General features: G+C 52.8%; 3 protein-coding genes across 8 annotated transcripts in view; 1 reads left to right on the forward strand and 2 right to left on the reverse strand.

The window, feature by feature from the left end:
- SYDE1 (synapse defective Rho GTPase homolog 1) overlaps positions 1–4,809 on the reverse strand; it is a 28,596-nt gene extending 23,787 nt beyond the window's left edge. Inside the window, exon 1 of the mRNA XM_024113091.3 lies at positions 4,344–4,809. Within this exon, the coding sequence (XP_023968859.2) occupies positions 4,344–4,419 (76 nt within the window). The 5' untranslated portion in view covers positions 4,420–4,809. The remainder of the gene's footprint in view (positions 1–4,343) is intronic.
- A 38,708-nt stretch (positions 4,810–43,517) lies between these two features.
- On the reverse strand, positions 43,518–65,052 carry LOC101943941 (macrophage mannose receptor 1-like). Of its 4 annotated transcripts, XM_065576638.1 has the most exons (8): positions 57,826–58,150; positions 57,412–57,516; positions 56,918–57,022; positions 55,843–55,905; positions 54,163–54,564; positions 53,101–53,246; positions 48,036–48,148; positions 43,518–47,101 (listed from the first exon to the last, which is right to left on the reverse strand). In XM_065576638.1, the coding sequence occupies exons 1-8, from the start codon at positions 57,911–57,913 to the stop codon at positions 46,975–46,977; spliced, it is 1,149 nt and encodes a 382-aa protein (XP_065432710.1). In that variant the 5' UTR covers positions 57,914–58,150; the 3' UTR covers positions 43,518–46,974. The 4 variants fall into 4 exon arrangements, with proteins under 4 accessions (XP_065432710.1, XP_065432713.1, XP_065432711.1 ...); XM_065576641.1 differs by lacking the exon at positions 53,101–53,246 and having other exon boundaries at positions 57,826–58,179; XM_065576639.1 differs by lacking the exons at positions 43,518–47,101; positions 53,101–53,246 and adding an exon at positions 64,202–65,052 and having other exon boundaries at positions 47,108–48,148; positions 57,826–59,695.
- Positions 65,053–88,206: 23,154 nt separating this feature from the next.
- Positions 88,207–120,748, forward strand: MCOLN1 (mucolipin TRP cation channel 1). 3 transcript variants are annotated; one of them, XM_065576316.1, is made up of 14 exons: positions 88,211–88,369; positions 90,790–91,007; positions 101,196–101,363; positions 101,661–101,820; positions 102,653–102,764; positions 105,930–106,026; positions 106,799–106,898; positions 107,343–107,449; positions 108,114–108,263; positions 109,626–109,727; positions 110,677–110,799; positions 111,855–112,061; positions 113,485–113,615; positions 115,570–120,748. In XM_065576316.1, exons 1-14 carry the CDS (start codon positions 88,333–88,335, stop codon positions 115,604–115,606), a joined length of 1,749 nt encoding a protein of 582 aa, XP_065432388.1. In that variant the 5' UTR covers positions 88,211–88,332; the 3' UTR covers positions 115,607–120,748. The 3 variants fall into 3 exon arrangements, with proteins under 3 accessions (XP_065432389.1, XP_065432388.1, XP_065432390.1); XM_065576318.1 differs by lacking the exon at positions 90,790–91,007 and having other exon boundaries at positions 88,215–88,369; XM_065576317.1 differs by lacking the exons at positions 113,485–113,615; positions 115,570–120,748 and having other exon boundaries at positions 88,207–88,369; positions 111,799–112,055.
- The last annotated feature ends 1,023 nt before the right edge of the window (positions 120,749–121,771 follow it).

A 121,771-nucleotide genomic window follows, 5' to 3' on the forward strand; every position in this document is an offset into this window, starting at 1 on the left:
CATATCTATTTGGGCGGTGCTTCACCATGTACACCAACCATTCGCCCTGACTTGGCTGCACCAAATGAAAGGGGCTAATGCCAAGCTGCTGAGATGGGCCCTGCTCCTCCAGGGGTATGACATAGAGGTGGTCCATGTGAGGGAGAGTGCCAATGTTATAGCGGATGCTTTATCACAGGGCGGGGACCCTGAACTTCCCCAGGTCACTGGCTAAGTGACCTTGCTCCGTTCAGCCTCGAAGCGGGGAGAGATGTGACGAAGTGGGGGGTTTTCTTGTTTTCTGTGGAGTGTTCAATGGCTTGCATGCAGAGGGGGTGGGACTCAGTTTCCCTGGGTGTTACTGGTTTAACGAGGTGAGGGGAGAAGGAGTTTGTTTTGCAGAGGACCGGAGAGAGGACTTGGGGACCCCGCCGATGGCCTGGAGGATGGAGCCCAGCTGAGGAGACGCAGCCGGTTCTGGCTAGTAGGCGGACAATGGGCTGCAGAGTGAGGACCCAATGACCTAACCAGCCGGTTCCAGCCAGAGGACAGAAGCGAGGAGAGGAGGCCCCAGTTTACAACCCTGTTTACCTGGAGAGAAGACAATGGACAGAGGGGGGCCTGGGGCCGGTGATCTCAGATGCCCAGCTGGGAAGCAGGGGGGCTCGGGGCTGGAGAGGGGGGGCAGGCAGAGCCCACCTGGATGCAGAGAGACTGGGGTGTGCAGGGCTGAGGGAGGCCAGGCCTGAGGCCCTGAGAGTTTCCTGTGCTGTGTTCAACTCTCAATAAATCCTCCCGTTTTATGCTGGTTGAGAGTCACTCCGGTCTAGAGAACAGGGTTGCATCAACCCCTTTGGGGGTGGAGGCCCGGGGGTCCAGAGTGAGTGGACTCCCTGAGGGGGCCCATGGCAGAGACAGACGTGCTAAGGCTCAGAGAGGTGCGGCTCCAGGAGGTGGAGTGGACCCCCGAGAAGGGCTGTCGCACTGAAAGGGGCACACCCCACGGACCGCATGGCGTCAAGAGTGGGCACGACCTGTGAGTCCGTGACAGGGACCAGTGGACAACTGCTAAGGACAAATCAGTCCACATGGATGCATTTCCTTGGCCCCTGGCTATCAGCATGGCCTTTTCTGATGAACCACAAGGCTGCATAGCAAGGGAGCTGATCTAGCAAAGGGAAATGCCAAAACATGGATTGCAGGCTGTTCTCCATCACAAACTCACCAGGAACCTGCACCTGCTCTGACAGCAGGAAGCCACTCGTCCTGGACTCCTGTCAGAGGCTTCTTGCTGGGTCACTCTCTCACCCCTTTGCCATGTCCTCACGGTCTCAGTGGGGACTGGCTCTGGCATGAACAATTCCTGCCTCTGAATATTAAAGAAACTGGATCCTGGAGGGGGCGGGGGGGCGAATTCTTGCAAGCATCTCCAATCTCCTTGGTCACTAAGAACACGTCCTACTAGCTCTGTGCACACTATGGGCCTTCCCTCTGGAACATCCTGCAGGTGCTCCCGGTAGCAGCAACAGCACATCACGCAGCATGTGCTCCTTCCCACCCAGATCCTCTCAGATCAAGGATGCAAAGTTTCCGTCCATCTGTCAGGTGCTGGGGCAATCCCCTGGGGCAGCCTCAGACACAGAGCTACCAAATGGGGAGTGGAAGGGACAGAGTTTTGCCTTTTTCCTATTGAGCCAGACCGGCCCAAACCTGCAGGGAGTTGGTTTGGTTGCAGTGACCCAACTGCATGCCCAGGTGTCTGGGGTCAGAACTGGCTCCAGCGGAGCTCAGCTCTGGCTATGGCCCTTGGAGGCCTCAGGTGCTGCATGTCCTCTGGCAGCTCTGGGCCCCATTGTCATGTGACATATCCTGGTCCAGCACAACCCGGTCAGCTACAGCTGCTACGACTAGGGCCCTACCAAATTCACAGCCGTGAAAAACGCATCACAGACGGTGAAATCTGATCTTTTGTGCACTTTCACCCTATACTATACAGATTTCACAGGGGGAGACCAGCGCTTCTCAAAATGGGGGTCCTGACTCAAAAGAGGGTTGTGGGGGGGTTGCAAGGTTATTGTAGGGGAGTCACAGTATTGCCACCCTTACTTCTATGCTGTCTTCAGAGCTGGGTGGCTGGAGAGCGGCAGCTCCTGGCCAGGCACCCAGCTCTGAAGTCAGCACGCAGCGCAGAAGTAAGAGAAGCAATACCATACCATGCCACCCTCACTTCTTCGCTGCTGCCTTTAGAGTTGGGTCAGGACCCCTACAGATACAACACTGTTACATTTCAGATTTACATATCTGAAATCATGATATTGATGATTTTTAAAATCCCATGACTGTGAAATTGACCAAAATGGACCGTGACTTTGGTAGGGCCATAGCTATGACTATCTGATTCCTGTCTGTCAAGCTGGCATGGCTCGGTGGTCTCCTGGCTTCCCCTTCCTCTCTGATAGATCCTCAGGGGACTCTCCTCCTCCCATTGTCGGCCTCAGCTGCCTTGACTTTCTTCTCTGCTGGTGACTCACAGATTTGCTTCCCTCCAACTGCACTCCCCTCCCAGCCCTCCTGGATCCCTCCAACAGGGTGCTGCCACCAGCTGAGACTCACCATGGCCCAAACCCACCTCCTAAACCACCCCCACACTTTCCTTTGTCTCGGGGGTGTCGCTCAAGCCCATCATCTTCTAGTCCCTGTCTCTGAGCCGGCCACTCCTTGGCCCATCCATCCGGCCCCATCCAAATCCTGCTGCTTCTTCCTTTGCGGCCTCTCCCAGCCCTGGCCTGTGCTTCCTGCCTGGACGGCCAGTGCTCCCATCCAGCCCCAATCATCACAACTCTGGCCACAAGGCTGGCACCCCAACCCCACCCCATTCACAGAGTCTATGACCAGAAGAGACCAGTGTGATCACCTAGTCTGACTTCCTGTAGAACACAGGCCGGAAACCCACAATAATTCCTAGAGCAGAGCTATTACAAAAACATCCCATCTGGATTCACAGCAAGCTCCTCGCCCCATAGCATTGCCAACCTCAGGGCTCAAAGCTTAGTGAGTCTGGCCCCAAAACCACGAGATCAGCTCCAAACTGATGGCAGCAGCTCAGCCAGCCAATGCAGGGGTGGAACATTTGCCTCCCGGAGTTGAGTCCATTTGGGGTCATGGTTCCAGCCTTTCTCCCCCACCACCAGGGCCAGAAACTCCCTGGTTTTTTAACGAACGCTGCCAATTTTCCCAAATCCCAGGACTCCAGGAGCTGAGGGTTTGAGTCACTCCACATAGTGCAAGTGTAACCCACACACACCTTCTGGGTGTGGTGTTCTGTCCCATCTAGTGGCACCGAGAGAGAGAGAGAGAGAGAGAGAGAGAGAGAGAGATTAATGAGTTTGCTCTAAGTCTCAGGCGGTAGAGGCTCATGCACTAAACTCCAGAGGTCCCAGGTTTGATCCCAGGGGCTATACAAGACTTCTGTCACACTGGGAGATTTGGCCAGGCTATTCCCTGGTTCGGACTATGCCTCCGCTCAGCCCTCACCACCCAACCTTTGCTCAGTGCCTCTAGCACTGCTGGGCCATGTTCCCCCGCAAACACCCTTGGCACTCACACCCAGACTCCCCACTCACTCCCTAGGCCACAGCGCACAGAGACCTGCCAACCCATAGCAGCCCAGACACACAAACTGACTCCTGATGGGCCAAGGTTGGTGCTGGAGTCTTGTGCTAAAACAAACAGTATTGGGAGCACCACAACCAAACCCCAGCGCAGGGGGAGGAGGGCAGCTCGGACTGGGGATTGCTGGGTGCCAGGGAGAGGCTGGGTGGAAGGGTTTGGGTCTGCCCAGGAGTGCCAGGGCAATCCAGTCTTCTTGCCCCAGCCGGCGGCTGTGGGGGCGCTGGTTGGCTCCAGCCCTCCCCCCCCCCCGCCGCATTTTTCCTTCCTTCTGCCTTTTTAGGAGCGAGGCAACGGTTGGGGCTCGAGCGCCGCCCCCTGCCCCTCCGATCCCGGCGCCCCCAATGCCCGGGGCCCTGCAGCCCCTGCCCCGGGCGGGCCGCGAGCGCTGGACGGGATGGGACGGGGCGCGCGGAGAGCTCAGCCCCTGCTCGGCGGGGCGCTCCGCTCCGCTCCCCGGAGCATCCTCGGGCCGGGCCTTCCTTCGCTGACAGCCGCGTCCCAACAACCAGCGCCCCACCCTGCCCGCGAGCCCCGCCTCGCCCCCGGGCGCCTGCAGCCCGGCTCCGCGGGGGTAGCCCGGGCAGCGGCGCCGGACCAGCCGCCCCGTCGGGAAAGCTAAACTCTGCGCAGCGCAGCGCAGCGCAGCGCAGCGCATCCCTGCCCCGAGCGCGGCTCAGCGAGCCCGGCGGTACCTCGCTCCTTCTTCCTGGGGAGCTTCTCTTTGCCCCTCAGCCGGGAGAACGTTCTCCGAAGCAGGAGCTCGGCCATGGCCCGGCCGGGGCGCGCGAGCCTGGGGGGCTCCTCACGCTGCCAGGCTGCCCCCGGGGCCCGGGGGTCGCTCGCCGCCCTCCGCCCGCTGCGGCCCCGCCATCCCGCGGCTCGGCCTCGGGCAGGACTCGACAGGAAGCGAATTCCAGGAATGCTTTCCCCCAACTCGGCCGGGCTCGGCCCCCAGCCGGAGCCGGAGCAGGAGCTGCTGGGAGCTGTAGTTTCCTGGCCCCGGAGCTCGCGGGAACTCGCCACTTGGCTTCGGCCCCCGGGGTCCGAGCTGAGGAGAGCCCGCAGGAGGGACGCGTCCGTCCCCGGCCGAGCAACGAGGCAAAACACACACGAGGATGGGGAGGGGGGCAGGGAGCGCCAGGCTACTGCCCATCCACGGGAGTGGAAGCTCTAGAATATGGGGTGGGGGCTCTGGAGGGGGCGGGCTTTGGGGAGCGCTGGGGGTGGAGCTCTGGAATACAGGTGGGGGCTCTAGGGAGCACATGAGGGGTCTCTGGAATATGGGGTGGGGCTCTGGGGAGCATAGAAGGGGTGGGGGCTCTGGGATAGGAGGTGACGCCTGGAGTACAGAGCGGGTGGGGTCTGTGGAATAGGGGTTGGGGGCTCTGGATACAGAGGTGGGGGCTCTGGAGTGCAGGGGTGGGTACTGGAGCAGAGAGGGAGTGGGGGCTCCCGAATATAGAGGTGGGGGTCTGAGGATCTCAGCCACATAGGGGGCTGCTTTTGGTTGTTGTTTGGGGTTATTTGTCTGCTTGTTTTAACTCAGCCATACACAGGACACCCAACCCTCTGGGCACTAGAGCGCTCCTTGGAGGGCTCCAGGCTCCCTCAGTCTGCCATTGCAGGGGGCGGGGGGATCTTTCCCAAGGAGAGTTCTGCTCCCAAGGGCAGAATTTACTTTGGAGTTAATAGAAGTTGGCAAAAAGAAACCCACACCAAAGTGTTTGAAACTGTAACGAAAGAAATCTTTCCCCCACCGCCCCAGGTCACCAACTCTCCCTCCAATGCAGTCTGCCCACAGAGCCCCTTTCCTCCAAAGCATCCCCCAGCCAGGCCCTAGTGCCCCACGGAGCCCCGTTCCTGCAGAGCATCCCCCAGCCAGGCCCCAGTGCCCCACGGAGCCCCGTTCCTGACGAGCATTCCCAGTCAGTCCCCAGTGCCCCACGGAGCCCTGTTCCTGCAGAGCATCTCCCGGCCAGGCCCCAGTGCCCCACGGAGCCCCGTTCCTGCAGAGCATCCCCCAGCCAGGCCCTAGTGCCCCACGGAGCCCCGTTCCTGCCGAGCATCCCCCAGCCAGGCCCTAGTGCCCCACGGAGCCCCGTTCCTGCAGAGCATCCCCCAGCCTGGTCCCAGTGCCCCACGGAGCCCCGTTCCTGCAGAGCATCCCCCAGCCAGGCCCCAGTGCCCCACGGAGCCCCGTTCCTGCAGAGCATCCCCCAGCCAGGCCCCAGTGCCCCACGGAGCCCCGTTCCTGCAGAGCATTCCCCCAGCCAGGCCCCAGTGCCCCACGGAGCCCCGTTCCTGCAGAGCATCCCCCAGCCAGGCCCCAGTGCCCCACGGAGCCCCGTTCCTGCAGAGCATCCCCCAGCCTGGTCCCAGTGCCCCACGGAGCCCCGTTCCTGCAGAGCATCCCCCAGCCAGGCCCCAGTGCCCCACGGAGCCCTGTTCCTGCAGAGCATCCCCCAGCCAGGCCCCAGTGCCCCACGGAGCCCTGTTCCTGCAGAGCATCCCCCAGCCAGGCCCCAGTACCCCACGGAGCCCTGTTCCTGCCAAGCATCTCCCAGCCAGGCCCCAGTGCCCCACGGAGCCCCGTTCCTGCCGAGCATCCCCCAGCCAGGCCCCAGTACCCCACAGAGTCCCGTTCCTGCAGAGCATCCCCCAGCCAGGCCCCAGTACCCCACGGAGCGTCATAGGGGCCTTTCAGGTTATTCTTTTTAAGGAGAATTGAAATTCATGGCTGTCAAGGCCAAGGGACCCTGCAGCCTGATCTCCTGCAACACCAAGTGAGAGAACTGCATCCAGAGCCCCTGCCACAGGGGCACTGTTCCTCCGCTCCACACGGGTCCCACTATCCCAGAGGCCCAGGCTGAGCTGGTGCAGAGCTGTCAGAGAGACGCTTCACCACACAGCAGCGTCTCCAAGAGATGGAAAATCTGCCCCATCCCTGGGTGAGTCATTCCTTAATTCCCTCCCCGTTAAAAAGTTGCACCTTCTTGCCAGTGTGGGGAGGGATAGTTCAGTGGTTTGAGCATTGGCTTGCTCACCCCAGGGTTGTAAATTCAGTCCTTTAGGGGGCCATTTAGGGATCTGGGGAACACGCACGCACAAAACTGTCAAGGATGGTACTTGGTCCTGCTGTGAAGGCGGGGGACTCGACTCAATGACCTTTCAGGGTCCCTTCCCATTCTATGAGATAGGTAGATCTCCAGTTTGAATGTGGCTCATTTCAGCTTCCAGCCATTGGATCACATGATGCCTGATTAAAGACCCTCTAAAATCAGATACTTTTTCCTCACATAGGTACTTCTAGACCTCAATTCAGTCATCCTTAACATTCTCTTGGAGAAACTAAACAGACTGAGCTCCATTAATCTCACTATACAGCCAGTTTTCCTGACCTCAGATTTTTCTGGTGCATTTTCCCAGAGCCCTTTCCCACATTTCAAATTCCATGTTGCAATGTGGACTCCAGAGCTGGGTGCAGTATTCGGTAATGGCCTCTCTAGTATTGTATACATCTAATGTTCCCAACTCCATGAGCGTGTGAGCCACTAGCAGGCACTAATCCCATCATATTTCACCTGTTCACACTGCTGACCTGAGGCCAGATCTTTGCAAAACTCCCACTAATTTTGGAATTTCAGGATCCAGCCCCCTGCCTGTTTTCGTTAGGGACGGATTGACCCAGACCCTGTCTGACCTGCTCCAGTGAGATCAGGACAGCAAACCTTACTGCTGCCACAAGGGCCATCGCTCTAAAGAGCTGAAATAACTGTCCATGCAGAGAAGGAGGTATTCTCTGTAGCTGAAAGGCACCTGGACCTGGTGAGCTTCATGACATAGGATGAGCCCTCCCCACAGTCTCTCTGACCAGCGTCCAGAACTACTGGCCAGCATGGGGGTTCATCACCCATTGAATACTGCCCCAGCTGTCACCACTATTCCAGCTATGTACGCAGTGAGTGCACTCTCCTTAGCAAAGCATGTGAAGCTTTCTCACCGCAACAGGCTGCTGCCAACATGCGCCCCACCCCCTCCTGTGCCCTGCACCAGCCTCTTCTAGCCAAAATGAGAGTTACCGAAAAGGGCTGATGAGAGAGGGGGGGAATTGTACTGGGAACTCGAGTTCAGGGACCCTCCAAATGTCTGTAACTGCGGAGTAATGGGGGTGAAATGGGAGAGTGGAGCCACAGCAAACATGATGTACTGGAGCCCCAAATTTCTCTCAATGGACCTGTGCACAAAGGACAGTGTTTGACACAGGTCCTGTTCTGTGTTGGATCCATGCCTCACCACTGGTTGAAACAAAAGCTGCGGACTGAAATGTGGAGTGTGCTGCACCAGAACCAATTCACTTGACTAAGTTGCTGAGCTAACACCACCAGTGGGCAGGGGAGCCAGAAAGGAGAGCCGAGCTCTCCCATAGCGTTCACAGAGCGACCCTGCTTACTGCGGCAGTAGGACCCATGAGATGTGCTCCCAGATGTCTGCACAATACGTTTGGCACCAGCGCAGGTGCAAGGTGTTATGGCAACTGGATGGTCTGCAGCATGGCCCCTCTCCTTCATGATTGGCTGATCCCAGGGATGTAACTGGGTGGGGCAGGGGTCACTCGAGTTAACACACCCCTAGAGTCACAAAGTCAGCATTCCCATCTGGGTCATACGTTCAGAGAGTCCAACCATTGTTATCATCCAGCCGGACATCCTGTGTAACACAGGCCAGAGAATGTCCCCAAATTAATTCCTAGAGCAGAGCTTTTAGAAAACCATCCAATCTTGATTTTAAAATTGCCAGTAATGGAGAATCCACCACGACCCTTGATAAACTGTTCCGCTGGTTAATTACCCTCTCGGTTAAAAATGTACACCATATTTCCGGTATGAATTTGTCTAGCTTTAACTTCCAGCCATTGGGCCATGTTATGCATTTCTCTGCTAGACTGAAGTGACCATTATTAAATATTTGTTCCCCACGTAGGTACTTATAGACTGTGATCAAGTCACCCCTTAAACTTCTCTTTGTTAAGCCAGATAGATTGAGCTCTTTGAGTCTATCACTATAAGGCATGTTTTCTAATCCGTTAATCAGTCTCATGGCTCTTCTCTGAACCCTCCACTTTATCATCATTAAGGCTATGTTTTAGTCATGGGTAATTTTAGTAAAAGTCATAGACAGGTCATGGGCAGTAAACAAAAAGTCATGACTTGTACTATATACACCTGACTAAATCTTGGGGGGGGCGCAGCCCGGGGACGACACGGGTGCTGGGGGGGATGGCCTGGGACCCCCACTGGTGCTGAGACAGGGCAGTTGGTGGGGCTGGCAGGCTCCCTACCTTGCTCCACGCTTCCCTGGAAGCGGTGACATCCCCCTCCCTCAGCTCCTAGATGGAGGCGTGGCCAGGCAGCTCTGTGCGCTGCCTCTGCCCTGAGCGCCGGCTCTGTAGTTCCCATTGGCCAGGATCTGCGGCCAATGGGAACTGCGGGGTCGGTGCCTGCAGGTGGAGGCAGCACGCAGAGCTGCCTGGCCACACCTCCGCCTAGGAGCTCAGGGATGTCGCCTCTTCCAGGGAGTCCCCCCTAAGTAAGCACCTTCCAGAGCCCTCACCCCCTCCTGCGCCCCCTCCCACACCCAAACTCCTCCTGCTGGTGGGGGAGGGGGGTGCGCAGTGGCCTGAGACTGCCCCAGCATTGGGCAGTGCGGCGGGTCTGGGGGCTGCCCAAGCCGCTCAGGTGGGCCCCGAGCGCCACCGCTGCAGAAGTCCCAGAAAGTCATGAAATCCGTGACTTCCATGATCTCTGTGACAAACTCGCAGCCTTAATCATCATCTATCTTGAATTGTGGGCACCAGATCTGGACACAGGATTCCAGCAGAGGTTGCATTAATGCCAAATACAGAGGTAAAATAACCTCCCTACTCCTGCTCAAGATTCCCCTGTTTATGCATTCAAGGATCGCAATAGTCCTTTTGGTCACAGCATCAAAGTAGGAGCTCATGTACAGCTGATTATCCACCCCCCAAACCTTTCTCAAAGTCACTGCTTCCCAGGATAGAGTCCCCCGGCCTGTGAGTGTGGCCTACAATCCTTGTTCCCAGATGTACATGTAACACCAACAGACCCCGGTCGTTGGTGTGCAGGATTGAACCTGCGGCCTCTGAAGCTTAGTGCATGAGCTTCTACAGCATGAGCTAAAAGCCACTGTAGAGCAGACTCATTAATCTCTCTCTCTCTCTCTCGAAGTGGTCTCAGTGCCACTCGATGGGACAGAACACCACACCCAGAAGGTGTGTGGGTTACATACACATTTACATTGAGCTGTAATAACACACATATTGTTTGCTTGTGCCCATGTAACCCACACACCTTCTGGGTGTGGTGTTCTGTCCCATCGAGTGGCACTGAGACCACTTAGAGAGAAAGATAAAATAAGTCAGGCAGTTGTCTTTTAGCTCATGCCATAGAGCAGGGGTCCGAAACACACGGCCCACGGGCCGCAGAGGTTATTTTCTGCGGCCCGCAAGCTCCTCGCGGCCCCCCCCGCCCTCTCCCCAGCGTTTACCTAGAGCGGCTCCAGCCCGACGCGCACCGGGGGCAGGGCAGGTTCCCTCCCTCCCTGCCTGCCCTGCCCCCGCGCCACTCCGGGAAGTGGCCAGAACCAGGGGTAGAAGGGGCACAGGGGTGTGTGTGTTGATGTTGCTTCAGGCACCACCCCTAGCAGCTCCCATTGGCTGCAGTTCCCCGTTCCCGGCCAACGGGAGATGCTGGGGGCAGTGCCTGAAGCCCACCCCCCGAACCTCTCCTGCAGCCGAACCCCCTGCCCTGAGCCCCTTGCCGCACCCTGCACCCTGACCTCCTGCCACACCCCTCCTGCACCCCAACCCACTGCCCTGAGCCCTCTACTGCACCCCTCCTGCACGCTGACCCCCTGCCCTGAACCCCCTGCTGCACCCCGGACCCCTCCTGCACCCCAACCCACTGCCCTGAGCCCCCTGCCACATCCCTCCTGCACCCCGACCCCCTGCCCTGATCCCCTGCTGCACCCCTCCTGCACCCCACACCCCAACTCCCTGCCCTGAGCTCCTGCCACACCCCACACCCCTCCTGCACCCCCTGGGGGCCGGGAGAGGGTGGAGTTGGGGTGGGGATTTGGGGGAAGGGGTTGGAATGGGGGCAGGGAAGGGATGGGAAGAGGCGGGGCAGGGGCAGGGCCTCATGGAAGGGGTGGAGTGGGGGCCGGGCCGAGGGCAGCAGCAGGGAGGTGTCAGTAATGAGGCCCTCGGGCCAATGTACTAGTCCTCATGGTCATTTGAGTTTGAGACCCCTGCCATAGAGGCTCATGCACTGAGCTCCAGAGATCCCAGGTTTGATCCTGCCCACCGACGACCGGGGTCTGTCGACGTTACACCCAGTTTACCAAATGAGCTGAATCAGTAGCCTGTCCTTTTCATTACTTACCACTTCCCCAATTTTTGTGTCATCTCCAAACTTTATTAGTGATGAGTTTATGTTTTCTTCGAGGTCATTGATAAAAATGTTAAATAGCATAGGGCCAAGCACCAACCCCTGCAGGGCCCCCCTGGAAACATCCATTTGATGATGATTCCCTCTTTACAATTACATTTTTTAGGCCTATCAGTTAGCTAGCGTTTAATCGATTTAATGTGTCATGTTAATCTAATATCTTTCTAGTTCTTTAATCAAAATGTCATGCGATACCAAGTCAAATGACTTACTAAAGTCTATGTCTATTACATCAATATTATCAACAAAATTTATAATAATATAAAAATATCAAGTTAGTTGGACAGGATCTATTTTCCATAAACCCATATAGATTGGCATTAATTATATTTCCCTAATTATTATATTAATATTAATGTTTTATTAATTCTTTCCGTGTCTCTCAGGGTATGGCTATACCACCCACTGGATTGGCGCGCAGTGATCAATCCAGCGGGGATCGATTTATCGTGTCTAGTCTAAACGCGATAAATCGACCCCCAGGTGCTCTCCCGTCGACTCCTGTACTCCACCGCTGTGAGAGGCGCAGGCAGAGTCGACGGGGAAATGGCAGCAGTTGACACACTGCAGTGAAGACATCGCGGTGAGTAGGTCTAAGTACGTCGACTTCAGCTACGTTATTCACGTAGCTGAAGTTGCGTAATTTAGATCGATTCCCCCACCCCCCAGTGTAGACCAGGCCTCAGTGATCCACAGCAGAAATACGAACCATTCTCTGAAAGTGCCTGAAATGCCCAGATGAGGAAGATGGGCTGTAGACTCAACACTTGCAATATCGGAGGGGCCAGAGTGACTCCATGGGGCAGGCCCTGTTGAGATTTGCATTTGAAGTGAGAGTTAAATCTCCTGGCTATGCAAGAAGAACTCAGGCCTTGGCTACACTTGCGAGTTAGTGCGCAATAAAGGAGCCCCGTGCGCACTAGCTCACTCCCCGTCCACACTGGCAAGGCACGTAGAGCGCTCTGACTCCACAGCTAGAGTGCTCCTGGTAGTCCACCTCGGCGAGAGGAATAACGTTTGCTGCGCCTTGGCTACAATGCCCAGGCATCAGTGTGAACGAGGTGTTGCATTACTGTGCTCTGATCGGCCTCCGGAAACGTCCCATAATCCCCTTAAGTCAAGTGGCCACTCTTGTCATTGTTTTTGAATCGCTGCAGGAATGCAGATATGCCCTTTGAAAGCTCCGTTTCTGACAGCCGGCTGCTTATCTGCTCCGAGACAAAGCAACCGTTAGTGTGGAATGCTGTGTGTGAGAGAGAGAGGCGGGGGCGGGAAGGGGGGTCTGCTGCTGTCTGAACTTACAAGACAGCATGCTGACATGCTCTCAGCCCCCCCAAAACCCACTCTCCCCCCACATACACACAACACACTCCCTGTCACACTCCACCCCAGCCCCCCCATTTGAAAAGCACGTTGCAGTCACTTGCATGCTGGGATAGCTGCCCATAATGCACCGCTCCCAATGCCGCTGCAAGTGCCACAAATGTGGCCACGCCAGTGCGCTTGAACCTGTCAGAGTGGACAGACTGCAGCGCTTTCCCTACTGCACTCTACAAAGGCTGGTTTAACTCAAAGGGTACGTCTATACTTACCTCCGGGTTCGGCGGTAAGCAATCGATCTTCTGGAATCGATTTATCGTGTCTTGTCTAGACGCGATAAATCGATCCCGGAAGTGCTCGCTGTCGACACCGGTACTCCTGCTCCGTGAGAGGAGTACGCGGAGTCGACGGGGGAGCCTGCCTGCCGCGTGTGGACCTGCGGTAAGTACCTTGTAGTTCGAACTAAGATACTTCGACTTCAGCTACGTTATTCACGTAGCTGAAGTTGTGTATCTTAGTTCGAACTGGGGGGTTTGTGTGGACCAGCCCAAAGCGCTCTACATCTGCGAGTGTAGTCATGCCCCCACTGTCTGTTCCCCACCTTGCTGTCCCAGTTCTTGCCTGGCTGTCAGGGAATGGAGCACATATTCTGAGGCTCCACAAGGAAATCTCTTTGTTAGTGTATGGGTTATTTTACAGGCAATTAAATGACCCATCTTTTGACCCATTTTTCAGATGCCCCTAGCAAAGAGTCTTGAAGCTTGTGAGCTGAAAATGGATTCACTGAAGATTATTCCAAACTCTGACACGAGTTATTTTGAAACGAGTTATTTATTCATGTGCATGTTTTTTATTTATGATGAGACAGTTAGAACCATTTCTCTTCATTCTGCAGTGATTTATCGATTCCAAGGCCGGAAGGGACCATTATGATAATCTAGTCCAGTGGGTCTCAAACTTTCCAGAGTACTGGATCCCTTTCAGGAGGCTGCTTTGTCTTGTGTACCCCCAGTTTCACCTCACTTAAAAACCACTTGCTTACAAAAATCATCCATAAAAATACACAAGTGTCACAGTGCACTATTACTGAACAATTGCTTCCTTTCTCATTTTTACCATGTAATTATAAACTAAAATCACAACCCCCACCCCATTGAGAAACACTGATATAGTATATAGACCAGTATAAGCCAGTCATTGTCTGTATGAAATTTTAGTTTGTACTGACTTTGCTAGTGCTTTTCATGTAGCCTGTTGTAAAACTGGGCAAATCTCTAGATGAGTTGATGTACCTCCCTTGGAAGACCTTTGTGTACCCCTGTTGGAGAACCACTGATCTAGTCTGATCTCCTCCTGAATAACACAGGCCAGAGACCCTCCCCAGTCATTCTAGCATCCAGCCCATCTCTTCTGGTTGACAAGACCTTTTAGAATGATCCAATCTTGATTTAATTTAGGGCTGTCAAGCGATTAAAAAAATTAATTGCGATTAATCGTGCAATTAATTGCACTGTTAAACAATAATAGAATGCTATTTATTTAAATATTTTGGGATGTTTTCTACATTTTCAAATATATTTCAATTACAACACAATTACAATTCAATACAAAGTGTACAATGCTCACTTTATATTTATTTTTTATTACAAGTATTTTCACTGTAAAAAAACCAAAAGAAAGGATATTTTTCAATTCACCTAATACAAGTACTGTAGTGCAATCTTTTTATCGGGAAAGTTGAATGAATTTACAAATGTAGAATTATGTACAAAAAAACCTGTTTTATTTTTTAATGCAATGTAAAATTTTAGAGCCTGCAAGTCCACTCAGTCCTACTTCTTGTTCAGCCAATCGCTCAGACAAACAAGTTTGTTTACATTTGCAGGACATTGTTTACAATGTCACCTGCAAGTGAGAACAGGCGTTCACATGGCACTGTTGTAGCCGGTGGCGGCGTCGCAAGATATTTATGTCCCAGATGTGTTACCTGCACACATTAGGGCACCCCACCTTTTCCCAGTCTGTAGGGCTCCAGGTATAACCCGGTTAATTTAGGCACCCCCACCTTTTCCCAATTTGTAGGGCTCCAGGAGAAAAGCACCTACCCTTACCCAATTCGTGGGGCTCAGGGTGTAACTAACCTGGTCAATTTAAGTACCCACACCCTTCTACTTCTGCAGGTGTGCAGGACCTTTTACCAGTGAAAGAGCCTTACACAGTAATATCCTGATCCTCTATTTATTAACAATTATCAAGCAGAATACACATTAAGCATACAATGCCGTGCTCACCAATCCTGATCACGCAGGCAGACTTTCCAAGTTGGCCAGGCAAGGTTGGTTTCATCTGGGTCCCAGTTGCTGCACGTCATGGTTGTGCAGAGGATTCTTACCAGCTCTGAACTTAGGCTGAGTCTTGGAGGCGAGTTCTTCTTCTTCCAGGTCTTTCCTTCTTATTATTCTTCTCTTCCCATCTGGTCTCCTTCTTGGACCCCAGTTTATATAGTGAAACTTGAGTCCTGATTAGCTATATCTTAACCAATCATTTTACTGAAATCTATCTAACCAATCCTAACGTAATTCTCTGACCAATTATATCCCACTACCCTAATTAACTTACACCTAGCAAAATTAATTATACAGCAGACAGAAACAATTAAAGAACCACACAGAGACCATATAGGTAAACAATAGGGAAGAGGGGACCATAATGACAAAACAAGAAAGAAAAGACCACAACCACAGCTATTGATAAGTGATTTCTTGACAAACAGAATGCTATCAAACTAAGTTTTCTTTAACCATCTTAAGATCTGTTTCTTTCTCTGGTGATAATGGGGGCCATTAGGACGGGGTCTCCTTCTTAACAGCCGGACATTACATTGTTTTAATGTAATTTAGAGGGAATGTGAGGATGTGACTTCTCACCTAATGGCTGCCGCTTGCCTGCTCTGTTAATCTGGATGCAGATGAAGGCCTTAGAGTTTAGGCTTACAATATGGCTGCAGACAAAGGCCTTATCCTCACAGTTGTGCTAAAGATTCATATGTGCCTTCGTGCTTCAACCACCATTCCAGGGGACATGCGTCCATGCTGATGATGGGTTCTGCTCGATAACGATCCAAAGCAACACGGACCGACACATGTTCATTTTCATTATCTGAGTCAGATGCCACCAGCAGAAGGTTGATTTTCTTTTTTGGTGGTTCGGGTTCTGTAGTTTCCGCATCAGTGTTGCCCTTTTAAGACTTCTGAAAGCATGCTCCACACGTCATTCCTCTCAAGTTTTGGAAGGCACTTCAGATTCTTAAACCTTGGGTGGAGTGCTGTAGCTATCTTTAGAAATCTCACATTGGTACCTTCTTTGCATTTTGTGAAATCTGCAGTGAAAGTGTTCTTAAAATGAACATGTGCTGGGTCATCATCCGAGACTGCTATAACATGAAATATATGGCAGAATGCGGGTAAAACAGAGCAGGGGACATACAGTTCTCCCACCAAAAGTTCAGTCAGAAATGTAATTAACGCATTATTTTTTTAACAGGCATCATCAGCATGGACGCATGTCCTCTGGAATGGTGGCCGAAGCATGAAGGGGCATATGAATGTTTAGCATATCTGGCACATAAATACCTTGCAATGCCGGATACAAAAGTGCCATGCAAATGCCTGTTCTCACTTTCTGATGACATTGTAAATAAGAAGAGGGCATCATTATCTCCTGTAAATGTAAACAAACTTGTTTGTCTTAGCGATTGCCTGAACAAGAAGTAGGACTGGGTGGACTTGTAGGATCTGAAGTTTTATATTGTTTTGTTTTCTAATACAGTTATGTAACAACAACAAAAATCTACATTTTTGTAAGTTGCATTTTCATGATAAAGAAATTGCACTACAGTAGTTGTATGAGGTGAATTGAAAAATACTATTTCTTTTATCATTTTTACACTGCAAATATTTGTAATAAAAAATAATATACACTTTGATTTAAATTACAACATAGAATACAATGTATATGAAAATGTAGAAAAACATCCAAAATATTTAATACATTTAATTGGGATTCTATTGTTTAACCATGTGATTAAAACTGCGATTAATCGTGATTCATTTTTTCAATCGCAATTACTTTTTTTGAGTTAATCGCAGGAGTTAACCATGATTAATTGACAGCCCTAATTTAAATTGATGATAATCCACCACATCCTTAGGTCAGTTGTGCCAATGATTAATCACCCTCCTTGTTTAAAAAAATTGCACCTTATTTCTAGCCTGAGTGTATCTAGTTTCAGCTCTCAGCCATTGGACCTCTATTGCCTTTGGCTGGAAGATTAAAGAGCCCCCTGCGTACCTACCAGGATCCAGTCACCTTGAAAGTCACCTTTGTGTGAAGCCTCGTCCAGTAGGCAACCTCTGAAAACACCCACCAGAGTAGTGGGCAATGGGGAGTTTGAGAATCCTGCTGGGACTCAGGCGTGAGCCAGGCATTAAGTGGCTGGCCAGGCTTGTACCTGTGGCAGAAGTGCTTAGGGGACTTTACAGTGGCAATTTAGGCACCAAGGGACTTTGGCGCCTACAAAGTTAGGTGGTGTTTTCTGGATTGAGGTATGTAAATTAGGGTTGCCAACTTTCTAATTGCACAAAACTGATCACCTGTACCCCATGCCCTGCCCCTTTCCCCGAGGCCCCACCCCTACCCCACGTGGGTGTTTGCCTCTGCCTTCTGGCAGGCCTTCTCCATTGCCTCCAGCCGTGCCCGCAGGTCAGCATCCCCTGGACCCTCCACCTTTAGGGTCTGGTTCCATTTTGTGGCCTGCTCCACGATCACCTGGTCCTGGCCTCTTGCTGGGCCCACATTGTCTCAGTCCCCGGTTCTGCCACCTCTCCTTGGTGGCCCCCTGGCAGATCTACTGCCATCATCGCAGCATCCTTCTTGCCCAGTATCAACCCCCCTGGATCCCCAGGCACCTCCTTCTTTGGCCCCTCTCTTCCCTTGAGGGGGCACTGCCTCTTAATGTGGCCCGGCTCGCGGCAGCCCCAGCAGGTTCCCCGCCTCTTCGCTGCCTTGGGCTCCTCCTGATCCTTCTTGGGTCCAGCCCTCTCGCAAGGGCTGAACTGGACCCAGCCCCCCTCGGGCCTCTGCCCGCCCACTGTACATGTCCGGGTCGCCCACAGGCCCAACATGTCCGCTGCTCCCTGGGTTCCCTCACCCAGCGGATCTTCCCAGGACCTTGTCCCTTCCCCTGCTCCGGGTTTGAAGTTCCTTGCCCCGATCCCAGTAGGGACAATCCCTCTTCAAGTGTCCACGCCTCCTACAGGCATAACAAGCCCTGCGCTCCATGCCTGGCCTCCAGGCCCTGGCCCTGGGATGCTCCCACCTCTCTCTGCGGCAGCTCTGGCACTCCCTCCTGAGGAGTCCCACGAGGGCCCGCTGCTCCTCGGTCAGCTGCTCCAACCATTCTTGCAGGGTCGACTCTGCCTCCCACTGCTTCTGCTCGTTTCCCCAGATCTCCTGCAGCAGATTCTCGATCTTCCTCTGCTGCCCGCCAGTCCCCTTCTGCTGGGGCATTGTTGCCGGAGTCCAGCCCGGGACAGCATAAGTACCTTCCGCCAAGAACACCTCACAATAGTCTGCCTCCATTGTCTCTCACACATGGCCCACCTTGCCCAGACCTCACAAGTCCCCTTATATCGGGATGGACCGTACATGACCACATTCTCCACCACGTGTAATGGGGCACAACTCACTGCCATGGTGCCTCCTGCTAGTCAGTCCGGGAATTAGCTCTTTCCAGCCTCGGAGCACCTCCTGCTGGCCGGTTTCTCTCCCTTGTTTACTGGTCCCTGTTGTCTCCACCACTTCTGGCCTCGTGTCCCTCCCAGACCCTGGTGTCCCTTACTCTAGGGTGCAGCCCCACAGCAGTGCCCCCACACTCTGGGTCTCCCCTCCTCAGGGGAACCCCAACCCCCCCCATACCCACATTGCCTCAGTGGCTACTGTCAATCTTCATCTAGCCCCCTTACTCAGGAGCCAACTGCAGTCTGCAATGGCCACTCATCATTGGCTAGGGGGTTGGACCTGCTGCCTTTCCCTGCAGCCCCAGTACCTCCTTAGGCCTTCCTGCCAGGCCTCAGCCTGGGAGGTAGCCAGGCCTGAGCTCCCGAGCTCAGCCTGACCCTTCCCCAGCACTGCTCTGTCGAAGGTACCCTGTCTCTCCTAGGCAGCTACGTCTTTCTCACTCCCGCCCTGGAGTGAGACTCTTTTGGCTCCCTACTCACAGCCCTCTTATCAGGGCCAGCTGTGCCCTGACTGAGCTAGCCACACCTATGGCCTAGTACTCAGCCAGCCTCCCTCAGCTGCTCTCACTCCTTTTATCCCAGGAGTGGGGTAACCGCCCCACTACAGAGGGTAAACCCAAAATGATACCGTCTTACCCTGCACAGAGAATTGTACAGCGTAAGCTAATGAAATTCACCCCCTCCCTCAATGTGGAGGAAGATATGCAACAGCTTTTTGCCCCCCAGTTATGAATTCCACACACTGGGTTTTAGACAAAACAAAAACAAGTTTATTAACTACAGTAGATAGATTTTAAGTGATTATAAGGGATAGCAAACAGATAAAAGCAGATTACCTAGTAAATAAAACAAAACACAATCGAAGCTTAATATACTAAAGAAATTGGTTACACGTAGCAAATTCTCTGCCTAAATCAGGGGTCTCAAACTCAAATGACCACGAGGGCCGCATGAGGACTAGTGCATTGGCCCGAGGGCCGCATCACTGACACCCACCCCTTGCTGCCCCTGCCCCCACTCCACCCCTTCCATGAGGCTCCGCCTCTTCCCGCCCCTCCCCTGCCCCCATTCCAACCCCTTCCCCGAAGTCCTCACCCCAACTCTGCCCCCTCCCTGCCCCCAGAGGGTGCAGGAGGGATGCAGGGTGTGATGGGTGCTCAGGGCAGGGAGTTGAGGTGCAGGAGGTGTGCAGGGTACGGCAGGGGACTCAGGGCAGGGAATTGGATGTGGGGTGCAGGAGGGATGAGGAGTGCGGCAGGCGGTTGGGGTGCAGGGTGCGACGGGGGCTCAGGGCAGGGAGTTGGGGTGCGGGAGGGTGTGGGATGTGGCAGGGAGCTCCGGACAGGGGGTTGGGGTGCAGGAGGGGTGCGGGGTGTGATGGGGGCTCAGGGCAGGGAGTTGAGGTGCAGGAGGTGTGCAGGGTACGGCAGAGGGCTCAGGGCAGGGAGTTGGGGTGCAGAAGGGGTGAGGGGTGCAGCAGGGGTTGGGGTGCAGGGATCTCAGGGGAGGGAGTTGGGGTGCGGGAGGGTGTGGGATGTGGCGAGGGGCTCTGGACAGGGGAATGGGGTGTGGGATGTGGGCTCCGGCCCAGTGCCGCTTACCTAGAGCTGCTCCGGGGTGGCAGCACCACGCACCATGGCCAGGCCTGCCTGCCCTGGTCTCTGGCCTCGCTCCGTTCTGCTCCAGGAAGCAGCCGGAGTCCCGGGGGAGGGGGGGGGGGGAACAGCGCCATGTGCTGCTCTTGCTCCTCCAGGTACCTCCCCCAAAGCTCCCATTGGCCACGGTTCCCCGTTGCCGGCCAATGGGAGCTGCGGGGGGCAGTGCCTGGAAGCGAGAGCACGGAGCCTCTACTCCCCCTCACCCCCCCGCCCGGGGCTGCAGGGACATAGTTCCAGCCGCTTCAGGGAGCGGTGTGGGGCTCGTGGCGCCATGGGGTAGGCAGAGGGGCGGGGGGCGCGCGGGCATGGGGAGCTTGGCGGGCCGCACGAAAGAACCCCGCGGGCCGCGTGTTTGAGACCCCTTCCTAAATGATGTTTTAGGCAGATTGCAGAGACTTGCTTGCAGCTTAAAACTTCAGATATTCCATTCACAGGCTAGACAACCTTCTAGCCTGGGCTCAGTCCTTCTCCCCTTGTCCAATCTTTTTGTCAGTTGTTTCCAGCTGTCCTCTTTCTTGGGCGGGGAGTCAATGAAGAACCAGCCATGATGATGTCACTCCCCTGCCTTAAATAGTTTTTGCATGTGGCAGGAATCCTTTGTCTCCCAGTATAGTTCCCACCCTCAATTAGTGGAAAAATACTAGTATTATCAGGGAGTCCGGTACCAGGTGACTTGGTCACATGACCCTGAAGCCATAACTCAGGGATTATAGCATCCCCAGGAAGACTTCTCAGTGGGTGATTAGCATCTTCTAAGACCTATTGTTCTCCCTAATGGCTGTTCCCAGCGAGACATCTACACTAGGGGGCACATTTGTATTACACATTTGTAATAGATGCATAGTCAATATTCCTCACTTCAGATACCAAAATGATACATGCATACAAATAGGATAATCATATTCAGTAAATTATAACCTTTCCAGTGATATCTCACATGCCTTAACTTGTATGAAATACATCATAGTTATGCCATAATCATATCATAGCAACAACTTTATGAAGAATATGAGGGCATAATGCCACACTCTGCACATCAGTCTCTCAGTGATTTTCAGCTTTTTGGAGACTGGGCAGAAACACTACCCCATCTCAAGTGGCTTCAGTTCTCATTTGAGCACTTTAGCATAACAAAAAGGCTCCTAATGAAGCCTATTTAGCGCTATCTTTGAACAGTAGGGAGGAACAGGTTAAACTAGACTGGGGATCCTTGGGGAGACTCCACACCTCCTGGCTGGGACACCTGTCCCTACCCCTCTTACATTCACAGGAGTCTGGCATTCGAGCCATTGGCTTAACAAGTTCCTTTCAACTGAGGGTGACCCCTCAATCGGGAGAAGCTCAGCACAGTTCTGCTCCCCTTTATTCATACAATGAAGATAACAACATTGATAACATTTCACTACCCCTGCATTCAATACAATAGTGATCTGTAACCCAACACCAGCCAAAGTTGATCACTTAGAGCTACTCAACTCTTGTCTGCTAGATCATAGAAACATAGAATATCAGGGTTGGAAGGGACCTCAAGAGGTCATCTAGTCCAACCCCCTGCTCAAAGCAGGACCAATTCCCAACTAAATCATCCCAGCCAGGGCTTTGTCAAGCCGGGCCTTAAAAACCTCCAAGGAAGGAGACTCCACCACCTCCCTAGGTAACGCATTCCAGTGCTTCACCACCCTCCTAGTGAAATAGTGTTTCCTAATATCCAACCTGGACCTCCCCGACTGCAACTTGAGACCATTGCTCCTTGTTCTGTCATCTGCCACCACTGAGAACAGCCAAGCTCCATCCTCTTTGGCACCCCCCTTCAGGTAGTTGAAGGCTGCTATCAAATCCCCCCACATTCTTCTCTTCTGGAGACTAAACAATCCCAGTTCCCTCAGCCTCTCCTCATAAGTCATGTGCTCCAGACCCCTAATCATTTTTGTTGCCCTCCGTTGAACTCTTTCCAAATTTTCCACATCCTTCTTGTAGTGTGGGGCCCAAAACTGGACACAGTACTCCAGATGAGGCCTCACCAATGTCGAATAAAGGGGAACGATCACATTCCTCGATCTGCTGGCAATGGCCCTACTTATACAGCCCAAAATGCCGTTAGCCTTCTTGGCAACAAGAGCACACTGTTGACTCATATCCAGCTTCTCGTCCACTGTGATCCCTAGGTCCTTTTCTGCAGAACTGCTACCTAGCCATTCGGTCCCTAGTCTGTAGCAGTGCATGGGATTCTTCCGTCCTAAGTGCAGGACTCTGCACTTGTCCTTGTTGAACCTCATCAGGTTTTTTTTTGGCCCAATCCTCTAATTTGTCTAGGTCCCTCTGTATCCGATCCCTACCCTCTAGTGTATCTACCACGCCTCCTAGTTTAGTGTCATCTGCAAACTTGCTGAGAGTGCAGTCCACGCCATCCTCCAGATCATTAATGAAGATATTAAACAAAACCGGCCCCAGGACCGACCCCTGGGGCACTCCGCTTGAAACCGGCTGCCAACTAGACATGGAGCCAGTGATCACTACCCGTTGAGCCTGACAATCTAGCCAGGTTTCTATCCACCTTACTGTCCATTCATCCAGCCCATACTTCTTTAACTTGGCGGCAAGAATACTGTGGGAGACCGTATCAAAAGCTTTGCTAAAGTCAAGGAATAACACATCCACTGCTTTCCCCTCATCCACAGAGCCAGTTATCTCATCATAGAAGGCAATTAGGTTAGTCAGGCACGACTTCCCCTTGGTGAATACCTACGCAGAATAGGTGTGTTCATGTAAATACAGTTTGCTCCTGAAGTCTCTCCCCCTCCTGAACTAGCTGTCAGGGTAGAGTTCATTCAGACCCTGCTTACAAATGGAACGTGGATCTAGCTGAACCCTGCTCAGCAAACACTTGCAGGACAGTGCAGGAGTCCTGGGCAGTGCTTTGGTAGCCTGACCTGGGCCTGCTGGACGTGCTCCAGGGATAACCACCTGCCTGCTGGAATAGGACAGCAACCAGGGCAGGATTGAAAGACAGACATACTCTCTCACCACACAGAGACAAGGTTTGAGAACTGAGAGCACAGAGCCTGCTGTGCCCAGAGCCTTCCCTGGGGAAGCTGGGCTGGCTTGGACCACCATTTTGGACTGGCAGGACTCTGGGTCAGCTAGATGTGGGGTGGAGACCTTTGTTGTTTTAAAATCCTTTTTCTCTAAATCCCTTGCTCCTGTGGTACAACCGGTACGTTGGGTTAAGGAGGCTGTGCGGTCACTGTTCACCGCTGGTGTGACACTGGCAGACCGGGTGCCAGCTCATGCCAAAACTCCTAGGCCTCACTGAACACTGACAAATGCAGAGCTGGGAACTAAGTTGGCTCACCTGTGTATTAGCAATGTTAGAACAGATGTGACGTTTATACGAACTTGTTTAGTGTTTGAACGTTATGAAAGGCTTGTGAGTTGCTGCCTGCATTAATCTCACTTAGAAGAACTGTATCCCATGTTATAAGGTAAGATTTCAGTGTTTGCTCTGTAACTATGTAAGTGTTTGCTATGAAACTGGAAACCCCCACAGTCAGGACAGAAGTATTACCAAGTGTGAAATTAGTTTGCCATCTCCTGCCCAACAAAAGAAGGCCTATAAACACCTAATGAACCATTATGGAACATTAGTGGACAAAAGGCTTTTTTGCTTGCTCCCCCTTCCACGCACTCACGAAGCGGTAACATGCACAAACCCTCATCCCATCATAGTTGAACTCTGGCAGACAGGAATAAAAACACCTGATCAGAAGGATCTGTATCACTATGCTGTATGGCATTTGGGAAGGGCAAGATTTCTAAGCATAAGCAAGGAATCCCCAAGGAGCTTAGGCCTTGGCTACACTTACCCGCTAGTTCGGCGGCTGGCAATCGAACTTCTGGGTTCGACTTATCGCGTCTAGTCTGGACGCGATAAGTCGAACCCGGAAGTGCTCGCCGTCGACTGCGGTACTCCAGCTCGGCGAGAGGAGTACCGCGGAGTCGACGGGGGAGCCTGCCTGCCGAGTGTGGACCAAGGTAAGTTCGAACTAAGGTACTTCGAACTTCAGCTACGTTATTCACGTAGCTGAAGTTCCGTACCTTAGTTCGAATTAGGGGGTTAGTGTAGACCTGGCCTTAGCCTGGGTTAGCCCTAAAGGACATATAGAGCTTGCACATTACAACAACTTGTATTGCCTTTTGGAACCTGACTGTACCTCACTTGTGTGCGTCTGTTACCTGCTTTCACCTTGTGAATAACTCTCATTTCTTTTTCCTCGTTAATAAATCTTTAGTTAGTATTACAGGATTGGCTACAAGCATTGTCTGTGGTTTGAGATCTGAGGTACAATTGACCTGGGGTAAGTGCAGGAGCGGCGCCAGGGTTTTTGCCGCCCTAGGCAGCAGCGCTCCTCCACAGTAATCGGCGGCAGCTCCTCCTCTGAAGCTGCATTCTCGGCGGCGGGGGTCCTTCCGGTTCGAGTCTTCGGGGCACTTCAGCGGCGGGTCCTGGAGCGAGTGAAGGACCCGCCGCCGAATTTCCGCTGAAGACCCGGAGCGGAAGAAGCGTCTTGCCACCGAAATTCCGCAGAGGGCAGCGAAATGCCCCCCCCCCCCCATCCTGCCACCCTAAGCGACCACCTAGGGTCGCCTAGTGGAAGCACCGGCCCTAGGTAAGTGACTGGTCCTTTGGGACTGGGAGTAATCTGAATATTGTTGTGATTATTGCTATAAGGGCCCATCTATTACAAAGGCCGGTTTGCCTGGGTGGCAAGCTAGACTGGGGTGCCCAAAGGGAATGTCTGGGACTGCATGAAAGGCTGTTATAGTGCTTTAGGAGTTCACGCTTGTTACTTGGTGAAATCTTTCTAGAGCACATCGCCAGTTTGGGGTTGGTGCCCTGGTTGGCACCCCACATCTGTGAGCTTAGGCGTTTGCTAGATTTTAAAAGAGCAATTCAAAAAATTAAGCACCCAAACTAGCTTACAAGCAAACAAAAGCATCAAGGGTTAGCACAGAGGAGATCCACAAGGCAAAATAAGAAATAAACCTGATAGCATCTAACTAAACATTTCCTATCAAATTATTCCTTCTAGGTATGGAAAATACCTTTTCCTACCTGGTTCAAACCTTACACAGCATTTCTGCTCATAGCATTGCTGCTCCATCCCTGCAGCCCAGAGAGAGCAACCACAGACAAAAGGAAAGTTTCTTTCCCCATTTTAAAAAATTCTAGCCTTCCCATTGGCTCTTTTGGTCAGGTACCCACTTTTTTTTTCTTTACCTGGGGGACTTTTTAACTCTTTACGGGTAAAGCAAGTAAAGAACAGCTACCAAGAGGGATTTTACAGCTAACTGGCTGGCTGGGTGTCCATCAAAGGGAGCTATCCCCCCGCTTTATTTATCACAGGCTTCAAGACTGATCTTGATAAGTTTCTGGAGGGGATGGGATGGTGGGACTGTAGGGTTACCATACGTCCGGATTTTCCCGGACATGTCCGGCTTTTGGGGGCTCAAATCCCCGTCCGGGGGGAAATCCCCAAAAGCCGGACATGTCCGGGAAAATCGGGAGGGACGGAGGGCTCGGCGGTGTTCGGCCGGGGCCTCTGGGGCTGGGGTCGGCGGTGCAGGGCCGGGCCGGGGCCGGCGGTGCTCGGCAGGAGCCGGGGTCGCGGGGGCGCGGTGCCGAGCAGGGGTCGTGGTGCCGTGCCGGGAGCCGGGGTCGCGGTGCCATGCCGGGAGCCGGGCGCGCGGCCGGGCCAGGAGCCGGGGTTGCAGTACCGGGCCGGGGGCCGGGCCCGCGGGGCCGGGCCAGGAGCCGGGGTTGCAGTACCGGGCCGGGAGCCGGGCCCACGGGGCCGGGGGCACGGTGTCGGGCCGGGAGCCGGGCCGGGGGTGCGGTGCCGGGCCGGGAGCCGGGCCCGCGGGGCCGGGGGCGTGGTGCCGAGCTGGGCCAGGCCGGGAGCCGGGGTCGCAGTACCGGGTCCGGGAGCCGGGGACGCGGGGCCGGGAGCCGGGGTCGCGGGGCCGGGCCGGGGTCGCAGTGCTGGTCCGGGGTCTGGGGTCGCGGGGCCAAGGTCGCAGGGCTGGGCTGGGCCGGGAGCCGGGGTCGCAGGGCCGGGCCCGCAGGGCCGGGGGAGGAGCAGGGGGCGGAGCATTCAGGGGAGGGGGCAGAGTTGGGGCGGGGCTGAGGGTGGGGAAGGGGCGGGGTTGGGGCGGGGCCGGGTCCCCATAGAGTGTCCTCCTTTTTAAAAACTAAAAGATGGTAACCCTATGGGACTGCCTACAATAGCATGTGGCCGATCTGCAACTTCTAGCAGCAACTATCTCCAATGGCCGGAGATGGGACACTAGATGGGGACGGCTCTGAGTTACTACACAGAATTCTTTCCCAAGCGTCTGGCTGCTGGGTCTTGCCCACATGCTCAGAGTCTAATTGATCACCATATTTGGGGTTGGGAAGGAATTTTCCCCCCAAGTCAGATTGACAAAGACAGTCGTTTTTTCCCCCCTTCCTCTGCAGCATGGGACATGGGTCACTTTCAAGTTTAAATTAGTGTAAATGGTGGATTCTCTGTAATTTGAAGTCTTTAAATCATTATTTGAGGACTGTGACGAAGAGGGGGGTTTTCTTATCTTTTTGTGGTTTTCCAATGGTTTGCATGCAGAGGGCGTGGGACTCAGTGTCCCTGGGTGTTACTGGTTTAACGAGGTGAAGGGAGAGGGAGTTTGTTGTTGCAGAGGACCGGAGAGGGAACTTGGGACCCCAGCCGATGGCCTGGAGGAGGGACACCCCGGCGACTGGTGACCTGATGACCCTCACCGGAGACCCAGCTCGGGAGTTGCAGCCAGTTCTGGCCCGTGGGAGGACAATGGGCTGCGAAGAGAGGATCCCATGACCTAACCAGCTGGTTCCAGCCAGCGGGGGGGCAGAGAGGAGAGGAGGCCCAGAGGACCCTGTTTACCTGGAAAGAAGACAATGGACAGAGGCGGGGCCTGGGGCCGGTGATCTCAGATGCCCAGCGGGGAAGCAGGGGGGCTCTGGGCTGGAGAGGGAGAACAGGCAGAGCCCACCTGGATGCACGGGAGACTGGAATGTGCTGTGCTGAGGGAGGCCAGGCCTGAGGACCTGAGAGTTTCCTGTGCTGTGTTCAACTCTCAATAAACCCTCCTGTTTTACCCTGGCTGAGAGTCACTCTGGTCTAGAGAACAGGGTCGCACCAACCCCTTTGGGGGGTGGAGGCCCCAAGGGGTCCAGAGCGAGTGGACTCCCTGAGGGGGCTCACGGCAAGAAACAGGTGTGCTAAGGCTCATAGAGATGCGGCTCCAGGAGCTGGAGGGGCCAACCCTGAGACAGAGTGGACCCCCGAGAAGGGCTGTCTCACTGAAAGGGGCACCCCCCACGGACCGCACGGGGCCACAAGTGGGCACAATCTGTGAGTCCGTGACAAGGACTTCACTAACTCAGTCAGAGGTCATGGATCTATTACAGGAGTGGGTGGGTGAGGTTCTGTGGCATGTAATGTGCAGGAGGTCAGACTAGATGATAGTGCTGGCAGATGACAGAACCAGGAGCAATGGTGTCAAGTTGCAGTGGGGGAGGTCTAGGTTGGATATTAGGAAAAACTATTTCACTAGGAGGGTGGAGAAGCACTGGAATGGGTTACCTAAGGAGGTGGTGGAATCTCGATCCTTAGAGGTTTTTATTTCCCAGCTTGACAAAGCACTGGCTGGGATGATTTAGTTGGGGTTGGTCCTGCTTTGAGCTAGATGACCTCCAGAGGTCTCTTCCAACCCTAATCTTCTATGATTCTATGATCATGATGGTTCCTTCTGACCTTAAAGTCTATGAGTCTATGAGAATCTTCTTTAATTTATGCTATGGGGAAGCAGACAGGGCATAAGAACATAAGAATGGCCATACTGGGTCAGACCAAAGGTCCATCTAGCCCAGTATGCTGTCTTCCAACACTGGCCAATGCCAGGTGCCCCAGAGGGAATGAACAGAACAGGTAATCAAGTGATCCATTCCTTGTCGCTCATTCCCAGCTTCTGGCAAACCAAGGCTAGGGACACCATCCCTGCCCATCCTGGCTAATAGCCATTGATGGACCTCTCCTCCATGAATTTATTTAGTTCTTTTTTGAACCCTGTTATAGTCTTGGCCTTCACAACATCCTCTGGCAAAGAGTTCCACAGGTTGACTGTGTGTTGTCTGAAGAAATACTTCCTTTTGTTTGTTTTAAACCTGCTGACTGTTAATTTCATATGATGACCCCTAGTTCTTGTTTTATGAGAAGGAGTAAATAATACTTCCTTATTTACTTTCTCCACACCAGTCATGACTTTATACACCTCAATCATATCCCCCCCTTAGTCGTCTCTTTTCCAAGCTTAAAAGTCACAGTCTTATTAATCTCTCCTCATACGGAAGCTGTTCTATACCCCTAATTATTTTTGTTGCCCTTTTCTGAACCTTTTCCGATTCCAGGATATCTTTTCTGAGATGGGGTACCATGGATTTATATAGAGGAAATATGATATTTTCTGTCTGATCCCTTTCCTAATGATTCCCAACATTCTGTTCGCTTTTTTGATTGCCGCTGCACATTGAGTGGATGTTTTCAGAGAACTATGCACAATGACTTCAAGATCTCTTTCTTGAGTGGTAACAGCTAATTTAGACCCCATCATTTTATATGTATAGTTGGGATTATGTATTCCAATGTGCATTACTTTGAATTTATCAATATTTAATTTCATCTGCCATTTTGTTGCCCAGTCACCTAATTTTGAGAGATCCTTTTCTAGCTCTTTGCAGTCTGCCTGGGACTTAACTATCTTGAGTAGTTTTGTATCATCTGAAAATTTTGCCACCTCACTGTTTATCCCTTTTTCCAGATCATTTATGAATATGTTGAATAGGACTGGGCCCATTACAGACCCCTGGGGGACACCTCTATTTACCTGTCTCCATTCTGAAAACTGACTGTTTATTCTTACCATTTGTTTTCTATCTTTAACCAGTTACCAATCCATGAGAGATCCTTTCCTCTTATCCCATGACAGCTTACTTTGCTTAAGAGCCTTTGGTGAGGGACCTTGTCAAAGGCTTTCTGAAAATCTACGTACAATATATCCACTGGATTCCCCTTGTCAACATGCTTATTGACCCCCTCAAAGAATTCTAGTAGATTGATGAGGCATGATTTTTCTTTTCAAAAACCATGTTGACTCTTCACCAACAAATTATGTTCATCTATGTATCTGACAATTTTGTTTTTTACTATAGTTTCACCAGTTTCTCTGGTACTGAAGTCAGACTTGTAATTGTCGGGATCATATCTGGAGCCCTTTTTAAAAATTGTTGTCACATTAGCTATCCTCTAGTCATTTGGTACAGAAGCTGGGGAACTACAGCCTCACTTCAGTCCCTGGCAAAATCATGAAGCAGGTCCTCAAGGAATCCATTTTGAAGCACTTGGAGGAGAGGAAGGTGATCAGGAACAGTCAACATGGCTTCACCAAGGGCAAGTCATGCCTGACCAACCTGATTGCCTTCTATGATGAGATAACTGGCTCTGTGGATATGGGGAAAGCGGTGGATGTGGTATATCTTGACTTTAGCAAAGCTTTTGATACGGTTATGAATGGGTTGGGTCACAGAGAACCCCTTGGGACTGCCACCTGATGTGCTGAGACTACCTCTGAGCCCGTTTTCCCTGGCAGCTTGGGACTTCAGTACCTGTCTTGTTGAGCCAGACACGCTAGCCTGCTACAAACACAGACCCAGGCCTGAACCACATCCCCCAAAAGCTGCAGACTAAACTGAAAACAGCTTAAGAAGTGCTCCAGTCTCCAGTACCCAGATACCCAGCTCCCAACGGGGTCCAAACCCCAAATAAATCCGCTTTAGTCTGTATAAAGCTTATACAGCATAAACTCATAAATTGTCCACCCTCTATAACACTGATAGAGAGATATGTACAGCTGTTTACGCCCCCAGGTATTAATCAGTTACTCTGAGTTAATTAATAAACAAAAGTGATTTTATTAAGTATAAAAAGTAGGATTTAAGTGGTTCCAAGTAATAACAGACAGAACAAAGTAAATTACCAAGCAAAATAAAACAAAAACACGCAAGTCTAAGCTTAATACATTAAGAAACTGAATACAGGTAAATCTCACCCTCAGAGATGTTCCAATAAGCTTCTTTCACAGACTAGATGCCTTCCTAGTCTGGGTCCAGCAATCACTCACACCCCGATAGTTACTGTCCTTTGTTACAGTTTCTTTCAGGCATCTCTTTTGGGCCAGCTGAAGACAAAATGGAGGGGCTTCCAAGGCCTTATATAGTCTCTCTCGTGTGGGTGGAAACCACTTTGTTCTCCTGTGTAAAATCCCCTCAACAAGATAGAGTTTGCAGTCACCTAGGCAAGTCACATGTCTATGAATGATTCAGCTTTTTGCAGGCCGACGCCGTTGTTTACATGTTAGTTCGAATGTTCCCAGGAAAGCTCATATGTGGATTGGCATCTTCCAAAGTCCATTGTCAGTTAAGTGTTTCCTGATTGGGCACTTACTGAGAATAGTCCTTTCTCAAGATGCTGACCAAATGCTTCACTGAGGCTACTTAGAATCAAACAAATACATAGCCAACATTCATAACTTCAAATACAAAAATGATACACACATACAGACAGCATAATCATAACCAACAAACTACAATCTTCCCATAGACACCGCACCTGGCCTCCTCTGTATAAGAACTGGTGCAACCATAGGACCCTAGTTGCAACAATGATCTATACGGTCACAGTTTATGTCAATAACGTCACAACGGCCTCCCACAGTATTCTTGCCAGCAAGTTAAAGAAGTATGGATTGGATGAATGGACTATAAGGTGGATAGAAAGCTGGCTAGATTGTCGGGCTCAATGGGTAGTGATAAATGGCTTAATGTCTAGTTGGCAGCCGATATCAAGCGGAGTGCCCCAGGGGTCATTCTTGGGACTAGTTTTGTTCAACACCTTTATTAATGATCTGGATGATGGGATGAATTGCACCCTCAGCAAGTTCGCAGATAATACTAAGCTGGGGGGAGAGGTAGATATGCTGGAGAGTAGGGATAGGGTCCAGAGTGACCTAGAAAGATTGGAGGATTGGGCCAACAAGGACAAATGCAGAGTCCTGCACTTAGGAAGGAAGAATCCCATACACCGCTACAGGCTGGGGACTGACTGGCTAAGCAGCAGTTCTGCAGAAAAGGACCTGGGGTTTATAGTGGACGAGAAGCTGGATATGAGTCAGCAGTGTATCCTTGTTGCCGGGAAGGCGAATGGCATATTGGGCTGTATTAGTAGGAGCATTGCCAGCAGATCGAGGGAAGTGATTATTCCCCTCTATTCGGCACTGGTGAGGTCACACCTGGAGTACTTTGTCCAGTTTTGGTCCCCCCACTACAGAAAGGATGTGGACAAATTGGAAAGTGTCCAGCGGAGAGCAACAAAAATGATTAGGGGGCTGGGGCACATGACTTATGAGGAGAGGCTGAGGGAACTGGGGTTATTTAGTCTGCAGAAGAGAAGAGTGAGGGGGGATTTGATAGCAGCCTTCAACTACCTGAAGGGGGGGGTTCAAAAGAGGATGGAGCTAGTCTGATCTCAGTGGTGGCAGATGACAGAACAAGGAGCAATGGTCTCAAGTTGCAGTGAGGAAGGTCTAGGCTGGATATTAGGAAACACTGTTTCACTAGGAGGGTGGTGAAGCACTGGAATGCTTTACCTAGGGAGGTGGTGGAATCTCCATCCTTAGAGTTTTTTATGGCCCGGCTTGACAAAGCCCTGGCTGGGATGATTTAGTTGGTGTTGGTCCTGCTTTGAGCAGGGGATTGAACTGGAAGATCTCCTGAGGTCTCTTCGAACCCTAATATTCTATGATCATTTGGACAAACAGTCCCATCATGCTGAGCACCTAGGCAGGGTGGGTGTGTCCATGCAAACAAGATCAGCTCCTGAAGTCCTTTTCCACACCTCACCACTAGATGTCAGGGGAGAGCTCATTCAGACTCTGCTTACACTGTATACCTCAGAGAAATGTGATTTATGAAAGTGCATGTTTCCACCAAAGAATTCAAGGAAAATGTTCAGTGTTTTATAAGAACTCTCCATATACTGGCTGAAAACTGATTTTGGGAATGCAAAACATGAAAATATCAGAGGCTATTGGGTTAACAGATACAAATCTTTTATAGCAGCTACAGTTGAAGAGAGCTTTAATCCTAGCCACAGCTATACAGAGGGCAGCGCTGTCTGAGCTGGCGAGACAGCAAATCCTAGAGCAACTTGCCAAACCTGAAACTAGATTAGAAACTATAAGGAGACACTTGAGTGTTAAAAGTCTTTATCATAAATCCCCTGAGACAAGAAGATGTTGTGGATGCATATAGATCAGGGTCAGAAAAGAGAGACTACTCCAGCTACACAAAGCAACCTCGACAGACAGGCAACTTCAGGAAGTTCTATGTTACATTAGAAGTGGCTGGAAAGTGACAAGAAACTACTTTCTGGTTTGTGGAGAATTAAGCAAGTCAAATGGACTCCTGACATCAAAGATTAACTAAATGCTGTGAACAGGCCAACCAGACTCTGTGGTGGTCAGACATCAGCAAGAACATAAAGAATAAAGTATCTGCATGTGAACACTGCACAACTAACAGACCAACACAACACAAAGAACCTTTAATAACACTTGTACCAGACAGACCTTGGAAGAGACTAGCTACAGATTTATGCAGATTCAGAGGACATTGTTACCTGGTTGTCATGGACTATTTGTACAGGTATATTGAAATAATGTACTTGAAAGACATAAATATCATAATGTTATTGAGAAAGTGAAGTGCACTTTTGCTCACTTTGTCATTCCAGAACTACTAGTGACAGACAACAGACCACAATTCACTGCAGCACAATCTAAGTAATTGCAAACACAATATGACTGTAGCCAAGAAAATCCTACCGTAGGAAGATCCATTCCTCTCTCTTCTGAGTTACAGATCAACACCAATACCAGCTCCTGGATATAGTCTAGCACTGTTCCTGATGGGACGACAACTCAGAATGACTGTTTCAACTTTGGAAAAGAATCAATTGCCAAAGTGGCCAGACGTGAAGAGAATAGCCAAATCAGACCAAAAGGCTAAAAGAGCCTACAAACACTTTTACAACAGACATCAATCAGTTACAGAAATGTCAGGCCTAGAACCTGGTGACTATGTTCATGTCAAATTAGATGGAGAAAAAAGATGCTCAATTCCAACTGTTGTAAAGAAAAGGAGTTCAGTACCCAGATCATATGTGAGACCGACAGTGGAGAGTTCAACAGAAAGAGTCAACATCTGCAGTTTGTTCCTCAGAAAGAACAATCAACAGAGAAAACTCTATAAAGGACAGATGCAGAAGAAGAAGAAGACCTCAAGGATTCCATACTGACCACAGCCAGTCATTGCAACCAGATGACCAAGTTGTTACGCATTCAGGTCACGTAATTAGCAAACCAGTGCGATTCAGAGACACGTAACAGACCGACACGTACTGAACTTCAAAGATAGTGTGATAGTGTAAACTTTGTAAATGGCAGGAATGTAGAACTTAAGGGGGAGTTGCAATGGAATGTTAAACTGTCTTATACCACTAGGTGGCACTTTGTGTAACATACCTTATGTAAACCTAGCCATCTGGCAGAGCAATAAAGGATCTTATGAGGAACACATCAGGCATGTGTAAGCGAGCTCTGTCACCAATCCACATCTGGTACAGGGACATGACGCTTGGAGTGCAGGGGCAGAGGCCCGCCCTAGCGGGATCCATGCCATCCATGGGGAGGGGGCCCACAATAGGGGGTCCACCCTGTCCATTGGGAGTGGGGTAAGGTTGCCAACTTTCTATTGGCACAAAACCGAACACCCTAGCCCCGACCCTTGCCCAAGGCCCCTCCCCTTCCCCGAGGGCCAGCTCCGGGGTGGGGCAAGAAATGAGGGGTTCAGGGTGTGGGAGGGGGCTCTGGGCTGGGGCAGGAAGTTGGGGTGTAGGAGGGGGTGAGGGCTCTGAGCTGGGGCTGGGGATGAGGGGTTTGGGGTGCAGGAGTGGGCTCCAGGCTGTGGGGTGGGGCTGAGAGATTCGGAATGTGGGAGTGGGCTGCGGGTTGAGGCAGGGGGTTGGAGTGTGGCAGGGGTGAGAGCTCTGGACTGGGGGTGTTGGCTTTGGGGTGGGGCCAGGAATGAGGGGTTGGGGGGGCTCCAGGCTGAGGGGTGGTGCTGAGGGATTCAGAGTGCGGCGGGGGCTCTGGGCTGGGCCAGGGGGTTGAGGTGCGGGGGGGGTGAGAGCTCTGGGCTGGGGGTATGGGTTCTGGGGTGCAGGAGGGGGCTCCAGGTTGGGGGGGGGGCTCAGGGCTGGGGCAGGCGGTTGGGGTGCAGGAGGGTGTACAGGTTCTGGGCTGGGGGTGCAGGCTCTGGGGTGGGGCTGGAGATGAGGGATTTGAGGTGCAGGAGAGGTCTCCGGGTTTGGGGGGGCCTGAGGGCTAGGTCAAGGTGTTGGGGCGTGGGCTTACATCAGGCGGCTCCCGGCTGGCGCTGCTGCGGAGCTAAGACAGGCTGCCTGCCTGTCCTGGCTCCATGCTGCACCCTGGAAGCGGCCAGCAGGTTGGACTTCTTGGCGGGGGCGGTCAGGAAGCTCCACAGACATTGGCCGGGAGCCGGTGCAGAGCCGGTGCTCAGGGCGGGGACAGCATGCAGAGCCCCATGCCCCCCCTGCCTAGGAGCCAGGCCTTCTGGTTGCTTCCAGGGCACAGCACAGAGCCAGGACAGGTAGGGACTAGCCTGCCTTAGCTCCGCAGCACCACTGACCGGATTTTAACGGTGGGCAGCGCTCACCGGGGCTCCCAGAGTCCCTTTTCGATCGGGTGTTCCGCTCGAAAACCGGACATCTCGTCACCCTAGAGTGAGGAGAGGGGCCTGCACTAAGGGGAAACACAGTGTTGATGGGGAGGAAGGACTGCACTGTGGGGCCTAGATGGTGACTGGCAGTAGCCATGACTGAGGTGACATTGGGATGGGGGTAGGGAGACCCAGAGACAGAGTGGGGTACTGCCAGGGGGGGCAGCACTTAAGTCAAGGGCACCGGGGTCCGGGAGGGACATGGGAGCCAATGACAGGCGGATCACTGGCCTGCAGAGGGCGCTCCAGAGGCTGGAAGAGCTAATTCCCTGGATGACCAGCAGGAGGTGCTGCAGGGGTGAGTCCACGCCTGATTACAAGGGGCCTCTAAAATTAATTGGGAGTGTTCCAGCTGGGAAGATCCTGAGTTCTGCAATCAACTCCCATGATGCCTTGGGGGGGGGGGAAAGAGAGAGCGAGAGCGAGTGAGGGAGAGAGAGACTTCCCCTGCCAGGGAGAGCATGCGGTGGGCTCCATTTTGGAGAGGAGCTGACATTGTTGTGATGGAGCTCCGTTGATACTAGGAGCCATAGGCAACGACTCTGTAGGTGATCCGGGGCGGGAGCACCCATGGGGGGGAAAAATAGTGGGTGCTCATCCCCTACTAGCCACAGCTGTTTGGCTGCACTGCCGATCCGCTGTTGGGCAGTGCCCCCAATCAGCTAATCAGGGGCGCTGCCTAACAGCTGATCAGGGATGCAGCCAAACAGCTGATAGGCTTGAGGGAGGGTGGATAGCAGCGAGCATCAGGTGGGCTGGGGTCTCAAGGAGGGGGCAGAGTGAGGGTGGGACTTTAGGGGAGGGGCGGAGCAAGGGCAGGGCCTCAGGGAGGGTGGAGTGGGGGTGGGAAGGAGCAGAGCAAAGGTGGGGCCTTGAAGGAAGGGGCAGAGTGGGGGTGGAGCACCCCTGGGGAAAAGTAAAAGTCGGTACCTCTGGCAGGAGCTGCTGCTAGGAATCCAGAAGCTACTGCTGAGACCTGTTGGTGCTTTGATCGAGCAGGGAGCCTCGGCGGTGGTTGCAGCTTCACTGGAGCCAGGGCAGAGACTGTGGCCATGCCCAGAGCTGACTGAGGTGGGCCTGCAGTGACGGTGTGTGAGGGGAAAGTGCTTGCAAAGGAAGGGTAGGGTGACCAGACGTCCCGATATTTGCTTGTTTGTCCCGCATCCCGACCAATGTTAGGTCGGGACACTGGACAAACAAGCAAATGCTCCGGAGCCCGGAAGGGCTTGCGCCCCCCCCCGCCCTACTCTGCTCCCTCCTCCCCCCATTGGCTCCCTCCCTGAATCCCCGCCTCTTCCCCAGGCTCGCCATTCCTCCTCCCTCCACAAGCGCTGGAGGGAGGCCCCGGAGACGCAGGGGGAGCGCGGGGCCGGGGTGAGCGAGAGTCTGGCCTGGCCCTGAGCAGGCAGGACTCAGTCGGGCGGTAGGGAGAGGAGGGGGGCAGCCCGCAGGCCCAGGCGGAGGCTGTTTCCCGCTGCCCCGGGGGGGGGGGGGGGGGGAGACTCAGGAGCAGCCGCTGCTGCAGTTCCCACTGCCGCGGGGGGAGGAAGCGGACGATGGCCAAGCTCGGCGGCTCTGGTGCCCAGGCCCGAACCCACCGGGCCTGCTGTGGCGACCCAGCAGCGTGCATGCTGCGCCCAGCCCCTGGCAGTCGCGTCTGGGCTGCTGCCCAGCTGGTGCTATCCCGTGGCGGCCCCGGAGTGGGGGCAGCAGGCCCCAGCCCCTCCCCCCCCCAGTCCCGCTCGGATCCTGCAGGGGAACGCATGGGGCTGGGCTGCCGATGCCTCAGCCCCGGGGCTGCCGCGGGATTGCACCAGCTGGGCAGCCAGCCCAGACGCGACTGGCCGTGCGCGCTGCTAAGTCCCCGCAGCAGGCCCCAGCTCGAGCCCGGGCGTCAGAGCCGCAGCCGCCGAGCTTGGCCATCAGCCGCTTCCATCAGCGCTTGTGGAGGGAGGAGGAAGCGGGGGTGGTTGGTGTGTGTTTTTGTGTGGTGTTTGTTGTTGTTTTTTCTCTACTCCCCCTGCCATGTCACGTTGCGCCCCCCCCCCCGCCCCCGTGTCCCAATATTTGACCTGGGTGATCTGGTCACCCTAAGGAAGGGGGACAGCAAAGAGCCTCTAAGGGGTTGTCTGAGAAGAGGCAGAGCGGTCTTGTCATCGAACCAAAACCCAGGGTTGCTGACATCTGGTCATAACAACTCGTCTTCAGAGGGGGTATGCAGCTTGGCCTGATCCCGAATTAGAAGTCTGGACTGATTCACTGGACCAAGAGAGTGCTGTCCCCAGCTTCAAGATCTCCAGGCGCACCCATGCACCGCCGGCCCGGCCCCAGAGCCCCCGGCCCGTCCCGGCCCCCAAGCCCTCGGCCCGACCCCCGAGCCCCCGGCCCGGCCCCCGAGGACCCGCACGGCCAGCCCGGCATGTCCCGATTTTCCCGGACATGTCCGGCTTTTTGGGCTTTCCCCCCGGACGGGGATTTGGAGCCCAAAAAGCCGGACATGTCCGGGAAAATCCGGACGTATGGTAACCCTAGGCTCACCTTTATTGTCAACATCAGGCACACAGGTGAGTGTTGCCTTCTCCCGAGTAACCCAGGAGGGAAAGGGAGGTTACAATTAGAACTGGAAAAGGGAGAATAATAAGACTGGGCCTTTTCAGTTTGGAAAAGAGACTAAGGAGGGATATGATTGGGATCTATAAAATCTTGACTGGCGTGGAGAACGTGAATAAGGAAGTGTTAGTTACTCCTTCATATAACACAAGAACTAGGGGTCACCTAATGAAATTAATAAGCAGCAGGTCTGAAACAAACAAAAGGAGATATTTCTTCATACAGCATGCAGTCAACCTGTGGAACTCATTGCCAGAGGATATTGTGAAGGCCAAAACTACAACAGGGCTTAAAAAAAGAACTAGATAATTTCCTGGCGGATAGGTCCATTAATGGCTATTAGCCAGGATGGGCAGGGATGCAACCCCATGCACTGGGTGTCTCTAAGTCTCTGTTTGCCAGAAGCTGGGAGTGGATGACAGGGGATGGATCACTCAATGATTGCCTGTTCTGTTCATTCACTCTGAGGCACCTGGCACTGGCCACTGTCAGAAGACAGGACACTGGGCTAGATGGACCATTTATCTGACCCAGTATGGCCATTCTTATGGGGAGAGGGAGGCCAGCCCCTGCAGGATCTGTGCTGTCCATGGGGAGAGGAGCCCATACTAGGGGGATTTGCACTACCCATGGAGAGTGGGGGCTGGCCCCAGTGGGCAGCCCTAGGGGGATCTGGACTATCCATGGGGAGAGGGGGGCTGGCCCAGGTGGATCCGCACCATGCATGGGGAAAGGGGGCTCCATTAGTGGGATCTGTGCCATCCATGGGGAGCAGCATCTTATTCTTGGGTAACTGGGAGAGGGCACCACTTTGTTCCTTTAGTCTGACCCCTGCTGCCAGTGGGCCCCTGTACCTCCTGGTCTTCTCTGACGCTGGGGTCAGATAGCTTCCTCCTGCCCAGCTCTAGGGGGTGCTGCCCAGTCCTAGCTGGGGCTCTCTGCAGACTCAGGCAGTGTTGCTGTGTCAGCTACACTCTGGCCAGCTCCCCCATCTCAGGGCGATGGACTCAGGCTCTCTGCACACCCAAGCAGCATTGCTGCATCAGTTACACCCACATCACTATTTCAAGCTTTTGTTCACAACCCTGATTATTGTTTGTGTCATGACAGCAGCTGGAGGCACTGATATTGGGGGGCCCAGTTGTGCCACTTGTTCCATAGACAGAGCGAGAGACAATCCCTGCCCTAACAAGCTCACAATCTTGCACAACAGACCAAAGTTGTGAGGGTAAACAGAGGCACAGAGAGGGCCAGGGACTTCCCAAGGCTCACCCAGCAGGTTGGAAACCGAGCTGGTACCAGAACCCAGCTCTGCCCACCAGCCCCACTGCCTTGGGGAGATTTTGGAGTTCAACCCAGACCAGTAAGGGGTTGTGTTACTTGTTAGGGGGCTTATTCCTTCATCCTCTCACTTCCCTGGTCCTTCTCGCATGAACAGAGAGCAACAATACCCGAAGTCCAAAGGTGCAAACAATTCGATGTTTATTGGGTGAACTTCCAGCAAGCATGATTCCAGTTTCCTTCTCAGTGTCCCCCTTCCCAGCTCTGACACCACAGAGCCTTGCCTGTGTCCCTGTTCCCATTCCCCCCCACCCTCAGCAAACCATGATTCCACTTCCTACACCCCCATTCCCTGTTCCCATTCCCCCTTACTTCCTGATAGACTGCAGAGACTATAGTAAAACTTGAGTTCTGCTTAGCTATACCTTAACCAATCATTTTACTGAAATTTAACTAACCAATCCTAACATACTGTAACATGGTGGGATATAATTGGTTAAATAACCACCTTAATTGGTTTACACCCAACAAAATTAATTATACAGCAGACAGAAACAATCACAGAACCAGACAGAGATTATACAGACAAACAATAGGGAAGTGGAGACTACAGTGATAGAACAATACAGAAATGAGGATTTCACATCCCAGCTATTGATAAATGACTCAGCCGAACAAACTAAGTTTCCTTTTACATCTTCTAGGCTCTTCCCTTTCTCTGGAGGTGATAGGAATATCAGGACAGCAGGAGCGCCGGCAGCCTTTTTGGCGCCCAAAGCGGCGGAAGGTCCCGCCCCCAAAATGGTGCCCCCGACGGAGGCGGCGGAAGGTCCCACCCCTGAAATACCGCCGATGACCACAGCGGCCGGATGTTCGGCCGCCGCCCCTCAAATGTCAGTGCCCTAGGCAACCGCCTAGGTCGCCTAACGGGTTGCGCCGGCCCTGCTGGACAGGATTGTATTCCTAACAGCCCAATAGCACCTTATTTCAATGTGACTAGTTTGGAATGTGAGGATGTGACCGTTCACTTCCCAGTTTATGGCTGCCTCTGCTGCTTCGCCAAAGGCCTTAGCCTAAGAACCAGGCCTCAGACTGTCACAGTAAGAGAAGGCCCTTACACAGACAGTGATTTTGATTCTTTCTCTTATACCTTTTATAACTAGCTAAGTGATAATACACCTACATTCTTAAAGTCTAGGCCTTTACAGACAGGCCTGAATATCTATATCCTAACATTACTGCCAGCCCTGCACCTCTGGGTGCCCTAAATGGTCTGCTGCTGTAGCTCACAGCCTGGACACCAACAGACAAGCATTCAGGTCACCCCCTGGCTTTCATGGCCCAGTGACTGTTTGCAGAGTGACCCCAATGCCCTCCAAGTCCCGAATTCTCTCCGCCCCCCTCCCCCCCCCCCCGCACAGTCTTCCTCTCCAGGAACAATTCAGACGTTATTAAGTTCATTGCTCCTTTAAAGAGACAGAAACTCATTAGCTCATTAGCTCGCCTGGAATTAACAAACACTTCAATTCCATCAAAGCACTGGGCTGGTTTAGATAAAAAGTGAAACGAGTTTATTCAATCAAAGAGAGCGAGTTTAAGTGTGTTCAAGTCTAAGGGATAAAGACAGGACATGTTATGAATAATCAAAGTACAAATACGCTTTGTAATGGCTAAGACCTAACTTAACAAGCGACAGTCTTTGTTCAAGGCAGGTTCCTCACTGATCTTCCTTTCCCACCAATGGCTGACTAGTTCTCAGTCATGAGCCCCACAGAGTCCAAGGAACAGGTTTTCCTTGTCTCCTCACCTGAAGCATAACTTAAGGGTTCTCTGCCCATCTTTTTATAGGCTGGAAAACCTTTGGAAAGTCTCTCTCTCTCTCTCTCTCTCTCTCTCTCTCTCTCTCTCTCTCTCTCTCTCTCTCCAAGTTCATTGACCCTGTTTCAAGAGGCAGGATGGCTTCCTGGGGTGCATTCTCCATCCCCCAGTGAGATTGTTAAGTGATCACTTCCCCACTTGCTCTCCTGATGACTTTGTTTGCCTGGCCTGCAAATGTTCTTTTCTTTGTTTTTGGTCCCACCTTGCTCCATTTACATAGGAGATATATTCAGGCAGGTGGAGCTGCAGCCCTTTGTCTAGAACAACCCTGTTAACCCTGACATGCCTGGTTCCAATCCATTTTAGTTATGACTCCAGCACCTCTGTATAATCCTTTGTGGGTTGACCGTGCATACATCATGCACGAATATTAATGATCAGTGTTATTCGTATGCCAGTCACATGTTACATGACACCTTTTAGATACAGACAATAACCCTAGTGCATGGGGTGTTTGATGCTATGCCCCATATTCTTCATAGAGATATGCTTATGATATGAATATGGCATAACTAAGATGGGTCATGTGAGGTATCATTAAAAACACTGATTTTACTGAATGTGATTATCCAATTTGTATACATGTATCATTTCTATATCTGAAGTTAGGAATATTGACTATGTAACAATTACAACTGTGTTTTCATCTGGGGAACGCCCACCAGATAGTATGCAAACAGCCTGTATGGGCCATTGGGGGAACAATAGGTCTTTGAAGATGCTAATCTCCCTCCTTCCTGAGAAGTTTCCTGGGATGCTGCTTTGACACTGCAGGGTCCACCCCAGAAGGAAGACTGCTGAAAACACCTGAAGAAACAAAGGAACTAAACTGCGGGGGGGCAGGGGCTGAGCCCAGGTGAGCAAGGTCTAGCCTATGAAAGGAATACCTGGAGATTTAAGCTGCAAACTGTGCAGTTTACATTCAAGAAACTCTGCAACCTGCTTGAAACAACACTTCGGGTGAGAACTTGCTACCATTAACGAGTTAATTTTGTGTATTAAGCTTAGTTTGTATGTTTTTTGTTTTATTTGCTCAGTAATCTGCTTTGATCTGCTTGCTGTCCCTTATAATCACTTCAAATCTACCTTTTGTAATTAATAGATAGGTAAGTCAGGAAGGGGAGGGGTAGGACAGAGGCACAGGAGACGCTGAGGGGGCTTCCGGTGGGAGACAGGATCATCGGCAACTCACTCATCACCTGAGCAGCTGCTGGGGCTTCGGTGAGTGTTTGACCCTGTGATCCCACCCAGCCATCGCTCCTGCAAACTGGGCAAAGGGCAGCCCCATCCACCAGCTAGTGAGGCTATGGCGAGGGGCAGCAGAGGAGGAAGGAAGCCACATGTGATGGCAGTCCCCTCCCCCCAGCACCCACCACCCACAGATCCCACATCCCCTCTCCGGCCCCCAAACTCTGTCCCAGAGCCTGCACCCCAGACTCCATCCCAGAGCCCAACCTCTCAGCCGTCCTACACCCCAATCCCCTGCCCCAACCCAGGGCCTGCACCCCAGACCTCCTCGCAGAGCCTTAGGCAGGTGGGGGGCAGAGTTGGGGGGGCAGGCTCTGAGTGTTCTGGGCACCACCAAAATTTCTACAAACCTGCTGCCCCGATACCTGGAAGGGGGGGTGAGGAGGCAAGTCGGTGGATGGAGGGGGGCATCCATTTTCAGTATTTTAATTTTTGGTACTGCATTGATTGACTGCTGTATGCATTAATACAGCGACCCCCTGGGTCTTTAAATGAGGCTTTATACTTGGTGGGGGGTGACGAGGCGAGCAGCAAGTTGGTGGCACTGACACTGACAGTTGAGTGAAGTGAGGCCCTACCAGCAAGGGGGCTGCCATGTACTCAGGACAGAACAGAAAATTTGATCACAGAGTGGAATATCGTACGACGAATGAATGAAGATTTGACTTCAACTTCTTTTTTATCATCACTAGTGGCTCGAACTGATCTCTGTGTTCTGTTTCCTGGGATGAAAGAAGTAGGAATTCATCTCTTGCTACTCCCAGTCACAACAGCTACAGTCGAGCGTTCTTTTTCATCACTGAATAGAATTTTGTATTCTGAAAGAAGTTGCTTTCTGCCTGATCACGTGAATGAACTAACGAGCATATCAATCGAAGGAATGGAAGTAGCAGACACACGAGAAGCTACCAAAAGGTGAACACGTTGCATTCAAGAAATTCATTAACAGAGTTGTGCAAAATTATAACAAGAAACCAAGAAGGATGTAGATGTCATGCTTCATAGAATGCTTGGGTAGCTAACTTTAACTTGTGTGATGATTTCAAAACATGAGTTAAATCTAATAAAATAGTCACAAAACAGTTTTCAGTTTTTACTATGGTGCTATACAGCCCACGTTCACCCTCACTGTCTCACCCAGCATCGGCCCTCGCCCCCCCGTAAATTCGAACACCCCCCCTGTGACGGGTTAGATCACAGAACCCCCTTTGGGAGCTGCCACCTGATGTGCCAAGACTACCTCCACTCCTGCTTTTCCTGCCAGCTTTGGGGCCCCAGCACCCTGCCTTGCTGAGCCAGACACTCTCATCTGCTCCAACAAAGACCCAGGCTCTAAATTACTTGCCCCAAAGCTGCAGGTTTACCTGAAAGCAGCTAACAGAAGTATTCCTGTCTTTAACACTCAGATGCCCAACTCCCAATGGGGTCTAAACCTAAATAAATCCATTTTACCCTGTATAAAGCTTATACAAGGTAAACTCATTAATTGTTCGCCCTCTACAACACAGAGAGAGATGCAAAGTTGTTTGCTCCCCCAGGTATTAACACATACTCTGAGTTAAGTAAAAAGTGTTTTTATTAAATACAGAAAGTAGGATTTAAGTGGTTCCAAGTAGTAACAGACAGAACAAAGTAAGTTACCAAGTAAAATAAAATCTGCAAATCTATGTCTAATCAAACTGAATACAGATAATTTCACCGTCAGAGATGCTTCAGTAAGTTTTTTTTTTTTTTCCCCTCAGACTGGACCCCCTTCCAGGCCTGGGCACAATTCTTTCCCCTGGTACAGCTCTTGTTCCAGCTCAGGTGGGAGCTAGGGGATTCTTCATGGTGGCTCCTCCCCATCTTTGTTCTGCTCCAGCCCTTTATATATCTTTTGCATAAGGCGAGAATCCTTTGTCCCTCTCTGGGTTCCCACTCCCTCCTTCTCAATGGAAAGACACCAGGTTAAAGATGGATTCCAGTTCAGGTGACATGATCACATGTCACTGCAACACTTCATTGCCCACTTGCCAGCACACCCTCTACAGGAAGCCTCACAGGTAAAACACAGCCATCTGCAGTCAATGGTCTTGGTTAGTGGGAGTCATCAAGATTCCAAACCACCATTAATGGCCCACACTTCGCATAATTACAATAGGCCCTCAGTTATTTTATATTTCTAGTTTCAGATCCAGGAGTGGTACATTTATACAAATAGGATGATCACACTCAGTAGATTATAAGCTTTGTAATGATACCTTACAAGAGACCTTTTGCATGAAGCATATTTCAGTTACATTATATTCACTCATTATATGGTTTTATAAAAATATGCTAGACTGCAACATCACACCCCCTAACTTCAATTCCTGGGGAAAACACTGGTTCAACATCTTTATTAATGATCTGGATGATGGGATTAATTGCACTCTCAGCAAGTTTGTGGATGACACTAAACTGCGGGGAGAGGTAAATATGCTGGAGGGTAGGGATAGGGTCCAGAGTGACCTACACAAATTAGAGGCTTGGGCCAAAAGAAATCTGATGAGGTTCAACAAGGACAAGTGCAGAGTCCTGCACTTAGGACGGAAGAATCCCACGCACTGCTAAAGGCTGGGGACCGACTGGCTAAGCAGTAGTAGGAGCATTGCCAGCAGATCAAGGGAAGTGATTATTCCCCTCTATGCGGAACTGGCGAGGCCACACCTGGAGTATTATGTCCAGTTTTGGTCCCCGCACTACAGAAGGTATGTGGACAAATTGGGGAGAGTCCAGCGGAGGGCAATGAAAATGATTAGGGGGCTGGAGCACATGACTTACGAGGAGAGGCTGAGGGAACTGGGGTTATTTAGTCTGCAGAAGAGAAGAGAAAGGGGGGGATTTGATAGCAGCCTTCAACTACCTGAAGGGGAGTTCCAAAGAGGATGGAGCTTGGCTGTTCTCAATGGTGGCAGATGACAGAACAAGGAGCAATGGTCTCAAGTTGCAGTGGGGAAGGTCTAGGTTGGATATTAGAAAACACTTTCACTAGGAGGATGGTGAAACAGTGAAAATGGGTTACCTAGGGAGGTGGTGGAATCTCCATCCTTAGAGGTTTTTAAGGCCTGGCTTGCCAAAGCCCTGGCTGGGATGATTTAGTTGGGGTTGGTCCTTGTAGCAGGGTGGACACCTGCTCCTGCCCTGAGGGGTTTGGAACAGCCCTGGGAGACGGCTGGGGCAGGGAAGGCTGAGCTGATTAGGGGAAGTGGCTGCAGCTGGGGCCATGCCCCAAACAGACTCAGCTGGCCCTATAAAGGCAGGGAGCCAGGTGCTCAGACAGAGTCTCTCTCTGCATTCAGAGAAAGAAGGGCCTGGCTGCAGAGATGGGGTACCTGAGTGGAGCAGGGCTGGGGAAAGGCTGAGGAGCTGGGGCGCTCCAGCCTGGATAGCCCCAGGCTGCGGCCTAGTAGGAGGCCAAGGGGTACTGAGGGTTGCAGAGGGCAGCCCGTGGGTAGGCCAAGGCAGCAGGTCCAAACCCCACCTTACCTGTGATGAGTGGCCGATACTGCAGTCTGCCCCAGGGAGCGGGGGCTAGTTGGTGACTGGCAGTGGCCTTATTCTGAGGTGAGGTAGGGATAGTGGTTGGGGGTTCCCTGGGGAGGGGAGACCCTAGTACTGAGGGGTGTACTGCCAGGGGGCAGCACCTCAGATAAAAGGGCACCTGGGTCTGGGAGGGACACAGGGGCCTGAGGACAGGCAGATCACTGGCCTGCAGAGGGTGCTCCAGGATGCTGGAAGAGCTGATGCCCCAGATGACCAGCAGGAGACACCGCAGGGGTGAGTCCGCTCCTCTACAGTCTTGCTTTGAGCAGGGAGTTGGACTAGATGACCTCCTGAGGTCTCTTCTAACCCTGATATTCTATGAAGTCCATCACAGGCCTAAACTTAATTCTCAAGGCATTCTCCTGTCTCCTACAAGCTTAATTAAAATTAAATACATAAATTTAAAAAATTACCCCAAGTTCTTTCTGTGTTTTCAACCAGTTTGGTTGAGACCCCTTCTCCTGCCCTGCCCCACTCCCTGCTGATAGCTTGTTCTCTCAGAGTGAAGGATACCAGGGGCTAATCCACACCCCGATATAGTTTCAAAAGTTCCTTGTCTTACCCTTAAACAGGATAATGAGGAGAACTAAGGACTGGAGGTCAAACAATGAAATTAATAGGTAGCAGATTTTCAACAGACAAAATGCATAGTCAACCTGTGGAACTGTTTGCCAGGGGATGTTGTGAAGGCCAAAACTATAACAGGATTCAAAAAAGTACTAGATACATTCATGGAGGATAGGTCCATCAATGGCTATTAACCAGGATGGTCAGGGACATAACCCCATGCTCTGAATGTCCCTAGCCTCTGTTTGCCAGAAGCTGGTTGTGGATGACCGAGGATGGATCATTTGATGATTGCCTGTTCTGTCATTCCCTCTTAAGCACCTGGCATAGACCACTGTTGGAAGACAGGATACTAGGCTAGATGACCATTGGTCTGACCCAGTATGGTTGGTCTTATGTTCTTATAACTCCTGCTGTTTAATTCCTCCCGTTAATTTCCTCTTTGAAGATTTCACAATTCTTCATTAGCATTCAGTTCAGACTTCTGAGTGGATGCACATTGTGAACCATACAGTACTTGATTTACATGCAAACAGGCAGAGAGATCAACATTTCTTGCCTGAAAGAAAACCTGCTTTTCCCCTTTGCTGATGGCCAGTACCTAGACACAGACCTTAAGAACATAATATTTGTGCAGATACACAACTCCTTAAATATCACCAGTCCATATAGCTTGCAATGATTAACTGCACTGCAATGACACAGGCTTTCATTAGACATCACGTGACCTCTTTTGGTGAACCCAGAGGAGCCCTAAAGCCCTAGTGCCCTCTGCTAGTTGGCATCAAGAGTCCTTGGGTCACAGTGGGGGGCAGAGGGGTGGGGCGGGGGCAGAGGGAGGGCCAGTGTCTGGCCAGGTTGCTCCGTGGCTAGTCCAAGCAGGCTCAGGGCTCCCCCTCACACACCCAGTGGTGCTGCTCCGTGCATGGGGTGTCATACCAGTGCCCATCCTGTCGTGCCAGCGCACAGTTCTCCATCTGCCCACCATTGGGCTCCCCTGTCTGCCAATAGCTGGAAACCAAAACAGGGAGAACAAGGTAGAGCAGGGCTGGTAATGCTGCAGCCCCTGTGACCCCCACAGCCCTGTGATCCCCACAGCCACCAGACTGTGCAGTCACAAGCCCCTGTGACTCCCAGTCCCCATGTTCCCTGCAGCCCCTGTTGCAGGGGCTGGTGGCTGCCATGAGGCAAGCCCCAGTCCCCATGACACCTGTGGCCTCCTGCGACTGCATACTCTGCCCAATGACCCCCACAGTGCTGGGGGCCACAAGTGTCACAGACTGGGGCTTTTGGGGACTGGGGCTTTTGGGGACTGGGGCTTGCAGGGACTGCTGGCTGGAGCAGGAGTGGGCAGAACTGAGGAGGGAACTCGTGCTGGATTAAGCCCAGGTCACAGAGACAATCCCCATCTCACTCCTCCCCCAGAGCATCTCTCTGCATAGTCAGGTGGGGGTGTCAGAACTCCCCATGGCCTTGGCTCCTCCCCCACAAACATTGTCCCATACGACTAGGTTCCTGGAAGTTGCTTCCTCACATCCCACCCCAGGGACTAGAGGGACAATTGGGGGTAGGGGGTGTCAGTTCCCAAACTGGGACAGCATGGAAGTGGGAGATACTGGGATCAACTACACCAGGCAAGTTATAGCCTGGAGACCAGGAGGGAGGAGCAAGGGCGCAGTGCGCTTGGCGGAACTGGATGGGGAAAAGGCGGGGCCGGGGTGGGAAGAGGTGGGGTGGGGCCTGGACAGAGCCAGGGGGGAGCACCCCTTGGCAGATAGAAACTCGGCACCTATGTCCCGAGCCCTGCATCCACCCTAGGGACGGCCCTGGGGAGAACCCAGGTCTGGAACAGCATGTCAGGATTGAGGGACATTTTCCCCTCTCTATGGCTCCAGCTATTCTGGGTTATTTCAGGGCCTCTCAGCCCAGACACAGTCTCCAGTACCTGGCATTGGCTGCTGGGTGAGTCCCGTCCACCCACATCCAAACCCCCTCGAGTGCCTGGTCCGTGAGGCCCATCCAGGAGGATGGTGATTTCATGGAAGCCACGATGTGAGCCTGAGGTCAGAGAGAATAGAGTTACTCTGGAGGATTGGGCGCCAACCCCAGTCACCCCCGCAGGACAGGGGCTGCTGGACATGGACAGGCCCCGGTACTGCCAGCGGGGTTTCAGCAGGGATAAATGGTGAAGCAGGAGCTCAATATGACATGGTGCCAGGGTTACGCTGGCCCCCAGGAGCCCTGAGCTGGGAGGGACCTACTGAGTGCAGTGTCTGCTGCTACTCATGGCATCTCTCTCTTCTCTTCAATTCTTCCTGTCAAAGGTAGGGGCCCAGGCAGAGACAGATGCATCATGGAGGTGAATGCCTAGCTGCGAAAATGGTGTCGCCAGGAGGGCTTTGGCTTCCTAGACCACGGGATGCTATTCGAGGAAGGACTGCTAGGCAGAGATGGCGTTCACCTTTCGAGGAGAGGAAAGACCCTATTTGGACACAGACTGGCTAACCTAGTGAGGAGGGCTTTAAACTAGGTTCGACGGGGACAGGTGAGCAAAGCCCACAGGTAAGTGGGGAACATGGAGACCGGGGAGATGGGTCGGAAACGAGAGGGAGTGTGGGCTATATTGTCAGAGAGAAAGGAGGGTCAGGACAAAAACTGGGAGGAAAGATCAAACCAGTATCTTAGATGCCTATATACAAATGCGAGAAGTATGGGCAATAAGCAGGAAGAACTGGAAGTGCTAATAAATAAATACAACTATGACATTGTTGGCATCACTGAAACTTGGTGGGATAATACACATGATTGGAATGTTGGTGTGGATGGGTACAGCTTGCTCAGGAAGGATAGACAAGGGAAAAAAGGAGGAGGTGTTGCCTTATATATTAAAAATGTACACACTTGGACTGAGGTAGAGATGGACATAGGAGACGGAAGTGTTGAGAGTCTCTGGGTTAGGCTAAAAGGGGTAAAAAACAAGGGAGATGTCATGCTAGGAGTCTACTACAGGCCACCTAACCAGGTGGAAGAGGTGGATGAGGCTTTTTTTAAGCAACTAACAAAATCATCCAAAGCCCAAGATTTGGTGGTGATGGGGGACTTCAACTATCCGGATATATGTTGGGAAAATAACACAGCGGGGCACAGACTATCCAACAAATTCCTGGACTGCATTGGAGACAACTTTTTATTTCAGAAGGTTGAAAAAGCTACTAGGGGGGAAGCTGTTCTAGACTTGATTTTAACAAATAGGGAGGAACTCGTTGAGAATGTGAAAGTAGAAGGCAGCCTGGGTGAAAGTGATCATGAAATCATAGAGTTTGCAATTCTAAGGAAGGGTAGAAGGGAGAACAGCAAAATAGAGACAATGGATGTCAGGAAGGCAGATTTTGGTAAGCTCAGAGAGCTGATAGGTAAGGTCCCATGGGAATCAAGACTGAGGGGAAAAACAACTGAGGAGAGTTGGCAGTTTTTCAAAGGGACACTATTAAGAGCCCAAAAGCAAGCTATTCCACTGGTTAGGAAAGATAGAAAATGTGACAAAAGACCACCTTGGCTTAACCATGAGATCTTGCATGATCTAAAAAATAAAAAGGAGTCATATAAAAAATGGAAACTGGGACAGATTACAAAGGATGAATATAGGCAAACAACACAGGAATGCAGGGGCAAGATTAGAAAGGCAAAGGCACAAAATGAGCTCAAACTAGCTACGGGAATAAAGGGAAACAAGAAGACTTTTTATCAATACATTAGAAGCAAGAGGAAGACCAAAGACAGGGTAGGCCCACTGCTTAGTGAAGAGGGAGAAACAGTAACAGGAAACTTGGAAATGGCGGAGATGCTTAATGACTTCTTTGTTTCGGTCTTCACTGAGAAGTCTGAAGGAATGCCTAACATAGTGAATGCTAATGGGAAGGGGGTAGGTTTAGCAGATAAAATAAAAAAAGAACAAGTTAAAAAACACTTAGAAAAGTTAGATGCCTGCAAGTCACCAGGGCCTGATGAAATGCATCCTAGAATACTCAAGGAGCTAATAGAGGAGGTATCTGAGCCTCTAGCTATTATCTTTGGAAAATCATGGGAGACGGGAGAGATTCCAGAAGACTGGAAAAGGGCAAATATAGTGCCCATCTATAAAAAGGGAAATCAACCCAGGAAACTACAGACCAGTTAGTTTAACTTCTGTGCCAGGGAAGATAATGGAGCAAGTAATTAAGGAAATCATCTGCAAACACTTGGAAGGTGGTAAGGTGATAGGGAACAGCCAGCATGGATTTGAGAAGAACAAATCATGTCAAACCAATCTGATAGCTTTCTTTGATAGGATAACGAGCCTTGTGGATAAGGGTGAGGCTGTGGATGTGGTATACCTAGACTTTAGTAAGGCATTTGATACGGTCTCGCATGATATTCTTATCGATAAACTAGGCAAGTACAATTTAGATGGGGCTACTATAAGGTGGGTGCATAACTGGCTGGATAACCGTACTCAGAGAGTTGTTATTAATGGTTCCCAATCCTGTTGGAAAGGCATAACGAGTGGGGTACCGCAGGGGTCTGTTTTGGGACCGGCGCTGTTTAATATCTTCATCAACGACTTAGATATTGGCATAGAAAGTACGCTTATTAAGTTTGCGGATGATACCAAACTGGGAGGGATTGCAACTGCTTTGGAGGACAGGGTCATAATTCAAAATGATCTGGACAAATTGGAGAAATGGGCTGAGGTAAACAGGATGAAGTTTAACAAAGACAAATGCAAAGTGCTCCACTTAGGAAGGAAAAATCAGTTTCACACATACAGAATGGGAAGAGACTGTCTAGGAAGGAGTACGGCAGAAAGGGATCTAGGGGTTATAGTGGACCACAAGCTAAATATGAGTCAACAGTGTGATGCTGTTGCAAAAAAAGCAAACATGATTCTGGGATGTATTAACAGGTGTGTTGTGAGCAAGACACGAGAAGTCATTCTTCCGCTCTACTCTGCTCTGGTTAGGCCTCAGCTGGAGTACTGTGTCCAGTTCTGGGCACCGCATTTTAAAAAAGATGTGGAGAAATTGGAAAGGGTCCAAAGAAGAGCAACAAGAATGATTAAAGGTCTTGAGAACATGACCTATGAAGGAAGGCTGAAAGAATTGGGTTTGTTTAGTTTGGAAAAGAAAAGACTGAGAGGGGACATGATAGCAGTTTTCAGGTATTTAAAAGGGTGTCTTAAGGAGGAGGGAGAAAACTTGTTCACCTTAGCCTCTAAGGATAGAACCAGAAGCAATGGGTTTAAACTGCAGCAAGGGAGGTCTAGGTTGGACATTAGGAAAAAGTTCCTAACTGTCAGGGTGGTTAAACACTGGAATAAATTGCCTAGGGAGGTTGTGGAATCTCCATCTCTGGAGATATTTAAGAGTAGGTTAGATAAATGTCTATCAGGGATGGTCTAGACGGTATTTGGTCCTGCCATGCGGGCAGGGGACTGGACTCGATGACCTCTCGAGGTCCCTTCCAGTCCTAGAATCTATGAATCTATGAATTGACTCGGGGCAGCCCCACAATCCACCCCACAGTGCAAGAGCCTTCCCCTCTGCAGCTTCTGCAGCCCAATGAGGTGAACTGGAGAGGGGCCGAGGGAGGGAGCACAGCAAGGGGGGGATGGGCTGTGTGATGCTGGCAGACCAGGTGCCAGCTCTTGCCAAGGCTGCGGGCATCAGCTGAGCCCTGACAAATACATAGCTGGAAACTAGACCAGCTCCCCTGTAGGTCAGTATTGTTCAAGACAGCTGTTAGACGTGTAAAGCTGTGTTTAGACTCTATGGAATGCTTGTAAGCTGCTGCATGCCTTCATTTCCCTGGTACTGTTTGTATCCCATGCTATAAGGTGATTTGTAAGTTTTACTTAATCATTGTAAAAGTGCCTGCTCTGAACTCATGAACCCAGTCAGGCAGAATGGTTCCCCGCCCATTGAGAAGGGCTGTCGAAACGAAATGGGCCATTGTGGAACGTCATGATCCAAAGAGATGGCCCTCTCACGCCCATGAAGGTGCTACGTGTAAGAAAGCCCATCCTGTCAGCTTGAATGCCGGAAGAGGGGAATAAAACAGGGACACAAGAAATGTTTTTCATCTTTGCTGTTTGGACTCTCATAGGGCTGGAGCTAGGAAAAAGGAGCAGAGATCCCCAAGTCAAGCTGGGTTGGCCCTAAAAGACATTCAGCGGACAGATTACTACAGTTCTGCCACCTTTTGGAACCATAGACTAACTCGTTTGTGTCTACATGATACCTGCTTTAACCTGTAAATCTCTCTCGTTTCCTTTTCCTAGTTAATAAATCCTTAGTTTACAATTGGATTGGCTACAAGCATTGTCTTTGGTGTGAGATCTGAGGTACAAATTGACCGGGAGTAAGTGACTGGTCTCTTGGGACTGGAAGCAACCTGTATCTTTTGTGATCTTTGGTGTATGGCAACCAGCTGTCACTAGCCCAGCGCACCTGGCTGGCAATATAGACTGGAGCCCCAGGGGACTGTCTGTGGCAAGACTGGTGTAGTGCTTCAGGAGTTCACATTTGTTACCTGGTTGGTGATACCTATTTATAGACTGTACAGCTGGTTTGGGGTGTGTGCCCTGCATACCGACAGTCTGCCCTGAGCTTGGCACTCATGGTTGTGAGCCACTCCAGACAGTGTGACAGGAGGGGACCCAGTGAGGAGGAAGGGCTGTTGTACTGGTGGGGGCAGGGACCATTGCAGCCAGTTGTTTCACTGATTGGCTGGCAATTTGGTCTCGCACCTTGGCTGGGTCTCCAGTGAGACAGAGGGGATTCAGAGGGCTCTCCTCCCCTGACCAGTCTGGCTCTCTACCCTTCTGGCCCCTCTAATTATTGCCTCCAACCCAGTTGGAGTCACTTTTCAGGCTGCACTCATTCTTCTCCTGGATCCCTTCCCCAGCTCCTCCCTTCCATGCTTCCCCCTAGTCTCCAGGACACCCTGCTGCCCCACACATGGTCATCTCTCACCTGCTCAGCAAGGCTGGTCACCTGGAGGAGCAGGGCACCTAGAGAGGCACAGGAGCGGTTGGCAGCATCCCAGGTGCCCAGGGAGCGGGAGTGGAAGTAGCATCTGTCTTGGAAGAAAGTCCACCCCCTGCGACATGGGGTGCAGACTGGGGGGGAAAGGGAGGAGGGACCATGTTAGTCATCGAGGGTGGGGCAGGGGAATATCTGGGCAGCCTCAGGATCTAGGGCAGTCTGCAGAGACTAGCAGGGAAGCCCAGCAGTTAGAGGACTGGGAGCCAGTGTTCTTGGGTCTGCCTCTCCTGCCTACTCCCTGGTGCTCGCCAGCAGGTCTCTGCTCCTCTTGGCACCTGAGGCTAGAGCAAAGACCCTGCAAACCTTAACGTGGAGATGCAGCCTAAAGAGACTAGAGGTCCCAGCATGCACTGCTCTCTGCCCCCTTCCTCTTGGGTTAAGATGGAGCCACACATGCTGGTACAGGGGCAGCTCCCCGCTTCTCAGAGCCAACATCTCAGGCTCTCTGCAGACTCAGGCAGATATCTGTAACATCTGGGTCACATTTACAATGGAACACAGCTCTGTAGGGAGGATCTACAGCCTGCAACTATTGGACATGAAGGCCCTGCCCATGGGACAGGAGCTCCTGAGACAAGGCAGCCATTAATGGGCCTTGTCCTCATTTTCAGCAAAAGGAGTCCCAAAACCCTGTGGGGTGGGATGATCCCAGATGGGACTCTTGGGTTCTGTTCCCAGCTTTGGGATGGGAGTGTGGGGGTCTGGTGGTTAGAATGTGGGTGGGGCAGGTTCATAGCTGCTGGAACTAGGGATATTGGGGGGGTATGGCCGCACCCCTTGGCTTGAAGTGGTGTCCATTATATATAGGGCTTACAGTTTGGGTCAATGGCTGTCAGCACTCCCACTATACAAATTGTTCTAGCACTGCTGGGCAGGTTCCATCAGGTACCTGGGCAGCGCCGTCATGGCTTGGAGCTAGGGCAGGGCGGGACACTGGCTGGCGTGTTTGAGGTGAAGGCCATAGGGCCAGGTGGGTCCTGCAGAACTCACCATGAGAGGAGCAGAAGCAGAGGTCCTCATGGCTCCCATAGACGACCCAACGGCTCCAGGGCCCGTCCCCCGTGTACAGCATCACCACGTGGTTCTGGTTGTTGCCATAGTTGAAGTAGAGGTTCTCCTTGGCGAGGGCCAGCAGCCCGTCTGCCCGGCACTCCCAGTGCTGCAGCTCCCTGTGGGCCTCGCAGGGCTCCAGGCGCACAGTAATCCAGCTAAGCTGCTTTGGCACAGCTACGCACTGCTGGTGGGCCACATTCAGCAGCTGGCCCCGAGACAGCCACTGGAAGTGCTGGCTGGGGGAGCCGGGGGCGCAGGGCGCGGCTGTCAGGGAGCCACCAGCTGTCACATCCACACACAGCTGGTGTGACTCACTGTAGATCAGGAAAGAGCCAGAGGCTGGAGAGTGGATAGAGGGGGTAAGTACTGGGGCCAGGGCCGGTGCAAGGAAGTTTCGCACCTTAGGCAAAACTTCCACCTTGCGCCCCCCACCCCCAGCCCTGCGGCAGCTCCCCGCCTCCACCCTGAGGCGCTCCCCTGTGGCAGCTCCCCCTCCCCGGGGAGCCGTGCGGCAGCTCCCCACCCCAGCTCACCTCTGCTCTGCCTCCTCCCCGAGCACGCTGCCCCCACTCTAATTCTCCTCCCCTCCCAGGCTTGCGGCCCCAAACAGCTGATTGGCGCCGCAAGCCTGGGAGGCGGGAGAAGTGGAGCGGCCGCTGCGCTGGGAGAGGGAGTCTGAGCGGCACATGTCAGCGCGCCGCCGGCAGCCCAGCCCAGCCCAGGAACGCTGTCAAAAAAAAAAAAAATTGGGGGCACCGCTTTTTGGCCCCCCTAAATCTTGGCGCCCTAGGCAACCGCCTAGTTTGCCTTAATGGTAGCATCAGCCCTGGCTGGGGCAGGGGCACTACAAGCAATGGGAGCCTGGCTGCGAGGACAGGGCTCAGTCCCAAACCAACTCTCAAAGTGCTGAAAACTGGATACCCCTGCCCCGCCTCTTCCCCCCAGGCCTGATCTCCTGCTCTGCCTCCTCTCTCCCTACAGTTGCTTGCTCCCCCCTCCCCTAGGACTTACCTGCCGCCTGCAGAGCTGGGTCGGGAGGAGCTGCCGCAGTGCCCGCCCAATCTGGGCACAGCAGTTGGGCTCTGGCTCAGAAAAAGACAGTCCCTGGAGCGAGGGGCCAGGGGCAATCGTGGAAGAGCGGAGGGTGGGGTGCTGGTCCCCAAAGCAAGGGGCTGGGAGCAATTAGGGCATAGCAGGGCGGAGCGGGGGTGTCGGTCGCTGGAGCGAGGGATCGAAGCAGAAGAAATAGGGGCACAGTGGGTTGGACTGTCCCCAGAGCCAGAGGCTGGAGCCGAGAATCTGGGAGCCAGTTCTCTCTGTCAGCAGCTGCCTTCTCAGCGGGGAGGTGGATTGTGGTTACTCTGGTAAGCAGACTTTTAGCGTCTGGTCAGCAGTACTGACTGGACACTGACAGGTCCCCTTTTTGACCGGACACCTGGCAACCCTACCCAGCAAAAGGAGTGAGGGGAGGGAGGAAGGGTCAGTCCACCTGACTCCAGAGCCCCAAGGTTTCAGGAAGGGTTGGGAGGCAGGGGCCACCGGGAGCGCAGCGGGTGGAGCCAGCAGGGCACAGACGTGACCAAAGGTCTGGGCTTCATCACCACCCCGGAAACTCACCCACATTCTGGAGCAGCTGGTTCTCCACTTGCATTCTCTCAAGGGCACTGGCCATCTCCATGTCTGCAGGAGATGGGAAACATCACCAGTGGTCTCGGCCATGTCACAGCAGCTGTGTTGAGAAACACTGGGGAGACAGGAGCCACCAGGCACCAGATCCCCTTATCTCTACCCTTGCCCTGGGCACACGGCCCCGCAGTCTTTGCAGTGCCCAGAGCCACTGTCTACTGGGAGCAGGCTGGACCTTCTGACTGTCCTTAGCTCACCCGCAAGGGCAGGGCCAGCTCATAGCAGTCTTGTTTCCCCCCCAAGCCTGTGACACAGTCCCTCCTGGCTGTCTGTAACACTCACTCTGCAGCAACCAGGAAAACTCCCTCTAGCCCCACCCTGGAGGGGTGAGGGGTCTAGTCAGCGGAGACACAGGCCATTCTCAGCCTGGCCAGCCTTGGGGCCCAGCCTGGTGGGAAGCGGCACTATCCCCAGGCAGGGGGAGGGGGAAGATAGTACTTTCTTTGTATTCCAGTAGTGCTTCGGAGCCCATCATGGCCCAGGACCCCACTGTGCTGGGCATTTGGCATTATTTATTAGGTGTATTATGGTGTCCCAGGCTCTAGCCCAGGACCCCCTGGTGCTAGGCGCTGTACAAACCTAGAGCAGACAGATGGTCCCTGTTGCACAGAGTTCACAATCTGTATAAGACAAGGTCAAGAGATGGGGACAGAGACATAGATGGGGAGGTACAAGGAAATAGTGGGATGATATTGGTCAGCCCAACAGGCCGTGGGCTCAGTGCATCAGCTGCCTGACTGTTGTCATGCTTTCTGTAGGCATTGCAGCAGAGGAGCGTTCTGCAGAGGGATGCAAAGGAGGATAATGCAGTGGCTTTGTGGGTGTTTATGGGGAGATCCTCCCAGGCATGGGGGGCAGCAAAGGAGAGAGCATGGAGGGCCTTGTTCGCCAGTGTACCAAGCAGGTGCTAGAAGCTGCATCCTGGGCAATCAGGGGCAGAGATGCCCTCTTAACAGAGGATGGGAGACGTCCATGCAAATGCGAGTGAAGGGAGGGAGGTACTTACATCGGACAACACCAAGTGTGAGGAGCAGCAGGTTCAGCAGCACAGAGACTCCCAGGACAGTCGCGCAGGCCAAAATCCACCGCTGGCCCCGTCTCCACTCCCACTCTAGGGGGTTGGGAAATCAACATGGAAACAGCACATTGCCCTGACAGCCAGAGTATCCGTCAGAGGGCACAGCCCTCTCCAGTAATGAATCCCCCGCTCCTGGGAGCACAATATTCACTCTATGGATGGGAAACTGAGGCACAGAGTGGCAAACAGATGGACCACATGGCAGAAGTAGGAACCTAGAAGTCCTGACTCCCAGCTCCCCTGCTCCCATTTCTAATCACTCTAACCACTGGACCCCACTTCCCTCCCAGAGCAGGGGATGGAATCCCAGTAGTCCTGACTCCCAACCCCGCCCCCACCCACTAGATCACAGTCTCCTCCCAGAGCCAGGAACAGAACCCAGCACATCTGACTCTCCTGCCAGCCAGTCCCAAACCCATTACTTGGAGCCCGAGCCTCCTGCTGCTCCATCTGCCTCCTCCTTGCGCCAAGAGCCGGGTCAACAGCCTCATATTCGTTCTCCTCTTCAGTGTACACATCGCTGACAGCTAGAGAGGGAAGTACAGGGTGACAGCTCTCCCACCAGCTCCATTAGCACCAACAGCCCCCCCGTGGCTCTGTCAGTGTCCCCGGCACCGCACTGGGCAAGCACAGACTGCAAGGGGACAGAGCACCCTACTGAACCCCACCCTCTTCCTGCAGCACAGTACCCTCTAGCACTGCATAAGGGAAAGCACCCCCTTTTGAGTGCTGTCCCACTCCCTGCAGCACCCTAGGTGTTCCTGTGAGGGCTCCTTACAGGTACTGACCAGGCCCAATGCTCCTTAATCAGAGACAGAGGGCCGGCTGCTCCATACCTGCCTTCTCCCTTGGCTCAGAACCCCACGGCTCCTCTTGTCCTGGTTCAATGATGTTGATGTTGCTGTATGTTGCCTTGCAGGCCATGGGTCCAGACTGTGCAGCTGGGAGTCCCGTGCGGTCACAGCCCTGCCAACTGACTGGGCTGCTCACAAGTGTTTGCCAGCTGATAAGGCCTCCAGGAGGGAGGGAGAAATGCAGCAGGGGACCTAAAGAGGCAGTCCTTTGATGGGAATGCTGCGGAGCTCAGGCACTCCTCCCAGCTGGGGCTGGAGGGCCAGTCTGTGCAGCCTGTGTCTGCTCCTAGATTCACAGAGTCCAAGGCCAGAGGAACCACTGATCATCTGACCTCCTGTATAACACAAGCCAAGAACAGCCCCAAAATAATCCCTAGAGCAGAGCTTTTAGAAAAACATCCAGACTTGATTTAAAACTTGTCAGTGATGGAGAATCCACCCTTGTTAGCCAAATGGGCTCGTTTCCCCCTGGAGCTGCCCAATTACCCCAAGGAGGCACGGGAGTCTAGAAGACGGCTTTACGTTTTTATTGACCAGTCAGCTGAGTGGGCGCTCTCCTCGGCTAATGCCAGAGAGAGAGCCCCTTACAAGTGCGGAGCAGCCTTTTTATACCTAGCAACAAACAACTTAGCACGCATACCTTATACGCGTATGCGGAAGGAACATTTCAAAAGGCCTTGTATGCAGATTGAGAGAGAGGCAAGGGAATGGATATATAACAGGATGCGGTTTAACATTTGCTTGAACTCATCACTTCTTTCCACAGCACCCCCTTCCCCCCCCCCGCACTCTACTCTGAGGCATATGTTAGACTAAAATAGCACTGTCTGTCTGTCTCACCTAGGCTGGTGGTTTGGCCGCCTTGTGTTATCCCATAATCTTGCTGCACAGAGGGCTGCAGCGGGTGTTTTGCAGAAACAGTCGTGGCTCCTGATATAACAGCTGGGCTTATAGGCAAATAGTTGACCTGTTGCTCTAACAGGATTCTCCCCCCTTAAAAGCATTTTGAGAGCTTTATGGCCCCCAATCTTCAGCCTTCACCGGCTGGTACAGTGCTATCATTTGCTGGTATACAATTTGATTAGTCATTCGTCGGATCAGTGCCACTATACTGGGAGCAAAGCAAGCTAGGATTAATAGGGTTACAATAAAGAGTACGAAGAGGAGGAAGCCTTTTCGAAGCCATCCCAGTTGCGGTAACCAGGAAGTAAACCAGTCCATATTCCAGAAGAATAAAGTCGCCAGGGGCTACTATCCTCAGTCCAAACTCCCGTTCCATCGTGGACTATACTCAAATTGCTGAGCCACCATTTGAGCTGTACCGGCTGGGCTACCCAAGGCCATTCATTTAATTCCCCGGGGCCTCCACACACCCAATAGTTACTGAGGTTAAAGGATTTTGCTATTGTCTCCCCCAGCTGTAAAAACCTATTTTCCCAACCATAATAGTGGTGGAAGTACATAAACAAAGATATTAACAATAATTTCATTATCTTTTTCTAAACAGTCCCTTTAGTCCGTCCAGTTGCTGATACTCACAGGTGGAGTCTTCACCTGTGCCACCCCGGGCGTCCGGAGCCGGGGCGGGCAGAGGGCTGGTGTCCTCTTCCGCTGGTTCAATCTCCGGGTTAGGGTTCAGAAACCGCTTTACCCGTGTATGGTGTGCCCATTTGTCACTCCCAAGAACTTTAACTGCAGCTTGGCTGATGAGCGAGACAGTGTGTGGGCCGTCCCACCGTGGTGTAAGGGGGTCACGCTTCCACTTCTTGACAAGGACCTGATCACCAATCTGGAACGGGTGCACGGGCTGGTCCAAGGGAAGGGCCTGAAAAGGCACCACGTATCGATGCAGCTGTAACAAAACAGATTGCAGCCCAGAAACCTGTTTCCATAAGGAGTCCTTCCCCATTTCCCAGTTTACATCCTCCCCGAACCCCGGGATAAGGATTCGGGGAGGGAACCCGAAGACTAGTTCAAATGGTGAGAGTTTAAGACCCTTACGCGGGGCCCTTCGAATGCGGGTAAGGGCGAGCGGCAGCGCATCAAGCCACTTTAAACTAGACTCTGTACATTGTTTAGTGAGGGTATCCTTGAGAGTTCTATTCATTCTTTCCACCTGACCTGAGCTCTGCGGCCTCCAGGGTGTATGCAACTTCCATTGTATACCGAGTGCCTGGGACACCTGTTGGACCACTTGTGAGGTAAAGTGGCTTCCCTGATCAGACTCAATTGTTTCGGGGAGGTGGAATTGGGGAAGTATTTCATGCAACAGGGCCTTAGTAACAGCCCGGGCCTGACAATGCTGGGTGGGGTAACACTCTACCCATCCAGTAAGCTGATCCACAAATACAAGTAAGTGTTTATAACCCCTGCAAGGGGGCATTTCTGCAAAGTCAACCTGCCACTTCTGGAAAGGGTATGTGGCCCATGGCCGGCCTCCCATTGCGGTGGGAGGGCCACACCCCTTTTGGTTGGTTCGTTGACAAACAGGGCAATTACTAACAATTCTCTGGGCTTCCATGTGCATGCCCAGCCCCTTAAGGGACCGGGTGGCCAAATCAACCGTTGCCCTGACCCCATATGTCCCTCCTTATGTATGTGCCGAAGAATTTTCTGAAGCACTGGTCGGGGGACAAAAATCTCCCCCCCTGGTAATTTCCACCATCCAGAGGGAACCTGCCGGGCCCCCGCAGCCTGCGCGTGGCACACTTCCTCAGTTGTGTATTGGGGAGGGGAGTTTTGAACTTCCGTATCTTGAATCAAGAGGAGCCATGAGGCCCCTTCCCGTGCGGCCTCCTTTGCGGCCTGATCAGCCAATTGATTATATCTACGTTGTTCGGCCTCCGGGGCCCTTCCATGGGCCTGCACATGTATTACGGCGACCCGGAGGGGAAGCATTAGGGCCTCAAGAAGTGTTTTGATGAGACTCCCATGTGCGATTCTTTGACCTGACGCTGTGATAAATCCCCTTTCTCTCCACAGGGTCCCGTGAGCATGTACCACCATGTAGGCATAGCGACTATCAGTATACAGGTTAATAGTTTTCCCGGTCCCCAACCGGAGAGCCTCAATAAGAGCCACTAGTTCCGCTGCTTGGGTGGACAAATTAGGACTAAGTTTAAACTTGTGTACTTCTTTGCCCTTAATTACTACTGCTGCTCCGGTATACCGCTTGCCATCTATCACATAACTAGACCCGTCAACGTACCCCTCAATTTCAGGATTGGGCCAAGGCAAGTCCGAGAGGTCAGGGCGGGGTTTGGTTTCCTGTTGTAAAACTTCAATACAGTCATGAGTGAGACTAGTCTCATGGGAGACTCGAGGATCGGGCAATAGGGTAGTTGGGTTGAGGGAGCTAACTGTCCTAAAGGTTAAGTTAGGGGCTAGCAAGAGCCCTACTTCATATCTGGTATGTCGGCTGGGATTTAGATGCTTTTCCCCAGTGCCTGTCCCCAGTATTTGAGGCACCCCGTGGGGGACCACAACCTCAGTGTCCCCCCCCAGGGTCAACTTTTCAGCCTCCTGAACAAGGAGAGCGGTGGCTGCAACAGCCCGTAAACAGGCAGGCCACCCCTTGGCGACAGGGTCCAGCACCTTTGAGTAGTATCCAATGGGTCGCCAGGTTGGTCCCGACCTCTGGCACAGAACTCCAGAAGCCACCCCTCCCCTTTCATGAACGTATAGGGTAAATGGTCTCCGGGGGTCTGGCAGGGCTAGAGTGGGAGGCTGAACCAAGGCTTCTTTTAGCTCTCGAAATGCTTTTTCCATCTCTCTGGTCCACGTCCAATGGAGCAGACCTTCTTTAGTTAAAGATTCATACAGTGGTTTGGCTCTTCCCCCGTAGTCAGGGATCCAGAGCCGACAAAAACCAGTCAATCCCAGGAAAGCCCTTAATTCTCGGGGGTTCCGGGTTGGGGGCTATTAAGTATCACCTGGATTCTTTCTTTACCCAGACTACGACTTCTCTGGCACAAATAATACCCAAGGAAAGTGACCTGCTGCTTAACCAGTTGTGCTTTTCCCTTTGAGACCTTATATCCCTGTGCCCCAAGGTAATTAAGGAGTTCTATAGTTTGCTCTTGACAGGTTGCCTCTGTTTCAGTACTTAAGAGCAAATCATTGCAATATTGGACTATATTACATGAAGGGTGTGTAGCCAGGAATGGGGCGAGGTCCCTTCTTAACTGGCAACCAAAAATCTCGGGTGTAGAGGTAAGTCCTTGTGGGACAACGGTCCAAAGGTATTGAGCTTTGTAGTGGGTATCTGGGTCCTCCCACTCAAAGGCAAACAGTCTCTGAGACTCCAGATCAAGGGGGATGGAAAAGAAGGCATCTTTTAAATCTATGACAGAGAACCAACTGTGATTTTTGGGAACTTGGCCCAGAATAGTATGGGGATTCGGGACAACTGGATAGGGGGCCTCTATTAACTTGTTAATCTGTCTCAGGTCCTGGACCAACCGATACTGCCCATTAGGCTTAGGCACCCCCAGTATTGAAGTATTATATGGGGACGTACCCTCCCTGAGCCATGCATACTGCAGAAACTTTTGAATCAGAGGTTTTAACCCGATTCTAGTGGTCAGCTTAAGAGGGTATTGTCGAATTCGGACCGGCCTGCTTTCTTCCTTGAGGGAAATATGCACTGGGGAAGCATTCCGGGCCCGAGCGATGCCTCCCTCCTCCGCCCAAACCTCAAGGTTAACCCCTGAGAGTTGGCTCCCTACATTCCTTCCCTGACATTCCAGGGAGTGATTTCTAGCGCTTGTCAGGGCCATCTGGTAATTGGAGGATTGCTGTTTAGGAAGTCTAACTTCCATAGTCCCATTGTCGAATGAGATTTCTGCCTGCACTTTAGTAAGGATATCTCGACCGAGGAGCGCGATGGGACAAGAGGGACTGCAAACAAACTGGTGGGAGATTTGACGGTCCCCTATTTTCACTAGGAGAGGCAAAGTTTTTTCCAAAGTTGTAGTTTGTCCCTCTATGCCTTGGACCATGGCACGTCCCCGAGCTCTACCTCGGGGAGCCTTATTGAGGGGGAGCAAACTAAGGGTGGCCCCAGTATCAATAAGGGCTTCAATTGGGCGGCCCTCCACTTTAATTTTTACCGTGGGATCCAGGCTGGCAGGTTGCGCCGCCAGGAGGGGCCGCTGGGTCCCCCGGCCCTCCTATGGGGAAGATCCTTCCCCGAAAGTCCTGTATTGTTGTAGAAGATGGGAAGGGACTGGGTTCTATCTTTACGTTCCTTTCCCACGGCTTGTCGCCGGGGACATTCATTCTTCCAGTGTCCCTCTTCCTTACAGAAACTGCACTGATTTCGACCCAGCCGAGGAGCCCTCCCCTTCCCCAGAGGCCCAGGCCGTCCCTTAATTTTGTCCCCCCTTTCCTCACATCCTTCTCTCAGGGCCATGGCTAAAACACGGGCCCCTTTCTTCCGAGAATGGGACATTCTGTTGCTTCCAATTATATAGATCACTAGTGGTAAAGGGAACATATACCATAGTGAGATTGCCCTCAGGGGCTACAGTTTCCTGCATTGGACACAAATAATTCTGTCGCAGGGGCCCTTGGAGTACCGGGCCATTAAGGTCTTAATACTTTGTGATTTACATTTCTGCAACCCTGGGGGACGATTGGCCACGAGGTCCTGCCAAATATCTATATAGGGATATTGGTTCCTATGCCCATCTCGGGTCACAATGGTATGTATTGCTTGTATAATCCCTGGTTTGAGCGTCCCTCCCTCGGGCCATTCCACCCCGAATGTCGTCCATTCAAGAGTATAGAATTTTACAAGATTGTCTTTACATAATACAATTCCATAATCAGCCTGGCGTCTAAACGCCTTCCAGTTTTCCAACATACATCCCAGGGGTGTCCCGGAGAAGGTGCTTTGTCCGGACCCCATGATGGTTTATCCAGAGTTCTCTTTTTTTTTTTTCCTCGAAACAAAAATATCAAAAGGGGGAAGGGAAAGGTATCAGATATCCACTGGGTCATGAGGTTTGACTGACCCCCCCTTGCAATCAAGATATCCTGGTCACCGGGTTTCCCCTCGCAGGAGTCTTGGGGCGGCTGAAGTCAGTTTAGCCTCAGACCTGTCAGTGGCACTCATTCAGCTTTCACACAGATCTTTTAATCAGTTACAATCTCGGTTTCCAACACACCATTAAGAGGAGATACAGAATTACCCATCCCAGAAACAAGAGTAATCCCTGAGATTACTCCAAGTCCCCACAATTATTACAAACGGTCCATAGACTTGTGGACTAAGTTACATTAGTCATTGGCCATTACCCTTTAACCAAAAACACAACAACAAGACATTTACAAAACGACAATAACGTTAACATACCTTCCTGTATACAGGCTGCATAGGGGATTTCCACCATGTCCGACCCACACCTCGGGGGCATTATTCCTCAAACCCGGGAGGTAAACGCACTTTCCGCCCGAAGTGGCCGCGTCCGGCAGTCAGACTTCCCCTCCTTCTGAAGCCGTCTTGCTTCCATGTCCTTCAGAGTTCTCTTCAGAGAGGACGCAGCCGCCCCGGCCGATTGTGACGATCTGAGGCCCGAGCAAACCAACAACTCGAGGTGGCCACTCCCCAGGATCGCCCTCGGCCGTTGGTCAGTGCCCTCTACAGGGAGAGAAGTCCCATCTGGGTCGCCATTGTTAGCCAAATGGGCTCGTTTCCCCCTGGAGCTGCCCAATTACCCCAAGGAGGCACGGGAGTCTAGAAGACGGCTTTACGTTTTTATTGACCAGTCAGCTGAGTGGGCGCTCTCCTCGGCTAATGCCAGAGAGAGAGCCCCTTACAAGTGCGGAGCAGCCTTTTTATACCTAGCAACAAACAACTTAGCACGCATACCTGATACGCGTATGCGGAAGGAACATTTCAAAAGGCCTTGTATGCAGATTGAGAGAGAGGCAAGGGAATGGATACATAACAGGATGCGGTTTAACATTTGCTTGAACTCATCACTTCTTTCCACAGCACCCCCTTCCCCCCCCCCGCACTCTACTCTGAGGCATATGTTAGACTAAAATAGCACTGTCTGTCTGTCTCACCTAGGCTGGTGGTTTGGCCGCCTTGTGTTATCCCATAATCTTGCTGCACAGAAGGCTGCAGCGGGTGTTTTGCAGAAACAGTCGTGGCTCCTGATATAACAGCTGGGCTTATAGGCAAATAGTTGACCTGTTGCTCTAACACCCTCACCCTTGGTAAATTGTTCTGATGGTTAATTACCCTCACTGTCAAAAAGTGTACCCCTTATTTCCAGTCTGAATTTGTGTAGCTTCAACTTCCAGCCATTGGATGCCTTTCTTTCGTAGAGTCTAAGACTGGAAGGGACCTTGAGAGATCATCGAGTCCAGTCCCCTGCTCTCATGGCAGGACCAAATACTGTCTAGATCAGGGGTCGGCAACGTTTGGCACACTGCTCGCCAGGGTAAGCACCCTAGCGGGCCGGGCCAGTTTATTTACCTGCTGACGCTGCAAGTTCGGCCGATTGCGGCCCCCACTGGCCGCGGTTCACTGTTCCGGGCCAATAGGGGCGGCAGGAAGCCGTGGCCAGCACATCTCTCGCCCGCGCCACTTCTCGCCGCCCCCATTGGCCTGGGACGGCGAACCGCAGCCAGTGGGGGCCGCGATCGGCCGAACCTGCCGTGTCAGCAGGTAAATAAACTGGCCCAGCCTGGTGCTTACCCTGGCAAGCCGCATGCCAAACATTGCCGACCCCTGGTCTAGACCATCCCGGATAGACATTTATCTAACCTACTCTTAAATATCTCCAGAGATGGAGATTCCACAACCTCCCTAGGCAATTTATTCCAGTGTTTAACTACCCTGACAGTTAGGTACTTTTTCCTAATGTCCAACCTAAACCTCCCTTGCTGCAGTTTAAGCCCATTGCTTCTTGTTCTATCCTTAGAGACTAAGGTGAACAAGTTTTCTCCCTCCTCCTTATGACACCCTTTTAGATACCTGAAAACTGCTATCATGTCCCCTCTTAGTCTTCTCTTTTCCAAACTAAACAAACCCAATTCTTTCAGCCTTCCTTCATAGGTCATGTTCTCAAGATCTTTAATCATTCTTGTTGCTCTTCTCTGGACCCTTTCCAATTTCTCCACATGGTTCTTGAAATGCAGTGCCCAGAACTGGACACAATACTCCAGTTGAGGCCTACACCAACACAGAGTTATGCGGAAGAATGACTTCTCGTGTCTTGTTCACAACACACCTGTTAATGCATCCCAGAATCATGTTTGCTTTTTTTGCAACAGCATCATACTGTTGACTCATCACACTGTTGACACTATAACCCCTAGATCCCTTTCTGCCATACTCCTTCCTAGACAGTCTCTTCTCATTCTGTATGTGTGAAACGGATTGTTCCTTCCTAAGTGGAGCACTTTGCATTTGTCTTTGTTAAACTTCATCCTTTGTTAGATTGAAGAGCCCATTATTAAATATGTGTTCCTCACATAGGTACTTATAGACTGCAGTCAAGTCACCCCTTAATCTTCTGTTTTTTAAGGTAAATCAATTGAGTTCCTTGAGTCCATAAGGCAGGTTTTCTTATTCTTTAATCATTCTTGTGGCTCTTCTCTGACCCTCTCCAATATATACTGTGACAAAGCTCTGTCCTTGTGTCCTTGGGTCCCGCATTTTCTGGCAGATTTCACTAGCCTCAGAGGCTCACCGTGACCCTCCACATAGCCCCTCTCTCTCTAGAGGCAAGGGTCACAGTCTACTGAGCCATTTTCATCATAAGCCAGCAAGGGAGATGAGGAGAAGCTACCCTCCCTTGCACAGTCTCTGTTGTTTCCCAGTCTCAGTGGGGCAAAAGGGGGAGCCCAGGCCCACCCTCTACTCCAGGCTCCAGCCCAGAGACCCTAATAGTATCAGCTATGGTAGCTGACTTTTTAGGAAGAGGACACATACAATTCCCTGGGCCACTTCCCCACAGCAGCCCCCACTTCCTCAAGATTCACTTCACCCTTACCTCAGGGCCTCCTTCCTTGTGCCTGATATGGTTTGTACTGCTCCATCTCTCCAACAGCACAGCTTTCTCCTACAGCTCGACACACACCTCACTGACTAACTGGGAGGCTTTTCACTAGTTCCAGCCAGCCCTTGGTTGGCTTCAGGTGTCCCAATCAACCTAGCTGTCTCCACTGCTTTCTAGAAGGATCTTAATTGGCCCCAGGTGTCTTGATTAACCTCGAGCAACTGCCATTTGGTTACCATGGTACCAGGGTTTTGTTTAGCCTGGGGCTAACATAACTGTTCCTCACTACTTTACTATAGCCATCTGGCCTTGCCCTGTCACAATACATATCCTTCCTGAATTGGGAACACCAGAACTGGACACAGCACCGTAGCAGAAGTCACACCAGTGGCAAATACAGAGGTAAAATAACCTCTCTACTCCTACTAAAGATTCCCCTGTGTATGCATTAGCCCAGGGGTGGCCAACCTGAGCCTGAGAAGGAGCCAGAATTTACCAGTGTACGTTGCCAAAGAGCCACAATAATACATCAGCAGCCCCACACCAGTCCCCCCCGCGCCCCGCTCCCAGCGCCTCCTGCCCATCGGCAGCCCCACCGATCAGCGCCTCCCCCCACCTCCCAATCAGCTATTTCATGGCTGAGCGGCGAACAGCAGAGGCTAACAGCAGGAGTTTGCCTGGGAGTTCGCGTGGGGAGAGCGCACTGAGGCTTTCATCTGCAGGTTTCTCCGAGTAGTTCCTGCAACAGTTGAGGAAGCTCCTAAGAGGACGGTGATATGGAAGGTGAGCGATCAGCTGTTGTAACCTGCACAGGTTGTGCCATGTTTGTCTTTCTTCCGCAGGACAGAAGTGACTTTGTCTGTACAAAGTGCAAGCTGGTCTCCATATTGGAGGAGAAGGTTCGAGGGCTGGAGAAACAAGTATCGACTCTGCGTTGCATAAGGGAAAATGAAGATTTCCTGGACAGACGTCAGGAGATGCTTCTACGGCCACAATGTTCTGAAGATTCAGAGCAGGCGCAGCAGGGACAGAAGGATTGTGAGGAGGTTTGGCAGCATGTGACCTCCAGAAGAAGAAAGAGGAGCGTCCATGCACCAGCAATGGAGATACAGGTGAGCAATCGTTTCCATGTTCTCTCTACAGGTGCTAATGCGGAGAGTGGACTAGATGGCCCATCTGAGGGAAGGGAGCAGAAGGAGACTCCACCGATTGGAAGGCAAAAGATGCACTGTCCTAGGGATGGGGGTTCCACGACCACCACTCCCAAGAGGAGGAGGAGGGTGGTGGTGGTCGGGGACTCCCTCCTCAGGGGGACTGAGTCATCTATCTGCCGCCCTGACCGGGAAAACCGAGAGGTCTGCTGCTTGCCAGGAGCTAGGATACACGATGTGACGGAGAGACTGCCGAGACTCATCAAGCCCTCGGATCGCTACCCCTTCCTGCTTCTCCACGTGGGCACCAATGATACTGCCAAGAATGACCTTGAGCGGATCACTGCAGACTACGTGGCTCTGGGAAGAAGGATAAAGGAGTTTGAGGCGCAAGTGGTGTTCTCGTCCATCCTCCCTGTGCAAGGAAAAGGCCGGGGTAGAGACCGTCGAATCGTGGAAGTCAACGAATGGCTACGCAGGTGGTGTCGGAGAGAAGGCTTTGGATTCTTCGACCATGGGATGGTGTTCCAAGAAGAAGGAGTGCTAGGCAGAGACGGGCTCCACCTAACGAAGAGAGGGAAGAGCATCTTCGCCAGCAGGCTGGCTAACCTAGTGAGGAGGGCTTTAAACTAGGTTCACCGGGGGAAGGAGACCAAAGTCCTGAGGTAAGTGGGGAAATGGGATCCTGGGAGGAAGCACAAGCAGGAGAGCGCAAGAGGGGAGGACTCCTGTCTCATGCTGAGAAAGAGGGACAATCATTGAGTTATCTTAAGTGCCTATACACAAATGCAAGAAGCCTGGGAAACAAGCAGGGAGAACTGGAAGTCCTGGCACAGTCAGGGAACTATGATGTGATTGGAATAACAGAGACTTGGTGGGATAACTCACATGACTGGAGTACTGTCATGGATGGATATAAACTGTTCAGGAAGGACAGGCAGGGCAGAAAAGGTGGGGGAGTTGCGTTGTATGTAAGAGAGGAGTATGACTGCTCAGAGCTCTGGTATGATACTGCAGAAAAACCTGAGAGTCTCTGGATAAAGTTGAGAAGTGGGAGCAACAAGGGTGATGTCGTGGTTGGAGTCTGCTATAGACCACCAGACCAGGGGGATGAGGTGGACGAGGCTTTCTTCTGGCAACTAGCAGAAGTTGCTAGATCGCAGGCCCTGGTTCTCATGGGAGACTTTAATCACCCTGATATCTGCTGGGAGAGCAATACAGCGGTGCACAGGCAATCCAGGAAATTTTTGGAAAGCGTAGGGGACAATTTCCTGGTGCAAGTGCTGGAGGAACCAACTAGGGGCAAAGCTTTTCTTGACCTGCTGCTCACAAACAGGGAAGAACTAGTAGGGGAAGCAAAAGTGGATGGGAACCTGGGAGACAGTGACCATGAGATGGTCGAGTTCAGGATCCTGACACAAGGAAGAAAGGAGAGCAGCAGAATATGGACCCTGGACTTCAGAAAAGCAGACTTTGACTCCATCAGGGAACAGATGGGCAGGATCCCCTGGGAGAATAACATGAAGGGCAAAGGGGTCCAGGAGAGCTGGCTGTATTTTAAAGAATCCTTATTGAGGTTGCAGGAACAAACCATCCCGATGTGTAGAAAGAATAGTAAATATGGCAGGCGACCAGCTTGGCTAAACAGTGAAATCCTTGCTGATCTTAAACGCAAAAAAGAGGCTTATAAGAAGTGGAAGATTGGACAAATGACCAGGGAGGAGTATAAAAATATTGCTCAGGCGTGCAGGAGTGAAATCAGGAAGGCCAAATCACACTTGGAGTTGCAGTTAGCAAGAGATGTTAAGAGTAACAAGAAGGGTTTCTTCAGGTATGTTAGCAACAAGAAGAAAATCAAGGAAAGTGTGGGCCCCTTACTGAATGAGGGAGGCAACCTAGTGACCGAGGATGTGGAAAAAGCTAATGTACTCAATGATTTCTTTGCCTCTGTCTTCACGCACAAGGTCAGCTCCCAGATTGCTGCACTGGGCAGTACAGCATGGGGAGAAGGTGACCAGCCCTCTGTGGAGAAAGAAGTGGTTCGGGACTATTTAGAAAAACTGGATGTGCACAAGTCCATGGGGCCGGATGCGCTGCATCCGAGGGTGCTAAAGGAGTTGGCGGGTGAGATTGCAGAGCCATTAGCCATTATTTTTGAAAACTCATGGCGATCGGGGGAGGTCCCAGATGACTGGAAAAAGGCTAATGTAGTGCCCATCTTTAAAAAAGGGAAGAAGGAGGATCCGGGGAACTACAGGCCAGTCAGCCTCACCTCAGTCCCTGGAAAAATTATGGAGCAGGTCCTCAAGGAATCAATTATGAAACATTTAGAGGAAAGGAAAGTGATCAGGAACAGTCAGCATGGATTCACGAAGGGGAAGTCGTGCCTGACTAACCTAATTGCCTTCTATGATGAGATAACTGGCTCTGTGGATGAGGGGAAAGCAGTGGATGTGTTATTTCTTGACTTTAGCAAAGCTTTTGATACTGTCTCCCACAGTATTCTTGCCACCAAGTTAAAGAAGTATGGGCTGGATGAATGGACTGTAAGGTGGATAGAAAGCTGGCTAGATCGTCGGGCTCAACGGGTAGTGATCAATGGCTCCATGTCTAGTTGGCAGCCGGTTTCAAGTGGAGTGCCCCAAGGGTCGGTCCTGGGGCCGGTTTTGTTTAATATCTTTATTAATGATCTGGAGGATGGTGTGGACTGCACTCTCAGCAAGTTTGCAGATGACACTAAACTAGGAGGCGTGGTAGATACACTAGAGGGTAGGGATCGGATACAGAGGGATCTAGACAAATTAGAGGATTGGGCAGAAAAAAACCTGATGAGGTTCAACAAGGACAAGTGCAGAGTCCTGCACTTAGGACGGAAGAATCCCATGCACTGCTACAGACTAGGGACCGAATGGCTAGGTAGCAGTTCTGCTGAAAAGGACCTAGGGGTCACAGTGGACGAGAAGCTGGATATGAGTCAACAGTGTGCTCTTGTTGCCAAGAAGGCTAACGGCATTTTGGGCTGTATAAGTAGGGGCATTGCCAGCAGATCGAGGAACGTGATCGTTCCCCTTTATTCGACATTGGTGAGGCCTCATCTGGAATACTGTGTCCAGTTTTGGGCCCCACACTACAAGAAGGATGTGGAAAAATTGGAAAGAGTCCAGCGGAGGGCAACAAAAATGATTAGGGGTCTGGAGCACATGACTTATGAGGAGAGGCTGAGAGAACTGGGATTGTTTAGTCTCCAGAAGAGAAGAATGAGGGGGGATTTGATAGCAGCCTTCAACTACCTGAAGGGGGGTTCCAAAGAGGATGGAGCTCGGCTGTTCTCAGTGGTGGCAGATGACAGAACAAGGAGCAATGGTCTCAAGTTGCGGAGGGGGAGGTCCAGGTTGGATATCAGGAAAAACTATTTCACTAGGAGGGTGGTGAAACACTGGAATGCGTTACCTAGGGAGGTGGTGGAGTCTCCTTCCTTGGAGGTTTTTAAGGCCCGGCTTGACAAAGCCCTGGCTGGGACGATGTAGCTGGAAATTGGTCCTGCTTTGAGCAGGGGGTTGGACTAGATGACCTCTTGAGGTCCCTTCCAACTCTGATATTCTATGATTCTATGATTCTATGGCGTGCAGGAGGCTCTGGGGGGCGGGGACGAGGGAGGAGCGAGGGCACGGCAGGCTCAGGGAAGAGGGTGGGAAGGGGTGGAGTGGGGTTGAGCCAACAGTTGAGCAGTGAGCACCCCCTGGCACACTGGAATGTTGGCGCCTGTAGCTCCAGCCCCAGAGTTGGTGCCTATACAAGGATCCGCCTATTAACTTCTGAAGAGTTGCATGTGGCTCCGGAGCCACAGGTTGGCCACCCCTGCCTTAGCCCTTTTGGCCACAGCATCACACGGGGAGCACATGCTCAGCTGATTATCCACCACAACCCACAAATCTTTTTCAAAGTCACTACTTCCCAGAGTAGAGTCCCCCATCCTGTGAGTATGCCTGGTATTCTTCGTTCCTAGATGTATACTGTGACACTTTGTCTCATATTCTTCATAGAAATGTTGTTATGATATGACTATGGCATAACTATGATAAGTCATGTGAGATATCATTGAAAAAGTTATGATTTACTAAATATGATTATCCTAATTGTATGCATGTATCATTTTTTGTGTCTGAAGTTAGGAATATTATCTATGCATCTATTACAAATGTGTTTGCACCTTGGGAACGCCCACTAGGCAGAATGCCATCTGTCTAGATGGCTGGCTGGGAAGGGCCATTAGGAAGAACAATAGGTCTTAGAAGATGCTTATCTTCCATCGGGGAGCCTTCCTGAGGATGCTACAAACAGCCTCCGAGTCATGGCTGCTATGGCCCTACAGAGACATGCGACCAAGTCACCTGGTATTGGACTCCATCATGGAATACTAGTGTTTTCTCACTGACCGAGCGTGGGAATCAAACTGGGAGACAAAAGGTTCCCGCCATATGCTAATACTATTTAAGGCAGGGGAGTGACATCATCGTGGTTCATTCTTCACTGACTCCCCGCCCAAGAAAGAAGACTGCTGGAAACACCTGAGAAACAAAAAATTGAACATGGGGAGAAGGGCTGAACCCAGGCTAGAGGGTTTTCTAGCCTGTGAAAGGAATACTTGGAGTTTTAAGCTGCAAGTGTAGCTTGCCCTCAAGAATCTCTGCAAACTGCCTAAAACAATATTTAGGGTGAGAATTTGCTACTTATGTCTAATTTCTTTAGTATATTAAGCTTAGATTGCATTTTGTTTTATTTGCTAGGTAATCTGCTTTGATCTGTGGGCTATCCCATATAATCACTTAAAATCTATCTTTTGCAGTTAATAAACTTGTTTTTGTTGTGTCTAAAACCAGTGTGTGGAAATTTTAACTGGGGGTCAGAAAGCTGTTGCGTATCTTCCTCCACATTGAGGGAGGGGGTGAATTTCATGAGCTTACGCTGTACAGTTCCCTGTGCAGTACAAGATGGTATAATGTTGGGTTTACATTCCAAAGGGGGCTGCCATTCCTATTCTCCTAGACAGAACCTGGAATTCAACTCTTCTCCATGGGAACAGAGAGATGATCCCCCAGCAAGCAAGGCCAGTCCCTGCCCTCTCTATGGAGATGGGGGTGCCTGGGGATTGATGCCTTGCACTCGGCCAGCTAGGAGGGTGGTGGCTGGGATCTGCCCTCCATGCTCCGGTCTGAACTATTTCGTATTGCAGGAAGTCCAGAGGCAGCACCAGAGATGAACTGGGAACAAGAGGAAGGAGCCCAGGGGTGGTCTGGTGTAGCAGAGAGCCTGGCAAAGCCCTACATGCTTTGGAGTGAAAGGAGAATTTGAAAGCATCTGGGGGTGCCAAGTGCAGAGGGCAAGACAGGATGGCGGAGTGCATGGGAGCCGGGATGGGACATAGGTAGTGAGCAGAGCACTGGGCATTGTAGGGAAGCACATAACTCACAGGTGAGCCCTCAAGCCACAGGGAGCATGTGGGACGCACATGGCAGTTGGAGTGTTCAGGCCAAGAAGAGCGCCCAGGGAGGCAGGATGGGTGTTCAAGGCAGACAGGGCATCACAGGAGTGGCATGCATGCAGAGGATCTGGCTTTCAATCACAAGTGCCCAGCCTTGCCCTTGCAGTGAGCTGCCGCCGTCTCCTGTACAGAGGGGTATGGACTATAAACTGCTAAGTCATTGCAACCACAGTAAGCTGTGCTGCTGGGCCGGGGCACACAGCCCTGCATGAGACACCATGCGGGCCCATCCACACGCCATGCAGGTGTGCAGCTCGGAAAGGCACTTACCCTGGAGGACAACAGCTGGGGCAGTGCCCAGACAGGGCTGCTCCCGGTGGGGGTGTTACGGAGTGTGGGGGAGTCAGGGCCCTGCACCCCTCTTCCTGAGATTCACCATGACTCTCAGCCAGCCAGTAAAACAGGTTTATTAGATGACAGGAACACAGTCCCAAGCAAAGTGTGTAGGCACAACCAGAACCTCTCAATCAAGTCCTTCTGGGGGCTTTAGGGAGCTTAGACCCCCAGCTTGGGGTTTCCTGCGTTGCCCCACCCAGCCCAAACTGAAAATAAAAAAACTTCTCCTGCAGCTCTCTCCCCCCTCCCCTCTGCTCCTCCTTTTCTTTGTTCAGTCTCCCGGCCAGAAGGTGTCACTTCTCCTGGCTCAGGTTACAGCTCAGGTAATTTCCTTTAGGGTTACCATACGTCCGGATTTTCCCGGACATGTCCGGCTTTTTGGTCCTCAAATCCCCGTCCGGGAGGAATTTCCAAAAAGCCGGACATGTCCGGGAAAATAGGAAGGCATGGTAAGAGGACCGCCTCCTCCCCGGGCTCCAACTTTCCCGGCTCCTGCCGCTCTCCACTGCCACGGGGGCCGAAGCAACTTCCCCGCGGGGGCCAGGCGGTGGCTGTTCGTTCTCCCCACCTGGGCAGCCAGACTCGGGAGCAGCCGCTGCTGCAGCTCCCACTGCTGCGGGGGGAAGCAGCCGATGGCCAAGCTCGGTGGCTGCGGCTCTGGCGCCTGGGGCATGAACCCTCTGAGACCAGGCCTGCTGCGGGGAGCCAGCCGGTGCAATCCTGCGGGCAGCCCCGGAGTGGGGGCAGCAGGCCCCAGCCCCCCCGTCCCGCTCGGATCCCGCAGGGGAACGAACGGGGCTCCCGATGCCTCCGCCCCGGGGCCGTCTGCGGGATTGCACCAGCTGGGCAGCCAGCCCAGACGCGACTGGCCAGGGGCTGGGCGCAGCGTGCGCGCTGCTGGGTCCCCACAACAGGCCCAGGCTCGGGGGTTTGGGCCCGGGCGCCAGAGCCGCAGCCGCCCGAGCTTAACCATCGGCCGCTTCCTCCCCCCGTGGCAGTGGGAGCTGCAGCAGCGGCTTCGCCCAAGTCCAGCTGCCCAGGTGGGGAGAACAGCTGCCGCCTGACCCCCGCAGGCCGCCCCCCTACTCTCCCTCCAGGTACCACCCGAGTCCTGCCTGTGCTCGGGGCCAGGCCGGACTCACTCACCCCGGCCCCACGTTCCCCCTTGCGTCTCACGGGCCTCCCTCCAGTGCTTGCGGAGGGAGGAGGAATGGTGGGGAGGGGGGTTGTTGGGTTTTTTTGCTCTGCCGCCGTTTTTTTTTTTTTTTTGCTCTGCGCCCCCCCCACCCCCCGCGTCCCGATATTTGACCTGGGTGATCTGGTCACCCTAGGGGGCGGAGTTGGGGCAGGGACTTTGGGGAAGGGGCAGAGTTGGGGCGGGGCCGGGGCCGGGGCTGGGGCCCGTGTAGTGTCCTCTTTTTGCAGTATTGAAATATGGTAACCCTAGCTTCCTTCCCATCCCCAATGTAACTCCCCTGCAACATTCCCAGGTCAAATCCACCCTGCTCCCTGCTCCGTCACAGGGGACTAGGATTGTCACCTGGCCAGGTTTCTCAGGATCATTCCCTTTTTTGAGGTAGCTGTCCCAGAAAATGTGCCAGGGTGCTCAGTATACATAGGGTTACCATATTTCAGCAAGAAAAAAAGAGGACGGGAGGAGCCCCGCCCTAGCCCCGCCCCTGCCCCTCCCACTTCCCGCCCCCCCAGAACCCCCAACCCTCCCCCCGTTCCTTGTCCCCTGACTGCCCCCTCCTGGGACCCCTGCCCCTAACTGCCCCCCAGGACTCCACTCCCTATCTAAGCCTCCCTGCCTCTTGTCCCCTGACTGCCCCAACCCTTATCCACACCCCCACCCCCAGACAGACCCCTGGGACTCCCACGCCCCATCCAACCACTCCCCACCCCCTGACAGCCCCCCCCAGAACTCCCAACCCATCTAAACCCCTCTGCTCCCTGTCCCCTGACTGCTCCAATCCATCTCCCCACCCCTGCCACCTGACAGCCCCCCCCCAGAACTCCCAAACACTCCCCTCCTGCTCCTTGTCCCCTGACTGCCCCCTCCTGGGACCCCTGCTCCTAACTGCCCTCCAGATCCCCACCCCCTACCTAAGACTCCCTGTTCCTTGTCCCCTAACTGCCCCCTCCTAAGACCCCCCCCAACTGCCCCCCAGGACCCTACCCCCTACCTGTACCCTGACTGCCCAAAACTTTCTCCACTCCCCCCAAAAAGCCCCCCCCCCCCCGTTTCTTGACTGCCACCTCCAGAACCTTCCTGCCCCCTGGCCCCCTTACCCTGCTGCTCAGAACAGAGTGTTGGGCTCTGTGCAGCCGAGCCGGACACGTGGCTGAGCTCCCCAGCACAACAAAACCCGGTCCCTGGCCCTGCACAACAAAACCCGGTCCCTGGCCCTGCACAGTGCTGCCGGACTGGGCTGCAAGGGAGCTGCCGGCTCAGAATGCAGGGCGGATCCGGCTCCTCTACAGCTGCTCCTGAGTCCAGCCCGGGACTTCCCTGCAGCCCTCCCAGCCGCTCGCTCTGCTCTGCCCGGGGGGAGGGGGGAAATCCCGGACATTGTGAGTTATTTACAAATTCCCCCCGGACGCTATTTTTAGCACAAAAAGGAGGACATGTCCGGGTAAATCCGGACGAATGGTAACCCTAGTATACAAGGCCGGCTGGCCAGCATTGTGAGCTCAGAACCAGCGCTGGGCAAGGCATAAAGCAGTGAGGGTGGCAGAGCTGGTAGCACCAAGGCCGGGGAGGGGCGTGTGCCTACGTGAGGTGATGTTTCTGGGCCTGCACAGGAAGGCCCCACAAGCTATCACTGGCTTGTCGCTCCACACAGCTGGGCCAGGAGCCCCAGTGTCACCACAGCTCTATCGAGCCAGGGGAGCGGAAACAGCTGTGCCCAGCTCATGTCCTGCCCCTTATCTCAGCCTCAGACCCTTGCTGTACTCCCGCCGAGGAGAGGCCCAGGCACAGCCCTGGGTATCAGACGCCTGAGCCGTTGGGCCTTGGGGGAAGGGTGAAGGCAGTGCACACCTGTCTGCCAAGGACTCTTAACAACTCCCCTCCCACCCTGTATCAGAGGCCTGTCTCGCTTGGACTAAGGCTTTTCCCGCTGCTCTGACATTGTGGGCAGAACCAGGCCATGTGGGGGCCTCCACAGCCAAGGCAGAGCTGGCAATAAAGGCTGTGCCCGCCCTGCTCCCGGGGCGCTGGGCCCCACGGCTGGGATGGGGCTGGCGCTAAGGGCTGTGCCCGCCCTGCTCCCGGGGCGCTGGGCCCCACGGCTGGGATGGGGCTGGCGCTAAGGGCTGTGCCCGCCCTGCTTCCGGGGCGCTGGGCCCCACGGCTGGGATTGGGCTGGCGCTAAGGGCTGTGCCCGCCCTGCTCCCGCGGTGCTGGGCCCCATGGCTGAGATGGGGCTGGCGCTAAGGCCTCTGCCCTCCCTGATGCCAGGGTGCTGGGCCCTGCAGCTGGGATGGGGCTGGTGCTAAAGCCTCTGCCCTCCCTGATCCCAGGGTGCTGGGTTCTTTGATCCATTTTTCTGGGGGAAAAAAGGCCCGAATGTTTTTTAACGTACAGAATATAGAGCCCCGCCCTGGCTGATAGGTGGGTCAGGCCCATGAGCAGCAGAGCACTTAGATCACGAGCGCACAGCCCACAGGCACTGAATCTTCGAAGATAATTCTTCTTCTAACTATTTGCCAGGCCTTGTAGTTCAATAAGTTTCACCAAGGTCAGAGAGCAGAGTGTTATGCAACCTAGCAAAACCTCCCAGCCAGCTCTGCGGCTCTGGTTTCACATTTTGGTGCTTGTGTTGGCATAATCCTGCTGCTTCCCTGCGCATTCCAGGGGCCCTGCTGGGCAAGGGAAGACACCTCACTCTGTGATGTGAAAAAAAACAAGATAATATAATTGCAATATAACCCTTTGTTTTCCCATTTTAAAGAAGGATAGGCACAAACCCTCTTCCTTTTCCTTCAGCGCTGTTCCTGGCACACACTGAAGCTATGAAGCATGTATGGAATGAGAGCCAACAACCTTCAAATCCGGTGAATGATCTCACTGCAGACTTCACAAGCCATATTTACTGAGAAGTTGCACTGTCCCCAAACCCTTTCCAGCCCAGACTGGGACCCCTTCTCCCTACTACTCCATTCCCAGCGTCGTCCCAGTCCAGATTTGGATCCCCCTCCCCATCACCATCCCTGCTCCCTACACCATCCCTGGAGCCGTCCCAGCCTGGGCTGGGATCCTTCCCTCTACACCATTCCTGGAGCCGCTCCAGCCTGAGCGAGGATCCCTCCCCCACCCCTCCATCATCTCTGGAGCCCTCCCAGCCTGGGCTAGGATCCCTCCCCTTTATGTTGTGTGTGGAGTATTGAAAACTGAAGCTGTCAGTCTGCAGTGAACCAGCCTAGAGCCAGATGGGGTGAGTGGTGCCTAGGGTGACCAGATGTCCCCCCGATTTTATAGGGACAGTCCCGATTTTTGGGTCTTTTTCTTATATAGGCTCCTATTACCCCCCACCCCCGTCCTGATTTTTCACGTTTGCTGGCTGGTCACCTTAGTGGTGCCTGTCTGCTGTAGGGAGTGGTGCCTGTCTGCTGTAGGTTTTTCTCTCTGGTTTTGGGAGTTATTTTTCTGAATTCTAAGAAATAAAGTTGTGTTATGTTCCAACCTCCAGCAAGAGGATTTTGTTTTGATCTAACGTCTCTGTGTTTTTATGCCATGAACATACCAGAGAACATTGGTGATGAAGGTGGGAGGAAGAGAGAGAGTAAAGATAAACTGGCTGCATATGGCAATATGGACAGTTTCCAATTTAATGAAAAAGAGGAAGATTTTGCGGCTGGTACTCAAAGAAACCTGAGGAGCATATCTGTGCCAGGCTATGGCACATACTGATAAACAAAGGCCTGGTTTCCCAACACTGGAGGGGAAAACCTGATTTATAATGCTCAAAGCCTTACACTTCCCACAAGAACCTGGTGAACTGGAATATAAAGATACAACAGAGATTGCAAAGCAATATTATGTGCCTCCCATCAATTTTTTAATGGAACAATACCCTCGTTTAATCTAAGAAACCAAAGAGAAGAACATATCTCAGAATGTTAAACAAGTCTGAAAAAACTGTCTGCTCCTTGTCAGTTTGGTAATTTTCTGACAGAGGCTTTCAGAGATTAATTTGGTTTTGGAGTAAAACACCCTGAATTAAAGCTATTGAATGGTGTGTTTAACAAGAAAGTACCACTAGAGGGAGCGGTGGAGATTGCTCTGTTTAAATCCACAAAAGAAATGTGCCAAAATTTGTAAATAAACTGGCCCCATGTGGTGCCAGGCCCATTGGTGCTGGAAAAGAGGAGGCCAGGGGGCCATAGCCTTCACACTTTGCGCCAAGGCGGACCCTGCCCCCTTACCCTCCTCTTCCCCCCCGAGGCCCCACCTTCTGGCCAGGCCAGCAGCTGGTGGAGCCCACACCAGGAGCCCGGGCAGTTGTGGGAGTCACGCAGACCCTCCACCTGCCTGCGTTGCGTAGGGTTACCATATTTTGAGTGTCCAAAAAGAGGACACTCCACGCCCCCCCACGCCCCGCCCCCACCCCAACTCCACCCCTTCCCCAAAGTCCCCGGCCCAACTCCGCCCCCTCCCCTGCTTCCCGCGAACATTTGATTCGCGGGAAGCCTGAAGCAGGTAAGGGGGGAGGAGGCGTGGCCCAGTCTGGCCCCCCCCGGCGTCTCCAACCTGTGTCGGCTCGGGCCCTGGGGTGCCGGCCCCGGGCCAGCCCCCGGCCCAGCACCGCTGGTCCCCGGCCTGGCCCAGCACCGCCGGCCGCCGGCCCGGCCCCGGCCCCCGGCTCAGCACCGCCGGCCCAGCTCCGGCCCCCGGCCCCCGGCTCAGCACCGCCGCCCCGGCCCCGGCCCCCGGCTCAGCACCGCCGGCCCAGCACCGCCGGCCCCGCATGTCCCGATTTTCCCGGACATGTCCGGCTTTTTGGGATTTCCCCCCGGACGGGGATTTGAAGCCCCAAAAGCCGGACATGTCCAGGAAAATCTGGACGTATGGTAACCCTAGCGTTGCGGGGGGGCTGAGAGCAGCCCCATGTTCCCATCCCCTGGGCTCCCGGCCCAGTGGAGGGTCTGCAACTCCACGCCGGCTCCCCAAAGCTGCCCACACAGCTCTGTCTCCGACCCAGCTCCAGCCAGGTAGGGGCCTCAGAGCTGCAGCCCGGCCATGTTAAGAGTTGTGCAGGCAGCTGTGGGGAGCCTGGCTCCCTCCACCTGCCCTGGGCAGGAGGTCCAGGGACATGGTCAGGGGACTGCTTTCGGCCCCCACCCCACCCTGTGGGGGGGTTCCCCAGCCCCGCTCCAGCTTCCGGCTTGGCTGGGGGAGGGGCAGGGGGGTGCCTCAGGGGGTGCGGTAGGGTTGCCAGCCCTCCAGGATTGCCCTGGAGTCTCCAGGAAATAAAGATTAATCTTTCATTTGAGATTATGTCATGTGATGAAACCTCCAGGAAAATGTCCGACCACAATTGGCAACCCTAGGTGGTGGGTGTGATGGGTTAACCCCCACTCTGGGGTCCTACTGAGCCTTCCTGTTCCACCAGCCTGGGCTCCCTCACCCTCTCCTGCTGAGCCAGACCCTCAAGCCTCCTCCAGCACACACAGGTAATGTAGCCCAGTGGGCCAGCTTACCTGTATTATATTCATTGCTTTGTTATTCTGCTTTATTATATTTAGTAGTAATGCAAGGAACCTAGGGCTTTTATCCTGTAAGATTTGGCTTTAGTAGATAGTGTGAGGCTTGAGATCTATAACCTTTGGTATAGATAAACTTAACTAACTCATAAGTTATAGGGTGTGACGAAGTGGGAATGTTCTTAATGTGTTCTCTGAATACTGTGTGGGTGCCTCAGTTTCCCCAATGCATTTCTTAAGTATCTAGGTAGGGGGATAAGGGTGTGTGATTGTTGCAGAGCCCGAGAGGGGCAGTGTGATACCATCTGCACAGAATGGCTGACACCCTGTCTCCTGGTAACTGATGGCCTGGGCCCCTCCCTTGCAAGTGCCAACTGAAGGTGTTGGAGAACAAAGAGATCAGGTGACCTCCTGGCCCCGGAAAGAGACAAAGGCCAGAGGAGGGGCTGGAGAGTTTCAGTTTGGAGCTGGCTGGGGAAAGAGAGGGAGGCCCAGACCTGGGATCTGGCCTCCCTGGCCCCAAGATGGACCTGACTTAGAGGTCCTGTTTCCTGTACCTACAAGCTCTGTTTTGGACTGTGTTCCTGTTGTCTAATAAACCTTCTGTTTTACTGGCTGGCTGAGAGTCACGTCTGAATGCGGAATTGGGGTGCAGAGCCCACTGGCTTCCCCAGGAGCCTCGCCTGTGCGGACTCGCTGCAGGAAGCGCACGGTGTGGAAGGGGATGCTGAATGCTCCGAGGTCAGACCCAGGAAGGTCGAAGCTGTGTAATCTTCTTGCCCTGGAGACAGTATGCTCACAGAGAGGAGGCATGCTCCCCCAAAGTCCTGACTGGGTTCGTATGGAGTAGTTTCAGAGCATTGCCCAGTGACTCCGTGACATAGGGAACTGAAAGTAGTATGCCAGAGGGGGAATTTTGTCCAGAATACTGACATCAGCCACCCACAGAACATAGCTGACACCAGCACAGAACATAGCTGACACCAGCACAGAACATAGACACCAGCATCCGGAAAGTTCCGGACAGAACCTCCGACCGCAAAGCTGCCATGACAGCAAATTGATGTGTATGCTAATAGGGTAACATCATACATATACTAACCTATAGAAAACTGATATGTTAAGGGGAGGAAATACAAATAAGGACCTCTACTAAATATGCATCGGTCATGGCAGCGTCAGCGTAACCTACTATAAAAGTAACATCCCAGGGGCAGCAGATAGGCTGGAGAGATGTAGACCTTGGGAGGGGCCAGAATGATGGCCACCGGGGAAGATGAGGATGATGACGGTGATGAGAAAGATAATGGTTAACATTCCAGGGTGTAAGTATGGCTGTCCAAATGTACTTTCTGTATTATCCCACCATCAACCTCAGCCTGGACCAGTCCACACAAAGATCCACTTCCTGGACACTACAGTGCTAATAAGCGATGGTCACATAAATACCACCCTATACCAGAAACCTACTGACCGCTATAGTTACCTACATGCCTCCAGCTTTCATCCAGGACACACCACATGATCCATTGTCTACAGCCAAGTTCTAAGATACAACCGCATTTGCTCCAATCCCTCAGACAGAGACAAACACCTACAAGATCTCTATCAAGTGTTCTTAAAATTACAATACCCACCTGCTGAAGTGAAGAAACAGATTGACAGAACCAGAAGAGTACCCAGAAGTCACCTACTACAGGACAGGCCCAACAAAGAAAGTAACAGAACACCACTAGCAGTCACCTTCAGCCCCCAACTAAAACCTAGGGTTACCATATTTCAACAATCAAAAAAGAGGACGGGAGGAGCCCCGCCCCCGTCCTAGCCCCGCCCCGTCCTGTCCTAGCCCCGCCCCTGCCCCTTCCACTCCCTCCCACTTCCTGCCCCTTCAGAACCCCCAACCCTCCCCCCCCACTCCTTGTCCCCTGACTGCCCCCCAGGACTCCACCCCCTCCCTAAGCCTCCCTGCCTCTTGTCCCCTGACTGCCTCCTCCTGAGACCTTCCCCACATCCTAACTGGCCCCCTAGGACCCTACCCCCTACCTGTCTCCTGACTGCCCCAACCCTTAGCCACCCCCCCACCCCCTGACAGCCCCCCCCCCAGAACTCCTGACCCATCTAAACCCCTCTGCTCCCTTATCCACCCTCCCCCAGAAAGCCCGCCCCGAACTCCCGATCCCCCCCGCTCCTTGTCCCCTGACTGCCCCCTCCTGGGACCCCTGCTCCTAACTGCCCTCCAGAACCCCACCCCCTACCTAAGCCTCCCTGTTTCTTGTCCCCTAACTGCCCCCTCCTGAGACCCCCCCACCTGTACCCTGACTGCCCAAAACCTTACACCCCCAACCCCCAGACAGCCCCCCCGAACTCCCTGACCCATCCAACCCTCCCCCCTGCTCCCTGTCTCTTGACTACCCCCCCCCCAGAACCTCCCTGCCACTTCTCTGGCCCCCGGCCCCCTTACTGTGCTGCAGAGCAGCGCGCTCGACAGCGGGGGAGGGCAGCAGGGTCGGAGCTCCAGACGGCCTGAGGCCGAGGCCGGCCGGCGATCTGTGAATGCAGGGAGGGGGAGGGGGAGGAGGGGAGTGGTGTCAAGTTTCAGGAGAGAGGCGGGGGGAAGTGCAGGAAGGGCTCTGGCTCTGGCTGTTGGAGCCCCGGCTGGTCTGTAAGCCGCGCGCACGCTCTGCATGGGGGGGGGGGGGGGGGGAGGGGGGGGAGGGGAAGTCCGGACATTGACAAATTCCCCCCGGACGCTATTTTTAACCCGAAAAAGCCGGACATGTCCGGGGGAATCCGGACGAATGGTAACCCTACTAAAACCTCTCCAGTACATCATCAAGGATCTACAACCTATCGTGAATGACGATCCCTCACTCTCACAGACCTTGGGAGACAGGCCAGTCCTCGCTTACAGACAGCCCCCCAACCTGAAGCAAATACTCACCAGCAACCACACAACAAAAACACTAAACCAGGAACTTATCCTTGCAACAAAGCCTGTTGCCAACTCTGTCCACATATCTATTCAAGGGACACCATCATAGGACCTAATCACATCATGGAATACCAGGGTTGGAAGGGACCTCAGGAGGTCATCTAGTCCAACCCCCTGCTCAAAGCAGGACCAATCCCCAGACAGATTTTTATCCTAGTTCCCTAAATGGCCCCTTCAAGGATTAAACTCACAACCCTGGGTTTAGTAGGCCAAGGCTCAAACCACTGAGCTATCTCTCCCCCCAGCCACACCATCAAGGTCTCATTCACCTGCACATCTAGCAATATGATATGTGCTATCATGTGCCAGCAATGCCCCTCTGCCATGTACATTGGCCAAACCGGACAGTCTCTACACAAAAGAATAAATGGACACAAACCAGACGTCAAGAATTATAACATTCAAAAATCAGTCAGAGAACCAACCTGGACACTCAATTACAGACCTAAAAGTCGCAATTCTCAAACAAAAAAACTTCAAAAACAGACTCCAATGAGAAACTGCAGAACTGGAATTAATTTGTAAACTGGACACCATTAAATTAGGCTTGAATAAAGACTGGGAGTGGATGGGTCATTACACAAACTAAAAACTCTTTCCCCATGCTAATTTTCCCCCCTACTGTTACTCACACCTTCTTGTCAACTGTTTGAAATGGGCCATCCTGATTATTACTACAAAAGGTTTTTTTCTCCTGCTGATAATATCCCACCTTCATTGATTTGTCTCATTAGAGTTGGTATGGTAACCCCCATCTTTTCATGTTCTATCTATCTATCTATCTATCTATCTATCTATCTATCTATCTATCTACTGTATTTTCCACTCCATGCATTGATGAAGCGGGTTTTAGCCCATGAAAGCTTATGCCCAAATCAATTTGTTAGTCTCTAAGGTGCCACAAGTACTCATTCTTTTTGTATTATCTCTATTTGCCTTGTTGAGTTTAAGTGCGTGTTATACAACTTTGCTAAATTATTAATAAATTATATATATATAATATGATATGATAATTACTGGGCCTGATCTTGGGACAAGAACCTGTTAATCCTCAAGTTACAATTATATATACCCAACTTTGGGTCAGGCTACAGTAGGGACATGCCCAGATGCCAAAAGACACAGACACTGAGATCAGCTCTGTGTAGGAAGACTCAGCCCGTGGACTGCCCAGCACGCAAGTGCCTACCCCAAAATTGTAAATTGTACTCAAGTGTAAACCCAAAATTGTATTGTCTTGTGCTGCCCAGAAATCTGTATAGTGTAAGCACATGAAATTCGCTCCCTCCCTCAATGTGGAAGAAGGTATGCACAGCTTTTTGCCACTCCCCACCAAGTTATCATAGGATGATAGAACTGGAAGGGATCTCGAGAAGTCGGTCCTGGGGTCGGTTTTGTACCTTCCTCTCCAGTCAGGAATGTGCTTACTTGGTTATCTGACACCTGGCATGTTGCTATTTTGCCAAAGCTAGGCCTTCCCTTAATACATAATATCTATATCCCGAAATACAAAGTGATACAAACACATAAATGAGATTATCATATTTGGCAAATTATAACATTTTGGCAGATATCTTACATGGCATACCTGGCATAACTCATTGTAATTTTACAATATTGATATTCATAATATCCTAAAGTGTTCCCCAGATTCCATACAGCATCACATCTGGCACCACCCCAGTGCCCACCCCCCAGCCGGAGCCCTCACCCCCTCTCGCACTCCAAGCCCCTACCCCAGCCCGGTGAAAATGAGCGAGTGAGTGAGAGTGGGGGAGAATGAGTGGGGGATGGAGTGAGTGGGGTGTGTGGCCTCAGAGAAGGGGCGGGACAGGGGCAGGGCAGGAGGGTGTTTGGTTTTGTGCAATTAGAACGTTGGCAACCCTATGTGTGCATGCTATGAACATAACACTGTTTATGCTCCAATTTGAGTTCTTGGTATAAGCACTGGCCCTTGAACTGAAAACTGGCTAATAGACAACAACTGAATAATAAATGGGGACGTATCCCACCAGGGGAGATGTTCAGTGGGGTGCCACAATAAGCTAAGTTACGTATAGTCTTATTCAACAACTTCAGTAATGACTGGAAAGAATGAAGGAGACACTTGGACAGCAGTGGTGCTGAAAGAGAGCTAGAGGACAGTGAATTATGAATAGATGTGTCAATCTCCATAGTTAAGTTTGAAGCTTGGCTTCCCACCCAACAGCTGATTTTCACACACGCCAGCTTCACCACGTTCCAACCCAACAATGTGCCAACAGAGCTACAAATATCAGGGCAGATGTTTATAAGAGATCCAGGTACCATATGTGGTCAGGAGGTCACAGAGACCTTTAGGCTCATGGGAGGAGGAGAGAGCCCATTGCCAATGGAGCAGGAAGGACCACATTGTGCTAGGGGCTGGGGTCTACTGCCTGTGGGATCAGAGTGTCACAAGAGGCCCATCAGACCTACAGGAGCAGGGTGGGGCACAGAGTCCATGGCTCTGGGGGTCAGGGGTTATAGGAGCACATCACAGCCACAGTCAGGGGTCATGGCCCTGGGGGTCAGGGGTCATAGGGGAACATCACATCCACAGTCAGGGGTCATGGCCCTGGGGGTCAGGGGTCATAGGGGAACATCACATCCACAGTCAGGGGTCATAGGAGCACATCACATCCACAGTCAGGGGTCATGGCCCTGGGGGTCGGGGGTCATAGGGGAACATCACATCCACAGTCAGGGGTCATGGCCCTGGGGGTCAGGGGTCATAGGAGCACATCACATCCAGTCAGGGGTCATGGCTCTGGGGGTCGGGGGTCATAGGGGAACATCACATCCACAGTCAGGGGTCATGGCCCTGGGGGTCAGGGGTCATAGGAGCACATCACATCCAGTCAGGGGTCATGGCTCTGGAGGTCAGGGGTCATAGGGGACCATCACATCCACAGTCAGGGGTCATGGCTCTGGGGGTCAGGGGTCATAGGGGAACATCACATCCACAGTCAGGGGTCATGGCTCTGGGGGTCGGGGGTCATAGGGGAACATCACATCCACAGTCAGGGGTCATGGCCCTGGGGGTCAGGGGAGCACATCACATCCACAGTCAGGGGTCATGGCCCTGGGGGTCGGGGGTCATAGGGGAACATCACATCCACAGTCAGGGGTCATGGCCCTGGGGGTCAGGGGTCATAGGGGAACATCACATCCACAGTCAGGGGCCATTAGGGTGACCAGATGTCCCGATTTTATCGGGACTGTCCCGATATTGGCTTGTTTGTCCCGCGTCCCGACCGATGTGCGGTCGGGACACTGGACAAACAAGCAATTTTGTCGTTGTGGAGGGAATCTTGCCCCCCGCGCCCCGGCTCCGTCCCCTCCTTCCCGCATTGGCTCCCTCCCCAAATCCCCGCCCTGGCCCCCACCTCTTCCCCAACCACGGGGAATTCCTCCTCCCTCCCAGGCTTGCAGCATGGCGGTGCAAGCCTGGGAGGGAGGGTGGCGCTTCCTGGAGCTGGTGAGTCAGCTCCGGCACCGGGCAGGCAAGGGGGCTGCTCCCCCAGGAGGGAAACGAGGGGGCTCCTGCCCAGGCCGCTGCACAGTCGAGGAGAGCGGCTGGTGCTGAGGGAACACGGAGCAGAGACCAAGCAGCGGTTACAGGATGGTTTGGCTGCTGCCGCCATCCAGGGGATTGAGCGAGCTCTGGAAAAGTGCTGGGGCTGGGCAGGAAAGTGTCTCTGCCGGCCCAGGGCCCTCGGATCTCGCAGCCCCGGGAACCCGCTCCCCTGGTGTAGTGATGCTGCAGGAGGGAACCGCATTAACATGGTGATTAGCCCTGTGCTCTCTGCTCCAGCCTGGACCTGCTCCGGGGGCAGAGCTCGAGGGAAACTGCTCAGACCGGCTTCACCGGGACCATGAAGCAGCCCTTTTCCGCACCCACACGTTCGTGCTCTGGACCAGTCCCTGGGAGGACCCCTTCGGTGTGCCAGGCTCACTTAGGGTCACCAGGGCAAGCCCCTTGGCTTCACCGCCGCCTTCAGGGCCCGGGGCCGGGAGCGCAATGCGGAGGCTGCTCCAGCCCTGCAGCCCGCGGGGCAGTGTGGTGGGTCGGAGGCGGACACGCTCCTGCCGGGAGGGGCCGGGCCCGGCTACCTGGTTCGCCCCCTGCCCGGGTCCCCGAGCTCCCCGCGGCTGGAGAGGGGCTGTCCGGGGCTGCGGGGGCGAGTGTCCCAGCCCTGGCGGGGTGGAGCAGAGCAGCCCCTGCTGCGGGGCCAGGGCGACGGAGCCCGGGAACGGCTGGGCAGGGAGCTGCAGGAGGGGCCCGGAGCGCGGCTCGGCTGGGGGGGTGCTCCGGGCGTTTTTGTTTTTTTTTCCCTCTCCGCCGCCGGCTTTTTTCTTCTCTGCCCCCCTCCCCCGCGGCCTTTTTTTTCTCCCCCCCCCCGTCCCGATATTTAATCTGTGGCATCTGGTCAACCTAGGGGCCATGGCCCTGTGGGTGGAAGCAGCGGGGGCGGACCCATTCCCTGTGTCTCGGGGCGAGGCGTGGACGCGCCCGAGGAGGTCAGGGCGCGGCCAAGTCTGTCTGAAAAGCCGCCCAGGCGCGCGCGCGGCAATGTGGGAGCGGGAGCGCTGTCAGACACGTGGGGCTGTACGGGTCACGTGAGGGAGGGGCGGCGCGGAGCGGAGCCCTGCACGTGATGGGGGCGGGCCGCGCTCCGTCTCTTCCGGCCGGACAGCTGACGGGCTCGCGCTGTCCGCACCATGTCCGCGCCCCGCTGTCCGCACAGCCCGCCCGCAGGTGAGGCCGCCCGGGTTCCTCTCTGGGCCGATCCGCTTCGGTCCCCGGCGAGCGAGAGCCAGCGGCTGTGGCGCCCGCCCCGTCCCTCGGCTCAGCGGGAGTCCCGGGCGGCCCCGAAGGGACGGGAGAGGCTGGCCGCAGCCCGGCTTTGCTGCGTGCTCCCCGGGCAGCAGGCGCTGGGCTCCAGCGAGCGGGCGGCGGCCGGGGAGCTCCCTGCGGGGAAAGGGGCTGGGCTTCTCCCCCTGCTTGGAGCCCCTTCTGGCCGCTGGGGGAGACCGGGCACTTTCTAGTTCCCCCTCTTTTTATGGGGTTGCTAGGCAGAGAATGCACCGGTGCTGCCCGGGCTGGGTTCCCAGTGCGCTGGGGGCTCGTCCCTTCCTCTGTCCCGGGCAGGAGTTCTGCAGCACGGGCCGGCCCAGCGTGGGTGTCGTTTTTCGCGGGGCCAGGCACCGCTGGAATGACTTAGGTCCATTCTCAAAGGTGGAGAATTTCCCGTCTTCCATCAGTTTCTACAGTGGAGTGGAGAACTTGTCCCCACCGCTCCTCTGTCGTGCTGCAGGGTTGCCCTTCTCTTGGTTTGCAGTGTCTCTGCCTCCCAGTTTCCATGTCAGGTTGATTGTCAATGATTCGGAGTACCTGGTAAGCGTCTGCCTTAGCTCTGCCTGTTCCACTGCTGTGAAGTATCTGCAGGGGTGGTGGTTTTACCAAGGGGTCTGTAATAGTTCTCCTGAACCTTCCCAGAAGCCTGGGTGTGTTATGTTTTGGTCCAGTGACTTTTAGCATGGCTCTAACTCTTCCTCAGACTCCTGGTGGCGAGGGTGTGTATCTCACCTGCTCCTCCTGATTGTTGTGGGGGAAGGGTGAGGGCTTAACTACTCTACCCCTTCCCCAACCTGAAGGCTTTTGTGTTCTTTTTTGTTTTTTTCTGGTGGAGGAGGAGGACCCCCCCTTTGGATTGCACTTGCTCCAGTGCTTGTGGCGACAGAACTTTTTCTCAAGCCGTAGCTAAGCAATAATATCGTTCTCATAACTTCCTCTGCTGCCTGAGGGTTCTGAATAGTAGAACTGGCCCTCTTCAACCTCTTGTTACTCTCGTTGTGATTGCTAGGGAAAGCTCTGAGCTGCCTTCGTGCTGGAGCTGCCTTCCAACATGGCTTCAGTCTGGAAAACTTTCTTCACAAGCCTAAGTATTGGACCTGTTTTTTTAACTGAAGGCTTACAGTCTGTAGAAATGGATGACTTGAGTCTGTCCCCGTTCCTATACCCCACGCCCCTCCTCATGCCTCTGAGAGCTTCCTGCTTGCCACTAGTGAGTGTCAAGGCCTGGCAGGAGAATTTCACTGGAAACTGAGTCCTGACCTTAGTCTCCATAGCTGGAGGGAGCCTAGGCTCTTATCCCCTGCTAGTGCACATGCTGGGGTGACACTGCAGTTACACTCGTTTCCCCTGCCAGGACTGATACAGAAAGTTCCTCTGACAAGGGACCATATCACAGAACAAAACACACACGCACTTGGACCTTTGGACTAACAATGGCCTGATCCTACAGGGTCTCTTACTCCTTGGTTCTAGAGCTGCACTGACTTGGAATGAATTGATGGAACTCCTCTTCTCGGTGTCTCATGAAATGCTGTGTGGCCTGGTCGAACTATAATGAAGATGTTACCTTGCTTAACCATGAGATCTTCCTGCTATAACCCTAATCCCTCCCATCCTTGTTTGTTACATTCCTGTCTAAATGTAGGCTATAGGCGCCTCAGGGCAGGGCCCTGTGTTTGTAGCTTTGTAGAGCACCTAACAACTGTGTAGGTGGTGGTCCTCTGAGTCCTATGAAGATATGAAATCATCTGGCCAAACCCTAGGGAGCTGGTATCTAGGTCATTGCTGAGGCCAGTGCCAGGCAGTAAATAAACCACCTTCCTGATGAGAAATCCTTATGGCCTGTTGATCGTCTTGTCTGACTCATCTGAGGAGCCAAAGACTCCTGTCAGAGGGCACACCAGATAGTTCAAGGGGGAAGAAGTGATTTTGTTGGATGTACAGATGGTGAAGGGTTCAGTCGTAAGGATTATTGAGCCTGGGGGTTTAGGCTGCTTGAGAAACGCCTGGGCCCCCACCTCTAAGGCCATGGAAGGGTGGGTGACTTGCCCTTCCCCTCCAACCACCCACTATTCAGATCTTTGTTTAGTGGAGTTAAGTTAGGCTGATGTGACAAACCACTTTGCTGGAGCATGAGAGAGAGGGGAGGGAGGCTGGTGAAGAGAGCAAGCTGGCTAAACCTGGCCACAATCTGAAATCCCTCCTAGGGTTTGGGCAGGTGAGTGGCTCTGGACCATCTCTTATATCAGTGAGGTGAGGACCATGGTGACTTGTATTTATATTCCTGTCTCTCCCACCTCCCTCCACTCTCCCCCTCCTAGAGACACAGAGGCTGCTGACCCCTGTGAATAGCTATGGGTCTCAAGACGGGGGGGCCGGGCCAGGCATGGGCGCCGCCTCTCTTCTGCCTGAGGAGGAAGACTTGCGCAGGCGCCTCAAATACTTCTTCATGAGCCCGTGTGACAAGTTCCGCGCCAAGGGCCGCAAACCTTTCAAGCTGGTGCTGCAGATCATCAAGATCATCATCGTCACCATCCAGGTGTGTGGGGGCTGGCTGGGGGGCATGGAGATGAAAAGCACTGTACTTTGGGCTGTGGCAACCTGCAGCCCATGTCATTCTGGTTCCATTGTTCAGGGTAACTCTTGTCTCCTGTGATCTATCAGGCAGCCTGGGGTACTGCTTGCTCTTAGAATCATAGAATATCAGGGTTGGAAGGGACCTCAGGAGGTCATCTAGTCCACCCCCCTGCTCAAAGCAGGACCAATTCCCAACTAAATCATCCCAGCCAGGGCTTTGTCAAGCCTGACCTTAAAAACCTCTAATGAAGGAGATTCTACCACCTCCCTAGGTAACCCATTCCACTGCTTCACCATCCTCCTAGTGAAAAAGTTTTTCCTAATATCCAACCTAAACCTCCCCCACTGCAACTTGAGACCATTACTCCTTGTTCTGTCATCTGGTACCACACTGAGAACAGTCTAGATCCAGCCTCATTGGAACCCCCTTTCAGGTAGTTGAAAGCAGCTATCAAATCCCCCCTCATTCTTCTCTTCTGCAGACTAAACAATCCCAGTTCCCTCAGCCTCTCCTCATAAGTCATGTGCTCCAGCCCCCTAATCATTTTTGTTGCTCTCCGCTGGACTCTTTCCAATTTTTCCACATCCTTCTTGTAGTGTGGGGCCCAAAACTGGACACAGTACTCCAGATGAGGCCTCACCAATGTCGAATAGAGGGGAATGATGAGGTCCCTCGATCTGCTGGCAATGCCCCTACTTATACAGCCCAAAATGCCGTTAGCCTTCTGACAACAAGGGCACACTGCTGACTCATATCCAGCTTCTCGTCCACTGTGACCCCTAGGTCCTTTTCTGCAGAACTGCTTCCTAGCCATTCGGTGCCTAGTCAGTAACAGGACTCTACGCTTGTCCTTGTTGAACCTCATCAGGTTTCTTTTGGCCCAATCCTCTAATTTGTCTCGGTCCCTCTGTATCCTATCCCTACCCTCCAGCGTATCTACCACTCCTCCCTGTTTAGCATCATCTGCAAACTTGCTGAGAGTGCAGTCCACGCCATCCTCCAGATCACTAATGAAGATATTGAACAAAACCAGCCCCAGGACCAACCCTTGGGGCACTCCGCTTGATACCGGCTGCCAACTAGACATGAAGCCATTGATCACTACCTGTTGAGCCCGACGATCTAGCCAGCTTTCTGTCCACCTTATAATCCATTCATCCAGCCCATACTTCTTTAACTTGCTGGCAAGAATACTGTTGGAGACTGTATCAAAAGCTTTGCTAAAGTCAAGGAATAACACGTCCACTGCTTTCCCCTCATCCACAGAGCCAGTTCTCTCCTCATAGAAGGCAATTAGGTTAGTCAGGCATGACTTGCCCTTGGTGAATCCATGCTGACTGTTCCCGATCACTTTCCTCTCCTCTAAGTGTTTCATAATGGATTCCTTGAGGACCTGCTCCATGATTTTTCCAGGGACTGAGGTGAGGCTGACTGGCCTGTAGTTCCCCGGATCCTCCTTCTTCCCTTTTTTAAAGATGGGCACTACATTAGCCTTTTTCCAGTCATCCGGGACCTCACCCGAACGCCATGAGTTTTCAAAGATAACGGCCAATGGCTCTGCAATCACATCCGCCAACTCCTTTAGTACCCTCGGATGCAGCGCATCTGGCCCCATGGACTTGTGCTTGTCCAGTTTTTCTAAATAGTCCTGAACCACTTTTTTCTCCACGGAGGGCTGGTCACCACCTCCCCATACCGTGCTGCCCAGTGCAGCGGTCTGGGAGCTGACCTTGTTTGTGAAGACAGGGGGGGGGGGGGGGGGGGGGAAGCATTGAGTACAATAGCTTTTTAATATAATAATAATTAATAAGATATGGAGATATACCTATCTCATAGAACTGGAAGGGAGCTTGAAAGGTCATCGAGTCCAGTCCCCTGCTTTCACTAGCAGGACCAATTTTTTGCCCCAGATCCCTAAATGGCCCTTTCAAGGATTGAACTCACAACCCTGGGTTTTGCAGGCCAATGCTCAAACCACTGAGCTATCCCTTCCCCCACCATCCTCTGTCACTAGGTTGCCTCCCTCATTCAGTAAGGGGCCCACACTTTCCTTGACTTTCTTCTTGTTGCTAACATACCTGAAGAAACCCTTCTTGTTACTCTTAACATCTCTTGCTAGCTGCAACTCCAAGTGTGATTTGGCCTTCCTGATTTCACTCCTGCATGCCTGAGCAATATTTTTATACTCCCCCCCCCCCCCCCCCCCCCGGTCATTTGTCCAATCTTCCACTTCTTGTAAGCTTCTTTTTTGCATTTAAGATCAGCAAGGATTTCACTGTTAAGCCAAGCTGGTTGCCTGCCATATTTACTATTCTTTCTACACATCGGGGTGGTTTGTTCCTGAAACCTCAATAAGGATTCTTTAAAATACAGCCAGATCTCCTGGACTCCTTTCCCCCTCATGTTGTTCTCCCAGGGGATTCTGCCCATCAGTTCCCTGAGGGAGTCAAAGTCTGCTTTTCTGAAGTCCAGGGTCCATATTCTGCTGCTCTCCTTTTTTCCTTATGTCAGGATCCTGAACTCGACCATCTCATGGTCACTGCCTCCCAGGTTCCCATCCACTTTTGCTTCCCCTACTAATTCTTCCCTGTTTGTGAGCAGCAGGTCAATAAGAGCTCTGCCCCTAGTTGGTTCCTCCAGCACTTGCACCAGGAAATTGTCCCCTACATGTTCCAAAAACTTCCTGGATTGTCTGTGCACCACTGTATTGCTCTCCCAGCAGATATACAATGCAACTCCCCCACCTTTTCTGCCCTGCCTGTCCTTCCTGAACAGTTTCTATCCATCCATGACAGTACTCCAGTCATGTGAGTTATTCCACCAAGTCTCTGTTATTCCAATCACATCATAGTTCCTTGACTGTGCCTGGACTTCCAGTTCTCCCTGCTTGTTTCCCAGGCTTCTTGCATTTATGTATAGGCACTTAAGATAACTCGCCGATCGTCCTGCTTTCTCAGTCTGAGACAGGAGTCCTCCCCTCTTGTGCTCTCCTGCTTCCCCCCCGTTATCCCATTCCTCACTAGGTTAGCCAGCCTGCTTGCGAAGATGCTTTTCCCTCTCTTTGTTAGGTGGAGCCCATCTCTGCCTAGCACTCCTCCTTCTTGCAGCACCATCCTATGGTCAAAGAATCCAAAGCTTTCTCTCCGACACCGTCCACGATTCGACAGTCTCTACCCAGGCCTTTTCCCTGAACAGGGAGGATGGATGAGAACACCAATTGCGCTTCAAACTCCTTTGTCCTTCTTCCCAGGGCCACGTAGTCTGCAGTGATCCGCTCAAGGTCATTCTTGGCAGTATCATTGGTGCCCACGTGGAGAAGAAGGAAGGGGTAGCAATCCGAGGGATTGATGAGTCTCGGCAGTCTCTCTGTCACATTGTGAATCCTAGCTCCTGGTAAGCAGCAGACCTCTCGGTTTTCTCGGTCCGGGCAGCAGATAGATGACTGTCCCCCTGAGGAGGGAGTCCCCGACCACCACCACCACCACCCGCCTCTTTCTCTTGGGAGCGGTGGTCGTGGAACCCCCATCCCTAGGACCGTGCATCTCATGCCTTCCAATCGGCGGAATCTCCTTCTGCTCCCTTCCCTCGATGTATCATCTAGTCTACTTTCTGCATTAGTACCTGTGGAGAGAACATGAAAACGGTTGCTCACCTGTATCTCCATTGCTGGTACATTTTTCTTCCTCTTTTTCTGTTCCTCTTTCTTCTTCTGGAGGTCACATGCTGCCAAATTTCTTAACCGTCCCTCTGTCCGCTCTGTGCAGCCTGCTCTTATTCTTCAGAACGTTGTGCCCGTAGAAGCATATCCTGACGTCTGTCCAGGAAATCTTCATTTTCTCGTATGCAACGCAGGGTCGATACTTGTTTCTCCAGACCTCGAACCTTCTCTTCCAATATGGAGACCAGCTTGCACTTTGTACAGACAAAGTCGCTTCTGTCCTGTGGAAGAAAGAGAAACATGGCACAACCTGTGCAGGTTACAACAGCTGAATGCTCACCTTCCATAATTTCTTCCTTCTAAGAGCTTCCTCAGCTGTTGCAGCAACTCACAGAAGCCCGCAAGATGAAAGCCTTAATGGGCTCTCCCCAGGCAAACTCCCTCAGTTAGTCTCCGCTGTTCGCCACTCAGCTGGTTTGCTGTTCGCTGCCTTTTTAGAACAGTCAGGGCCACTCAAGGCTAGATCCCCAATTCACACTTTTCAAACAAACATTCAAGGACATGGTCAAACTGACAAACTGTCCCCGCAACAGACACTCAGATACTCACCAACACAGCCCCCCAATGCAGCACTTAGCGTACCTCCTCTCGGACAGATCCCAGGCAAACTCCCTTTGTTAGCCTTTGCTGTTCACTGCAAGAAGGGTTTCTCTTGGGTAGTAATGCTAGGTTGGGGCACTCAGGCAGGCTCCATATACAGGCTGAGCCCGCTGAAAGGAAAATCAGTACTTTGAAATCGCATGGTCTGTAGTCAGTCACATGATGGGAACATGAGGAAATGGCCTGGCTAACTGACTCTAAACGAGCTTGGAACACTAGCCAATGGGCAGCATGTTCAGCAGAGCGGAATCTACCCTGTAAGCGTGTGCTCCGCACAACCCCTCCGTTAGTGCATTGAATGCACAGAGCTCCATCAGTGCAGCATGAAGGCTGCCTCTTTAGGCTTGTGCTTGGTCTTGCAAAATGGAAGGGGCCCAGCTGGTTCAGTTCAGGTTTTGTAAAAACACAAACTCAGTAGAAATATCTCCTCCTAAAACTGTCATCCTCCTGTGGCGCTTGCAACTTACACGTGCCATTGCAGCCCTGTGCTAGCACATGTGAGGCTGGAAACGCAAATTAAAATGACTTCCCCTGACAGGGCTCTTGCTCTTCTGCAAAATGTTTTTGATCAACCGATGAGCTGGTCTCTTCATTTTGCAAGTGGAGAGCAATGCAAATGGGAGAACTATCACACTTCTGCTGAAAAGTAAATTGGATTTAGTAAATTTGAATAATTAAGCGAAGATGGTGGTGGTAATAATATGGGGAAGGTAACTTTTGTAATTATTTTAAACCCGAATTTCCCCTAAGACAGGGATTCCCCAACTTTTGTTGTTGCGTGCCCCCTTCCAGATCTAGCAGCCGTCTTTCTCATCATTGATACTACTTCTTAACACTACCTGTCTTTAGCCACCTGTCCATATTTGACTTATAGTGTGAAGTATTCAACCAAAAAAATAACCCTGACAAAGTTCTGAGCTCAGTTAGACTGGATAGGTGCTGGGCAACTGAACCCACGCTGTATAGTGATTGGAGGTGAGGGCTCTGTATGTCAACGTCTCTGTGTATCTATGTTCTCATTGGAACATTGTGAAGTAAATTAACTACTGTATTTTGTATAATAATTTCCCACTGTTTTAAAGCTTTATCTGAGTAGCCTATTATGAAAATGCAATAAATGAAATCCCCCGTTACACACTTTCTCCTGCGTTCCCCCCGAGATGTCTCGTGAACCCCCAAGGGTACACATACCACAGTTTGGGACCTCCTGCTTTAAGATTGTCAGTGGGGTTAATGTGGACACACTGCACATCTAATGCTCTGACCAGCATTTGCAAATGAGATGGGCTCGATCCTACCTTCCCATTGACTCTGAGTTCTGGGTTCCTTAGCTATGTAACAAAAAGGGCAACAAAAAAGGTTAGGGGTATGGAACAGCTTCCATATGAGGAGAGATTAATAAGGCTGGGACTTCTCAGCTTGGAAAAGAGATGAAGGGGGGAATATGGTAAATGTCTATAAAATCATGACTGATGTGGAGAAAGTAAATAAGGAAGTGTTATTTACTCCTCATACCACAAGAACTAGGGTCACCAAATGAAATTAATAGGCAGCAGGTTTATAACTTAAAAAAAAAAAAGCAAGTATTTCTTCACACAATATACTGTCAACCTGTGCAATTCTTTGCCAGAAGATCTTGGGAAGGCCTAGACTATAACAGAGTTCAAAAAAGAAGTAGATAAATTCATTGAAGATGGGTCCATCAGTGGCTATTAGCCAGGATGAGCAGGGACGGTGTCCCTAGCTCTTTGCCAGAAGCTGGGAATGGGTGACGGGATGGATCACTTGATGATTACCGGTTCTGCTCATTCCCTCTGAAGCACCTGGCATCGGCCACTGTCGGAAGACAAGATACTGGGCTAGAGGGACCTTTGGTCTGACCCAGTATGGCGGCTGTTAGGCAAGATTGGGACATATGTGCAGTGTGACTTGATTAATGCTGCTATAGGAACCTCTGCATGTGCATTTCCTGCCTTGTGTTTGAATTTGAAGCCACCATGTTGTGTTGATGGGGGATTTAACTCTTCCCCTTTCTGCCTTAAGTGGATATTAGGAGCTGGAGTGAAAGGAGGCTGAAGCTGCTGCTCCATGTAGTTGCACAATACAGTTGTGCAATTCAATAGGCTTGAAACTACACCAGGCTCTTGATAAACACAGGGACTTGGCTGCCCCCTGGGTAACTCCTCTGATGCAGGGGGTGATGTGATTAAAAACCTCCCTCAACTGTTCTGCACTTATCTAAATGTTGGAATTGCTTCTAAAACTGCTGTTCGAATCCCTTCCTGAGCTTGCCCATCAGTAGCCCTCGCTTAGGGTGAGCGATGTGAATTATTTATTATGATTATCTCGTCTGACACCGAGGCCAGATAATCTTCACCCAGTGAGTTCTGCATCTAGCTTGTTCAGTGGGAGCATGTCTCTGTATTAATGTGTGAATGTCAAGGGGAAAATCCAAAGCACTTCAGAGCAGGGAGAAGAACAGTTGGTGGAAGGTGAATAATATTCACATAGCCGTTGGCCAAGCAACTTGTGAAAACCCTCATGTCTGGGAAGATCATCTTCTGCAAGCAGCTAATCTACTGATGGAAATGCTGGAGTCTAAATCTCTGAGCTGTGACTAAAACTTCCCTCCTTGAATCCACTGACAGAGGGAGCTTTAAACACCACAATTCTGGCATCACCTCAGCTGCTACAATATCTTCTGGGGCCTCCCAGGATCTCATCTTCCCCCTTCCCTCCAGCATATCCAAACGTAGCGGCAAAGGTCTTCTTCCTCTCCTGTGTCCTCCTGCTTCCAATCCCCTCACTGGTCTTGTTTGGTTCAAGGTTGTTTACTCCCATCCTGCCTAGGTGTCTCCTTGCATCTCTGTTTCCCACCTAGACTCCCTCTACCATCTCCCTTTGTCATCTCTCCTCCTTTCAGCAGCTAACAGGCAGTTTGAATACACTTTGAGTGGGACGCTTTCCTTGGACAGTGGGACCAGGAGGGTGTGAAAGAAGGGTTGGGACTCCAGATTTGGGTAAGGGATGCAGCTCCCCTTTAACTCCCTGTGTGGGTGGGAGTGACTGTTCTTGGAGGTGCAAGAGGGAGCACGAACTGTTCTAGGCTTGGTCTGGACTTAAAACTTGTACCTGCATAGCTACCTCAGTCAGGTGTGTGAAAAACCACCTCCCCCAGCCACAGACCAATGCTCACAAAACCCCCAGTGTAGATGTAGCAGTGCTTACAGAAGAAGGCTTCTCTTACATAGCTAATATTCGGCGAGTTGGCGTTCCTGTACCAGTAGAAAGACTCCTGTGGATGTACACTGTGTTTATGCTAAGGGGCTATGCTGGCATAGCTATGACCGCATGGGCTCTGTAGTGTACACACAGCCCTAGTTTCTCACTCTGGTATTCTGTAAAAAGCAAACTTTGTGTTCTCTGAAGCCATCAGATCTGGCTGACTTCCTCCCCCACATCTGCTGAGTACAGAAACCCATTTGTCACTTCGGCAAAACTGCACTTTTAACTTTAAAAATATCACTAGCCGGTAAGATTTCATCGATAGCGGTAATGAATAAAGACAGTTCATAAAGACACACTTAAAAGGAAACAATAGCTGGAGTAAAATCCCTGTTAAGAGGAAGGCCTTACCTCACTAAGTAGCTGTCTGATTTAGGGTAGGGCATTTGACCCGTCAAAAAGTAATTGGTCGGTTGACCTGTCAGGCATTGGTCAAATATTCTAAAACTCTAACTGATTGTAACACTTTTTTTTTTTTGGTTAGTAAGACTTTATGGTCTCCAGTAGGCTCAGCCTTAGATACTTATGCCTAATTACAAAAAAAAGTTATTGAGCTGTTTTAACTCAGAAAAATGCAAATTATGATGAAGTTTTAAAACCTGAAAGAATGGCACCATGATACAGTCAGAAGGGTAGGGTGGGCTGCCACCTGTTCTTGCTGGAATATTTGACCGTATTTGAGTGTGGTCAAACATGTTTCCACGCCTAGTCTGATTCTAATCTCAGAGCCAAAGTATTACTAGATGATAAAGGAAATGCAGTTCAGTGTAGAGAGACTGTGAGACACAGTGAGATACTGCAGTAGATCAGGATGTGTTGCCGAAAACTGCAAGGCACAGGATATGTCATAAGACCATCCTGTGAGCTGTCTGCAAATTCCCCGTTCTGTTCTTTGTTCACGTTAGTCAGCTGTGATCCAAGAAGAGTTTGACGATACAGGGGAAGACGTTTGCTCTTTTGGTCAGTCTGAGCTCTGCAGAAGGAAGTTCCAGTGCCGTTATACCAACGGATTTAAGCACCAATAACTTTTCTGTGCATCTCTGTGAAGTTCTTTACAGACAATCCCCTCTGCGCTTGATGAGGTTGGTGAGGACTAGAGAAGACTATGGGGAGATTTAGAGACCCCTAACCAGCCTGGATGAGTAGGCAGCATGGTGGCATAACATTTCATGTTGATAAATGCAGAACATGTTGAAGGAAAAAGCTGAACTCCTTCACCCAGTTGGGTGTAAATTAGTTGCCCCTAGGAAAGGGACTTGAGTGTCACTGTAGACAGTGTAGTGGAGAGTTCTGCTCAATGTGCAGCTGCAGTCAGAAAAGCAAATAATGGGCAGATGCCTAAAGAGTAGAATAGTGAATAGTCAGAGACTAGTCTAATGCCTTTATCTAGTCAGTGGTGCAGCCTTATCTGGAAACTGTGTGGTGCTGAGAACCTCCTAACGGATAGGAGACTGAAGAACTAGAGGGGGTTCAGAGAAGAGTATTGAGAATGATTGACGGCCTGGAAAGTTCTCCAATGAGAAGAGACTGAAAAGACTGGACTTGTTACCTAAAATAATGACTGAGTGAAAAGATGTATCCTCTTTTCAGCTTTGAATTTCCCACCTGTCACTTTGTGATCAGACGGTGGAGCTCTGTGCCACAGTTCTGCATTGAGTCGTTGAAGCCAAGAACTCAGCAAGATTTGAAAAGGGATTGGACATTATACAGCTAACAATAATATCCAGAGTTGTAATGGATAACAAGTGTTGTGGAAGGGATATTGAACCTCCTGCTTCAGGTCTTTAGACAATCTACAGCTACCAGTGACACAAGTAGCCCTAGGTGGGGACTGATATCCCTCATCTGCTACTGCGGGATTCTCACCCACTCCTCTGCAGCATCTGCTGCTTGGCAAGATGCATCTTGGTTCTGATCCAGTCCGGCCGTCCTGTGTTCCAGTCAGAGTAGCTCCAGTTAGACAAGGGGAGTGTGACATCTTTGACATTTAATAATGATATTATTTCTCCTTATTCCCATTTTCCCAGTAATTGATGGAAGGTAGCTATGTTGAAGCAGAAGGCATAGTGTTGAGGGGAGTATGGCTTTCTCCTCAAAGATGACTCCAACTTAGTTCTTAAAACTATCAATGACAAGGAAGCTTATTGCAGAGATTGGGGCCATCACCATGTTCAGAGACTCCAATAGCCTAATGTAATACCACTTACTACTGCTGTCGCAAACCATATGTCCTCTGTGGAATTGTACTGTTCGGTGGCAGCTCGTAGAGTACTCTGCTGCTGCCAGATATGATTGTCAGTCAATGCTCCTCTCCTCCAGCTCTTAATGCTCTAGCCAAGGAGGTAGTTATAGTGATTCTAGAAACCAACTTCTGGGTTGGGTTGACTGAGATGAGATTGTAACACTCAAAAGGCTGATGCAGCTCTGTAATAGAGGCTGTGCGAGTGAGTGAAGCTTGTGGTTCTACAGAAGGACACACTCCAACGGTAAGCTGTTGCTAGGGGCAGCGTTCTCAGCTGGTTTCATCCTCTTCTCCCCTTCTGCAGCTCATCCTTTTTGGGCTCAGCAATCAGATGGTGGTGACGTTCAAGGAGGAGAACACCATTGCTTTCAAACACCTGTTTCTGAAGGACTATGTGGATGGGTCGGAGGACACATATGCTGTCTATACGCAGAGGGACCTCTACGATCACATGTTCTATGCCGTGGAGAAGGTGAGAGGAGGAGCACGCTGGGGTCGTAGGAGACCTAGGCGGGCTGGGCAGGGAGCCATCGGTAGACCCCTGTGTGGATACAAGACTTGTATCCACATCTGATCCGCAAACATGGTATGTGGATATCTGTGGATACAAAGCGGCTATCTGCAGATTTTCAGGGCATTAGCCTTTGGGTTGGGCAGAGTGAGGGAGGAGTGGCGTGGAGGTGGGACAGAGGGCTCTCCGTGGCTCATAGCAGAGCACTACTGACATGGGGGCTTTGGGGCAGGGTGGTAAAGTCTCCTCCTCCCCCAGTACCTGGCCATTCCTAACGAGACAATTGGGCGCTACGCCTACGTGCATGGGGAGTGCAGCGGGAACCAGTCGGCCCTCATGCTGTGCCAGCAGTACTATCGCAAAGGGGAGATCGACCCTGCCAATGACACTTTCAACATCGACCCCAAGATCATCACAGGTAAGTGATCCCCAGGCTGCCCAGTGCTTCTGGGTCCCTGGAGTGCTGTCAGGCTCCCTGATGGATCTCTCTGCTGGGCCCCATGGGCTGGTTTGTACTACTGCTCACTCAGCGGTGTGTGCACCCTGGCCTCGTGAGTATCAGGTGGTGCCCAAGCTGCATGACAGCTGAAGAGGTGGCAACAGGCATTGACTGGCTGGCAGAGTTGAGGGTTTAGTTGGGTAAGGTGACAATGCCCTGCAAAGTGTGGGCTTGCTGTCTGTGCCCGTCTCTACCTAGGCTCTTGTCCTGCGCCTCTCTGTGGGGTCTTCACACTCCTTGGTGGGGAAAAAGTGAGTCCCAGTGGCTTATAGCCCCAGCGGTACCTGGCAAGGGGAGTGCACCCAAGGCCTTGCTCAGGCTAAATCCAAGGTGGTGGGTGAGCTCTCCTTTGGCAGGTGAGTCCCCTGGAGCCTTGCTGCAGCCTCTGGGGGGAGAGGGTGTTGCTGGGAGTGCCTTAGGCAGGCATTGTCTGTTGCACCCAGCCTGCGATGGCTGCCCATAGCGCAGTGGGACAGATGTCATGCTAAAGTGCTCTGTAAACATGTGAGGGGTGGGTTGGCTTAGACTAGCTCCTGCCTCTTGTTTGAAAAGCAAGCTTAGGTCCTTGTTCTCTGCTCCTCTCTGGCTCCATCCTGGGGGCAGGACTGGTCCCTGATGTGGCAAATGGTGCCAGTGTGTGTGGTGGGGGGGGGGCTTTCCTTGCTGCTGGAAGGTGGGGGAGGGGACAGTAGGCCCTGTGTTGGTGCTGACTGGGGTGCTTCTCTGAGGACAGCCTCCGCTTCCTCTGCAGACTGCCTGGGCGTGGACCCCATGGAGAGGATGCCCTGGCCCCTGCAGCCTGTGGAGACACTCTCCCTGCAGCCCCACCCCAGCTACCGGAACTTCACGCTCAAGTTTCACAAGTAAGTACCTTATCTCTCCAGGCATGTCGTGAGTGATGGGGGGTCTCTTCCGTTACCAACGGCAGGGCACAGCTACCTGCTGAAAACAGGAGACGCAGTCAAAGCTAGGGTCTCTGGCAGGGTTACCTGGGGGAGCCCTGCTCTCTGCCTCTGGCTCAGTCTCCTCTGGGCTAGAATCCTTTGGTCTAATTTGGATTGCTGGGTTTATGGTGCGGATGCTGGTGGCCTATGATACATGGGAGGTCAGAGTAGGTGATCTGGTGGTCCCTGCTGTCCTCTAACTCTGTGGAGCTCTCCACACTAGCCAGAGGCAAAAACTGGGCAGGAGCAACCCTGGGGAGGGGAATGGGGGGCCCTGGGAAGTGTCTCTAGAAGCAGTTTGGCTGGGACAGTGTGGGGGGGGTGAAGAGTATTGGCTCTGGCACTTGCTGTGGGGTCTTGGCTGGGATTCCCGGTGTGGCTGGGAGGGAGTCCCTGTGTATTGCCCCGAACCAAAAGGGGCAAACGAGTTGCTGAGCACGGGAAGGGGGCTAGACTTGTTGCTGGGAAACTATTAGGGAGCCGAAGGGGGTGAAACTGAGGCAGTGACTGGGTCTGATGCTGGTGGAGGGGAGACCTTGTTAGTTCCCTGGCAGCGTTACACGGGGGGCAGCGCATGCAGCATCATGTGTGGCTTCAGCTCTTTGAAGTTTCCTGCTCTGATGATTCCAAATCTAGGGCCTTTGTAGTGGAATCAGCCTTCTTCATGAAAAGGGTCGCTGGACAGAGATGAATCAACTTCCTCAGCCAGAGCAAGAGAGTCACTTGCTTGAGCTCAGTTCCTCAAGTACATACAGGTCTGACTTGCTTCTGTGGGCCCTGCTAAGCTGGCACCATCTCCCACCACAGCGTCACTCAGTTCCTGTCGCAGAACTGTGCAGTGTGCTGCACGGATGCCTAGGGAGGCACAGCCCCCACCCCCAAAAGCCTTCTCTGAGTAGACAAGACAAACACAGGATAAGAGGGGAACAGGCATGGAGAGGGAAGTGACTCTCGCAAGGTCACCAAGCAGGCCAGTGGCAGAGTCCCAGGCTGGTGTTCTATCTGCTAGACGCCACAGCTTGCAGAATTGTTACTAAGGGCTTGTCTACACTAACCGGGGGTTCGATGCACAGTGATTGATGCATCAGTGGTCGATTTAGCAGATCTAGTGAAGACCCACTAAATTGACTGCTGATGGCTCGCCCTGTACTCCCCCTGAACAAGAAGCGCAAGGGGAGTCAACGGGAGAGCATCTCCATCAACATAGCGTAGTGTGGACCCCGCGGTAAGTAGATCTAAGTACGTCAACGTCAGCTACGTTATTCACGTAGCTGAAGTTGCATAACTTATGTTGATTTTCCCCCTGTAGTGTATACAAGGCCTGATGAGTGTAAGAGGCAGAGCCCCCTAGCTGAGGGGTGAAACCGTAGGGTGCAACAGGGACAATCTTCATATTTCTCAGTGGGGCAACCTGTGCCTGGGAGTGATGGAGAGTGAGTGAGGGACTGAAAGTGGCAGGGTAAAGGTAGGGCTGGGGAGGGGGACACTGGTGGACTGGCTGGCAGGCTTGAGTTGATTGGCAGAGGGAGGGGGACACTGATGGGCTGGCTGGCAGGCTTGAGTTGATGGGCAGAGGGAGGGGGACACTGGTGGGCTGGCTGGCAGGATCGAGTTGGTGGGTGAGTGGGTGTGAGCGGGGGAGACGGGTGGGTTGGTTGTTGGCATTGGGTGCTGATGGGGAGACAGATGGTGGGAGGGGAGACAGGTGTGGGGGCTGGCAGAGCCAAGTTGGGTTGTGTCGGGGGGACGACAGGTGTGGGGGCTGGCAGAGCCAAGTTGGGTTGTGTCGGGGGGATGACAGGTGTGGGGGCTGGCAGAGCCAAGTTGGGTTGTGTCGGGGGGACGACAGGTGTGGGGGCTGGCTGGCAGGGCTGAGTTTGGGGGACACTGGTGGGCAGGCTGACTGGCAGAGCAGAAGCCTTAGTTGAGCAGAACAGTTCAGTATCCTGAAAAGCTCCTGATCTTGTTCAGTGGCTCCTAGGCACTCCTGCATGTGCTCAGCTGGGCTCTGAAATGCTGAACCAGCTATTCTCGTTGTTCCTGTGCGCTGGGTCCCTCTTTCCCCTTCTCCTTCTTGCGGTGGCTCTGGGGCCTGCTTCCGCCTGTCCTAGCACAGTGGCATTGTTGCTGCGTTGTCTACAAGAACTTCTGCTTCCCCGGTGGTTACTCAACATGCTGCTAAATCTGGGGACTCAGCAGTTGAGAGAGCACAGCTGCCAGGATCAGGCCGAGCTCTGGAGGAGGATGTGATAGGGACCTAGGAGCTCTGTGGAGCTGAGGATGTGTGCGGTGACCACTGTGTAATGTGAGTGAGCGCAGGGATGGGGAAGAGACCACCAGCTTGAGCTAAAAGACATACGTCCTAGTTCTAGCAGGACGAGTCTGAAGGTGATGGCTTCCTGTTGAATTGAACGAGGGGGAGGGGGAATGCTTCCCACGCACTAACAAGCAGGAGGGGGTGTTGGTGGGGGGAGCGGCTCAGAAGGTGCCCACCAGTTAGGTCCATGACCTTATTTTTAAGGGTACAGCTGTGTTGCAGCGGGGAGGTGTGACACATGCACTACTCAAGCTAACACAATAAAAACAGCAGTGTGGCCACTGTGGCCTGGGGGGCGGCTCAGGCTAGCTGCTTGAGCCGTACCTAGGATCTTGGTTGCAGTTGTACTAGGATGACTAGCCTAAGCCACGGTGGCCACACTGCCATTTTTAGGCACTAGCTCGAGCAGAACTAGTGCAGGTACATCTACCCGAGCTGGAAATTATACCTCCCAGCTGCAGGGTAAAGACATTACCTTGGTTTCCCTTTAGACGGTGTTACCTAGTGGTTGGGATGGAGCAGTGAGTCAGAATTCTGGGTTCTGCTCCTGGCTCTGCCCCCATGATTTCAGCTAAGTTGCTGTTTCCCCATCTGTAAAATGGGCCAACACCTGCTTCTTTTGGGAGGATGGCCTGTGTCGTTTTGGGCTGAAAGGAACTGTATGGTGCTGAGTTTGTAGCGGTGAAGAGCGGCTCCCTTTTGGAGCGATGGAATGGAACGTACCACTCCAGAAGCTATCCTGTTAGTCTGATCGCTGTCTCCTGCAGGCTCATTAACGTCACCATCCAGTTTAAACTGAAGGCCATCAACATCCAGACGATCATTAACAATGAGATTCCGGACTGCTACACCTTCACCATCACTGTGAGTAACCCCGGCCCAGCTCTGAGCCAGGGCTGCAGAAGGCCTGCCTGCGCCAGAGAAATACGTAGCCAGGACTCCCCGCGGGCTGCAGCTGCCTGAGGGAAGCACAAGCCGTTAGCCTGTACTACCTTCTTCCTGGGAGATCACCCCACAGCCTGGTCGCTCTTGCTGTCAGAGAGCGCTCGCTCTTGAGCAAAGGAGCGGTCAGGCTGAATTCCTCCAAGCAATGTGCAGGTAGCTCCTTGGGCTGTGTCCCTGGGGGGGTGAGAAGCCATGATATAGGAGGAGGGAGCCAGGGAGGAGGCCAAGGTTTCTGGCTGTGGGGCAGTTCTAGTGGGGGTCTCAACTGGAAAGCCACAGTGAAAATTGCCCTTCCTCCACAGTGCCACCTGCTGACTCAAGTGACGGAAAAGTCTGCCTGCTGCTCATTCCTCTCAGCCCTGCAGAACCAGCTCAGAAGCTGGAGTCCAACTGGCTCGTGAGCCAAGAACTCTTCCCAGAGAGCCAGGAGGAGCCCAGCTGGGCTCCCTGAGCCCGCGGGACTGCCAGATGCACCCCCTCTGCATGGCCGCTAGCGGATTCTCCGTCAGAGGGTCAGTGTGCGACCCAGCTGTGCTGCTGGCGCATGCTGCCCTGCGGAGCAAGACTGCAATAAGGGAGTGAGAGTCCTGCAGTGGGAGCAGGGCTGGGGAGGACTGTCCAGCCAGAGAGGTTCCTGGCCATCCCATCCCCTCCTTGTTGTGCAGTAGCTGTCTTCCTCTGCCTTCCCCAGATCACGTTTGACAACAAGGCTCACAGTGGCCGGGTGAAGATCAGCCTGGACAACAGAGCTGACATCAAAGAGTGCAAGGACCCCAGCGTCTATGGCCGAGGTAGGGGATGGGAAGGGCAAGACAGAATTGGGGGCAGTCTTCCTCTCCCTCCGCCCCTGCTAACTGGAAGGGCCATTGGTGGCTGTGCTAGCGCTGCTGTGAACCATTAAGGCCTGTCCATTCTAGACGCCCCCTTTCACAGCAAATGTGACCTTGCCTCTGGTCTGTGCCTTCCTCAGCTAGATCTCTGCTGGGGGATGATTTGGGCAGGTTGGGTGATGTGACTCAGGGCAGGTGTCCATGGAAGACCATGCACCGCTCCTGTGATCAGAGCAGACACGCTTACTCCTTACTGCCACGTAACTAAAACCCTGGCTTCAGGATGGGCACTGGGTATCCCCCCTGCTGTCTATCAGGCTGATGACGGTGGCAGCTCACTGCTGGGCATTCTAGGCTTGGCCGCCCTGGTGTTCCTTTGCTGAGGAGATCCACTGCCTCTTCCAGGAGACAACACCTTCCGCATGTTCTTCGACGTGGCTGTGATCCTTGTTTGTGTGCTGTCCTTCATCCTGTGTGCCCGCTCCATCATCCGGGGCTTGATGCTGCAGCATGTGAGTACTGGCCTAGCCTGCTGGGCTGAGTGCAACAGGGTGCAAACATCAGGCTCTGACAGCACAGCCCCTTGCACTCCTGCAGCCTCTCAGGAACGATGGGCCTCCACTTGGGTGTAAGGCTGTGCTTGCTGCAGCGATCCCCTTTGAGGATGGGTCTCTCTGGCAGGAGGGAGGGTTCCCAGGGCATCTCCTATGAATCCCTTGGGGCACACAACTACTGAATAAGGCTGAGGGCCGTGGGCATCTCTGGGGATGGAATGGCTCAGTCAGTCTGAGATGGAGCTGTCAGAGGCTGGAACCCGCTGCTCCCAGCTGAGTTGTCCTGGAGGTGAGCAGAGCATCAGACCAGTGAAGTGAGAGAAACGTGATGATCTGACCTGGTCAAAAGGGCAAATATGAATTTTATTTTGAGCCAGGTGAAAATCTCACTCTCCTGGAGCACTGGGCAGAGCTGGGAGTTTTGCTTTGTCTATTTCTCCCTCTGCAAAGGTGAAGATTCTGGGAGATGGGGCCCTGCTGCTCCCACTGGGGCCTTCTCTGCCCAGTAGCCATGTTCCAAACCAAACATCCCCAAGGGACTCTTGGAAGTCCACCTCAGCCTACTGCCTGAGGAGCTCTGTCCCTGCTGCGGGTCCATCACCGCTCTCCGTTCTGCTTGCAGGAGTTGGGCCATTTCTTTCAGAGACGCTACAACCAGGACGTCTGCCTGTCAGACCGCATGGAGTTTGTCAATGGCTGGTACATCCTGCTAGTGGTGAGTGATGTCCTGACAGTGTCCGGGACCATCATGAAGATCGGAATTGAATCAAAGGTGAGGGGATGGACAGGCATCCATTCCTGTGTGTGCTCTTCCCCCGTCCCCCATGGGGCTATGCCAGGGAACCCTCCCAGAGAATCTCTCTGGCAAAACATCTCCTCTCCACCCTGGGAATGCAGCCAGGGCACTGGCAGGGTGTGCAGGGCCACTGGAAGGGGCCACACCTTTGGCTGTGGGGCTGGCAGCTTGCTGGGCATGGAGAGACCAGCCTAGGTGTAGATGTGGGCACTGCCAAAATTCCTGTCTTGGGGCCATGTTCCCTCCTAACTTAGAGCTGTTTGTAAGATCAGTGCAGTAATCCTGTGGCTCTGTAGCCTCCTACAGAGCTTGAGGCACCATTTGCCTGGTCTGTTCCCAGCAGGGAGAGAGGGACAGGGAAGGACCCACTCTGAGACTGGGTGGCCCAATAGCTGCATATGGGTGCCGGATTGCTGCTGTCCCCATGCTCTGGAGTGAGGGAATGATCATGGCTACTGAACACATCTGAGTGTTTAGTGATGTCCTGGTCTGCGCAGATCCATACTGGGCCCTGAGTGACGATCCCCCTCCAGTGTACAGCCCCTCCCCGCCACAGACCGTAAAAATCAGGCGTAGGGGACCCAAGGCACTAGGTCCTCATGCCAGGTCTTTGTCTCGTTTAAAAGGGCCCGAGTGGCTTCCTCCCTTCCCTTGGGAAACCATGTCAGGTACCTAGCCCACCCTGCCCTGATCCTGAGCCCAACCTGTCCTGGCCCTTGGCCCATCCCAAAGGGGACACCTGCCCAGGTTAGGACTGACAGACTGTGCTGTTGTCTTGGAGCCAGGCTTGGGAGTCCTCCGTCTCCTCCTCTCCCCTCTGATTGGTCCTGTTGCTTTTCGCTGACCTGCCTTCCCCTCGCTGCCTCCCGAGAGCACAAGGTGTCCTGCCTTGCAGTGCTGGAGCTGCCTGGTGAGGGACTGTCCCCTCCCCACTCCGGATGCTGTGAGGCCTTTACTGACGCAGCCCTTTTCCAATCCATCATGTTCCAAACGCATACCGGGCTGCCCTCAGCATCTTGTATTGCTGCTCCTTGGGCTCCCCTGTCCGCCTGCCGGTAGCTGTCAGCTGGGTTCTGCGCCCCTGGCTGTAATGGATTCATAGATTCCAAGGGCAGAAGGGACCATTGTGATCATGTGGTCTGGCACAGGCCAGAGAACTTCCCCAGAGCAGAGCTCTTAGAAGAACATCCAATGATGGAGAACCCGCCACAACCCTTGGTGGAATGGTGGTGAGTGATGGGTAGTCTGGGATACTAAGCACCTAAGCTCATGTTAATGATGGGAGGCACGTTTGCTGTGAGAGGCGGGGCCGCCTGATAGGTCTGTGTCTGTCTGCAGAACTTTGCCAGCTACGACGTGTGCAGCATCCTTCTGGGCACCTCCACGCTCCTGGTCTGGGTCGGGGTCATCCGCTACCTCAGCTTCTTCCAGAAGTACAATGTGAGTGATGCCTGCGTGCAGATGCACACAGCATGTAGTGAGAAAGCTCTGTCCCAGTGAGTGGCAATGCTGCCCGAGGTGCTGTATTCTGCTCAAAGTGAAGGCCTGGGCAGACTTTGCCCCCTCAATCCTGACCTGCAGCATGCCACTGCATCTCCCTACCCCTGGCTCTTCTCTCACAGCTTTGCCGATGCCCCTCAATCCTGACTTGCAGCCGTGCCCCTGTGATTCCAGATGGGGTTCACCCCTCCCCCAGCTCTGTCAGGGCTGAGTTGCAACCCCCTGCTATTCCAGCCCTGCTGTCTCAGCAAACAAAACTGGAGCAATTCAGTGAAAACCTGTTGTGCTAGCTAATGCTCTGTCCACTCCACATAAGAGCTCCGAAAGGATGGGGCTTCCGACGCTCCCTCTGAGAATCATTTTGCAGCCTGATCCTTGGCTCCATTGCCCTGTGATATCATGCCATTGCTCCTGGTCCTCTTCCTGGGCCACCTAAAAACCCCTCCTCCCCTGGCTTGACATGTCCCTCCTATTCCGAGGAGCAGCCTCTGCCACAGCAGACACTGGGGTCTCCCCGGCTATGCACTCAGCTTTCTTCTGGAGGATCACTGCTGGCCTGGGGACAGGCCTCAGTCCCAGGTGCTGTTTCTGCAGGGCTCTGACAAGACGTCTGCCTCCCTGCTCCATGACTTGATGCCCCCGCCTTGCTGGCTGCCATGCAACGCTGCAGGCCTCTGTCGCATCTGCTGCCTCCTCTCCCAGACCTTTGTACCACCCCCACAATTATTATTGCTCCCCTCTGATCTCCGTGTGGTGACTGGTCCCATTATCCCTTGGGGATACCCAGCTCCATCATGGTGTCCCCTTTGGCGTCTCCTGCTGACTCTGGGCGCCCTGGTGGAGAGTCCCTGCACTATTAGTGTTTCACAATCACATCTGTCTTCCCCAGATTCTCATAGTGACCATGAGAGTCGCCCTCCCCAACGTGATCCGCTTCTGCTGCTGTGTCGCTGTCATTTACCTGGGCTACTGCTTCTGCGGGTGGATCGTACTGGGCCCGTACCATGTCAAGGTACCATGGGGCACTGTGCCATGTTGGGGTTGGTTGGGGAGACCAGGTCTGCAGCTGGGAGTGTTGGGGGCACTGTACCAACTGGGGGGGGGGTCAGACTGTAGCTAGGAGCATGTGGGGACTGTACCATGTTGTGGGGTCCGGGAAGGGACTAGGTCTGGGGAGGGGACTGTACCATGTTGGGGGCGGAGGAGGAGGTTTGGGTGGCTAGTAGCATAAGGGGGCAGGTCAGTGTGTCTAGGGGCATTGAGGAGGGGACTGTACCATGTTGGGGGGCCAGGTCTGTGTGGCATGGGGCACTGGAGTCATGCGTTTGCTTGGGTGGAATTCCAAGTCCCCAAGCCAGAGATCCCAGAGCCTTGGAGTCTCCCGCTGTGTTGGTGGTAGGTCTGCCCTGTAAAATGGCAATAACCCTCCAGGCACTGCCCTGCTTTAGGGGAGAACACAGCCAGTCTTGATCCCCATCCCAGTCCCTTCAGTGGGGGGAGATCCGTAAGGAACCTCCCAGTGGAAACAAAATGCAGGGGGGACAGCAGCCCTTCCCCCAACACCCATCTGGCATCGGCCTCTCCGTGCACCGTGGGTAGCAGCAGCAAGGAATCCCCCTCTGTCCTATTGCACTGTTTAGTGCAGCATAGGGTCTGGAGCAGGTGAGGCTGCTACAACTGAACCTCTGGCCCATGGCTTGGCTTGGCTCTGCCAGAGTCTCTGCTCCTGGTCAGGCAGCACCAAGCAGCGGGTGGCGAGAGAGGCAGGAGGAAGTGAGGCAAGCAGGAAATGGGAGCCCTCAGGGGCCTGTTCCTGTTGCTACCCTGCTGGGTGATGTTGGCTAGTCCCTTCCCCTCTCTGCACCCATTTGGGGAAGGGGGCTAATGGCTGGATAGAGCGTAGGGCCCTTTGCTATGAAGGGGGAAGATCTGTGTTGGTGGTAGCTCTGCTGCCATTGAGCCTAGATGGTCACGCAGCGCTGCTCCAGCTCCCCATGTGGCTTTGCTCCAGGATCTGCCCGGCCACACCTGTACTCAGGGGCTTGGCTCTCTCTGCCCTATGTGCAGTTCCGCTCCCTCTCCATGGTGTCCGAATGCCTCTTCTCCCTCATCAACGGGGATGATATGTTCGTGACCTTCGCTGAGATGCAACAGAACAGCTACCTGGTGTGGCTCTTCAGCCAGCTCTACCTCTACACCTTCATCAGTCTCTTCATCTACATGGTGCTCAGCCTCTTCATTGCACTCATCACCGGCTCTTATGAGACCATCAAGGTCAGTCTGGGGAGTGCTGCCTTCCGTGGGCTGCAGGCTTGTCAGAGCCCGAGAGCCATGTCCAACCTGAATGAAATGGACCTTGTCTCAGGTTCCCTCAGCCACCTCCATCTTGGGGTGGAGCACAGCATGTTGGGATGTGAAGCCTTTCCAGCAGCGAGTATTGTGAACTCCATGGGCTGCCCTGTTAGTGGTGCCAACGGTGGGGTTAGTTACCCAATGACAGGTGCATGGGGTAGGACACGCCCCCTCCCCCCCCCCCGGCCTAGCTGCAGCTGGCAGTCATCGCCTCGGGACGTGGTTTGGAGACAGCTTTGCTTGAGACCATAAACACTTGTGTGCCTGAGCCAGCCCGTTCCCAGTACGACCCATGGGCTCCACCAATTTAAATTCAAAGTGGCACCACCTATGGTCCCTCCGGCCCTAGCACGTCTGGCAGTGCTGCCGTTGCCCTGTTGCTGCCAGCCCTCTGAGGACTATGGGGAAGGATAGTGAGGGCCCTGGAGCCTGCCCTCATGGGTACTGAGTAGGGAAGCCCTCTCTGGGGAGGCTTTAGCTTTCTCTTCAGTTCTGTGGAACTCTTCCTTCTAGGCCTGGACAGAGCTGTCCCTAGGGTACGACAAATAGGTGCGACCGCCACAGGCCCCATGCTTTGGGAGGCCGCTGTGCTCCATACGTGCTGACTCTGTGGGTGCCCAGCACCCACTGGCAGCTAAGCTCTCCCTTCCCCTCCCCAGCGCCTCTCACCTGCTGGTGGCCTCGCTGATCTTTCCTCCCCCTCCCTCCCAGAGCCTCCCTTCCACTGCCAACAGCTGTTTTGCTATGTCCAGGTTGGCTCTGGGAGAGAGGGGGAGAAGTGGGGACTGGGTGCGCTTGGGGGAAGGGGCGGGAAGAGGTGGAGTGGGGGTTTGGGGGAAGGGGTGGAATGGGGGCGGGAAGAGGCAGGGTGGGGGTTTGGGGGAAGGGGTGGAATGGGGGCGGGAAGAGGCAGGGTGGGGGTTTGGGGGAAGGGGTGGAGTTGGGGGTGGGGGGCTGATCTGTGAGGGGTGCAAGGCCCAGGACAAGACTGCCCTGGGCCTGGAACATGAGCAATGCAGGCAGCATAGGGCAAGCTTTCCCTAGGCTGCACCGGGACATGGCAGGGTTGCCTGTGAGGTGAGGGGATTGTTTCTGGCCCATCAGATCCTTGGCTTCTGCTAAGATCATCAAGGACTCTGCTAGGCCATGGTCAAGACTCCAGCATGCCCTGATCAGCCTTCAGAGCCATTAGTGCCCTGGATTGGCTCCCCCTCCCAGTGTCCCCAAGAGCTCCCTTGCTGCTGCGAGGAGGTAGGAGGCCTCTGGAGGGAGAGGCCTCTGGAAGGGGTTCTCAGGCCAGGCTTGGTAGGCAGGCAGCCTGACTCCTCTCTGTCCATTTCTGCAGCACCAGTGTGAGGGTGATGTGCCCATCACACAGCTCCACATGTACATTGCTGAATGCAAAGACAGCCCAAGGTCTGGCAAGTTCCGCCGTGAGAGCAGCTCCTCCTGCTCGGTCTTCTGCTGCTGCGAGCGGTACGTATGCAGGGCGGGAGCCAATATGCTCCCACGGCTGGACCCAGCAGGCTCTGGGGACAGGATGGGCTGAGCCACTCTGCTCTAACCCCATTCTAGTAACTCTCTAGGGTCAGAGCTGGGGGTGGCTGTTAGGAGTTGTGGGGGGGCAGGGATGGTCCCCAAGTACTAAGCAGAGAAGTGAACTACACTGGTCAATAGAAAGGGCTTTAGAACACACTTCTAGATTAAACAGTAGTAAGTTACCAGGACCAGCTGGTGTTCCCCCAAGAGTTTTGAAGGGACTCCAAATGTGAAATTCAATTCAGTGTTACTAACGGTGGTATATAATCTATCACTGAAACAAGCCTCTGTTCCAGATGATTGGAAGGTAGCTAAGGTTGCTAATGTAACACCGATTTCTAAAAAAAGGTTTACTGGCCAGGATCACTTCTGGAGCTTAACTTCAGCGCTGGGCAAGTTGGTAGAAACTGGTAAAGAACAGAATTATCTGACACCCAGAGAAACATGATGTGTTGAGAAAGAGCCAACATGGCACAAGAGGCATGACTAGGAGGGGTCAGCAAGCATGTGAGTAAGGGCAAGCCAGTGGATAGCGTACTTGGATTTTCAGAAAGACCGACAAGGTCCCACCAATGGCTCTTAAGGGACTAAGTTGCTATGGGATAACTGGTAGGGCCCTCGCGTATCAGTCACTGGTTAGACGATAGGAAGCCAAGTGTGAGAATAAATGGTCAGTTTTCAAAATGGAGAGAGTTAAACAACGTGGCCCCCAAGTATCTGTACTGGGACCTGTGCTGTTCAGCATATTCATTAACGATCTGGAAAAGACGGTGAACAGTGAAGTGGCAAAGTTTGCAGATGATACAACATTATTCAAGATAGATAAATCCAAAGGAATAGGCTGGAAAAAATAATCCCAACTACATCTATATAATGATGGGTTCTAAATTAGTTGTTACCACTCAAGAAACTTCAGCTCAATGCACAGCAGCAGGTAAAAGGGCTAACAATGGTAGGAATTATTAGGAAAGGAATAGAAGATATCATCCTCTGCTATATAAATCCAAGGTGTGCCCACACCTTGAATACGGTGTCCAGTTCTGATCTGAAAAGGGTATAGTGGAACTGGAAAAGGTTCAGAGAAGGGCAGCAGAGATGATAAAGACTATGGAATGGCTTGCACGCAAGGAGAGCCTAAAACGATGCGGGCTATTCAGCTTATAAAAGAGATGATTAAGGGGAGATATGCTAAAGCTCTGTAAAACCATGAATGGTGTGGGAAAGGTGAATAGAAGTATAGCAATGGACTGTGGGTTGGGACTGAGGGGCACTGGCAGAGCTGGGATAGTAGGGGGCTGTGAGTCAGGACTGGGGGGGGACCAGGAGACCTGTAATCTTAACAAACGTATTAGTCCTTTGCTTTCGTGAGCTCCATGTCAAACTACCGGCAGGAGCATACTTGGAGCCTAGAGATGGGAGGCAGCTTTTGAGTCCTTCCCCAGCTGGTCCCTGTGACTTGGGATGGAAAGGGACACCTGCACAGATTGTTCTGTCTGGGTATAAAACGGCCTCTAACATCAGGCTAAACGGCAGCCAGGTCAGTCACTAGCAACCTGCGCAAGAACCCCCTGGCCCAGCCCTTTCTCTGCAGCAGGCATCACTGCATGGGGAAGTCCTCAGCGCAACGTGCTGTGCAGATCGGCTCCTGCCTGAGCTGTGCAGCTGGCACCAGGCTTGTGGGAGGGACAGGATGCTTCCAGGTGTCGCAACTGTTGATTTATGGTGCAGGCCAGTCCTCGTGCAGCTCTGAGCTCCACTGTGCTGCATGGCAGCCTCACGGCCCTGGGGCTGGATTCCCCCTGCCATCAGCATGCCCGCTGGTGCGTGTGCCAGAGGCCAGCGTCTGGCTGGGGCTGTACCGCTCACACCGTTTCCTCTGCTCACCCTGCAGGGCGCCACTGCAGGACAACACACTGGTGGTGAATTGACAACGCAGCTGGGGGAGAGCCTGACCTGTGTACCTGTGCGGGAGAGCGCTCTCTGCTGTACTGCTGGGGAACTGAGCCTTGTACGTGGAACTGCCTGGAGGGGATTGGTCATGGGGACAATCCCAGCCCTGCGACCGCACCCCATGGCAGCTGCCTCCCTGGCTGGACTTCAAGGACTGTTAGCAGGAGTGGGGCTGTGTGGCCCCCAAGCAGAGACATGGGTGAGCTCTGTCCACCAAGATGAACCCTGGATCTGCTGAGTCAACCCTTAACCTGTAGCACCAGCTGGGCTCTGCTCAGTGTGTACTGGCCACATGGGCTGGAACCTTGGGCCACAGCTTTTATGTAGCACCTTCTTTATTTACCTTCTGGCTTTTACCAGGCTGTGAGATCCGGAGGGGGGAGGAAAAGGACTGAGGACCCCCCTTTGTCGCTGGCGTGGCTCTTCACATGAAGCCATGCGAAAATGGAACTTGAATGAGATGAGCACTGCAGTGATGCCAGCACTCTTGTCCCAGGGCAGTGCCACCCCTCAGCAGAACCCTCCCCTGTCTCTTGCAGCCTGGGGCCCAGCAGAGACTGTTGAGTTTATGTAGCGGAAGGAGTTCCCTTGATGGAGCCCTTCCTCCCTTAGGCAGGGGAAGCCCAGCTTTGCAGGGGGCTAGGAGAGTTTGGGAAAGATACTGCTCTCCAGACCCCCCTCTCCTCCCAGCTGGGAACTGGTGCCATCCCAGGGGCTGTGTTCTGGGTACTCTGTCATTCTGCATCTTGCTTTTTCCAGTCTCCGCTCTCTTCTGACTGCTGGCCTGTCTGCTGCAGAGATGCCCCACTGAGTTGCGCTGTGCTGGGTGCTGTCTGCAGCCTGAACACTTGATAGGCTGGGTTTAGTTTTGAAGGTGTTTTTTAAAATGTTTTCAAGCTGCCTCTCCCTCCTCTCCCCCCCCCCCCACATGCCATCCCTGGGGGGAGGGTGGGGAGGGCTGGGCCCTTTCTGCTGCTGTTTAAAAAAGCCTTTGGGGCTTTTATTTTTTATCTACCTTTAGAAACCGTCCGCTCTCCCCTGTTCCTACTGGAGGTCTCCTTGGAGGAGCAGAGAGTTGGGAGGGGGGTATGGCTTCTGCCTGCCGATGAGGGAGGGCATGCTGGGGCCTTGCACAGACCTCTTCCACCTTGAGTGGCTGGCAAAGCCTTGGGTTCTGCACCAATCCCTTCCTTTCCAAAGGGCTGTGGCTGTTGCGCTCTGATGTCACAATTCTGCTAGACCCCAAGCCCTTCAGAATCCTCCAGCGCAGAGAAGAGGGGAGCCCTGGTTTCTGATGGAAATACCCGTGGGAAAGGACAGATTCTTTCTGTGCCAGTAGCGGCATAGCCCCAGGGCCCTTTTCCAGTCACCTTGCAGTTTTAATACTTTTTAAATCATGTTTTTTTAGGACTCACTGCAGTGAAGACGCCAGCCTCTCCTGTGCGTTGTTTGCAGCCGGGCAGTAGTGTGTGCGCTGAGAATGGCTGCTGGCTAAGCCTCTGTGGGGTCAGATCTTTCCCCCTGGGCCTTAGAGGGGTATGGCCAGCCTCCACACCCAGAGAATAACTCTGAATCCTCCAGGTCCAGGGCCTGCTCTTTGTTCTAAATCCCTCTCACATTGCCAAGGTCTCTAACATCCCCACGAGCGGCAGCAGAACCTGCCTCCCCTGCCCACAGCCTCTCCACTCTGTTTGGCTTGCGCTGTTACTAGCGAGTACCTGGGCCCGGCAGTGCAACTGCCCTTCCCCAGAGGGCTGGCAAACAAAGGAAAGTGGATCTTCCCTTCCTCACCCACTCTCTGGGGGTCCAGCCAGCTCCAGTGTGAAGACGCCTAACAGCTTCAGGTATAAAACATGCAGATGGAAAGGCGCAATATGAAGGGGATGGCAGTGGTGGTGATGTGTGGTGCACACATAGTTACATGCTGCAGTGAAAAGTGGGCCGTGTCCACACTGGGCGTAGCTACACGTGAGTGAAAGGCTATGATGGGGGAGGCCGAGCCTTTCCCTGCAATGGGCAACAGCAGCAGGACACTACTGTGCTAAAAACAGCAGTGTAGACAGGGAGGCACAGCTTGGGTGAGTAGGGCTGTGTGGGATATCTACCTGAGTACATACCTACCCCCTTCAGGTGTGTCTTTACCCACCTAAGGCATGCCTCACGGTCTACACAGTTTATAGCCATGTGAAGGGGGCTACATGCTGCTGAGAGATTGGGGCAATGTAGACATACCTTTAATGGTTTTAAGCAGTCTCCGTTCCTTTAAGGCCTTGTAGCTAAAAGCACAGTGGGGGGAGATTGTGCCTCTGGTACCCAGCGAGAGCCCCCATAATCTATAGCTGGGCACAGGGACCAGATCTCCTTAGGCTTAGTGCCCCCCATCTCCGCTGCAGCCTTGGTTAGCTTGAGCTCCAGGCCCTGGCTGTCTGTTATCTGTGCCAGAAAGTCAGGCCTGCCACCTGCCTTGTGCACTGGGCTCTCACTGACCCACTGTGCGGAGAGTGAGCTATAGGCCAGCCCTCCTCTCCCAGCACCAAATGGAGCTTGTGTCCTATGCAGACTGGGAAGGCCCCCAGGGCTGGGCGTGCTGGAGCCCAGCTGGAGTCCCTGTGAAACGGGGGGGGGGGGGGAGGGGTGTTGGACAAATTGGCAGCAGCCGGGCTTGGGACAGACTTAGCAGAATCCTGCCTGCACCTCCTGTGAAATCACAAGCATGTCCACCACACTGAATTCACGTACAGCCTGGAATTCTGCAGGAAAGCGTTTCCAGCAGGGTCAGGGCTGTGGGCTGGCGGCAGCACAAGGAGCATTTAAATCTTCCTCTGGCAGAGCCCCTCACTTAAGAAACTGGCACCTCGGGCTTTGGAGGGTGTACACTTTATGGTGATGGGGTGAGTGTAGCCCGCTTTGGAGCTGGCCTGCAGCCCCTCTCCCGGGTCAGGACTGCTAGTGCTGGTGATGTCAGTGGTACCTGCTCATCTGTTGAGGGAGATCCAGGTTCAAGCAGGTCCGTGGGCTGCTGAATGCCCGATATGAATCCCCATGAAGAGGAGTGTGGCTGGGAGCCAGCCCTGGTGTTGGTAGTTCAGATTGCGTCCGTCAACGGATTGTGCTTCAATCAGACTGTTGCCCAAACCCTGGTCAGCTCATGCTGCAGCAGGCAGCTGGGTTCCCAGAGGCCTCCCTGCCTGATGGCTTCTCCCAGCAGTGCCATTTGTGCAGCATCTCAAGTGGGTTCCCCTCCCCACTTGCTTAGGGTGTGGCGCTCTTCCTATTGACTTGCAGGAGGCCGAGTGGCTTGTACATGTTTTGTTCGGCTTGGAGCATTGCCACCTGTGCTCAACGCCTGATGTCCCAGGGTTGCAGTGGCTCTGGCTGCACTCGGTGAAAACCCTGCACTCTGGACCACGGGCGCTAGACCCAGGCTGCATGGAAGGAAAGGTAAGAGGGGTCTCAGGGCTGAGGCTCCTTTCCCATGTGCGCACTCTGACCATTGCTGCTCTGGTGGGAGCAGAGTTAAGCTGACAGGAGAACGTTTGAACAGTTCCACTGGCCCTTCCACTATAGTGTCTCTTCCCCCTGCTGAAGGGCCTGGTGCACAGCTCACCTAGGCCCTAGCCACTGCTACCTGTAATCTGCCTCCTCTGTGGCTGGCAGAGGCCTGTGCTGCTGGAGCTGGCCGAAGGGGCTGTTTACATTGCTCTGGATGTGTTGTCTCATGGGCTGTTGGACAGGCTGGGTCAAGGGCATGTTTTGTAACAACACAAGCAGCTGTTCCCCTCTGGGAGCTGGCACGGCGACAGCTCAGCATTATTAGTGTCCCCTCTCCCTCTTGGAAAGCTCCACTGAATACCTGCCTCCTGCAGCCTGTGCTGTCCCTCTGCTGCCTGCATGGGCCCCTGCTGTTGGGGAGGAAGGGGGCCCTGTCTCTAACAAGCCCCTTGCATTCAGCCCTCTCAGTAGCTCCACATTGCTGTCTTTTCCCCCTCAGTGTAATGGGCTCATGTGTCAAACCCCTTCACCCCACTCTGTGATCCTAGCATGTGGCCCTGCTAATAGGGCCAGAAACCGAGCCTGGGTCTGTGTTCGTCTGTACAGGATGCACCCTGCTCTAGGGCCAGGACTGCTGTGCTGGGGACAAATTCTTGCCAAGCGTGTCTTCCCTACACCCCCCAAGCACAGGGGCTGTCCCTCTGTCTGCATTGCTGCTGGGGTGATGAGCTTATTACAAGCATCTTTGCACTGATGAGTTGGTGCTGGGGGAAGACAGTGATGAGGCATCTTTCAGTGCTCCAGCTACAGAAAATGATCCTGGCTGCTGCCTGCCTCTGTCTGTTCATGCAGCCCTTTCCTCCAGGGGTTGGCAGTGCTGCTGATTTGTGACTTTAGTGTGAGCCTTGCAATATTTGGTGTGATTTCCCCCCCCCCCCCCCTTAAACTCATAGCATCATGTGCTGTCGGGGGAATCTCAGCTTTTGTTTTAAAGAGAGTTTCTAGCCTTCCTGGTTGTGGAGAAAAAGCCTAAAGGTTCAGAAACCAGCATGTTTTGTGAAAAACCCTAAGTCAGAACCCTCTTGATGTGGGGGGACAGACTTGATTTTTGAAGAGGTGTCTGTGTGTGGGTGAGGAAGGAGGCCACACTGGGTTGGGACTGGACCTTTTCATTAGTACATCACTACAAACTATATGAAGCTCTATCATGCACCTATGTCTTGGAGTGTCACCTACCACTGACCTTTCACCTGCTTTCCTGGTGATGTGGGACCAGAACGCTGTGTGTGCCACGGGCATGCACAGTCTCTGGGCAGGCACGCTATGGGGCTGTGGAGCTGCCAGCACACTACACCCTAGAGCCAGATAGGGCTGTTTGGCTGCTATTGTAATGCTGGTACTACTACACAAACTGCCCAGTGGCTGATGCCTTCAGGTGTGCAAGATTGCACGTGCCCATGGACCTCTCTCACTTTTGGCACGATACTTGTTTGGATTGGGCTGTGAAAGCTAAAGCAGCCCTTGTACTTCTGTTCATGGCGGTGGGCAGCACTAAGACTGGGATTGGTGTAAATAGTGTCACTTGCAATTGTCACTGGCAATTGATAAATAAAGGCAATCTTGGAGAAGTGGTTGTGTTCTCTGGGGGGTGTTCGCAGCTGCCTTGCTTCTTAAGGGCAAATTGCACCAACTTTGGCTTCAGGGAGAAGTGAGTTGTCTGTTTTTTAACCTAAAGCACTTCTCTTCCCCCTCTCCTTACATAACATAAAATCATGGGTGTGGCTAGGTAAGTTCTGTGGTGCCCTGAAGCGCTGTGCAGATGCCGCCGGCACTGCCATGGGTACTGTGGGCTGTAACAAAGTGGTATCTGCTGTCCAGGAGATATTTACAGCCAGCCAGCCAGCATCACTGTCTAACTACACTAAACTGCCTTGTGCAACCCAGCACGTGCTCAGCTCTGACCATTCAGCCAGTGCAGGTTGTGTATGAGGCATGAAAAAAAGCCACTTGTCACCATAGTGATTTTTGTTTGTGTCCCTCCTCAAACAATAAGAGCCTATTTTAAAAGCATCAACTTCTGGATCCCACAAAGCTTGTCTGATGAGGTCCCCTGTCCCTGAGCATGTCCGCTTAGGCATGTGGAAGCTTGGGGGTTTGTTGAGGGTGCTGGCTCTGGGGCAAGTCATGACCCCTTTATGTAGGAAGCCATGGGGACAGCACCTCAGGACAAGACATCTCCTTGGCAACAAAGTAATAGCTACAGCCTGAGGGCCTTTTATTTCCAGGGTAGCGACTAAAGAAGAGGTTTCAGAGTAGCAGCCGTGTTCGTCTGTATCCGCAAAAAGAACAGGAGTATTTGTGGCACCTTAGAAACTAACACATTTATTAGAGCATAAGCTTTTGTGGGCTACAGCCCACTTCTTCGGATGCATATAGAATGGAACATATATTGAGGAGAAGAGTTGCAGGTCAGCGGATAATCAGCTGAAGGTGCGCTCCCTGTGTGTTACTCTAGCCCAAAGGGCTAAAATAATCCTGAGATGCAGAAATAGGGGCCTTTTAAGTAGTAGTAGACAGGATATTTTATGTCTAAATTTGGCAGCGGGGTAACTGCTGCTGGAATTTTGTCTGGTTCTGGTGTCTACAATTTA

The sequence above is a fragment of the Chrysemys picta genome, chromosome 22 (genome assembly GCF_011386835.1).
Source record: "Chrysemys picta bellii isolate R12L10 chromosome 22, ASM1138683v2, whole genome shotgun sequence".
In the NCBI taxonomy this organism is placed as follows: domain Eukaryota; kingdom Metazoa; phylum Chordata; order Testudines; family Emydidae; genus Chrysemys; species Chrysemys picta.

Excerpts from the sequence above, each read along its gene's own strand:
- MCOLN1 (XM_065576316.1), top strand. The coding sequence starts at position 88,333 with ATGTCCGCGCCCCGCTGTCCGCACAGCCCGCCCGCAG. Across the intron at positions 88,370-90,789 it reads TCCGCACAGCCCGCCCGCAG|AGACACAGAGGCTGCTGACC; the intron begins GTGAGGCCGCCC and ends TCCCCCTCCTAG. Across the intron at positions 108,264-109,625 it reads AGATCGGAATTGAATCAAAG|AACTTTGCCAGCTACGACGT; the intron begins GTGAGGGGATGG and ends GTCTGTCTGCAG.
- LOC101943941 (XM_065576638.1), bottom strand. The coding sequence starts at position 57,913 with ATGGCCTGCAAGGCAACATACAGCAACATCAACATCATTGAACCAGGA. Across the intron at positions 55,906-56,917 it reads CACACTTGGTGTTGTCCGAT|ACATGGAGATGGCCAGTGCC; the intron begins GTAAGTACCTCC and ends CATCTCCTGCAG. Across the intron at positions 47,102-48,035 it reads CACCCAGCAGCCAATGCCAG|CTATTGGCAGACAGGGGAGC; the intron begins GTACTGGAGACT and ends TTTGGTTTCCAG.